Source organism: Sylvia atricapilla, chromosome 6 (genome assembly GCF_009819655.1).
Source record: "Sylvia atricapilla isolate bSylAtr1 chromosome 6, bSylAtr1.pri, whole genome shotgun sequence".
NCBI classification, from domain to species: Eukaryota; Metazoa; Chordata; class Aves; order Passeriformes; family Sylviidae; genus Sylvia; species Sylvia atricapilla.
In genome coordinates this window covers 8,214,914-8,357,148 of record NC_089145.1, presented here as the reverse complement: position 1 = coordinate 8,357,148, position 142,235 = coordinate 8,214,914, and the positions used below count along the sequence as shown (strand labels likewise).

Sequence of the window (142,235 nt, the reverse complement as noted above, 5' to 3'; positions counted from 1 at the left end):
AGGCAAGAATGAGAGATGGGAAAACCCTCTTGGCAAACTCCCAGGAAAAGTGATCTGTAGTTAGCGAAGGGGAATGTGTGTATGAAAGAAATAATATGATTTTTACAAAGCCTTGCTAGTTTCAGTCCACCACCGAGAGCGAGAGAACCCAGAAAATATAAAGTCTGAAAGAATTTAGCCCCTACTGGGAAATATTCCAAAACTTTTTTTCTTTAGGATAGATGTTCCTTTATTTGGTTAAGAAAGATACTTGCAGCACTGGTCTCCCACATGTCTGTTCACCTTCACAACTGTCCTCTTCCCTCCGTGCCTCTCAGAAAAAGTTGATAAGTCCATAAAAAGATAACCTTTTCCTGCCAAGTTCTTCCAAAGCTTTTCTGCATCATCAGGGGCTTCATAAAGACCAGCAGGAACCTTGCTGCTTAGTAAATATAATTAGTGTATTTACTCATTGTCCTTAACTGTTTTATCTTTGAAAGTGGCTGAAAGATGACTGTATAATTCACACTAAACTATTATGACAGCCATCTTTAAAAATTATGTTTCATTAGATGTTACTTAACCAGAATTAAGAAATTCACAGTCACACCTACCTCTCTCCAAAGGAAAACATAACTGAGATACAGTCTAGTCACTCTGGGCTAAGATGAACACACATCAGTTAAAGATTAGATTAATAAGCATTAATTAAACCATCAATCTGGCATTACATGGGGCTCTGTGGGCTATCCCAGCCCACCCTCCCTTCTTTGAGGTGTGGGACACACAAGTATAAAGGGAAATAGCATCATCTCTGGGTGCTGCACAGCCTCCCCTTCCCCTGAGACCAAGTTCCTAACCCTTTTTTTAACAGTGTGGCTGCTTGGTAATTTTTTTTGTTCAATCCTAGCCTGTCGTCCTCCACTGAAAGGAGAGGAAAAAGAATGGTCCTTACAAAAAACAATCCAGCCTTATTAACTGGCATAAAGTTGTGCCTGCTAACTCTGCTGTAGGATGTTGATCCCTCTGTGTGGCTGGTGATGTGCAGCACTCCTTTCCTGACATGTGCAAGCCTATCTATTCAAATTCTTGTAAATGGGTTCCTATCTACATACCCAGCACAATAAAAGCCCTTCTTGTGGTATTCAAACAACTTGTCTGATCCTTTCTGATGAACTGTGGATGTCTCTTCAAAGTTAACTGAATTTTTTCGTACAAGAGGGATGGCCTGGTTGTGGCCTGGCTCTCAGGAGACCATGCTGAGCTCCCTCCTCAATCATTTATTTTCTTGATGCCTTGGAGAATTGATCATGTATCAGTTTGTGATCTGTAGGGTGCAGGTAATAGGAGTTCCTTCACTTATGGAGGTTATGAGGATGAAACCCTCATATGAGGCTGAAACCTTGATGTTCTGCTGCATCATGTGAAAGGCCACTATGGGTATTTTCCTGCTCTTGGTTTGAAGTTGCTCATCACACTCATCTCTGGTGAGAATCAGTATTTAAGTACAAATGGGTTTTTTTCCTCTTCCTTCATTAAAGCTGTTTGGTTTATATCAACATGGAAAGCCATTAGGGTGGTTCTTTGAAAGGAATTTTGCTTTAGAGAGTGAGGAAAAGAAAACAGATCTAAGGAAAGGAAGCTGAATTCTTTACGTGGGAGCATGTAATTTTCCTGGGGCCTGGAATAGCTGGATTTTCTTACCACATGTGCAGGAAATAGCCCTTCCTACCCAATCCTGGGTGTATCAGATAATACCCTTAGCATATAAAGGAACTATTCTAGTGTGAGACACCTTCTAAACAACATTTCTGTTCAAGTTTCCAAGCACATTAACAGATTTATACAGGTCTATTGAGGCGGAGTTCCAAACACTTTGATTCATTAGGAAAAAGCAGACAGAAGTACCTGTGAAGCATACACTGCTAATTTTCCAGCCTTTTTCCCACGGGAGGCTCCGAGTCCATTTGTTAGGGAAGTTTGGGGATGGGTCCTTCATCATCCTGCCTTCCTCCTGAGAGCAGTTTCTCACACACTCGGTGCTGCTGCTGCAGAAACAGGAGCGGGTTCCTGTTCCAAGTGCAAGCCCTCCCAGCTGCCAGGGTTTGCATTTGCCCTGTGTTGCCCCTGTCCTTTGAGAGCTCTGGCAAACCATCCCTCAGCATACCTGGTCAGTGACACAACCACAGGCTGACAGAATTTGTCCTTCTTCCCTCCGTGCAAATATTCTTGTTTGGTTTTTGGGCACGTGTAGGGGTGGTTTTAGTTTTGCACGTGTATTTTCTGTGTTTTTTTAATAAACAGGAGTTAGAGCTTGTTTGATGCATGTTACCTACACAAATCTAGGAAACTTCACTCTTTGGGTCACATGTCTTTGCAGGCTAAATATCCCTGAGGCTGAAAAGGATTTTACTGCTGTGAAATTTCTAATAATATATCAAGTATGGGCACAGAATGATCTCTTGCTCTTGTGTCATTTAACATAAATTGATTCATTTCCTAAGACACTTTGCTAAATGCAATTTCATAGAGGGACAGACCAGCTAGCCAGCACCAGCCTCTTAAAAAAGTTCAGCTCATGAATCAAAAAAATTCCTTCTTTGAAGGCAGAAGAAATTAATCAGAATCTCTAGGATAACTTCAATTTTAGTAAGGCATGAAATTATGGTCCTGTAACAGAGTCACATCTCAGTGTCATTTTGCTTCGTTAAGGATAATGGCAGCTCTGGTGATGCTATAATTACAAATCCTGGAAACATTTTCTGAGTTCTGAAAAGCAACAGTCACAACCTTAAGAAGTTTTAAACCCTTCATGGGACACGTATCATCTTGTAAGGTGTATTTGAATTTTGAGATTTGACAGATAATCAAATAAGGTGGACATTATGAAGGGCGGAATAAACCATTATTACAAAGAGCTGCATCTTTTTCTTTCCTTCTTGTAGCCAGTCTTTTAGTCAGCTGTTAAAAGGTTTAGTCTTTCATAAGGATATGTTTTTATTATTGCCAGGATTACCTCTAAAAGCCTTCATTTTATCAATGTTAAGTCATCAGAGTTTATTCCACAGATCTTTAATATTTTCATTCTTGACGCTTGGGTTTGTGTGCTCAAAAGAATTAGAAGAGAAGCTTTTGATTCTGCTTTGATTTGCAGAAGTCAGTACTCTGAGAAATACATCACAGATATCAAAGCCATGGAGCTGCTTCTGTTGAAATAAATGTCAACATCTCACTGACTTCAGAGAGAAAAGGATCAAGTAATTAAGTGTTGTTCTGCACGGATTCCAATAGGCTTTGGATCAGGCCTCCTTTCCCCAGCCAGTGCTTGCAGCGTTGCTGCTTTGGATTGTGCTGACAAACGACTCTCTGTAAAACTAACCCACCGAGCTCAGCAAAGCTGATAAGATTTCCTTCCTGCACTGCTGTGCTAACACCTTCCCTGAAAATGTGCTCTGGCCATACTTGATTTCAGATTAAGGCTTTGCAGAGAAAAATGAAACTTCAATGTGATAAAGTGATAAAGGAATTTAAGTTCATGTAGACTCTTCCGAGCCAAGTGATTCCAGGCTGTGTGCAGCTGGGAAATAGATTCTGCTTTGCTGGGGTGCTAAAACATCTGCTTGAGCCAGTAACTGCCAGCTGCTTGAGGGATTGTCACATTGCAAAACAGGCAGAGAGGATTGTGATTGTATCAGGAGAAAAACACAGTGCTCTGTGAGAGACATGTTGGGGAAATTTTGTGAGAAAAGAAAAAAAGCCAAAAAACCACACGCATAAACAATGGAAACAACTCACACACCTGCATGGAAACCGTTCCTAGAATGTGACTGTCAGTGAGTAAGGGGAACATTCTGTAAACACATTCTTAATACAAATTAACTTTTCTGTATGTGTTGTCAGCAAGAACCTAGATTATTTCTTGTCTGTGGGAAACCTTCTGTCAGAGACAAAGATCACTTTCCACATGCTTTGATCTTAGCATATTAAATCTTAGCAGAGACTTTATTTAATTAAATGTTATTTACGTTTTGAGAGTGTTCCTGAACAAAGACTTCCCTGAGTGTCATTAATGGAAGAATGACAGAGGGTTTGAACCAGAGAGGACCGTCACGACAAATCTAAATGCAGAGATATTTTAGGGAAATCGCTGCTTCTCAGACAGCTGAACACTCAAACATGCCTGCCTAACTCAAGGGTGAAACCACAGCACTTCTCAGTGCCATCCTTCAGGTCTCAGAGATCCTTCATTTTTGAGTTTACCACTTGGAGTTGGTCTGTGCTGCTGAAGTTGTTTCTGTAATTGCAGTGACTCCACACACAGAGCGAAGCCGTGTTAGGAGGTCAGTGCTGCATCTCAGGGAAGGAGGTTCTTTCTTTGGCAATGTCAGAGCTCATTTGGGGAGATTCTGGTGACTGATCAATTACTGTGCTGCATGACACTGTGTTAGAGGAGAGGTAACCTCATTTCTCATGCTCAGCCAGGAAGGAATGGCCAGGAAGAAGATTTGGTCTTTTGTTAAAATTGTCTAACACAAATGTTTCTCACTTGCTCTATGGAGATAATAGAAAACAACCAGCAACTGCTGGGCATGAGTTTTGTCTGTTATACATTATTGTCTGTCTTGACAGCATTAAATTAATAATTTATATGTATCCAAACCCCCTTTGTTTAAAAAATAAGGTTGCTAAGAAACAAGAGTTATGCACGTTTAATGCCATTTATGGTCAGAGGATCCTGTCAATAGGAGGGGAATAACCAAGGACCTATAGGTTCCACGTAAGTTTTGTTCATTATCGTTGAACATACTTCAACAAGAAGTGTTGATAATGATAAAAATTTCATTTACCTATGGGTTTGTATTTCTGTATGGTTCAAATATGTTACAAATAATTGTATGTGTAAACTTTGTTCAAAACTGATCAGTTGTCATGGTCCAGCAGTTAATTTGGTATCCCCAGTGAAGTGTGCATATTGATATTTTTCACTACTATTCTTATCGTTAAGAAAGTAAATCCATCCAGCCTCCTACATTTCACTGGAGTCAATGCTATGCTTATTTAAACCAGTAACCAGCTTTTCTTCTGAACTTGCTCTAATGCCAAAAAAAAAGATAAAAAAAAGAAGGGAAAAAATGAAAAAAAGAAAAAACAACAAATGGCAATGCAACTGCTAAACCCGAAGATATTCCTGGTACTGCCAGGCTGCCCACACTACAGACACAGAAACGACTTTTCCCCAAACCTGGTGTTACAAATTTGAGAGCTATGACTCTCTAATTACTACCTTAAACTTAGGAAAATTGTCCTCAAAAGATTGCACTTCTTGCTGGGTAAAAATACATCCGTGTTCTCAACCTGCTGCTCAGGAATATGCTCTTCAAAGTTTAATTGCTTTTTAACTACTCACTGCAACTCTGGGCTTTTTTTTTTTTCTTTTTTAATTTTGTATCCAGCTACAGCAGCTCTGAAGATTTCTCCTTTTATCTGATCGCAGAGGAAAAAAAAGAAAAAAAAAAAAGGAAAAAAAAAAGCAGCTTATTCCTGCTTCCACCCTTTCATCCCTGGCTTCTTAAATGGGGCCTAAAGCCATTTACCTGTTTAACCTTGTGGGATAATTAAGTCGTTCGAGCTTAGTCAACTTCAGTTTTCCCAGCTGGCCCCCTGCCAGCATTGTCAGTTTTCCATAAACCTTTGGGGAAGGTTTACATAACATCGCTGCTCCCAGGGAGGCTCGGTGCTGCCCTGGTGATGTGCACACACACGGGCGGTGCTGCATCCAGAGGGGCTCAGGAGGGTACAGTCCTCTTCAGTGCTGCTGAGAGAGGGAAAGCCTGTGCCACTGAGCCACAGCCCACCTGGGACAACCCAACCAGGGTTTAGCAAGCGTTTGAGACCGCATGGGGAATAAGGGCATGGTCATTGTCCTCCCTGCTGGGCATTTTCGTGTTCGGACTCAGATGTTTATTAATTGTTATCTATGTTACAGTCTCACAAGTTGTGAGTTCTAGCAAAGTGAAAAGTGACTCTGTCTCTATCTCTTTACAAGGCCTTTTGAGAACAAACTGTCCAATTATGAAATGACACCTAAATTATTTTTACTTTTAACCCCATAACCAGCCTCCCGTGGCCCACAATGGGGACTTTTCTATCCAATTACAAAACACCACCCAGACCCACGGAGAAGAAGGTGAAAAAGAATAACCAGCCTACACACTAAAACCTCCATCTTGCTTTATATATATATATATATATATTATAGCCTAAAACCTTCAACTCTAGGTTTTCCACCCTGTGATATCACACACTTCTATTCAAACTACACACCCATAATCCCAGTGCTGTCATTCAATCTTTTAGAAGTATTTTCCAAGACCTCAGGTGAAATGCAGTGTTTTCTTGGGGGTCAGTGCCTGTCAGCACAGAAAGTCTAAAATTCTCAGTACTCAGGGTTTCAACATCTCCTCCTCTTGTTTGAACCAAGAAGACTGCTTTGACAGCTTTATCAAACCTCTGTTGGAGACACTGAGGTAGACAAGGCACAAATACTGTGATAACTGTGATGACAATCAGCACTTACAATGCTTATTTTTACAAGTCCCTTCCCTGGCTGTCCTCAGCGCACACAATCTCACCGGATCATGGCACCAGCAATATTGTTCCTGACAACCCGCAAAATATTTTTATGAACTTCAGCGTTTAGTGTTTAAACATGTCATGTTAGCAACTTCAAACAAACAGGCAGGCATAGCTTGCAGGGAGACCTTTTCAGACTTGCACCATCTGCCAGTGGCTTTCCTGTGTCAGTGCCAACATAAAAAAAAAAAAAAAAAAAAAAAGGTCCTATGCATCTTAAATTTGTCAGCAGGGCAGATGACATCCCCTCCTGCTCCTCGACACCCCGAGTTTGGAAATAACAGCTCTGAGCTAGTGAAGGAAGAGCCGGAACACTGAGCAAAAGCACCTCGGAGTGCCTGGAATGGCAGCAGCAGCACTCGGGGAGAGAACAAAGCCTGGGCACAAGTGCGTTTCCTCGGCAGCTGAAGTGAAGGCTGACAACGCCACATTCCCAGGGGGAATCCTGCTCAGCAGAAACTTGGCCCAGCAGCTCCCTGCAGGATTGTTCCGCGCTGCTCACTGCGCCGGCGTTTCTTTCTGCTCTTCCTCTGGCAGTATTTGCAATTCACACGTGGGGTGGACCTGTGAAACTCAGCGCTGCTCCAAACCCTTCTCCTGCCCTTCAGCCTTCCTGATTTGCAAGCGCTTCTTTCTGCATGAGAAGTGCTCCTTTTAGCTCCCTCTGTTGCATCCTTGCGATTCCTTAATGAGCAGCAATTATGCTGTTCTTTCAAGATATGCATCTGCCATCACCCATTCACCAGCACACTGATTAGCAATGTATGAGATAAAGACTAAAAGGCATTTTCAGAATTTAAAAAAAAAAAAAAAAAAAAAAAAAAAAAGCCAGTTTGAAATATCTCCACGGGATTCAAATGTTCTATTTACTTCCTTGTGATCAAGAGATCGCTGGCCTTTTACTTTCACTCACAGAGACAAATATTTGTTATGAGATGGTAAACAAAACTTCAGTTGTACATGGATAATTCATATTGAACTTCAATACAATATGAATACTATCCAAGACTCCTTCAGAGAGTGGCTTATTGTGAAACTTCACAGATGAAACTTCCTTATTAAAAAAAAAAAATAAATTCTGCATTTCGAGCAGGGTCCCATTTTAATGAATCGAGTTAAAAAGTTGGTTCCCTTCATTCCACTTCTTATCTTGTCATTTACTCCAGGCAGTGACAGAGCAGGACATTTTCCCTACTGCACAGTGTTAGGATTTTTAGCAAGCATGCACATTTCGCCGGGTGCTCAGGGAGAGAAAGTTTATATTTTTGTATTTTTTATTTCACAACATAGCCAGGCTTTGGAAACATGCCAGGTCTTGCCTTCTGTTTTGCTTAAAACATTAGTCTACAAAGCACCAATAAGCATCCTAAACTAAACTAATGTCTGCATGTCATTATTTGTAAATGTGTAGGTGTTTGCCTGGAGGCAGAAGAGCCCATGATACTGCTACCATTGCCTGTTATTTCTTTGTAGCCTTTTCTGGTTTAGAGCTTCTGCAGGTTTTTTTTGTTTGGTTTTGGTTTTTTTTTGTGTGTGTGTGTGTGTTTTGGTTTTTTTTCTTTTTTCTAAATTTTCATTTTTCCTGCCCCTGATACTTCGTGTAGCTCCACTTTTACCCTAACAGCTCTGGTCAAGGGGGGTCAGCTGAGAACAAGGGCTTGGAGCATCTCCCAGGGCCTGGCTGGGCTCTATTACCAGCACTTCTGAGCACAAATATGCAAAGTTTAATGAAGTCAGTGGAAAGACTCCTACTGGCTTTGGGTTAGCCTCAGATCCAGCTGTAAATTATGGGAGTTTCATTTTATTTCCATTACTTGTCCACGATATTTCTTTTTCCCTGTGTTAACAACATAGCTCCTTTTTTAAACAATGACAGAACTGCTCTTTCCAGTCAAGTGATCCATTTGTCAGTAAATTCCCCTGCAGTATGACCAGAGAGGCACCCTAGGATTGCTGCTAGATGGAAAAGGGTGAAAAGAGCCCCTTTCTGGGTTCGTGGGCAGTCACTGGCTTCAGGGGAATCAGCCAGTATCCTATTATTCCCTGTATTCATCATCCTGAAATGGGGGGATAGTTGTTATCCTACCTTTCCAGAAGAACCAAATGAAGGTAAATCACAGCTCCGGGAAATTATAGGAAAACTGGTCTCTTCTGACTCCCTAGTTGGCCAATGACAGAAGTTATATCAACACAGGAATTCCCAGCTCGTGTCCCATTTCTGCTCTCTCTGTTCATGTGACATTTCCAGACTGTCACAGAAGAAAGCCTGTAGGAAGTGCACAGGAAATCAGGATTTTGTCAGTTTAACAAGTCTAAAGAAGTATGTGTTCTTGGAATCAAAAGCCCAGGCTCTGAAAACAAAAGGACATCTATCAAGGCAGTTTATTTTGAAGTTATACAGTATTTACTCTCCGTACACCTTCATCTGAAGAAAATAAAGATGTAAAGTAATAGTGTTAAGTAATTACAGGGAAATAAATTTTTTTAAAAAGGAAAATGTTCTTTAAAAATGCTGGTGGTGTACAGCAGACAAGGTCTGTGCAGTCATGTATCAACAGACTCTGCTCCCTGAGTAACAATTTTCCCTCAGAACATGTTCTATTTATAACCCCCCTAAGCCTTTTGCAGTATGTTTCCTGTTCAGACAGCAGAAAATGACTCAGCCCATCAGTCGAGTCACTTCCCAAACATGGGATTCAAAACTAGGGAGAAAATCAGGAGCATGCTCAAAACTTGACTGATGAGTCAAAATCCTGTTTAAACTGATTTTTTAAATTTTTTTTTTCTCTTAAGGTATATGTTAGAAATTGTTCATCTTGTCATTGGGAGCACTTAGGTATTTGTTCCCTGAGAATGATAATATTTTGTTCATTCACTCGCTGCGAAATGCTTTCTATCTCCATAATTACTCTACCAGAATATTATATTTCAAAAGCAATAGCCAAAAATTGTAACATGGACAAGTCTCCTGCTGCTCCTCTTTGGTCTGGGGTGGGCATTATTATGAAGAAGTACTTGATACTTTTAGCTTGCAGAAGAAATTATCTTGGTATTACAGACGACTGGCTAAAATTGTAATTTTCAGCTTATTTACTCACCTATTGCTAGTTTTTCAGCTCTAGAACATGAGAGGTGCTAAATTTTCTCTGCACAAAAATGTATGCTATTTAAATAATCATCCATTAATCTCCTCCAGCACATTTATCTGAAAAAAAAAATGGAGCTGGAACTGGAATACAGAGCAGCAGCATTCTCAATTCTCCTTTCAAGAGCAGAAGCATTATCAAAAACTAAGGATGGAGTTCCATCCTAAAACAAGAACTGATGCAAAACTGCAGTCTGCATGATTCATCGTGGCTACAACCACAGAAACTCTCCCTCAGTCCACAGCTGAGAAAGAGAAGTGTTTCCTTTTGTCCAGATGTAAAAGCACTGTATTTGTGGCATTTCAGCCTTTAGCTTAAAAAAGAGCCTCACCTCTTGTCCAAATCCGTTTGCAATAAGAATCCCCAGAGTACTCTTGACCCTTTGGAACCTGAATAGCGTCTTAGAGTTAATGAGAAAAATACCTGGAAATAGGTGGAAAAATACCTTCATTTGATATCTACTTCTATTTATTTTGCTTTTTTACAGATACACTAAGCAGCCTTTCCATGATCACAGCGTCTTTTTCTCAAGCAGATCCTTAAAACGGGTCGGAAAAGTGGCAGAGGAACACGGAAAATATCTCCAAACGAGAGAGGGCTTTTGCAATCAAACCTTTTCCCCATGAACTCAGCTCCATCCGTGTTGAGACTCCTCACTGGCCATTTTTGGGCATATGCCTGGCACGGCAGTGGATGCCCCCGTCCTGCACCGCCCCGAGCCCGTGCCAGAAGCGGTCGGAAAAATCAGGATGCGGTGTCGCCTGGCTGACAGTGTCACCGTGATAAACGGCCGAGGGCACATTCCAGCGCTATCACTGCTGCTCTTTCATCTGCAGGAGCTGCTCTCAGTGCCACGGCCAGCCCCAAAGCTGGGCTCCAGAGCAGATGGAAAGCATGCAGGGATAACTACCATAGAAACATCGGGGGGAAATCAAAATACCGGCATGTTTTCAGCTGCAAGCGCAGTTTCTGGTGTGATAACACCTGTCTCTGCTCCGAGCTTTGTCCCAGCCTTTCTACAACCCTGCGGGCTCACTGGGGGTTCGGTGTGGAAAACTGAGAGGTGTGAGCAGTGTCTTGCTCTTACAGGAGCTCTGTGTATCTCAGTGTCTTCAGAATGCTGAGGTTTCTCCCATCTCTTCTTGGCGTTTCAGCTTCCTTCAGTTTTCTGCCTCAGATACCCAGTGATGTTATTATGGTAATAATCAAACTGCTCATTAACTCTCGACATGCTTTGCTAAGTCTTTTAACCAGAAAAATTATGTTTCTTAGATAGGAGATACCCACCTTCCCTCTTTTTTTCCGAGCCAAAGTTCTTCAGCTGGTCCTGTATGGGACAAGGTGACCTTGGACTTCTGAAAAATAACATTTTTATAGCTTGACATTATGCACATATTTACTGGGAGTGGACAGAGAGATGGGTCTGCAATGTCATCACAAGTTTTGCAGCTGACCCAGGGCAAGCACATGTGACCCTCCCCCTATAGCTGCAAGAAGTTTTGATTTAAAATTTTGGTTTAAAATAGACTTGGAAAACTGCCTAAGTCCGAATGCCAGTGCTGCATTCTGCGGCAGAGAGGAAAGAGGCAAAGAAGAAGGAAAGAGAGAAAGAGGGAAAGAAGGAAAAAATCGGATTAAAACAAAACTCCCCAAGTAAACATAGGTGAAGTAATTAAAGAGAGACCTTGGAAAACTCCATTTCCTCTAAAGTTCTTAGGAAATAAGGATTTGGAAATACAAGCAAGTCAGCCAAAGTATAGCTAAACAGTTCAACAGTGTACCTTTTATTTAACAAAAAGTCATTATATACAACTGCATTTTTGTAGATTAGATGGAGCAAAATAAGTTGTGTGCAGAACAAAAAGTAACACTGGCATCCAGTGTTACTTTCCAAGGCCCCTGTTTCTCTTGTGTTCTTAAAAAGTCCTTCACTCTCTTGAGCAGGGTAAGTTGTCTAGTTTCTCCTTTGCCCTTTCCCCATGCCCTGATACGCTGAGTTTGGATGTGGATGCAAAGAACAAACCTGCTTGAGTTCAGCTTGCTCACATCCCCTCCACAGGCAGTTCCATGCACCTTTCCTGGGAGATCACAGAAGCAAACCTCATTAGGACAAGGCAAATCAGGATACACAACAAACTGCTGGTGGTGTAAATATTTCCTGTCAGACAGAACAATTAAGCCCCTCCCCAAGGAGCAATGTATCAGCTGGCCTCTGGTTAAGAAATGCTGAAGAAGCAAGATTCTGTCAATTAGGCCAGAAATAGTTCCAAAAGAAGCACACACACCACAGGGGAAGGGTTCTTTACTGAGGTAGTGACAAATCAGATTAAAGCTTCGTGCCTAATTTGCCCTGAAAGACCCTCACTGTCCCCAGAGGGAACTCTGAGCACGTTTCAAAAGTTCACCAGACTAATTAACACGTTTAAGATTAATTAACACCCATTCAACCTCATCCCACTTCCAGGGACTCCACTGCTGCAGGATCAGCTCTGTCTCTGGATGAGGAGAAAATCACTTATTTTCTTACAACAACTATGACCCTATTCTTCAGTGCTCTTGGGGAACTGGTCACATCTGACAAAAAGGTGGGGATGTAGCTAGGACAGGCTAAATTATTTCTGAGCTCAGTTGTGTCCTGTTGGCTGGGGGCTGCTGCTGCATCCCACAACGATGCAATTGCCATGCAAAGCAAATGGATCATCTTAAGTCATGTTCTTTACTGAAACTGGGCACTAAACCACTCAAAATATTGAATTGTTTTAAAACAATTCACTGCTTTAGCAGTCCTGATAAAGTTCTGTGTGAATTGCTCTACGTGTGTGTGAAATAGCAAATAGCAGGGATGGAGCCATGTCTTCTGCCAGTACAATGCAGGTTGAATATACCCCTGATAGCAGAGATTAGTGATAATCAGAAGGAAAATAGGACTCAGAGGAAGATACATGCATAAATGAATATCTGAGGAACTTTATCTTAATTTAATTTGATTTCCTATCTAACACCAGCCGTTAATTTTTAACTATGTACTTTCTGTATATAGCATCATAGTACTCCTTTTAGAAGTATTTTAGCCTTAATTAAAAAGCCTAAAATAGTAAAGAAGCCTCTGAATACCAGAGAAAATTGTGCCAAGGGCTAACTTGCCTCAGAATGAAAAAAAACCCCCTCCTGCTGCTGCAGGTTATTTGTAGCTTGAACATATCTAGTTTCTACTTCCAAATTTAGGCTGTTTCTTCTGCTTGATTATGGAGCTGACAGTCACCTTTCCTTTACTGGAATTTAACCAGGTATTTCACATTGCAGTTCTATCTCTCTCTCTCTCTCTCTTTTTTTTTTTTTTTTTTTAGCAGAACGTCCAATGTTCTTAGGACAATTTAATCATATATTCAAGCAACACGTGCGTTTATAAGCCACACTTACAAACACAGGCTTCATGTCCATTGTCAAGCTCTATCACCCTTAATACTTTGTCAACTGATACTGTTTATATTGCCATCAATTATTTACTTTCCTTTTCAAAACTATCTCAAATTTTGTCTGATTTTGCCTCTGGCAGTCTTCAAGTAACTATTCTGAAGTTCCTGATCCATGCACTTTCCCAGTTTAAATACTGGTATATCATCTGTTTTTAGTCCATTTTATCCTACAGTTTGGTAAAAATGCCACTTGGTCAAAAAATTTTTTAACCATCCCAGCTATGTCTTTGAATTACTGGACTACAATCAAAGCTGAAAATATGTTTTTGTGTATGAAATGAATTACAGGAGGGACATATGTAATCACACAATGCAAAAGATCAATAAAAAATGTGATTTGAAAATTAAAAAATACTCTCAATTTCTGCTCTCATTGTGCTGACTGTGATAAAACAGCAATGTCTGAGCAGGAAGTCTGGCAGGGCTCACAGTAATCCAGCCTGAAGTAAATAAAGGTGTGGGCAAGTTTCAAAACATCTTGGGTGGTGACAGGGTCAAAGCCTAGGACTCTCCTGCAAGTGGTGAAAAGAAAATGGTGAAATGCTTGAAACACTGTTCTGCAATGGGAATATTAAAAAATAGCACAGCAGCCTGAGTCCAAAAGGGTACAGTAGCTGAACGTAATGCCATATAAAGAAAAAACATAAAATCAGTAAATTCAGTTATATTTAGAAGGCCTCAGTGCCGGATGGTTTTCTGGCAATGAATTGTTGCCAACCCTATTCCTTCTAAAGATAAACTATATCAAAGAGGCAGATTCTGGTCACCAGAAACAAACACAAGGGTGGTCAAGGCTTTGCAGAAGCTGATAGTGAAAGGCTGCTCTGGATCATACACAGTAGCTATGCAGGGATCAAAGCCTGATATTCTGGATTTCTGTGGCAGAGTTACATCCATCAGAAGAAATAATTTCATTCACAGAGTTGACACTCTTGGCTCTCACACAGTAAGTCCACATTTACACTGGCCCTAAGCCCATTCACCCTTGAACAAAACCGAGTATGACACCAATAATTAGGGCAAAATCAGCACACAGAACATGACAAATAATGTTTGACTTCGAAAAGTCGCAGCAGTATTTTATGTTTTATGAAGAATTTAAATCTTCCAGTAACTTGCAGTTAATATTCTGTTCTGAGTTAAGCTCTTTTCTTGTCTCATTGATAGATTTTGTTTGTATATTTTATAAAGAGTGATTGAGTGGATTAGGAGCCACTTGTTCTTCACATGGGAGAAGATTCTTCTGGTTCAGACTTATTCTTGTTCCAAACACTGCTGGACTGATATTCCCGAACTGGTAATGCATATTGAACAAAGCCCAGCTTGTGAGGAAAGCTGTTTGTGGAACAAGCAAAGAAGACAGCTGTGGTGACACACGTGACATGACAGAATCACGTCCCTGCACAGCAACAGAACTGTGTCAGCTGGAGAGCCTAAATTTAAACCCAGGAGCATCAGGTTTCAGATATGCACCAAAACCACCTACATGTCAATATTTATTTGGTCTTTTGGATCTGGAGATACATTTGAAAGGAAGAAAAATGCTGAAGGAGAGCAGATGTACTGAGTTTTAATCTCAGTTCCTGTCTGGGTAAACTTGGCTTCTCTTCTCATCTTTAACAGGATGTAAAAGTATTTAGAAATGATTCTTCACTGTGAGGAAGACTTTACTCATGTGATTAATGGGTTAAGAGGTAAAGATTAATGCTTGCAAAGTGCTTTGCAATCCAAGATGAAAGGTAAAGGTATTATGCAAGAATGATTATTTTACACCAGTTCATATCATTTGTTCCTGATGATGTAACATAATAAAGGAAGTATTCTTAAACTAGACACTGAGGTCTGGCAAAGGAACTTGGATTGTGGCTGCCACAAAGTTCTCATGACTGTAAGTTACACAGCTCCATCACAGACCCTGACCACAAGAGAGAAGTGATAAAAGGGTTTTTTCCCCTTGGTGCTCTTAGCAGAACTAATGTGTGTTTGTGATGGGTGTGAAAGTGCTTGGATACACATGCACACCACATAACACATCTTAATACGACTATCATCATATCAGACAAGACAACACCATTTCTGTAGGTCTGAAGTAAGTGGCAAATCACATTGTGAAAAAGAAATACCTTTTTTTTTCCTGTACATAAAGTCTTTAAACCTAGCATGTTGCTTTCCTTTTATGGGCCTCCAGCCTTTATGGTGAAACAGCAGATTTACAACACACAGGGGAGGGGGAAAAAAAAAAAAAAGACTCACCACAAGAAAAAGAGATTTGGTTTTTTTTTGCCTGGTCTTCAATCACTTGGTTCTTGGAGATTCAGAACATCCCTCTCCCACTGTAGGTCATTCTGTGTCTCCTGCCAGCAGGGAAAAGAAAAAAGCCAAATCTCTACCTGTGTCATTTCCCCAGTTGTGCTTGCCACACCTGTGAAACAAAGCGGGGTTTCTCCTGACACAGGGACAGCAGGGAGGTGAAGTGACAGGACACAGGTGGCCAGAGGTGGTGCCCTCCTGTCACTGCAGCAGGTGAGCCACTTGTGTCACACAGGCACTGGCAAAGCCCTGACACTGCTCCCAGGCCTCATACACTGCACAGGGAAATCCATCTCTCTGTGTGCAGCCACACAGAGGAAATATTTACACTGCTGAGCATTTGGATTATGAAAGCATAAGCAAAGGGAAGGCTACTGAAGCCTCTGTAACCCATCAGAGGGGTGCCAGCCCCAGCAGGGTGAGCTGCTCCATGAAACATGCCCTGGATGTGTCAGACCCTGGACTGTGCTCTTAGGCAAACCAGACTTTCAGTAAGCACTGGCAGCATCCTAATCCCCTTAGTATGGCTCTGGTACACTGATCACCAAAATCTAGGGCAGGCCACTGAAGTAGCTGGATCAGGCTCTAATACTCCTTTAGATCGTAATCCTGCAAAGGTTTAACATTTGCAAATAACTTTGTCATGTGAGTGGTCAAATGGGATGTTGGAGGACCTGGGTCAGAACGGGAATATTCAACAAACTCTAACTTTGGTTATATCTATGAAGGATACAAGGGGAGCAAGGAAGAAGTCAGGGTGGCTGCTGAGAGAACCTGACTCTTAGAAATATGCAGCATTTCAGGACTTAGATATCAGCTTAAACTCACCCACAACTGTTCACTCCTATCAGCCTCAAAGGATTTTCATCAGCATGCAAAGTCAAGTAAATCTGCAAAAGATAGGGACTGGGCTACAGCAGCCTTTCTTCTGACACAAATATTCTGCACTCTGCACTGACTCAATGCCTACTTCAGTGTTTGACCTCTTTTGTTTCTAAGCTTCCTTTTTTTTTTTTTTTTTTTTAACTCTAGTCCTCCAAACTGGACACCTCAGCATGCAAATGTTGTGATGCTTTCACCTATAACAACCATCAAGATAATACCAGAAATAGGAGAGCTGAAAGAGAGAAGCTGCTCTTTAATTTAAAAGCTGAGCAATGAGTGCTTGCAGCCCTCAGCTGAGCCAGGCTACCCTGCCCTTGCCACCTGAAAAATTCTGCCCTCTTACCTTCTGTGTAAAGCACTGGAAGTTTAATTTAAGGGGAAATAGTTGCATTTCTTGAACAAGTTTTGTGTGGTTATGTGGGGAGTGGGAGGGAGAGGAAACTGAGCAGAAAAAGGTGCCCAAACAAAATGTATTCTAAAAAATTTGGCAGATTATAGATGTGTCAGGTGAGAAGCATTTTATTTTTTTGGTCACTGCTAGGTTTGATGTTGGATAATTAAGAAGGTTATCTAATTTTCCATGAGTGTTTCTGCCTGGGGATCTGCTACAGCCCTGCTGTGTTTAGGCTGATGTTTGTCATTAAAAAGCCTCTGCCCTGTTGCATGCACATCTTCTCTCACAGGGAGAATAAACACTCACAGAAAAATTTAAAATATTTCAGAAATAAAGGAGAAAGGAAACAACTTGGACCTGGAATGTGGTCTATTCAATTTATGCATGAGGGTTGAATGCCAGTCATTACAAATATTTTTTTTTTTTTTTTTTTTTTTTTACTTTTTCACTGTAATAAAACCGAGACCAGGAAAAAACCCAACAGCAAGTAATGCTTGTTTTGTAAATCAGTATGCAATTAGGATTCAGATATTAGAGGAAGGAAAACTGGGCAAGACCAGAATATGAATGGTAAGTTCATAAGTTCCTGCCTGTCTGAAAACTATGTGCAATTGTTCAAACACTGAACAACGCAGTTTAAAGGACCAGGCTTTAAGATGCAATTAAGAATCTGATTAGGTGTAATTAATAATTCTGAACTTTGTTCAGAATCTGCCCTTTATTTATAAAATCGATGCATCTATTTTATAAATCACAAGTCAAACCTACTTGCCCTGGCAAGAGGGAAACATTCAGTGCGGATGTTTCTTTAGAAGTCATCACTTCCTGTTGTCCTTAGCTCATTTCCAATCCTTGCCTAATGAGTCAACTCTTTTCTTACAGGCTGCAGAGATACAGGGCTGGTAAAACTGAGCTGATGAAATGAAAACTGTTTGACAACAACACGTCCCTGCTCCCACAGCAGATCCACAGCTAAATGTGTTGTCTGTGCTTGCTTGTGCATTGATTTCTGTCCTGGTGAACAAATATATTAAAAGTTTCAACTCTAACCTCTTGGAAAGCTGCACAAGTCAGAAATACAAGAGCAGTGGCTAAAAGCAAAAATGTCACAATATAATAAAAGAACTGACCTTGCTAAATTACATTGTTAGAGTCCATCAAGATCCCATATGTACTTAATTCCTTACAGACTGAGTGTCCATAGTAATACATTCCCAGTGTGCCAAAAAAGCTTCTAAAATTTTAGAGAAATGAAAAAAATCAAGGCACTAATCGAAGTATCTTTCTATACTTTCTGTCTGAAAGGAAAGAGATGTTACCATTATTTACTGCACAGGATTCTGTGTTAATTAAATTAGAAGTGAAAACCTGAGTGCAAATATATTTGTTTAAAATAAAGGTGACAGGGTGTAAAAATAGGTTGCTGTTTTCAAGCCACACAACAACTTGGAAAAAAAAAATAAAAATGCTCATCCAAGCAAAACACTGAATGTTGAGGGTTTTTTTGCACTTCTATATCTAATTTTAAAAAATCATTCTCAAAAAGCTATACAGACCCTATTTTTTCTAATCATTCTTTAAAATACAGTGTTCATGGTAGGTGTCTCCCAGTAATTAAAGGCCACACTCATTAAGTAGCTCTGATATTCCTGGTTTAGAAAAAGCTCATAAGCAGGAGGTCATCTGACCAGCCCATAAATACATTTAATTTTTATAGTAATTGGCTAAATTATTTGTCACATTTCTAGATATGTTGAAAACCACCATGTGCCTAAGACAGCACAGTCAGTCAGTATGTCTAAACAGTCATTAAATTCCTAATCCAAAATGTTCCTGTCATCCTGTCTTTTTGCTTGCCTGCTGACAAACAACAAGCAACTGTGCATGAAATATCATTGATCCCAAGCATTTTATAATCATGGCCCTAGTCTGAAGCTTTCTCACCATAAATATGCCTGTAATTTGCTTTTCACATAAAACTGAGCAGGTTATTAAGTGCTTTTTAGCAACCACAACAACTTAATAGGTAAGGTATTTTCGTATTTATTTGAAGGTAGAAAATCTAGAAGCTGGAGCTCAACAAAAAAATCCCACCAAAAATCATGACACTCCCATAATATTGTGAAAATCCACCTATGAGACATATGGAAAAATTAACTGATACAAGGGGTTTCAAAAACTCCTTATTTAGTTTCCTCCTGGTGTGGCAAATAGACCTATCCAACCATTTTAGCAGGCATGATAAAAGGCTCTTTTATCAAAAGGAATTAAGGCAAGGCAGGCAGGCTAAAACACAGAGTCCTGAGACATCAAAAGGAAAAAAGGAAACTATTTGCTAGCCTGCAGGAAAAGGAAAACCTCGTTTAACTAAACACCCGGGAGAAAAGGCAGCGCCATACGGAGCTTGAGAAGTTCCATCCGTGGCCCAATTTATCCTCTTGATTCCATTAAATGGTGCCTGAGTGGACATGCCCATGAGGCCAGGCATATTTCCTCCTTGCTGCATCCCAGGCTGCTGCTGAAAGACACATTTAAGGCTCTGTGGAGAGAAGAACAAGTGATTCTGTGGGGATTTAAATGATCTCCCCTGTTGGAACCCTGGGCACTGAGAATTTCAGACTTTCTGTGCTGACAGGCACTGACCCCCAAGAAAACACTGCATTTCACCTGAGGCCATGGAGAAGGCTTCCAAAATTGAATGACAGCACTGGGATTATGGATGTGTAGTGTGAATAGAAGTGTGTGATATCACAGGGTGGAAAATTTAGAGTTTAAGGTTTTAGAACACAGTAATAGACATATGAGGCAAGATGGAGATTTTAGGGCACCTTCTTCTTCATGGATCGGGGTGGTATTTTGTAATTGGATAGAAAAGTCCCCATTGCAGGCCATGGGTGGTTGGTTATGGGGTTAAAAGTAAAAATAATTTAGGTGTCATTTCATAATTGGATAATTTATCCTTAAAAGACCTTGTAGAGATAGAGCAAGGGCCATTTTTCACTTTGTTAGCTAGAAGTCACAGCTTGTGAGACTGTAACATAGATAACAATTAATAAATATCTGAATCTGAACACAAAAATATGTCCCTCGAGCATTTAATCCCAGCTGTAACAGAAAGAAAGTAAAAACCCAACAAAACGTTTCCTATTCTTGTGTATGTGAGAGCCAGCAGTATTTGTCCTCTCTTTCCCCCTTGCTGCATCACAGGCCACTGCTGTAAGACACATTCAAGGCTCTGTGAAGAGAACAAGTGATTCTGTGGGGATTTAAATGACCTCCCCAATTCCCTGAAAAGCGACTGTGAAGGTGAGCTGTGTTCATCCAGCTGCATCCTCACATGTTCACCACAGCTGGATTTCACAAGAGCCACTGGGGCAGAGTGCAGCCACTGGCTTTCAAAACACTTGCAGAACGTTTGGGCTGAATTCTTTGAGGAGGATTTAATTTTCTTAATGAGTCTGAGTGAAATCATCAGCTTTCAGAGTGGCACGGGGAATACTTTGGGAGATTTTGTGAGGGATGCTTCAACATCACAAACACAGCACAGCACAGCGGCACACTTGCTGGACATGTGATCTCAGAACAGAGCGAGCTGTTCTTCTCATATCTCTACTGCACACACTGTGTTTTTGTAAAATACTGAGCAAACCAATCAAATGGATTGATTTTACTGCACAGGAAATTAAGAAACTATGCACAAATATTTTCTTTACAAGATAATTGGTGCTGCTTTTCATGTTGTGATTTTACCATAAACACCCACACTAAAGTGTCTTCATCCCCGGAATCAAGTAAGCAAAGTGGAAAAGTGGGAATCTCATGCCTTGGAGCCAGGTCCTTCTCAGTGTTTCCCCAGCATATACATTTTCTTGCTCTGTTTCAGCGGCCAAAGACGTGGAAACTGCTCTCTGGAAAACGCAGTGCCTGCATGAGCACGGGTGCAGCAGTTCTGGGGTCCAGGGGAAGGCAGCGTGGCTGGGCTGTGTCACTCCTTGCCTGAGTCACCCTTCTGACCCTTCCCCTGCCCTGGCTGGTCACACACTCTGCCGCCTGCTTTGCCTTTGTCAGCAGAAGGCGCCTTGTGCAAGCAGCAGGCTGCTGCAATCTCTCAGCTGGGAGCAGGAGGCCCCTGGGAGCAGTGGCACCCCGCAGAACAGGGCAAAAGACACTCCCTGAAATACCTGCCGGTGCGACCTGCTGTAAAAACCAGCCCTCCTGGGGTTGGTTCCTCATTGCCTCCTGCCTGGCAGCAAAGAACAGGACCCTTTCAAATCAGCGCTGACTCAGGTGGCAGGGAGGCACAGGAAAGGTGGCACTTGAGGCTAGCCCTCCCTTCCCCCTGCTCTAACCCTCATAATCAAATATCAAAAAGAATGAAAACAAACCGTGGCTGCGGCCAATGGTGCATTACATTTTCTGTTCTCACCAGCACATTTTATAGGTCACTGTTTGGCCAATGAAACATAACACTCTGTTCCTTTTAAAGCCCTCCCCTTTTTTAAATTTGAAAACAGGTATCTTCTTCCAAGCTAAATACTTTTAACTACTGAACTTCACAGAAAAAGAAGGTCACAAGCTGACTCATCAGCAGGCTGGACTTGTAAAGAGCCTGGACAGGACACCAGGACACGTAGGTTATAAATGCCAGGTACAGAGATACCACCCAGGGAAACAGGTGTATGTGCTCATAAGCTTTCCTGTGATTTATGAAGTAATAAACATGTTATGCCAGGCCAAAATGTCCTGGGCCTGAGCTTCCACTGCTTACGATCATGCAGATGTATACACATCTACAGCCCATGCACAGAGTGAGCTTTCAAATAAATCAGAGCAGAAGGGGTCATCTCCCTTGGTGTGAGGCATAAACACACAACAGTTGACTTTTAGAAGCTGACCTGCTAAGTTCACTGCGAGTGAGAGGGACAGTTGTTAAAAAGAGTCTAAGCCTTTATCCAAACAGTTTGTAGTCCAAGCATTCTAAGTGCAGAAGAAATGTCCTTCGCAGTTACTATTTGGCACCACCAGCTGGATGCTCTAAGGAACTAAAATAAGAGTTTGGTTTTTTGTTTTTGGGTTTGTTTTTTTTCCTGCTTAAAACTGGAAATACCAGCAGTGTGATCCTGTGGTTTATAGTTCTGTGCTTTATTTTGCCTTGCTGGTAATGTATAAATGCCTGGTCCTTTCTGCACAAGAGGGGGACCTTGCAAGAAACAGAGGAAAAGATTCTGTTCAGACCCTGCATGAAACAGAAGAAAACTGTTAGAAATAAATGTACCAGCTCACAGGATTTTTTACAAAGGCCAAATATGTACTTCATTACTGTTACAAGTACTTGGCACATTTCATTTCTTCGGTGTAATACACAAGGTGGGCAAAGTAGGAGCAAAACACATCCAATTTCTTTGTGTAACAGGATGTACCAGAGGTGTGTGAGCTGAGGGATGCAAGGGATGCACAGCCTCCAGAGAAGAGCAGTATGAACACATCAGTTGCCCAGCAGTGTTCTGCTGCCCTTATCCCTCTGCCAGGGGTGATGAGTGCCATGGAAGGAAATAAGAGTGACCTCCTGCAGGTTCAGAACAGATGTGGTGATGGCAGGAGACTGCAGCTCTACTCCCAGTGTTGTAGGCAAAACTCCTGCACATAAGGATCTGTTTTGTCTGGAACTGGGTCCTCCTCTCTGCCTAAAAGGTGAAGTGGTTCTGCTGCAAGCACAGCAAGAGAGGGGAGAGCAACTGCATGAGACACCAAGTTTTATGTCCAGGGAACACGAAGCCACCATCCCTCCTCCCAGTGGCTTTTGGTGTGAACCGAAAGTGTCCAGAAGGATTTCCCCTCCTGGGACTGAGCTGCAATGCGTGGCAGCCACACAACACACAGCACAGCCCTGAGGAAGCGGGTCAAGTGGCACAGTGACAAGGGCTGGGGATGGAAAAGGATTAGAGAGGCTGAGTCAGTCATCATGAGCAATGATTAACTTCGGGGTTCTCTGCTTTTGGCATTCAGATCATGTAGAATGGTGGGATTAGTGCAGTGCCAGGCAGCCAGCCTCGTGCCTGGGCCCTTCCCTTCACAGCAGGCACTGAGGAGGAGACAGATCCAGCCAGCAGAGGAAAAGGGGAAAGCTGAAAGTGCACAAAAGGTATTCACAATAACTTCTGCCTCACTGCAAACACCGCTGCAGCTGTAAACAAATAAACTCTAAAATTTGGCACAAGAAGGACCCAGGACTGGAATGGCAGGAATGCTGCAGATCAAGATTAATGTGCACTGGCAGAGCCACCCAGAGAAATGTGCATGGCACAGGTCCCCATGGTGCCTGCCTGGAGCTAGGGACAGCAATCCCCTGCTTTCACAGCCTTCAAACCTGCAGTTCAGAACAACACCCCGGGGATTGGAAACTGTTCTGGGGGGGATTTTGCTGAAAAGGGAAAACATGAATACATGGGACAAGCCAGCTGAGTAAGAAAGCAATATGTATTCATAAACGCGTGTGTAGGGGAAGGATCTTACCTTCTGAGGAATATAGGTGTGTATAAAACTAGGCATGCTCTGTGTGTTGATAGCAGGATAAGCATTAAAGGATGTGACAAGAGAGAGAAGGAGTTTTTACAATTCCAGCCACCTGAGGTGCTGCATGGTTCATTCCAGGAAACCTTCTCAGGTTCTGTCTGGAGTGTGCTGCTGGATTTATGACAGAAATTCCTAGCCTGGATGGGATGATGGAGGACCTGAAGCCTTGCTGACAAATACCAGCAATAGGCACCTGATTGGTTAGATGCCATTATTCAACCACCCTTAAATAGCTATTACACCATTGCAGCCACTAATCCTTTCTGAGAAAGACAAGTAAGAAAGCATTAATTGGGTGACTATGGCATGAGGCCTGAACTTTCTTTGGGACTGGAGGTACTGCAGTTTTTGCCATGCTCTATTCCCTCCTGAAATATTCCTCACTAAGCCCTAACTCTATTAATGTCAAAACTCCTAATTTTAGTGGGTCTAGGAAAAATCCTTTTTTTTTCTCCTCATCAGCTAAGAACAACTCCCTTAAAAAATAGGGAGAGAGAGTAGATACAGGCTTTTGTAGGCATGTTTCACATTAGGATAATACAGCATTTTCATATTTTCATATTAATTTGTCTTGAAGACAGTAACAAGTAAGTACAAACATACCAGCCCTCAAACCCTAATAAACTCCTTCTTCTGCAAAATAAATTCTGAGAAAAAAACACTAATTGTGGGGAGGGTATGTCAAGCCTGAAAAATTTTCAGTGCTTTTCATTTCTTTTAAAACTGATTCAGAAAGTCTCTGGACAAACCCATCAGAGATATGTTTGTGGGTTTTAGGGATAATGGAGTCTGCAGTGAAAAAAGCAGAGCAGTCAGCAATGGAAAGTCCATATTAACTATCGTACATTGTTTTGGAATCCCCATGTAAAACTGGAAATAATTTTACAGACAGTAGGAGGTTCCTAATTTCGTTTCCCTTGCGGAAAATAATAGATGTGCAACTGCTGTTGGAGCAGTGTCCCGGTGTGTCCTCAGCGCAGAGACACCCACTAGATGGGGATATTTCCAAAGGACACTCCGGTGTGCTGTGCCTGCACCAACGCCATCTCGTTCCCCTTCCAGATTCTCCACTTTTGGGCAGGATCTGCGTTAATTTTTTATAAATATTGATTCAGGGCAGTAACAGGCAGTTTGGGGCAGGCTTTCTGTTTAAAGAGCAGACAATCCAAATAGCTTTTTGCTACATGAGACCAGATGAGCATGTGCCTGTGCACACACGCACACTTGCAGAGGTGGATGTATTCAAGAGCCTAAATGGGGTGAAAATCCCACTGCTCCTTAGTTGGAGTAAGTTCTACACCCTTTGAAAGTTAGACAACTCAGACATGCAAGACTTTGGGCGCAGAGTAGTTTTTCAATGGCCTTCCCGTTTTTGTTAAAACAAGATTTAAACTCAGTTATGCATCTCAGAAGTATTTGCAGAATACTTCTAAAAGGCTTGCTTGAAAATCAGAAACTTTCATTTTGTGTGTGTGTAAAATCCTTTTCTGCAGCCCCATATTTGCCAGTCTGTAAGAGTCTGGTCTCTGTGTAATGGGAACAAGGCCTATATGGGTAGTCACTTATTCTAATAATAAGAAACTACAAGAATGTTGACTTTTATGAGGTCCTTTTCTCTTTACAGGTGCTAGCACCAGAACATGGAAATATGCCTTATTTTTACCCTATGTTGCACAGATTTGACGCTCGGCTAGAGCAGCTCACTTTTGTTTGCAAGACTCATAGAACCATTTAGGCTGGAAAAGACCTCTAAGATCATCCATTTGTTCACCCAGCACTGGCCAATCTCACTAAACCACGTCTCAAAGTGCCACACCTTCACATCCTCTAAATCACTTCAGGGATGGTGGTTCCACCATTTCCCTGGGCAGCCTGACCACCCTTTCAGTGAAGAATTCTTTCCTGATATCCCATCTAAACATCCCCTGAGGCAGCTTCAGGCCATTTCCTCTCCCCCATCACTCCTTGCCTGGAGAAGAGGCTGATCCCCGCCTGGCTACAGCCTCCTTTCAGGCACTTCTAGAGTCTCCCCTCAGCCCCTTCTTCTCCAGGCTGAACACACAGAGTCATGATTTTAAAATATTTCTGTCTTCTTGGACCAGTATTTCATCTGTGCTCTCTCTATCTCTGTGTTCCTAATGTGTCATACCCAAAATAACTGAAGAATGAATGGTTTGGTACTTCTGGAGATCACTTACAATTAAAATGGTCTTCCTTTCTTTCTGTGAGCCTCAGGGAAGCCAGGTCACTCATGAGCTCCACAGGTCCTGCATGAACTTCACACACTACACAGCACAAAACATGTTCCAGAGACCTAGGGAGTCATCACAAATACCACTGAGCTGAATCACTGCAGAAATGTTCTCTTTGTTAACTGTTTATTCCCTAAATGTTATCTTTGGTAACTATTTACTTTTCTTCCACACCTACAAACCGGATAAGGGCACAGGAACCCACACCTCACTATCAAAGTGGACACACTGCCTTTTTTTTTTTTTTTTTTGGTCTCACCTCTTTTCCATCACACTGATAACTGTGGATTTTTGCCAGCTGCAAGTAGTTCTTGGCAGGCATTTGAGAATAACTCAGCTGGTGACTGGGAAAAGCATGTAGGGATGATCCATCAGAACAAATTAACTGCTTGGTCTCTGCTGTGTTTCTGTGACACAACTAGCTTTTCTCTTAGTATCAGCTGCAATTCGGATTCTCTGAAGTGCTTTCTTTTGTCTCCCTCTTAATTCGTTTATTCAGAAGTATTTCAAATGGCAAATTGGAGGCATGCTTTAAGATAGAGCATGTATAAAAACTCCCCAGCTACAGCCCCATCTCCTTGCTTGTACACAGCATGAGTAAGAAAACTGACAATGTAGCCACAGCCTGCAGTTTTTCTGAAATAAGCCATCAGTCAGTAAACTCTGCAAGTTTAATTCTGGACAACTTTCCAGCAGCAGTGATATAACCCAGTGGAACTGTCGGAAATCACCAAGACAAGCTAAAAAAAATTTCACTTATAAACCAAGGTGCTCTCTGTAACATCACATTTTCAGAGAAGCATTTGCCTGGTCTCTTTTTGTTTTTATCAGCAAATTGTTACTTCTTCAAACTGTAACATCCCATTGATTTAAAACAGCAAGTGCTGTAGGGAGCATCTTATTTCTCAGTTTGACCATCCACCACTGGAAGAAAAGAATCAAAAGCTCTGTTTTAAAGGCTTTTCTTGACACTTACATGTTCTTCAAAAAAGTAAAAGAAAAAAAAAAGGCAACAAACCAAAGCAGCCTAAATTAAGTTAATGCATGTGCAATGCCGTGGTCACTTCTCTAATATGTAGAATGAAAGAGTCCCAGAGACCAAAACACCACAGGTTGAAGCCTTCTGTGAAGAAGGCAGAGAGCATGAGGTACAAACTACAAAAGAGAGCATCATAGTCACAGTCCAGCAGCTGTTTCCAAAGGGAAAGAAGCTCAGCACAGGAGGAGAGGCAGGATGGCAGCACCAGAGACACAGCTCAGCAGCCTTTGCATTAAGACAGGGATGAGTCTGTGACAGTGCAGACACCCCCCAGGACACACTCAGGCAGCAGGGAGCTCAGCTCTGCAGTCAGCAGAGCTTACAGAGCCCCCCAGATTAAAAACCACTTTTGTTTTCCAGCCTCACGGAGCAGAGAAGAGAATGTTGCAGCAGCACTGTTGCAGCAGCCTTCTTATTAGAGGGTAAAAATGAGGCACAGACTTCTTGTTAAACACAGCATGAAAAGGGCCCTGGTTTGTTCCTCTTTACAGCTCAGCCATCTTGACTCCAGCCATTCCCTGACTTTGGCTGCAGCAAGTTCCTGCTGGAGGTTTCCCTTGCAGCCTCTGACTGCAGGCTTTTACCTGGCTAGAGTGTGACTGCAGCCCCACACTGACCTCACAGCAGGGATTCTCTCTTCTTCGTAAGTCTCTTCTTCATGCTCCTCAAAGTTCCTCCTCCATGAGGCTCCTCCCCTTTTCAGCTAAACCCCTCTTCTATCTCACTCATCTTTATTGGCTGTGGCTATTACTCATCAGGGGCAAGGCTTTATTAGTTAATTAACACAGCTGTTACTTACCAGGGCTGAGGCCACCTGTATTCCTTTCTCCTACACTCCACAGCAGCTGAGAACCAGCCCGAAGCAGCTCGTGAATTATAGAGAAGAGTAAAGGCAGTAATTTATAATGAGTCATTTTAAACACTGGCATGTACAAAAAAAAAACCTACTCACTAGAAAATGCTTTTGTTACAGCTTTGTTTTGTTCCACACTCTAAGTATGACCTTCTCTTATCTTTTTTATGGAAATGCTACCAGTATCATGGTTTGTGTTGTTCAACAGCAAATCTCATTCTCACAGCTCCTTATCACACAAGCACATCTTTATCCTTCCACATCATTCCCACCATGGCAGAGAAGGAAACAGTTTTAATCAAACTCCTCAGAGCCTACAGCTGTTTTGAATGTCATTTAAAAGCCATTCTCACCAGCTGAATAGCTGTACAGATACCAGTGATTTCAGACCCAGCAGACACAGTTCTGGCCAGGCTTAGGCCCAGCAATGAGCTTGGTGTGTGGCATAGATCAGCCTTCAGGTTAACCCTCTCATCCTCATTTCAGTTATCCCAGAAGAAGCCAGAGGGAGGCTGTGGCTGAAATGGGAAAAAAAAATCAGAATTGATTCAATATTACAGTGCTGCAAAAGTAGATAACTTAGGGTGAAACCCGTTTTCTTCCGTGGCTGACCCAGTGCAAGCAGCAAATACATACAAATCCACCCACTTCTTTGAATCATGCTGGAAAGAAGCATATGTATCTTAAATAACCATAGGAAAATGTGTCCTTTAAATAGCACATTATTCTGCTACTTAAACCTTGAGATAGATGGCTTATTAAGCTGTATTTGCCCCAAATGATGGCAATATTGTAGCCTTCTGGGAAATGAGACACAACTGTGTCTGTCCTTTGCTATGTCTGTCCCACATTATAGCAGGATCAGAAGCTGGGCTTTGCTCTCGCAGGAGCTGGCAGGTGACTGATGGTGAAAGTGTTTGTCTGACTGGAGGCTTGGGAGCAGTCACTCAGAGATGTAAGCAAGGCTGCAGCCCTGTGAAATGGAGAAGCTGAGGTACTGAAGGTTTTATTCCAGCTCAGTGACAGTGCCATGACCCCAGTCAGCTCCTGGCCACAGGGCTGCCTGCCCGAGGCTGTGCCAGCCTAGGAAAAATATGAGGACTCACCTCACAAATCATGAGCCTTGAAATATGGAAGGGTGTAAAAGTCAAAGATTCCTTGCATGCCCAGAGCACTTTTTGTTCTGATAAGGAGAAAACAGAAACTTCTGGCTGCAGCATTTGCTTTATTACTCATTTATTTCTGTGGCAAGATGTGTTTTCATGGCACAGATGCTACAGAATTGTCAGGTGATATAGCCCAGCTTAAAGATTACCAAAACCCAAACCTCTTTTTATTTTCTTCCCAGATTTTGTTCCAGAGAAAGGTGATAGAAAAAAAAAGAAGTTTAACACCAAATTGAATTAAGTTTCTACAATGTTCTGCCCTTATCATTACTTCACTACAGGAATTGTTTCCTGCCACCACCACCTTAGAGGTCAGTCAGCTCTTAGGGCTCTGTGGTGCTGTCAGCCCCCTTTGCTGCTGCCAAACTCCTTGTTGGCTCAGGACAGGCTCTGCACAGTCAATATTCCATGGTGCAACTGGAGGGGCAACTAAAACCTGAAGTATCCATTGCAGCAAGCACAAAGCCTTGTGGTGGATGCACAGGTCTCACACAGGTGTAGGGAACTCTTCCAGCAGCACAAGAAGCTGATACGCTCCACAAAGGGCAAGGGCACAACCTGTAACCTGCTGATGTCCAGAAGCCCCAGAAAGATGCTCAAAGATGCTGAAATAAAAAACAGGCTCTTGGAAGACTCACACACCTCCAAAGGCCAGGGAAGTCACATTCAAAATAGGGAAAGGAGGCTTTTTAGGTGAAAAGAATGTGCTTTGTGTCAGTGGCTCAGAAAAGGACTCAGTCACCCTGGGCAAGACCTCAGTGCCATGAGTCCTTCCTTGCACTGTCCCTGGGTATTTGTCTCACACCTGCTCTGCACCCCTGATCTCATCTCCAGAAAGTTGCTGTGACTGATTTTGCTGCAGGTGACAACCGTGTTGATTCATTGGTTCATTTTGAAGTATGACTGTGTTTAATCAGTCACTGATTGCCTGGCTGTGTCACACACATCATGTTCCCTCAGTTTCCCCAGATTCTCTCTCTTTTGCAAAAAATGATTATTTCTTTTCCTCCTATATTCATTTTGGGCAAATCCTGGGTGTTTCTTCTCCTCTTGAATAAGCCCATAATAAAGTGGCCATTGTTAATGCTTTCGAGACATTCTTGATGAATTTTCTTCTCTGCTTAATTGCCTTCTCTCCACAACGTGTACTTTTCCTCCCAGCTATTATTCCCTGCAGCTAATGAACATTCTACTTTTCACCAGGCATTGTGATTCTATTGCTTTTTCTCTGTTCAAGGCTTAGTCACATCATCAGCCTTTCTTCTTTGCTTTCCAACAGCGTGTTCCTAACGACAAAGCTGGTGCCACATGCAAACTCCTTCCAACCACCCTTCCTCTCCCTGCGTTTGCACAAGTGTGACATCAGCACCAGGAATACATCTCCAGGGCTTGCAGCTCCCTGGGCAGCCCTGTCTCTGTGGCTGTGTGGCAGCCTGTGATGCTCCTCAGCTGTTGCCGTGCAGCCACACACGTTCCCATCGCGTTGATGGCAAATCCCTCCTGCCTCCGTGTCGCTGCTCCTTCCAGCTGCAGAGCTGCACCATCTGCTGCTGCTCAACCCTCTCCCCTTAGGGCTTATTTGCAGTCTCTGATGATCATTTCTAACAGTGTTTTAGGGTGGATGACAGCCTCCATGTTCCAGGAGGTTTGGCCAGATTGCTTTCGTGCTATCGCTTGTTTATTTTCACAGTTCTCGCATCAATTCTTGTTGCCATTGCTACCCACGTGCCACTCCTCTAGGACATTTTATCCAGCACATCTTATCTCTCCTTTGTGCCATTTGTGAAGTCAGTGTCACATAGGTTTTGTTTTGCACGGGGTTGGCAGCCCCTGTTCCTTTACTGTGACCACAGAAATTCACTTCACAGTTTGATGTGAAGCACTTTGCCCCAATTGCATCCAACGTTTCAAAATAATTTGTTTTAATTTTCATGGTTTGGTCCTTGCCTCTGCCCCAGATCCTTTCTGATTCTTAAACCCAGGATTCAGGCCTACATCAAAAGTAGAATTCTCCCTTGTACTAAACAACACTGAAGCATTTGATTTTTTAAAAAAATCAGGATGTTTATGAAAACCTTTCCCTGTAGAACACTGAGTCTCAATTCTGTTATTTTACTAGATTTATGGGGGGGTTTTATACAAACAATAAAATTTCATGTCAAAAACGACAAAGGACACCACAGTCCATTACTTTCAATTTTTAAAAAAATTCTGAATTTAAAAGAAAACTTCTTAAAAATGTTTTTTTGTGCAAAATAAACTTGTGTTAAAGTTAAAGAAGAATTATAGTTCCAACAGCTTACTGATAGTGTGAACTTACAGAGGGATGTGCTTCAGGGATTTTTTTTTTTTTTTTTTTTTTTTTTTTTTTTTTTTGCAGATGGTATTCCATATGGTTTATGAACTTTGCCCTCCATATTTCAATAGGAACTTATGTAAGCATCTTGCCAGGAAAATACTGGGGAAAAAAAAAAAAAAAGCTGGAAAAAGGCAGCCCAGTATACAGTGAAGTGCTAAAGTAAAAAAACACACTAATGAAAAAAAATGGATTGTATAATGTTTCACAAACTCAAGAAAGTCGAGATGGAGGAGGCACCTAGATTTCCTTAATGAAATGCTTTTCTTTGTTCTGAACCATTCAGTGGCTTTTCCTTGTGTACTTTGACAAAGACCTTAACTTTGTGCAAGTTAAATATCAGTGTGGCAGTGACTTTGTACTGGCTCTTGCAGCTCTGGAGATACACAGTCAGCTGAGAGCACTGGCAGGTCCTGCCTTGAGCAAAGGGATTAGAGCATCTTTGATTTATGGATTTTAAAAGTCAGATCTTTCCAAATGAAGGATCCGTGTGTTTTTGTAGCCTCAGGGAAGCAGCCAGCTGTGAATAGCTAACCTTTATTGTGGGATTTCTGTTCTCTTTCATGTAAGACACAAACTTATTCACCATAACAACCACTAAAAACTGTGTGGCACGAAACAGTAAAAATAAAATAAAAGGCAGCAATACCCATCCTTGAAGGGATACTAAATCAAGCCGGCTTCAATTCCATAATGGAAAGATGTACAAAATACCATAATTCAGAATGGCAGGCAATTCTAAACTGGAAATGTTGGAGCTGTTCCTCTTCTGTGGGTATAGATAATGGCAAATCTGCTAAAATCTGGAAAAGTACAATGCCTAATTTTGGCTTAGATTCTGTTCTGACATTTGTGAAATTGTCAATGTGATGTAAGGTACACAGAGGTGAAATAGGTTAAAAAACATTTAAAATAGCAATTGGGAAATCAGAGATATGAATGACTTTTTCAGGAGGTTTTATAATTTTGTTTGCGTTTTTCTTTATTTTGAAATGACAGTAATATTAAACTAAGTTTTGACTATGTAATAAACAAGAAAATTTGAATAATAGCACTCTCAGTGTATTAATTAGAAAGATCTAATTTTTTTTAGGTCTTAACTTACATTTTTGATTATCTAATAAATAATTTTGTATTCCTCCAAACTTCATAAATGTTTATGGTATTGCTAAGCATCAGGAGGTACAGCTTCTGTATTTCACTCCCAGTTTTCTTAACCACAAAGTCTTAAAAGCATGAAATACTACCCCAGTCCTCACCAGGGTGTTTGTAGCTGTGGATTGTCAGTTGACACCTTTCCCCTTCTCCAGAAAAAACGTGTGCACACTTGTGTAAAAAGAATTAACGTTTTCATCCATCAGACACTCCTGTACTTCCTGGGAAGCTGGAAAAAATGGCATGCAGGAGTTTTAAAGTGTAAACTGGTTGCATAAAATCACGAAAACATTGGCAAGGGAAAGGATCATTTAAAAACTTTGACAACACTTAACCTAACACTGTCAAACCCACCCCTGAATCACATCCCTAAGTGCCACATCTAAATGCACATGGACCACATATTGGAGAAGCAAAAAGACTCCCATCCATTGCCACGGGCTTATGTGTTACAAGTAAAAATAAATAAACACTTTCTTATGACTTTCAGAGCCTTATTGCCACACAGTGTTATTTTTAAATGGAGGCAAAGTCTTGGAGAGGCATTTCAAGTGTCTAGGACAGGTACTAGAGTACACCTGTGTAATTGATTTGTGACAGCAGAAGAGGGTCCTGCCCAGGATGTGCAGTCTGTGTAAGACAGAGCAAATCCAGCATTCTTTGTTTCTGAGGGCTGGAGAGCAGATCCAGGTTAGAGGTTTCACGTGGTGTCTCGTTGTCACAGCTCTGATAAGGTCAGGTGGGTGACTCACTGCTCCATCTGCTCTGGTCGTAAGGAATTGACACACTACAAGGCACACTGAGGAAAATGTGCTGGGGATTAGTTAGGTCTTCATCAGTTTAAACCTGGAGCACCTTAAAAAGAAAATACAGTCTACAAAGCAATAAAAATGAGGTCAAAGTATGTTCATGTTTCGGATGTATGGCTGCTACCTTACTAAATAATGAGCCATTAAAAGTGAACAGTATTTGTGTTTGCATCGTTCTGTTTTTCCTGACTAAAGTACAGCTGCCACATGAGGGCTGTGTTTGAGGAAACTCTCAAAGACATACTCTGTGCTGGTAGGTCAGTGTTCAATGACTCACTGACATATAATAATTTAAGTACTAGAAAATTTTACAATGATCTTGTAACTTCAAGTTCTTGTCCCAACATTTACAAGCTTCCATACTGCAAAATCTCATGTGAGTGGAAAAACATTCTTACAACATATTGCTGTTCTTTTTTTCTGCAGCTGACCAACTGATTGGTTGCCCACAGTACGGTTGTTAGAAAGGGAAGAGAACTATTAATTAAATTGGTAAGTGGACATGGTAAAAACATCAAAAAACCCCAGATGTTTGAAACTTGGAAAGCAGAAAACAATATACTGTGTCTAAATGAATAAACAATGTGTGGGAAAAAAAATAAATCAAAGATGTACGACTGTCTGCCCTGCTGCTTTCAGGAGCGTGGTCTTTTGTCTCCAGGCTCATCCAAGCAGAAGGTGATTTCTATTCTCCAGAATCACTGATTCAGATGATGCCTTTGACAAGAGTGCATTCCCCGTGACAGGGGGCTGGTTTCACCTCAAATCCACCTCCAGGGGCTTGTATTGACACTGATCTAAGTCATACAAATTCCTTTTATGTCATTGCTCTGAAATGTGCTTTTTCTAACTTTATGTGTCTATATTCCAAGATTATTCTGGCTCATTATGTTCTTTCTAAATCAATTAATTAAGGCCTAGAATAAATTATACTTTGGCAAAAGGATCATATGTGGTTTTTGTGTGATGTATGTATTTTGTGCAATACATGAGATGCTTTTTAGCTGTGGTATTTTACCTCAGAGAAATTCAGCTCTCTGGGCTGCACCTTACCTATAAAAAATTGTTATGGTCTAAAACATATTCTCTGTCACCCTTTACCTATCATCATTTTGGACAAGACTTTGCTCCAGTCCAACATAAGAACCTAGTATTCACTGTTTACTTTTATATAGAAGCATTATCTTAGATAGACATGACTTTTTTCCCACTGTAAAAAAAACCAGTAGAGAGAGCCTGATTACAAGGATTCCTTTATATTATATACAGATGAGTTTGGTGGGGTTTTTTTTCACTGAAGATGTTGTCTCTGTTACTTTAATCACACAAGATAAAAAGAGTAGGACAAACGACCAGAAGAGATGATCAATCCTACAAGCTCCTTCTGATCCTCAGTTATCCTGTTAAGAGTGCAAGCTCCTCTGGAACTTATGGGAATTTGGTTTGAGGCTCAAATTCACAATGAACTATCTAGCTTCTAGTTCATTTCCTTGGAGTCTGATGACCTTTGGGAGTTTGGGCAAGGTTTTTTGGTTTGTTGGGTTTTTTTAATGTCCTCATTGTACCTGATGCAACATTCAGCTGCTGCTCAAAGCTGAGTTAAAATTCTAGACGTCACCTAAGTGTCACCTGTGCATTGTCAATATCATTAAGGTGATTTGTGCAGTGGATGAACTGGAAATCTGACCACAAAGGCAGAGGTGGAAAAGAGGAATATCTTGTCTAAATATTTCTCTGCCAATATAGTCTCATAGGCCATGCCTCCTGCAATGTGATGGAACGCAGTTGAACCCTTAATTGATTCCTGATAACTGCTAACATTATTTATTCCTTACATTGTGTAGTCCAAGAGGTTTACATCTAAAAAAAAAAAAAAAAAAGTCAAATTATTGTACCAATAAGCTGAGATTCCTGGTGTGTCGATAACAAAACCTTCTGTGGCACTGAACAAAGCATGGTGTGTGGCAGCTGGGAGACTGTGGGAAGGGTTTTCCTGTGGGGACACAGGGACATCCCCAGCTCTGCTGCACTTCTGCCTGAAGCTGCCTCAGCCTGCCAGGAGCACTGTGTCTATACTGCTGATTACTGTAATAATGCACTTGCAGGAAATTTTCAGGATTTAAATAGTTCATCCACCATTGCCTCTCACCCAGGCTCCAAAATAGAATGAGACTTACAGGACAGTTCTCTCCTGGCACAGCAGTGTTGTCCTGGAGCTCTGAGCTGACTGCAGCAAAAAATATCCGTGAAACTCTGTGGAAGTTGGGGAAGACACACGCAGATAAAATGATGACGTTGCCTGAATATTTTTTAGAAAAAACAAAATTGAAGGGAGTCAGTCAGAGCGGGGTGCTGGCCAGCCAGATGCAGGTCACCCCTCTGAGCATCTTTGAGGGGTGCTCAGATGCTCAAAAGCTGGAGAGCAAGGCGCACGATGGAGATGCCACGCAGCTCCCTCCTCCCACCAAACCTGTCCAGAGCACGGGGATCACGAAGGCGCGGGGTGGGAACGGGAAAGGAGCGGGGCGGGAAGGCGCCGCCGCCCTCCCTCAGCATCCTCCCCGGCGGCGGGGCGGGGGCTGCGGCTCCTCCCGCTCCGCCCGCCGGCGCCCAGCGCGGAGCCACGGCGGCGAGGAGGCTCGGCGGGGACAGCGGGGACCTCGGGGACAGCGGGGACAGCGGGGACAGCGGGGACAGGCGGCGGGATGCGGCGCTGGGCGCTGCTGGGCGCGCTGCTGGCCGCGCTGTGCGCTCCGCTGTGTGCGCGGCGGAGGACGGCCAGCCTGGGCGAGATGCTGCGGGAGGTGGAGGCGCTGATGGAGGACACGCAGCACAAGCTGCGCAACGCCGTGCAGGAGGTGAGGGGAGGCCTTTCTCCTCCTGTATCCATCCCCCCGGCCCCGCTCTCATCCCCCCGAGGAGCCGAGCGCCGAGCCCCCGGCGCGGAGCCCGCCCGCCCTCAGGGCTGGCCCCGGGAGCATCCCGGGCCGGGCACAGCGGCGGGCCGGACCGAGCCCACAGCGAGGAGAGGGCCCGTGCACAGCGGCGGGAGGACGGGAGGGACGGGTTACCGGCTTGTCTTCGTGCGGCAGCAGCGAAAAGCGCCGGGGTGTCCCACAGCAGGATTCGGGGCGTCCCACAGCAGGGTTCGGGGTGTCCCACAGCAGGATTCGGGGTGTCCCACACGAGGATTCGGAGTGTCCCACAGCAGGATTCGGGGTGTCCCACAGCAGGATTCGGGGTGTCCCACACCAGGATTCGGGATGTCCCACAGCAGGATTCGGGGTGTCCCACACCAGGATTCGGGATGTCCCACAGCAGGATTTGGGGTGTCCCACAGCAGGATTCGGGGTGTCCCAGACCAGGATTCGGGGTGTCCCACACCAGGATTCGGGGTGTCCCACAGCAGGATTCGGGGCATCCCAGACCAGGATTCGGGGCGTCCCACACCAGGATTCGGGGTGTCCCACACCAGGATTCGGGGTGTCCCACACGAGGATTCGAGGTGTCCCACAGCAGGATTCGGGGTGTCCCACACCAGGATTCGGGGTGTCCCACAGCAGGATTCGGGGTGTCCCACACCAGGATTCGGGGTGTCCCACACGAGGATTCGAGGTGTCCCACAGCAGGATTCGGGGTGTCCCACAGCAGGATTCGGGGCTGCAAGGCTCCTGAAAATGCCGGGAGAAGCCGCTCGCTTGGGATGTAATTGAGTGTCTTGGTCTCAAGTTGGTGGCTCAGGATCGCAGGAGCTGAGAGCAGCCCCAAAGCTGATGTCTCATATGGCTGTCAAAACACCTTGTCTCTGCACTCCCCTCTCTTGTGTGCTTTATATTTCCCTTCCTGTTAAAAAACCTTCCTTTCAAGTTCTCTTTTCCTCTCATTCGAAAGTACTTAGTCTACAAAAACCTTTGGCTGACAACCTGCTGGAGAAACAGACATTTATGTGTAATTAGTTAATTTCTGAACTTTTGCTGTCGTCTGGACAGCTGCTGAAATCTACCTCTGTTATCCACTTCACTGAGGCTGCAAACACACTGAGACAAACCATTCTTTACAATGCTGCCAAGAGGCTGAAGGATGTAATCAGGATTCCTGCCTGTTTTACCCTAAAGTCAGTTCTGGATTGAGGAATGGTCTGTGTGCAGCACAAAGTATGAATTACTTGAGCAGAGTCTTAGGAGGCAAATGGTTTGTGCTTAGAAAGCTTTGCAGCTGTTATTTAAAATAAACAGACACACAAAAAGGGAGGATTTGTCTTGGGAAAGATCCTGTTGTTCATCCTGGTTGAACTTGTGGCCTCCTAGCTCTGTTACAGTGGTTGCAAATAAAAGGATTTCTTCTTGTGTGTTTATGAGATTCACACCCTTCTTCTTCCTACAAAGACAGTAGGAACTGAAATACAAGAATTAAATTCTGGATATCTGCACGCTCATCCTATAGGGCTGCCTGTGTCGACTTTAAGAGGCTTTTGTTTCTCTCTCTTGCCAGAATATTTTCTCTTCTTTGTCAGAATGGAAAGCCTGCCTCAAGTTTTCAGGGCTTTTCTGTGAAGAGCAGAAAGCTGGGCTCTCGACTGACACCAGCCTGTGCAGACACCAAATTGCCCGCACGCTTTTTTCCCTCACAGGGTCTGGCTTTGGCTTCCCCAGCCCAGAGCTCAAGGGTTTAGCTCAGCCCTGTTTTTCTGGCCCATGAAAAGAGCTGGAGCAGGCAGTGTCTGTCCCTGGGGCCTGCACAAGAAGCATAGCTTGGTCTCTTTTATGACATTTTTGCTAATTTTCATTTGTTTGTTTTTTTTTTTTTTTTTTAATTTGGCAGATGGAAGCTGAAGAGGAAGGGGCAAAAAAGCTGTCAGAAGTCAACTTTGAAGACTTGCCTCCCAACTACCATAATGAGTCCAACACTGAAACCAGAGTGGGAAACAAAACTGTTCAGACTCATCAAGAAATTGATAAGGTATCAGAAAGCTTGTAAATGGTGAGCTCTCCACCCTTACACACCTTTTCTTCAAAAATGCCCCCCAGTTTTACGTGTTTATTCACAAAAAAATTTGTAAAATTTCCTGATAGCAATTACTTTTGGGGGTTGCCTGTGTCCTCTGTGCTTGACTAGTCACGGTGTTAAGGACACCTGCCATGAAAGGTTAGTGTGAAATAACAATTTATTTTGAAAAAAGGGCCTGCTAAAAACAGGACACAGCTACAGCTATTAGATGGGGAATGAAAACCCAGCCATCTCCTTGCTCAGTTGGCTTCTTTACAGAGTCATTTTAAATAGACAAGGAGTTGGGTCTGTCATCTACTTTCCCCCTCAGATTAGGGTTTATTAAGAATGACAGCAAAATGGGAAAAAAAAAGAGGGGGTGGGAGTGGGTTAATTATTGCAGAATGTAGGACTGAAGGTAAGAAAGGGCTACTAAAAACTATAGTTTGATGTTTGGTTCTTTTCCTGTATCAGGTTACAGATAACAAAACTGGATCAACAGTTTTTTCTGAGACAGTTATTACATCCGTAAGAGATGGAGAGAACAAAAGGAATCATGTAAGTGAGCACATTTCTTCCCTTTTGAAAATCAAACAAATACTTTGGGTTCCTTGTTCAGAAGGTTGTGACAGAGTTCACCTAACAAAATGTTGCGATGTTTTGAAACACACAAAACCATTGAGGTAAGCATCAAAAATGTTTGTGTTTTTTAAATAGTTTGACTTAGGAATATTATGACTTGGAAGCAGTTTCAGCGCTTGTGGTTAATTTATGTTTGAATATTCAATTTGTTTGTCAAATGTAAATATTAAATACCAAAGATGTTGCACAGCCCTTTCCAGTGAGTGTGGATAAATCCTTAGTATAACAGTGACCTTGTCTTCCATAGAAAAAAAAAATTACTTTATAGATTTTAACAGCTGAAAATAACCCGAAATCATTTATTTATGAGGAATCTTTGGAACAACATATGGCTCTGTTTGCTTTTCAGCCTAACACAGTGATGGACAACTGGTTATGAAATGTCACTTCGAGGAAAAGGGAGAGAGATGGGACAATAATTTCCCCTCCCCTCAAAATATGGTTATTTAAGGACTCTCAAAGGAGTTTAAAATATCAAAAATATTCTTTACCCGAGTCTTGCAAGCAGAGCTACATTTGCTAAACATCAGTAGTCACACGAGAAATTCAGCACATACCACTACTTTAAAAACTGGGTTTTCTTTGGTTCTAGTCTTACCAAAGTGGATTCTTTTCCATGCTCTCACTAGGACTGGGCTTGCCAGGTTTCCTCTGATAGCTGGCTTCATCTGACTAATAGTTTGTGGTATGATTTACTTCAACATGCCCTGGCTTTTTTTAGAATAGCTTACCTCCAGCTCTTTCACAGAAGCAGCTCTGTAACTATTTTATAAATACAATTATGGAAATTATTTTATAAATATAATTATGGAAAAATTATGTCAGTAGTTCCAATTTTTAATGGACCCAGAACCCGGAATTAGTGCCTCTTTTCTAAGTTTTCCCTCTTGCAGCTCATGTTTTTATACTGCTCTTTAAGTTTGGAAATGGCAAGTAGCAAAATATAGCACACACAAGCGACTTTACTTTTTTTTTTTCTTTTTTACTATTTGGCAAAGCTTGTAGCTTAACTGAAAACTAAAGGTATAAAATAAACTGTAACTATTCTAAACTGCAGCTGATTCTATACAAAGTGTTCACATCCTACACAGTGCTTTTTAATAATGAGATTATGTGTAATGAAGACAGTCCAAATGGGTTTTTTTCCAAGCAAACGTGATCATCATCCTTAAACCCAGTGTACAAAGGCAAACTTTATAACCTTCTTAGCAATGCAACACAGCACTTAGTGGTGTTTCATAATGTGTTTGGCTTGCCTGTGGTGTCTAATAACTCTTCACAGCTGTAAAAATTATTCCTAAATTAACTTTCTCCAGGGTTCATACAAAGTTCCTTATAAGCTTCATATATCAAGGTACAGCTGCATTTTCCATATGGGAAGTTTGCCTCACTGACCAAGCCAGTGCTGCATCCAGAACTCTCTCGCTGCTCCTGGTGCTCCAGCTGATGGATTTGAGGGCTGAATGGAGATTTTTTTTTTTTTGTCAGGTTTTGTGGTGGCAGCCTTCATGCAGCTCTGAAGCAAGAACAACCAGGGCTGGTCCCATCAGCTCCTTGTCCCTTAAACCCCACACCCATTGTTCACCAACACCCCCTGCAGCAGCTGCTGCTGCAACAGAGCTGCACTTGTCAGTGCTTATTTCCCCCTCACACTCATTCTGAGCTTTCAGCATGCCCATGGTACAAATGTGGGGTTTTATCTTCTTTTCCTGTCAGAGCCGGGATTAAATGTTCGAGAGATGGGTTTTCATGTTCAGACTCAGATGTTTGTTAATTCTCATCTATAGTGCAGTCTCACAAGTTGTGAGTCCTAGCCAACAAAGTGAAAAATGGCTCTGTCTCTAACACTTTCTGTGGCCTTTTAAGCACAAACTGCCCAATTAAGAAATGACACCTAAATTATTTTTACTTTTAACCCAATAACCAACCACCCCTGGCCCACAATGGGGACTTTTCTATCCAATTACAAAATACCACCCAGACCCATGAAGAAGAATGTGAAAAAGGACTGGCCTCTGACCTAAAACCTCCATCTTGCTTTCTATATATATTACTATATTCTAAACCCTTAAACTCTAAGTTTTCCATCCTGTGATATTACACACTTCTATTCACACTACACACCCATAATCCCAGTGCTGTCATTCAATTTTGGAAGTCTCCTCCACAGCCTCAGGTGAAATGCAGTGTTTTCTTGGGGGTCAGTGCCTGTCAGCACAGAAAGCCTGAAATTCTCAGTGCTCAGGGTTCCAACATACAAACACCTTATTTAGAGGTTGCCATCTTTAGAGGCAAAGGAAATTTAGAGGAAAAGCAGCCTACAGATGTACTTGGCCCTCGTTTAAGGAGAGCATGAAATTAATGTGACTGAGAGATGCCTAACAGGAGTACATCTGGGAAAACTTGCAAGCTTTAAATATCAAGGAGGAATATGAATCACTTTTGCTATTACAAGGGTGAAGAAATGTTGTGGGAGTAATGCAATTAAGAATTGGAAGATTTAGGTTACAGCAAGGAAAAAAGTGCGGCTGTGAAGTGGAAGAAGAAATTTGTCCAAATGAAAAGGCACTGTTGCTTAGATCTGCAAAGTTAAAATAAAAGTATTGGGAAATGTGTTGCAGGAAACTTCGCACTGGGCCCTTAGGTCATTTTTATGCACACAGATTTTCATACCTGAAGTTTTGTGTGACGCTGTGACGTGTCCCTGTCACTCTGCAGGCCACAGGCTTCACAGAACAGCTGTGGAAGAGTGATTCCACTGGTTTCATAGCCTCAGTTTATAGGCTTACCTTATAAAAGTTAAGGATTCCCACAGCTCCTGCACTTCAGGTGCAAATTTAAATGGTAAAAAGAAGAATTTTACTAGCACTTTCACAAACCACCTGCTCTGAAATTTAAACTCTGTGTAATTTATTACTGCAGTCATTTGTGATAACTGGAACCCCGCACCACCTCAGTTTTATTTTATTTATTTTCTGTGCTGAGATGTAAGCCTCTGAAATCACTGAAAGTTTTTCATGTGATGTTTTTGGGCTTTGAGAGATGATACAGGAGCCTCACAAGAAGGCAAAGATGTGTCTGCATTGCAGTAATAAATCCACTTCTTGGCTGGAATGAGAAATACAGCACTGAAGAAGTGGATTCATGGAAGACAGGTTGTGCCTGCATTTTAGATCACAGTGCTTGTCCTCCTGAGGCAGGTACCAGTACACACACAAATAGTGCACAGAAATAAACGTGTATGAGCATGTGCAGGTACATAAAATGCAGATATTATGGAAACACGAGGGAAAACCCTCCACACACAGACTTTTCCTTCCAGGCTAGTTTGTCCTGGCTCTGCATCCCAGCAGCATTCTCCTCAGACTGCTCTCTGTTACTGATGGTGATGCCTTGGGAAGGCTGACCTGGAACAGAGACTGGACAGAGCCAGAGAATAAAGTAGGGATTTATTGAAAGGCCTCCAGGATACACCTTGGGCAGGACAAGAGACTGACCAGGGCTACAGCCAAGGTGGACCCAAAATGGTCAGAAAATGGACAAATGGTCATGAGGTCTCACACGTTTATAAATTTTGGTCCATTTGCATATTGGGGTTTAACTGTCCAATTCCAGCTCCAGGCTGTGAGGTCCCATCCTTCTTGTTCCTCCCTCCAGCCCACCCTTGTTTGTGCTTCTGGGCCTGAAAGTTGTCCTTGGTCTCCAGCAGGGAAAGGATTTGTTTTGTCTCCCTGCTCTGTGAAGGGAGCTCAGCAGCACTGAATATGAGGCTCAGAACTGCACCCCTGGGCAGCAGAGAATGTGAAAAACATGAAAGCTAAAACTTAAGGCATCAATGGCTCCTGTGACAGTGCTTTTGTGGCTGTGGGTGTTTTGAATCCCCAGAAGGGGTGTGTTGGGCTCGTTGCCATTTCTGGCAATGCAGCCCAGTTCCTCAGAGGTGCTGCATTTCTGGGAGGCCCCGTGGACATTCCTGGACTCACATTCACTTTCTCAGATGTCACTGGGGGCTTGCAGTCACCCCTGGAGATGTCAGGCTTCAATCCAGCATTCTCGTGTCTTTATAGAGGCCAAATACAGGGAGAAGGGAGCTGAATGGGCATAAAATCTGTGGAAGGCTTGACATCCATTTGTTCCTGGATTTAAGGCTCAAATACTCTGTAATTTACTTCTCCAGGGAGCATTGGGTAGCTTGCAAATTAACAGAGTATTTACAGTTGCAAGTTCAAGCACAGAGCTCAGCAAAAATAACAGCATTTCTCATTATCCTGTGAAAATCAAAATCTTCTCTAGCTTGTCGACTAGACCTGTTTCAGTTGTGATACATTAGCCTAACCAAGGGAAAGCAAGGATGAAAAATAAAAGGAAGCAAAGTTGGTACTGTTAAGGTTTGCTACAAAAAGATTAATTTCATTTCTTATTTCCATTCAGAGCAGTATTTTACTCTTTCTTCTATTATAAGATATCTCTTCTAATTCAAAGCTAGTGTACCTGAGCTTCTTTTTCTTGTCTCTAGTCATATGAGAAATAATAAGAAAAGAACAATACCTCCTTTTAGCTAGGTTGTTTTTGTGGTGGTTTGTTGTTGTTTTTTTTTTTTTTCCCAAATTTTAATAGAAGTGTATCTGTTAGCTTCCAATTCTCATTTCTGAAACAGATTTTTAATGATGCTGGTGTCTAGGGAGGGTGAACCAGGGAACTGTAAGAACATAATGCATTTCTCATTTCACTTTGGCACTGTGGAGCAGGTTTTTTTCTTTTGCTTGCCCTGTTGAGGGCAGGGCTGTGCCTTCGCTCTGGTTACCCAGCACAGGTCAAAGTGTCTTTGTGGAGAGGAGAGCTGCCCTGTGTGGCTCTGTGCAGGGTGCCTGCTGCTCCTCCAGCAGGGAGGGAGTGCCTGTGTGCTGGGGACACACCTTGTGCAAACACAGCAGCTGCTCTCTGTGGGATTCCAGACACCAGGACATCCTTAGGAGGAGACCCTGGGATGCCCAGGCCTTCATTTCCATGTTGAAGGCTGCTGTTTGCAGCCCTGGGGCTCTGGCAGGGAGGTATCACTGTGAAACAGCCTTTACAAGCTGACCTGGGAGGTTCTGGTTTCTCTGTACAGATGTACAGACAGAACAGATGGATCCCTTTTATAACAGCCTCATTTCAATCTTTCCTCAGCCTTTCTCTTTACTCTAGCAGTAAAGTGCTAAAAAGAAAGAAAACAGTTCCATTTGCCCCTTCTCCAGAGAAAAACAGTGGTTTAAATGGTTAAGCTGCAGCTCTTCAAGCTCCCACTTCTCTGGTGGTATCCAGAACTGCCAAAGTAACCCCTTGGTTCGTGTTTGGGCACCATGTGTGATGGCACCAAACCTGTTCTCAGCCCCAGGCACTGGAGCTGCTCACTTTGAGGCTCAGAACTCCAGGGAGAGCAGCTCCTACCAGTGCTGTATAGGAAGGAGGCTTTGGAAACTGAGAAGAAGGAATCAGTGGAATGGAAATTGCAATTTTTCCATCAGCAGCACTGCAGGAGAGGAGTCAGTGGCAGAAATTTGAAAATGCAGGATCCTGGCGTTGACTTCTGCTGCCTTATGTCTCAGGGAGGACACTTGTTTTGGGCAGTCTTGTGCTTGGGTCCAATTCCTTTGTTGCTTTTTTCACAGAACTTTTATTTCCTCTCAACACTCAGCTGCCCTAAACTATTCACAGACACAGCCAGTGCATTCCTGGGTTGAAGTCTTGGTCTCTGTCCAGCCAAAAATCACGTAATATCTAAATCTGGTAGGTTTTGTATCTTTAATAATTTAATTGCCTGCTATTCTAGGTTTGCTAAGTTTTCTGTTAGCTGTCCAGTCTGTTCTGCTCCATTAATCACTGGACCAGTGCAGTTCTTCTCTGCACAACACCCACCCTTTAGGTAACCCTTGGTGGAGGAGCAGATGAGGCACATCGTGCTTGTTTTAGAGAGTCATGGTTCCTCAGACAGGCACGGTTAGACATCCATAACCAGTTCTTAATGTTTTACTGAGCCGCCCCCCCCTCCTTTTTTTTTTTTTATTTTGTTCATTTTTTAGTTTTGGTTTTGCAATGTAGAATATGAAGCTTTAGGGCAAGTGTGAATAGCTCATGGGGACAAGTAGCCTCTGTTTGTTGGAGTAGAAAATGATGTGGAGAAGGGTGCAAAGGGAAAGAGGCTTTAGCTAAAGATGAGAAGAATTGTTCAATTGGCATTCTGAGTTGCTTCTATTAATCTGGACTGTTTTCAGGCTGTGCATCTTGTTGTAGAGAGGGACTTAATCTTGTATGAAAGGTGTGATGGACTGTGTGCATGTCTCTGAGACTTCATAGATAACTCCATAAGCAGCAAATGCTCTTTAGTGATGCAAAAGCTATTAAGAGATTTAATTTAGGTCATGGATGACAGGACAGCCTTATTGTCAGTCACAGTGTATCTAAACCCAGTGGTTTTGACTGATGTTTGCTGGGCTACAGCCAAAAAAAATCTGAATGTTAGCCCCAGTGGATGGAAAGACCTGCCAGAAGGAGTTTGAAATACAAGTGTCAGGCCTGATCCTGTACAAAGGAACTTCTCTGAGGAGGAAGGTGGGAAATCCCTGAAATTACCTGCCACACTCCTCAGTGTGCACATCTTTCTTTGCTGAGCTGGTTTTCTCTCTGAGAAGGCCGTGTGCACACAGAGCAGCAGGAGGGGACAGCGTGCACAGACACCAGGTGCTGGTGTAACCCTGCAGGGCTGCAGTGGCCACACACTCAGCTGTCACCCTGAGCAGTGGGAGCAGCTGCTAGACCTGTTCAGGGGCAGGAGAAACAAGGTGCACTTTGCTGAGAGGTGAGGCAAGCCAGGCAGGTGTTGTGGCTGAAAACACAACTAGCCACGTCAGAGAACACAGATCAGTATCACTTCTTCTTTTCTCCTTTTTTTTTTTTTTTTTTTTTAATTTTTTTTTATTTCTCTTAAACGGTGGCTTAGATTTCCAGGCAAAAGTGTTACTCCTAATTAAAGTTATCAAATCCTGCTCTTGTTTGTGTCAGCGGGAGTATGAAGCAGTTCAGATAACTTTAGTAAATCTACTTGGTTAGTAATGAAAAAAAGGAGTGACTAGGATTCCTCTCATATTTCCTGTTAGTCTAGCTTAGTTTAAGTTGTTTTTTTCTTTTTCTGTTGAGTTAGAGAAACAAAACTATGTAGTACTAATAGATATTCCAAAGGTCTTCATTAGCAATTCTAGTCAATGCCTGTATTTTGAATTGTTAAGAAATTTGCCAGATCCTCGTGTGCTGTAATGTGGCATTTCTGTTCCAGCTAAACCCCAAAGGAAAAGAATATTTTTATCAAGTTGGCTGAAGAGCCACCTCACCGTTTTTATCTCGCTGGACTATTTCACTTTGAGTAGCTAAATGCTGAAGAGAGAAAGCTTTCCTTGTGACAAATTTCTCCTCACCAAAATGGAGCTATTGCTGTGATACAGTGACAGTGCCTAGAATTGGTTCAATGTTCTGGGCATTGATGCCTTGGAAAGGCTGACCTGGAACAGAGACTGGACAGAGATGAAAATAAAGTAGGGATTTATTAAAAGGCCCAAAATAGTCACAAAAGACCCAAAATAGTCACAAAATGGACAAATGGTCATGAGGTCTCACACTTTTATAAATTTTGGTCCATTTGCATATTGGGGTTTAATTGTCCAATTCCAGCTCCAGGTTGTGAGGTCCCATCCTTCTTGTTCCTCCCTCCAGCCCACCCTTGTTTGTGCTTTTGGGCCTGAAAGTTGTCCTTGGTCTCCAGCAGGAAAAGGATTTGTTTTGTCTCCCTGCTCTGTGAAGGGAGCTCACCAGCACTGAATATGAGGCTCAGAACTGCACCCCTGGGCAGCACAGAGTGTGAAAAACATGAAAGCCAAAACTTAAGGCATTAGCATGGTTAGTGAAAGCAGATTTGTAAACCAGAGAGTTCTCCTGAAGGGTACAAACTCTCTCTTCCAGCCAGTGCTTCCCCATTGTCCATGCACCACTTCTGAACCTCTCAGCATTCTTGTTGGTTGTGGGAATAAACCCCTGCCTTGCCTGAAGCTTCCCATGTGCAGGGAGGAATGGGGCTTCCTGCTTCTCCCTTGTTTGCACTCTGGTTGTCACAACCCGTGTGCCAACAAGCCGTGGGAAGGGAGCAGTGCAGGTCAGAGGAAGGAGGTTTGTCTTTTCCTTGGGTTTGGCTCAGTTTTCCCACTCAAAACACACTGAGTGTGAGGATCCAAGGCTGTGCAATTGTATTTTATAGATTATGCCCAAGTTGTAGTGGTATAAAAACAAATCACCAAGAATGATTTTACTTTCTGCCTCTCCTAGATCAACCTGTTTATCTCTAAGAGAAATGTTTTGGGGTTTTCTTATCTTCTCTTTAAGGGAACATCCATTCAGGAGAGCAAATCTTTTATGTGGGATGGTGGCAATTTCGTGATCTAGTGACATCTGTTAAGAGATCATAGTATGAATTTTCCTTATTGAAGGTTCATCAGCAGTGTTCCTTTCTTCCCCATGTGCAGCAAATTAATCATGAGAGGAAAAGCTTTAAGGCAAAGGAGATTTTTTTCCACTAGTTTTGATTACATGACTTAATTCATTGGCTCCAGCAGCTGTTTGTTTGAGGTTTTAGCTGAAACCATGTTATCTAATTAAGCAGCAAGCCTTAGCTGGAAGGGTAACAACAGTAGCTAAGGCTTTAGGAAATACAGGCTGCAGCACTGGATGTGTAGCAGGGATATTTTGTCTTTATATCTTTTATTTGCCTCTGTTATAATCTTGGAATGACTGAGACAGACACAGAGGATGCAGATATATGGGTTAAAGCTGGTTGCATCTGTGTTGTCATAGGTAAAGTGGCAGAATTTGGGAGGTTGGCCCAATAACACATCGTTCCATATATGATGAGCCTAAGTCTTATCTAACCTTTGCCTGTGCTTCAGGAGGGTTAGATTCCATAAAATCTGTAGAATATTACTGGTTTTATGCCAGTGAGTAGGAGGAGAGAGAAGGAAGGTGATCAGTGATTGCTCAACCTTCTGTGCATTTGTGCAGAGCCAGGAAGAGGTGTGAGATGCTACCAGTCCAGCTTCTGGTGGTTTGCACTATGATCAAGCTAAACCATGGAAATTGAAGGAAGGTGGTGAATTGAAGTTGTTTCTGTTTAGTTCTGTTTCATCAAAGGTTTGGCAAATGTAAGAAAGAAAGGAAAAAAATCTCTGTAGAATGATGGTTTGAAACACAATGCCTCGAGAAAGGCATTTCTGTGTCAGCTGAGTCAGTCTCAACTTTGTCCTTCCTCCCATGTGGTTCACAAGGAGCATTTTGGCTTCTTCTGTGGAGTGAGTGTCTGCCTGAGTCACTGACAGCACTGAGGGACGCCACACTGGGGACTGCATCAGCTGCCAGCTGGTGGTTCTTTGCCTCTGCAGCTTACACAGAGAGCTCTCCTCACCCATCCTACCTGTCCTGGTCCTCACCTTCCCAGCAAGCCCCCTTCTCCCTCCCAGGCAGTAATATATTGTAATACAGCGTGACTGGGCTAAAGGTGCACGGGGTGGGGTGGGAATTCTGGGTTTGTTTATTCATTATTCTGTCTGGAAATGACTCAGAGCCTGCTCGTGAATTTATATCACATGAGGAATCCCTCAAACCTCTTCCCTTAGAAAGTCCAGGGGGAGCAGCAGTATCTTAGGGCATGTAGAGAGTTTGACATCATGCTGTCAGGCAAAGGGGAATTTTAGTGGTTTTTTTTTCCTGGGTCCAAGATATCTTACAGCTGTCAGCAAGGGAAGGTTTTGGTCCCCTGGTAGGTGTTTATCTTGGACTTCATACATGGTGAAAATCTGCAATATATTCATAGTCTTACATCCCTTTTGGAAGGACAAAAAGAGTGTCCTGAAGACCCTTCTTCATTTCTTCCTCATTTGTGTTTGTTTAGGAAATGGGACCAATACTCGTGAATAGCCATCATCTCATGTTGTTGGTACCCTCTAGGCACATGATTTCAGATGGAAAATTAAATTAAGGGAAGAATAAAATAAAAAAGGCTCTTTAGTAATCCCAACAAATGCTCCAAAGAGGATGTCTTGACAAAGCTTCAAAAAGTCAAGACCTATGACCCAAATGCCTATTCCATCCTTAGGCAGACATGGATCTCATGTTCCCAAAATCCTCAAGTGCTGGGGATGATTTATTCCAATTCTGTTGCTGTAATTCAAACCCCTTCTTCTTCCATCTGCAGCTCATGGAAAACAAACTGTTCAATTTCTTCTATAGTGAAAGCAATCTTACACTGTCAGCTCTGCCATGGGCAAAATCCATTGCATGTGGATCCTTACCAATGTCCTTCTGTTCCAGTATTATTATCTTTGGCTGGCACCTTAAACTGAATTAATAAGTCTGTTGAAACCGTAGACTGCCAAAAAAAAGTATGTTGTATCAGAACAAAGCCCATAAAATCCAGAGCTTGAAATCAGTTCAGTGAGGGATGGGGCACAGGTCAACATCTTCCTCTCAGTGTGCTACTCTTAATTTAGTGATGAAAATTAGCCAGCAGCTATTAAGTGCAGAAGTCTTGTTTTCAAAGGCTTCTCTTTTCACCCAGCTGTTTCCCATCCTACTCTGCCTTGTTTTGCTTTTACGAATTTGCAGGACTGACATAGCTCAGTAGTGAATCACAGAAACTTTGTGGCTGCCCATGACAAGAGCAGCCTGCAATAAAACTCAGCTCCCGGGGAACATCAGGAACCTCAAAGCTGTGTCTCTGCGTGATCCTGCTGCTCACAAATCCTGGCATTTCAGAGCTTTGTGGCACAGCCCTGCAGTGGCTCCACAGCTGCTGCTGGAGCTCAGGACACTTGGAATAAACCCCAGGATCTCTCAGACCACAAGTGTTTGGACACATCTCCTGGTTGTCAGAGACCATCAACAGTCAGGTTGTTCTCCCATCAACAACCCAAAAGGTTGTTCTCCCATCAACAGATCCACAGGTAGATGCATTTCTCTGTTAAGACCATTAATTTCAAACCAATTAGGAAAATGTAGTATATAAACATGCATCAGTATTTTGACCTCATATATATGTGTGTGTGTATATATAGGCATAGGCACAGTCCTTTTCTCCTTTCCTACTTAGCTCATAGTTTCCAGACTAAGTTAATTACGTGTCAGATAGATAATACATGAGGGTTTTCTACTAAATTAGAGCAGTTCTTCTCATGTGCCCACTTTGACACTGTTGCAAAATAGATTGAAATGAGTACTTGGCACTGCGTTTCCTACCTGGGAGCATTTGCAGAAGTTGTAGTCCTGCCAGGATCAGGTTATTGTTACTGAGTAAAAAAAGGGTGAGGGAAGAAAATGAAGTGGCTGCTTCTTTAGAGTGACATAGAGATTATATTATTGCAAGGCATAGAGAGAGATTTTGACCAAGAGTGAAAAGAGCATGATCTGAGAGAGCACCTAGGCACTATTTTTTTTTTTCATTATTCTGAGGCATTTGCCAGGATTTTTTTTGTTTGTTTGTTTGTTTTGTTTCTTTGGGATTTTTTGGGTGTAGTTTCTTCTTTTATTGGAGTCTGTTCTTGAAGCCATGGATGATATGTTATTTATTTCCTCTTTTGACACTGAGCATTCACTGCACAAGGGTCTGATCAGTGACAGGATCACTGTTGGTGTGGTGGGAATGAGCAGGTGCTGTAGAAAGGGGTGCAGCTCTTACACTGGTGCTGAGCAGCTTATTGGGGGTCACAGCCTGCCTCAATAATTCCCTTTTTGGCAGCATGTTGAGGCTAACACAGCTGTGCTGCTTTGGGTACCTAAAGCCAAGCTCAGGTTCCTTCAGGCCACCTTCAGTTATGTCATGTAGACATAACTTCCCTCCATTTATATCGTGTCGTGTGGAGAACCAGAAGTGAAGTTTTTCCAAATAAAATGTTTCTGGGAAGCGGGGGAAAAGGAATCGGATGAGATTAGCTCCATGGAGAAGTTCAAGACAAAGCCGGGGGACTTGTGTTTTGTTGTTTATTAGTTTGGAGCTCAGCAGTCACATTCCTGTTGGACAACCACCCAAGGAGCTGGCTTTCCTCACAGCACTGGGATGTGACCCCCCAACACAGCTTGCAGCTCATGTCTGCTCTTTCTAGACATCTTTTTTCTTTTTTTTTAACAGAAGTTCCTAATTTTACAAGTGCTGTGTGCTTGGCAGGAGAGCAGTGAGAGGTTTGTGCTGCTGGAAAGTATTACAGAGGTTTTGAGGTATTTCAGGGCAAGTTAATTCATATCTCATTAAAGACAAATGCATTATGTGCCCTGTCTAGACAACTGAGAGATTAGGAACTGGAATGCTACTGCATTTCAAATTAAGGTAGTAGTTTCCACAAAACAATATTCCATTCTGTGTAATTCTGACTTTTTTTTTTTTTAAATACATGTAGGATATAAGACAGGTTTTATATTTCTTTTTTTTTTTTCCTTACCACTCAGCAGTTTTTGCCATCTGCTGCAGAAATGGAGAGCAGCCCTGCGTGAAACAACTTGCAGAAACTGAAACAAAACCTAGAAGGGGATTTAACTCTTAGAGGGACTCACTGCTATGGGATGCCAGTTCCAGTGTGAGCGTGGCACTGCAGCCATGGCTGGAAGTGGTATTGTCCCAGGGGTGCAGCTCTGTCCCTCTTTGGGAAGGGTCTGTAGCTGTGGTTTAGGGAGGTTGATGCTGAGTTTTGCCTGAGTTACAGGTTTTTGAAAAGGGAGTTGCTTCATATGAGGAGTTTTTAATAAACATGTAAAGGGGCTTTAGTTCAGAGAAGCTTTTGGAGCACAGTTGTACCGAAATACAGTGAGAGGTTCTTCCATGCATTTCCAAGGTTATCACTAAAACTCATTTGCTACTTGTCACACCAAAAACAGCTTTAGTGGCTTTGTTTCCCGTGTTTCTACTAGCAGAACTTCCTCACCTCTCCAAAATCACTGATTTTTGCCTCTCTATTTCATGGCTTGGGAAGCTGAAATGCACAGAGGGTTAGGAACGAACGCTTTGGAAGGGCTGTTTTGGCTTTCCAGCTGTGCAGGACACAATCCTGCCTCTCCCTTCAGCTCCTTCAGAAGTTTGTGGGCACAAACTTTACCTGGATCACAATAAGCCAGCAAACTGGGCCATGCAGATTACACATGGAAGAGGGAAGGGGTTCTCCTGCTTGAATCTCACTGTTCTCATGCCAGAGAACCACAGAAAAGTTGTATATTAAGTCGTGGCAGTGCCTTCCTCTGCTTTCTTGGGTTCTAAACTAAAGAGTAAAGATCTCAGGAGACAAAGTCCCACTCAAGACAGTCCCTGAGAAATACTGTCTGAAGATAGGAGTAGTGAAGAGAAAGATTTGTTTCAAGTTGTCTTTGAAGAACTTTCTGAGAATATGGAGGCAGGGTGAGTGTGAGTGGGGAGAGGGAATGGATAAATCAAATGCCAGTTGTGAATTTAAAATCAACAAGTCCATTTTGAAGCTTAGACATCATCACAAAATGTTTCAGTCTCCAATTAGGGTTTTAATTAAGGCTTAAAGGGGAAAAGATCAGAGCAAAATGAGTTATTTCAGGGCATACTGTATCACCAGCAAAACAGACTAGTAAAAGTGAGGTACAGAAACACTATATGTGTTATAAATACATATTAAATTATTAGCTTTTCACAGATATTAAGATGAGTACTATATGTGTGATGTTAGGATAACTTTGCTGTATGAGTATAATTTTTTATTTCTGCCATTAACAAAACTTAGAAATAATAGCTAATTCTAAGTTAAATAGAAATAATAGAATAATAGTTAATTCCTAAGTTAATGATAGTTAATTTCTAAGTTAAAACTTAGAAATAATAGAAATAGAAATAAATAGCTGATATACAGTTATGCTTATAACTGAACTATGTGCTTAGTTGAGATAACATCAGGTGAACATACAATGACATGTTAACTATCAGCACCTGCTCTGTGTAAAAAGTGCAGACCAAAGTCCAAACTGGAGGTAATAATAAAGGAGGACCAAAACCACAACCAAGAAACATGCATGCTCTAAAAAGGCAGACCCAAGGGAGAGAGCCATGCAAAATAGTCCCTGGAATATGTAAAATAGTTTGTAAAAAAATATGAATACACATAATAGCCTGTGAATATGCAACCGGCTGATATAATGAGAGAAGCAATTAAGGAGTATCTCTGAAGATGATCAAGATGATCAACCAACCAATCAAGCATCCAACCATTTAACCCTTTGCTTGAGCTCTGTCTCCTATTGCCTTTTTATTAAATCTTTTACACTTTACCAGAAAAGTAAAGCTCCTTTTTCGCAGTGGGGCGGGTGCACTGCAGCAGGGTGGGATTCAGCAGCCAGCACAGGCTGCAGAGCTGCCTGCAGCACCTGCCAGGCCCAGAGCATGCTGTGGGCTGCAGGCTGGCACCTCACACTGAAAGGAAACTCTTCTCCTTTGTGCCTTTGCACGTGTGTGCTAAGGCCTGAGGGGGAGTGCTGGTGTCAGAGCCTGTCCCAGCAGCTGTGACCTGCACAGTCCTGCCCCAGCTGTTCCAGTGTCTGGGAGCTGCCACGTCCAGCTGTCACCTGAACATCACCCACTGGTTTATTTGCAAATAAAATGGACACTGACCATTCTTTGGGGAAGCAATAATCTTTGACATAATCTACCAGAGACAAGAAACCTGAAGTTTCTTTCAGCAGCAGTTGTTTCAGCAGACTTAGGAACCTTTTCAGTGATTTTCAATTTTTTGTTGGGTGGGTTTTTGCAGGGATTTTTTTCCCCCCCTGTTGTTTTTGGAACAGATCCTAATGCCCAAATAGCTTCCAGGAGCTGCAGGAAATCCGCTGCAGAGCACAATATTATAATAAGAGTCCACAGGATGCTGAGGGTGTCCTTGCAGTACCTGGCATGGGATTCTCCATCGTGGCCTCTGCTGCTGATGGGTCCCAGGACACCCATTAATAAACAGGCAGTGCTGCTTTCACTCTGTGCTACTCTTTAGCACTCCCTAACAGCCTGTTCCTTTGCCTCAGCATTAACTGGTGTAACATCAAAATGGATTTCAGAGAGGTGTACATCATTATCAGTGTGGCGAATTCTGTGAGTTACCCGCTCAACTTGTGTGCTCTGCTGCACATCAGAAGCCAGCACTCCCTCTCCTCAGTTTCCCCAGTTGCTCCTGCAACGACAAAATACTCTGAGAAATAATTTAGTGTGCACAGTTCCAGGGAAAAAATGGATTGTTCAGAGTCTGTTGCAGCTGATGAAGGCGTTCAGATTTGCTCCTTGTCCAGCAACTGTTCTATCTAAAGGTAGCTGAATTAGAAAAGATCTGATTAAATAAGAAAAAATTATTATTATTATTATATTAATAGTAATTATAATAATAGTATAATAATGTAATAATATTATAATATATTATATATTATATAATGATAATATAATAATACAATAGTATAATAATAATATAATAATAATAGTAATAATATTCGGCTACACATCTGCCTGCAAGCTCTTCTGAGTTCTGCATTAACTGTGGGTATCTGGGTGAAGTGAATTGGTGTGGAGTGTTGCACACAATTTCACAGAGCATATAGGAAACGAAACCTGCGCCGTGCCAGGAAAGAAAACCACAAAGGGATTTTTTTTCTCCCTGACTGGAAATCCTCATAAAACTGAATGTCTGAACTGGTAGGACACAATTGAGTAAGAGGAAAAAGTTTTTTGGTGTGGGACTCATTAATTCAGGAGAAAGCAGCAACTGGAGAACTGCAGCTTGGGTGTTAGGTGGTTTTAGAGCTAGAGACAGAGTTATTCCATGAGCTTAAAAACAGTCATGGGAAGATTTCTCCTTTGTGGAGAAGGACATTTGGAAAACCTGACTACAGCAAGACCTGGCTGTTTGCCTGAAAGGGGTTGGAACAGGAATGAAACAGTGTGGTCTGTTCTGGTATGGTTTATACAGGGGATTCATAAAAGCAGCTGACAAAGCTACAAACAAAGTTGGCCCAGAAGAGCATGAGCTGCTGAAGAGAGGTGGCTGGAGCCACAAAACCTCCAACATACTGCATAACAACATTTGGATAATTGGATTTTGATCCGTCTGATTATGTAGCAACAGAAAAAAAAATCAAAAGAAAAAAAAAAGAAAAATAGAAGCAGAACACACGGAGTACTGGGATAATGAAGCTGAAAAACATTGTGAAAATTTATAGCAGCCTAGGCCTGGTGATACTAATTCCTTCAAACAGCTAAAATACTTCTTCTGAATTATAAACACATAACCTGAATGTCGAGTTGTGGGCATGAAAAGAGTCAGGCCCCAGCCTGTGCTTAGCTTCTGTTCTGTGTTTGTGTTCTGGGCAATCAAAGTGCTTGGAAACATCCCGGGTGGCCAGGATGGGTCCCTCAAACACGGCAGATTCCTGCAGAGCAGCCTTGCCTCACACGGGGCAAGAACCACTCCCCGAAAGGCTGAATCTGGACAGGATTTGAAGAAAATGTGAAGCTCAGTAGGAACTTTGAATAGAGGTTGCACAGATGATGTGCTCCAGCAAGTGAGATTAGTGTCTGCCAAAGAGCAGTCAAGTGCTTACTTCAGAGAATTCAGGGACCTTTGTGTAATCCCTTTCCCTTTCCCTTCCTTCCCTTTTCCCTTTCCCCTGACAATGGTACAAATCAGTGCTGGAGTGACTCAGAACAGTGCTATGATTTACTCTTCTGTTGACTACATTGTTTCCAGCCTGGAGGAGAAAAAAAAAACATAAATGACATTTTAGAGAAGAGGGCTAATCACACAATTTTTGAGAGGTAACCATTAGATGGGACAACACCCCCTCCCTGTGAACCAGCCATGAGGTGCATCACTCTCAGTGTTCTCCTCAGGAAGTGGAGACACTCAGCAGTTTGAGGCCAGGGGATTTTAGATGGGCCAGGGAGAGGGCACTGCTCTGCTACAGAACTGTGGTTCTACAAAGAACCCCAGCAAACTTTTGCTCTTGGCTCCCAAATAAGAAATATACTCAATGAAGAGCTTCTGGTGTTTCAAGGAGAGGCAGGAATTTTGGCAAATGACCCTTGTATCCTTCCCTCCAGGAGTGTATCATTGACGAAGACTGTGAAGCAGGGAAATATTGCCAGTTCTCCACCTTGGAATACAAATGCCAGCTCTGCAAGCCCCAGCACACGGTAAGTCCTGACTGGGATGGGATTTCATGCGATCTTTAGAAACTCAGCAATGTCAGAATTGACAGAAGAGAAGCTGCAAAGCTTTCTGCATGGGGGTAAAAAGATTTTCATGTTAACATAGAGTAATTAAAAACCAAGGTTGGGATGGCCCAGCACCTACCCCTCTCCACACCTTCTCTTCGCAGCTCTCAGCAGAACACTTGCAGGATAAAGAAAGTAAGAACAGGATCCTAGCTACTCTTGTGTTGTAAAGTGAGCTCAGGCTGAAGGAGATGGGGTCAATTCTCTGAATTAGAACCTCGATGGTTACAGAGCATTTTTCTCCTTAATTAGCAGCTCTTAGCAGTGCCAGTGTAGTCCTACTCCTTGCCCTGTGTTAAGCACTGCCTGTGGGATCCACTGGAAAAGAAATACAGATCTTGTGTGGCTGCCCAGACAGGGCTTTCCACAGGCAGGGAAAAGCTGCTGAAAGGCTGACCCGCCAGACTCTTTAGGATTATTAATCAAACTACCTCAAAAAGGAAACGAAGTGACACACATGGCTTTCATTAGGTTGATTTCTTAGGCGTGTGTAGTTGAAACACTGGGGCAATTGACATACAAAGCAACCTTCAGCTAGAGATTTGCATTTCTGATTTGAAAAGAGGTTTTTTTTCAGAGAGATTTTTTTCAAAGATTCTTGGTTACCAATGAGGTCTGGTTCTTATTACAACTAAAAAATGGATTTTAGTAAGACTTTTTGGGGGTTCTTTTTTTGCTTTGCTCTTTGAAAACAATTCTTCTGAACAAATTGTGAATTCCTGATCACATTTGACAATGGAAAAAAAAATCAGTAACATTCTCCATCGATGATGTTTCATTTATTAATTTTTGTTTCTCATGATTGCAGCAGAGAGGGCCCCAGGGAGAGCTTAGAGCAGCATTTCAGTACCTAAAGAAAGTGTCTTTAGTGCATAAAGTACCTAAAGGGGCTGCAAGAGAGCTGCAGAGGGTCATTTTGCAAGTGCGTGTAGTGACAGGATAATGGGGAATGGCTTTATATTGAAAGAGAGTGGGGTTAGATTAGATATTGGGGAGGAATTGTTCCCTGGGAGAGTGGGCAGGCAGTGTGCCCAGAGAAGCTGTGGCTGCCCCTGGATCCCTGGAAGTGTGCAAGGCAGGGTTGGATGGAGGGCTGCTACTCTGCTGTGGAGGTTCCTGTCTGGCAACAGTTCCACGTGTGCTTCAGTTGAGAACTCAGGCAGTTCTACATAAGCAGTGGGAGTATGATATATATTCAAAGTGCACGTTGCCTGCAGGCCCAGCTGTGGGTGTAGCTGTGTGTGCTGCAGTGCAGCTCCCTGACCAGCCTTTGCCCTTGGCAGCCCTGCTCTCGGGACGTGGAGTGCTGTGGGGAGCAGCTCTGCGTGTGGGGCCAGTGCAGGAGATCCACCTCCCGAGGGGAGAACGGCACCATCTGTGAGAACCAGCACGACTGCAGCCCTGGCACCTGCTGTGCCTTCCACAAAGGTACACGGGGCTCCACCTGTCCACTGCAGAGGGCAGGAGCCTTGGCATGGGGCTCTTCTTAGCCCAGGGGGGTGGGAACCCTGGTCACTGGGAATTTCAGCTTTCTGTGCTGACAGGCACCGACCCCCAAGAAAACACTGCATTTCACCTGAGGCCGTGGAGAAGGCTTCCAAAATTGAATGACAGCACTGGGATTGTGGGTGTGCAATTTGAATAGAAGTGTGCGATATCACAGGGTGGAAAACTTAGAGTTTAAGATTTTAGTGTATAGTAATGTATATGGGGCAATATGGAGGATTTGGGGCATTGGCTAGGTTCTTCTTCTTTCACCTTCTTCTTCATGGGTTTGGGCAGGTTCTTCTTTCACCTTCTTCTTCATGGGTTTGGGCAGGTTCTTCTTCTTTCACCTTCTTCTTCATGGGTTTGGGCAGGTTCTTCTTCTTTCACCACCTTCTTCATGGGTTTGGGCGGTGTATTGTAATTGGGGGAAAATATCCACATTGTGGGCCACAGGTGGTTGGTTATTGGGTTAAAAGTAAAAATAATTGAGGTGTCATCTCATAATTGGACAATTCGTGCTTAAAAGACCTTGGAAAGAGTCAGAGACAGAGCCATTTTGTTGCCTTGTCAGCTGGAACTCAGTTTGTGAGGCTGTACTACAGATAAGAATTAATAAACATCTGAGTTAGGACACGAAAACTTCGTCTCTTGAACATTTAATCCTGGCTCTGACAGAAGAAAAGAAGATAAAAACCCCACACAGGGGAAGTGGTTAAATCTTTGCAGAACCAGCAGGTTGCTCTTCCTCAGCCTGTGGAGTGCACTGGGTTAAAACTCCATTAGAAAACTTGGACAGAATTAGGAGTGAGGATCAGCCTGGTGGGCTGCACACTGGGGCAAGCAAAGCCTGTTCCACACTAGAGATGAGACCAGCAGCAGAAGCACAAATATGATCATTTCTAAAGGGGAGTCTTAGGCATTTAAGAACAGCTGAGTTCTATGTCAAGTTTACAGACAATAGAGCAAAAATTAGAGAATTAAAAATGTGCAGAAGAAATTAATGATCAGGCTGAAAGTGGCTTCTTTTTCCTCTCAGCAAGCAGCCCATCAGAACCAGACTGCAGACACATTTCACACTCCAGGTCTCACTGGAGTGAGCCTTCCAGGGCCTCACACCATGCCGTGGTGACCAGGCAGCCAAGAGGCACAGAGGAATGATGTCCCAGATTATGTTGTCAGTCCACATGGGAATGTGAAACTTGATTTACAGAAGGGAGCACAGAGGAGAAGGTCCCGGGCCTGAAATCAATCCTCAGTCCTGTCTGGTTGGGATCCAGTTTCTTCTACTGTTCTATGCCCACCAGTTCCTCACTGTATTTATCACAGTTCCCCTTATTTCAGTAGTGACAGGGCACAATTCCAGCCAGCTCCCAGGGCATTCCAGGAGAACAAAGGAGAAAGCTCCTGCACCATTTAAAAGTGAAAAGGATCTGCTCAGCTTCCCGGTGTTGTTGAGCATTACATAGTGGACCTTCAGTGCTAAGTAAGTTTGGTTAGGAAGGAACAAGATACATAGTTACAGGGAAAAAATTTATATCTCTCTATATAAAACAGTAGGTAAGAACATTGATGAATATCAATAGATACTCTTATTAGAACATAAAGTAGTGCTATTGGTTAATAGCAATGAATTGTTATTCTCTATGGCTGTCTGCTTTTGCAGGGCTTTAGGGTTTTGCCTAAAGGTTTTGCCTTTAGGGTTAGGCCTAACCTCAAGGCCTTTCTCCATCACCAGAGTATTGCAAATGGTTGTCCTAATAAAGATGTGTCTTTTTATATAAAATTGTAGTAGACTGTGGAGGATTTGCTGCTCAGTATATATAATGTTTTGAAATTGAGAACTGATAGGTCATGTACATTCAAGCACATGTGTCTGTGCAGACACACATAGATGTGGATTTTGACCAAATCTGGTTTAAAAACTTTGATTTGGGATTCTTCTCGTATTTTATCCTGCCATATGAGGTGACTGAAGACAAGAGGAGGAAGGGAGGTTCAATAGGAACATCTGGGAGAGCTGAATTCCAGACTGAGACTGGGAGTTACTGACGTGAGGAAACTCAAAGGACACAGCCTTCTTAAATAATTTCTTACACAGCTGAAATTCAGCCCTGTGTAGAAACGAGGGTGCCAAGCCCCAGATGCCATCAGACAGCTTTGCCCACAGCAGAATTGATAAAATGAATTAAATACCTGAGTTGTAGCTCTTGAAACCTCATTAGTTTCTGAACAATTGCTCTGTATTTGCAGCCTCTGCAGAGAAATAGGAAAAATAACAGAGTTTAAGATAAGAGAGGCATATCTCCATTCAGATTTTGAAGAACTAATGCTACTCATTGCCAAGGATTGCCTATGATGTTAGATTTCTTGGGGTTAGAGGAGTTTGAAATCTCCTAGGGATGGAATTGTTCTGTACTGCCTTGACAGCAGTCTTTGAGGCAGGCTGATCGTGCTCATTAAGGATGAACTTCAAATGTCTTACTCCCACCTAGTGGAAAAAACGTGGTTATGGCTCCCTATCACGTAAGGGGATGTAAAAACAGACCGAGCCTGAATTTTTATATCTTGCATGCAGAATTAAACACGGGCTCACCCCAGTTCAGCAGACAGCTAAGGGCTTCTCCTAAAAAACGCCTTTCCTCTGGCCTGCAGAGCTTCTGTTTCCTGTGTGCACACCCTTGCCTGAGGAAGGTGAGCCCTGCCATGATCCCTCCAACGCACTTCTGAACCTGATCACCTGGGACCTGGAGCCCGATGGAGCGCTGGAGCACTGCCCCTGTGCCAGCGGCTTGAGCTGCCAGCCTCAGAGGTGAGCACCCAAGCTGGGCAAACAGGCTGCTGCTATTGTTTGAGGGGTCTGTTTCTGTGGTAAATAGCTACAGAACTCGCAGGTTCTGCCTCCCCAGAAATAGGTTTTGACAGCTTTTCTCATCAGTAGCATTGAAACCTTCTGCTTCGTCCCACACAGGTGTGCCTGAGTCTGGCAGCACATCGATCCAGTGTGAGTTAAGTGTGTGAGTTAATGAGGCTGGTACTGCTTTTTAATCAGTCTGTGCTACCAGGTGCTGAAATGCATCATTCCAATGCCATTCTCTGCACACAGTCCCTGTCCACCAGCTTTCCATTGGGCTGGGCTTCCGTCAGGTTTTTGCTTGCTTTAGAATTTAAGATATGTTAAAGGAATTTTCATACAAACTCTTCACAGGTCATGCTTTTCATATTTCTTTAAAAGGAGTTATTTGCATCAGCAGCAGTATCACTGACAGAAAGTGAGATCATTCCAGTTTTGCTCAAAAAAATCTATGTTTTCTATGAAATAAATTCTCCAAGTTTGCTCTTACACTACCAGCATCATATTAACTTCCAGCAAGACATCATAGCTGGGATAGAGATGCAGATTAATATTTCTCTCTTCTGTGTCCAACTCCTTCTACATTTTTTCATGCTTGAAAAGGAATTGGATAACATTTTGCTTCATAAATGTCATCTAAGGAAGCAAGCAGAGCTGATCCCATCCTTTCAGCACCAAAATTTTTGTTAATGCACCGTTAACCTCAGGGGAGGTCTGTCAGCAAATGTCAGGTCTGTTCAGAACAACATTTCAGATGAGGATAGAGAAACACGGAAATTAATTAGGGTGTGAATGTAGCTGAACTGCCCAGAGTTTTCTATCTGAATTTGAAGATTCAAATAACGTTTTTTATTACCTGTTTTTTGGAGGGCCACTGCTCTCTTGTTTACCAGGATCAAACATTTCGTGCTGTTAGGACCTCTATATGTGGAAATCACATTTGTAACTCTCCAGCTGTCAAAGCTGTGAGAATCAGGTGCTTGTGAAGTTAGCTAGGGTAGACCCACTGTGCATTTAACATGTTTTCACGTGGGGAGGGAATGGAGAATTTAATAGACAGAAGAAAAACGCAAAAAGATGTACTGTATGACCAGATGTGCCTTTTCCCAACAGCCACAGCACTACATCTGTGTGTCAGCTGTCTGCCAATGAAACCCAGCACACTGAAAAAGAAGACCCCTTAATCATGGATGAGATGCCCTTTCTCAGCCTGATCCCCCAAGACCTCCTCTCTGATTATGAGGAAAGCAGTGTCATTCAAGAAGTGCGTAGAGAATTAGAAAGCCTAGAGGACCAAGCAGGTTTGAAGCCTGAGCCTGACTCAGCTCAGGAGCTGGTTTTGGGAGATGAAATCTAAAGCCCAAGCACTAGTTTAGTTAATTGTTTCTAGAATTTTTTGTTGTTTAGTGTCTTGCTTGTATGAACCCTGAACACACACTGCTGGATAGAAGTGCAATAAACAAGGTGTTCAAGAAGCATCCTTCTCTGTGCACCAAACCTGCATGTCCCAGCTACTGTGGAATTCTTTCAGTCCCTGGACCAAACCTTCTGCCAAATGGGAACCATAGGAGTGCTCTTCTGGATTTGTACTTTGCCCTTGTATGTTGGAAATAAAATTCTTAGTACTTGTACTCATTAAAAAATACACACAAGCATAAGTAGTGACCTTTGAGTACAGATGTTCAGAATTGGTTTATTTCTCTAGGGCAAGAACCATCTACTCTGACACTGTTGCAATCATAGATTTTAAGGAATTTTTAAATGATTTTAAACTTTTTTCTCCAGACTTGGTTTGTGCTTCTAATACGCTTATAGGCATGAATCTGTGCATGTTGCAAGACGTGATTATTTTTACCATCCTAAAAGGTCATTGATTTCGAGAGTCAATAGCAGGCTAAGAGTAAAATCTGACCCCCAAACTCCACAGCTCCCAGCTGCCTCACCAGTTTGCTGCCATGGCTCCTCCACGATTCATGGTTGTCTGGCCTGGAGATTTCACCATCTGTTGTTGCACGTGGTAAAACAAGATGTGAGGTTCCAGCCAAGTAACTTGTCATGGTGCTTCCTCCCAAATAATGCCTATTGCTCATGTCTAGTTTGGAATGGCAGAGCACCAGTAACACGAGCAGCTGTAAGACTGTGCTGCCAATCTGCACACCTTTCACCACTCCTGGTGTATGAAGGCTTTTCCATAAATTCCTTGGGTACCAGAATGAATAATTAATAGCCATTGTCATAAACAGGGAGGGTGTTCCATTGTAACTGTCTGAGTTTTGGCTTAAGGATTCTACAACCCATTCTCACACCAACACACACACACAGACACTGTCTCTCAGAGTTCACTGAATCTACCCTCCCTTTCTATCCCTAATAAAATTACTGTGCTTTAGAGACAGCCCCATCTATACAAGGAGAAGGAAGTAAGTGCCACTGCAATTTTCCTGCTTAAAAACATATCCATGAGAGAGGTAACTGAGAATACTGCCCTCTTAAAGACACCATTCTCCTTTCAAGTTTTTGTTGCTGCCATCCCCAGATTTAATCTCTACACTTTCGCATTTCCAACTGTCCAATTTTGAAGAAAATTCACGATATCCATTTGACAGGTATTTTTTTCTCTCTTCCAAAAACTCTAAGGATGCTTTAGGAATCTGTATCTATGGCAAATGGTAGTTTAATGGAGTACCCTACTAGGGGATGGTATTTCCCTCTCTGCTCCCTTTGCCTCCACTTCCAGCCTCACATATATTGGCCAGGAGGCAGCACAGTCAGAAGAGGAACAATGAGGGAATGCCTCTGTGCAATGCCTGCTTCTCAAGCTGCCAGATTCCTCAGCATTTTTAGGTTACTGTGGGCCAGCACGGAAAGAAGAACTGAAGGTTCTGTTACTGGACACCCCTTTCCTTCTGGAGTGGAATTTAGCTGCCAGTCATAGTTGGAACTTGGAGGTTTCACTGGTGAGAAATTCAGTTCTGGAAAAGGAAACTCACAATTGAAGAAAAATTTGGTGTGAATGTAAAGAGCAGCAGCAGCCAGGCAGGCTATAAACCAGCTCCTGTAACAAACACTCTGTACATGGAGGGGGTGTGCACATACACACAAACACACAGCCTTGCAATTCCAGCCTTGGGGAATTCTGTATTTCCATGAAACAATTCCATAATTTTTAAAATAAAAAAACACAGCATTTAATGATTAAAATAACACAACAGAATGAACAAATGTTTTATTGGCATGTTCATTGTTGTAAACAGCATCTGGCATGAAAAAGTTTACCAAAATCTTTTGATTGTTATAAATTAGGTGGTTTTTCCAAAAACTATGGAGAATTGTTCTCTATTGATCTTTATGGACCAAAGCAAAAAATTGCTGTTCCTAGGCTTTGCAATGAAATCATGTTGACTGCATCAGTCTTTGCACCACAGCCTGAACTACCAAGTTCGTACGTTGAGGTGTTAAGAGGTTGCCCCAATATTTGACTACATATAGCTATGGAATCAGCTCTGGGAAAAAGAAACTGACTTTCAGCAGGTGGAGAAGATGCAAACTTGTAATAGTCTTAAAAACAAAATGTACAAAAAGTAGCGGAACAGAATAAAAACTTCATTAACAAGGGGAAGTACAACCCTAAAGTACCCAGCATCGTCAAACATAAAATGAATACAAATTTAAATAGGCAACTATACTTCCAAATGTACACAATGAATGTTGATATGTGTAAAGAAATAGCATGGTAAATAGCTGAACTGCAGTTCTGGTAAATGAATAGGGCAGATTTTATTTACACATCGAACGCAATACACTAGAGCTGCTCATTGGTAACCTATTAAAAACCACTTTACCTTACAACAGCACTTCTGCAAACAAACAACGCCTGCCGGCAGCTTCCTGCAGACACCTCTCAGAGCCCCTGTTTTATGGAAGAAGATTCTAAAACCTGACACTTGCAGCACTCCCACGCCCGGCCCTTCCCCGCTGCTTTCCTAGAACCAATGTGTTAACATTTACTCCAGACTCTCTGATGAGGTAATGCGTGTATCAGTGAAACAAACAAGAGAAAAGGATTCTTTCATGGCCTTTGCACAGCTTTTATTATTAAGCTATGAGTATCCTGTTGGAGGCTAGTTTCACTAGCTACTATGTGCACACTGTCCTCAACAACTTCCACTCGTTTCCCTCCCCGCCCGCTTTTTGAGTTCTAATCTTTTATTTGCACATCCCTTTTAGCTTTACAGTACATTTGACTATAGTGCACAACATGATTCCAAGTCCCACAGTGCCCAGCGGGGCCCTGCCTGCGGCCGGCACGCCCGGCTCTGCTGGTGTCAGCGCTTTACACCTAATGAATGTCCTGCCGTAATGGCACTACACAGTAGTAGTGAACCTTTTGATTGGAAACAAAAAAAATTCCCCAGGGAAAATGCTATAGCAAGTATCAGTCTTGAGTCAAATCTTTATTTGGTGCTCCATCCAGATAAATTTTTAGTGCTTTTTCTTTGCGGGGAGAGTAGGTTACCCGGTGTCCGGTTTTCTGGAGTCTGCTGCTTTCTTTTTTCATCAGTTCATTTCTTTGCTCATCTGTTAATTCCATTAATTCTTCCGTTTTATCCCTAAAATGTAAACACATGTTCAAATTCAGATCAATACAGTAATTACAAGTACACTTCTGCTTTTTTTATTTCTTTCTTTGCTTGGAGCATCTTAGTAAAAACCACAACTAAACATAATGCTTCTCAGGGACTGCTTTATTCTGCAGGAAGAGGCAATGTGTCTAAACCTGCTTTTGCAGCAGAAACATTCAGTGTTCTGCCTGACTACGGACCGGGGCAAGGAACAAGCCCATACTCCTCCATCTCTCTTACTCCTGTTCTTTATAGACAACCACAGATCTGCTCTGCTTTTGGTCTCAGTGCCAACAGCTGGAAGCAGTGTGTAAGCCAGTCCTTACCAGACGTTCTCCCAAGTCTTTTTCATCAGGACCAGCACATTATTAACCAGCTGTTTTTCCCCAGCTCACATGCAATTATGCAAAATGCCACAGCAATGTGTCTGTTAGGTTGCCCCACACACCAAGTTCAGGAGAAATGACAATATTTCAAGTTCTCAATTCTCAACTCCTACCCCGGGCTACTGCCACCAGCTGATGAACATTTTTCACATTAACAGAGTTTTTAGCAGACCAGGCTTTTTAGAAAGAATCCATATTAATTTCTCAAAGGAATAAACTCAGACAATAAAATCCTTGCTCTCCAAAACCTACAGCAAGACTCTTACTAACTCCATGTGGGATATGGTTCTATTTTAAGAAACAGAATCCAGATACACACTCAAGCATAGCAACTAGCTTTAATTTCAGTGGTTTGGGAGGGAGGATTGAGTAAAAAGGTGCAGTGCTCATTTTCTTCAACTTAATATTGAGGCTTTTAGGAAGCTGAGGAGCACAAATATTCCAGTTGAATGTTTTAAACCTTTTCTTTAAGGTAACAAAGAACACTTTATTTTCCTGTCCATTACATCAGCCCAGAAATGCTAACCACAGCTTTTTTCCTGTGTGGTTTATTATGGTGTGGTTATTATTTCTGTGTGGTAATGAAATACATACCTATAAAATATTACTGCACCATCATCACAAATGTACAGGGGCCACACATTCAATGTAGATACTTTCGGATTCCAGTCCAAGTCTTGATGAATCTCCAGTATGGAAATGTCACATGGAAAGGTTCCTCTACCCTGAAAATAGCAATTACTTAGTGAATACAATAAAACTCATAATCACACATCTGTGCCATTAAAATACACAATTTCTTACTTACCTTTGCAAATTCGATGTTTTCTAAGGGTATTCCACTTATTTCACTTAGCTGTGAAGAGAAATGGTGGATTTAATACTACTCCAAAGCAACATCACACAGTCTATATGAAGTCAATAGTTGCCAAATCTAGAAGTTGAATTATCTGCAAGTCCTCCAGTGTACAAAATTACAGTGACAAGAACACATGCTTAACATTTCTGAAGTTACCAGTGTGTGTCACAAGTGACGCTTGCTGTGACAGCATTTCATCACACTTCTCTTAATACTGAAGGAAAGACAAAAAAGGTCATAGAAACAATTAATTAATAACATCCAAGTTCCAAGATACAAAGAGACCAAGTGCCTCATGTTAAACCCTGTGTGACATGGAAGGTGTTATCCAGGAACCTGGGAGGGGACACAGCTGGAAAATATGCATGACTAAGACCCACCTCCACACACTTGCACTTCCTACCACAACTTAAAAAACTAAAATTGCTCCCTGCACATCAATTCTTAAGGCAAGAAAACAAGGGCAGCCAACTCTTTCTTCAGACACAAGCAAGGAGGAATTGACTGCATGCAAGAAACCGTAGTCATAACTTCATTTCTTCCTGAGGAATGCAAGAAAGCAGCCCACAGCTTAACCTGTGTAAAACACAAACCCAGCCTGTGAACTTACACCCCTAATTTACCAATTCTCAGGGTCACTGACACCAGCATTCTTACTGGCCTCAACATCCAAGGTGGCCTCCTAACACCCGGGTGTTGGCATGTATAAACAAACGCTTCTCCAGGAGTGGACCCTGTGATACACTGGATTAAAAGAAGAGTCTCACAGGAGACACTCCTGAGGGATTTCTGCTGGGATGACACAGCTCTGTTTACCTGTTGCAGCATCCTGGCCTTAAGTAAAACCAAACCATACCTACAGCCATACTTCTTTCCAACCAAAGCATAGTTCAACCTACTGGATTCAGCAACACCACCCCTCAGCAACAGCTCTCAAATTCAAATATGAGGAGGCTGAAAGGTTTGGTATTTTGGAGTAACAAAACATTAGCTTGAAAAAAACACCAAGAGGCAATAACTCAGCTTTTCTTCCATGTGTGTTTTTTTGAGGATAAGGGACACAGGTAATATTGAGCTGCTTAAACTTCAAGATGTGAATTTTTCATTGCATGTATTCACCTGAATACTTTCAGGCCAGACCATCATGTGATACTAAGAAGTAAAGTTGATAAATCATGTGGTTTAGAAATGGGATGGGATATGTTATCAGTTCCTGGGGTGAAAAAAAAATCACCATGCAACAAGATTTTTGGAGTTATGACATCTTTGTGCTTTCCACCAGAGAACATCAATAAGGCTCTTAGTCATCACAAGAAAGTGCAACATGTTACACATTTTACCTTCTCTTTTAATTCTTCCACACTGCTGCTTTCTAGTACTACTTCCTGGAAAGAATCTAATTTCATCTCTGACGGCCTCCATCGTCTCGATAAAACAGCAAGTTGTGACATGGATTTCATCTTTTCTACTCCTAGCAAAAAAGGACATTTTTTTTGTATTAACATCACAAAATATCCTATTCTAAATTAGGGCTTGTCCATAACTTAAAGATACTCTAATATGGAAGACTGCCCTGGAGATACATGCACAAATTAAGTAACTGAGTGTGCTGCAAGCAGTTCACTTGTAAAAAAGGGGAAGGGGAAAGGACTATGATTTAGTTGAAGTATTCTGTTATCAGCTCCTTTAAAGGATTTTTGTATGGGCAGAATCTCCTTGAGGCCTATTTTTCTTACCCTTAAATTATGCTTTTGAATTCAGAATCAAGATTTTAAGTGTATATGCTTAAGGAATGCTTAAGAAATGGCATAATTTAAATGATACTCAAGCAGAATTTCAGAAACATTCTGCTCTCTAATACTTGATTCCAAAATTGTTTTGATGAACAAAAGTTTCTGTTCCAAATTCCTTCATGACAGAATTGTTTTTTCAATCCTGTCTGAAAACTACTAAATGACTGAACTGCTGTGCCGACTTAAAATTACACAAATGTACTATGTATCTGCATGCACATATTTCAGCTACCTAGTCATCACCAATACTAATTCAAAAATAAATTATTACCATCAAGTATTTCTAAGAAGACCTCCCAGTTGCTGGAAATATTGATATCTTCTTCATAGATATGATAATCCAGAAACACAGTGCCTGGATTCTTCCAGGTTTTCTTTCGTAGGCGAAACCTATAAATACATCACAAAAAACCCCAGTGAGCTTCTACCTGCTCATGAACACTTAGCACTGCCAGAGATCAAAGTGAGTATTTTCTGACAAAACTGAAATACTACAACTCATTGACTCAAGGTTTGGTGAAGTTTAACAGGAACAAGTTTAATGTTCTGAAACAGTCCTGACAGCCGGGTGTCAGTGCTGGCTTACTGCTGAATCATTCATAAACCCCAGGGAAACAAGTCTGTGTTCCACTTGTTCAGTGCAGGAAATACGTAGGGATGTAAAGGAAGAAAACCATTTCCTAATTAGAGATTACCCAATTATGGTAAAGGGCAGACAGCCCAGATCACTGCTGTACACACACACACCCCCCAGGATCCTGCACAAGCAGTTTGCTGCAGTGATCTATGCTGGGCTTGCATGTAGAGAGCAGGTGGCTTTTTTAAGAATTCATTTACCTAATGTTCCCCTTTCTGAAGGAAATCATCATTAGAGAGATCTAAAGCTGCAGACATGTTGCACAGAGGCAATTCCATGTAAATATTATCCCCTCCAGAATTCATTCTGCGTAAGATGAAAGCCAAGAACTGCTGAATTAGTGTTTGTACTCGCAAACTGATTCAAAGACCACAGCAATTTATTTCTGCTTCTTTCATTACTTTCTTTCTCCACAAGAGGAAAGAAATCCCCAAAGACCTTTTAAAATGGTATTTAATCAGGTTTACCTGTCAATTGTCAAGTCTAGGCCACATTGTTCTCGAAGCTGAGGAAGCAGCTCCTCTTTGGACTGTCGGACAGTCATTCCTTTAGCAAAAACTGCATCTAGAAGAAACTTGCATGGCTGTGAACATAAATAGAAAGAGACTAAAGACAGGATTCTTTTGAACACTAAACTACCCCTGTTTATGCTTTGTGACCAGTCCCATCCACCTGGCAAAAAGATCAGTAGAAGGTTTCTCATTAACAAGGCAGGCAGTGAATTCATTAAAATGGGGAGTTAACTAATTTGTGTAGCAGCAGCCCTTTGGCAGGGCACTCCAACCCTCTAACTGCCTGGGCAGAAATACTGCCAGTGCTGTGCCCCTAACTGCTACCATTACATTCACATTCCACACAATGGCAAAGAAACTTTCAAATTAAGTAAGACACATCATCATAAAAATGCCACTTTCTTGGCTTTCATGGATCAGACACAACTCCATGACTCCATGAAAGTTGCCTTTAAATTTATCTTATTCCCTGCTGTAGCAGTTCAGCTTAGTCTCTTATCCATTATTAATACATATTCTGCAGTTTTGTCCAAAAAATAAAATTAAAGTGCCTACAAAGTCAATTTCTAAAGACTGCAATGTATCCAGTCTACAGTCTGTATAACCACTTCTGTATCTTTCATATCCCAGAAGATGTAACCAGCTAATGAGCTGCTTTAGTGCAAGAGAGGCACTTTTGTTTCAGGCTTGCCGTATGCAGAGGGGACCATTAGTCAGATAACCCCCCTGACAAGCATTATCTGCAGCACATGAATGGGATGAATTAGATCAGTTCAGCATCACTGAAAACCACAGCCACGAGCAAACACAGTTTCTTCTTTGGAGAGAATGCGAGGTGACTGACATGCATTTAAGGGAAACAAACAATTCACTTGTCCTCAATTTATGCTACAGAAATAAAGACACCTGGGAGACAGTGTAAATCACATTCCAGTTGCAGACTTAGAACAGCAATCATCTCAAACTCCCTTTCTAAATCCAGGAAAACTTGCAGGGAAATGTGAAGAAAAGAAGGAGCTTCATTTTTTTCCAAGATTTCAAAGCAAAACCTTGGTCAAGGCACATTTTAATATTTTCATGAATCAGTACTGAAACATTCAATGCCTTACCTCAGGCTCATTTACCAAGAGTTGATAGACTTTAACTCTGTATTCACCCTTCTTAAGGGCTCTTCCAAGTCTAATAGTTATCTAGAATGCAAAAGGAAGAACTGGTATCAAACTCGGAATTGTATTTTGTAACATGCTACCAAGACCAAAATAATTATTTCACCTGTTGAAAATTAACTTTATCTATATTGTACCACTATACTTTCAATGATTCCAAATAACTTCCAAATAACCTTATTGTCATCAGAGAATGACGAAAGGGTCTCATTCAGCCGAACACTCTCAAACTCCTGATTGCTGGCATAGACTCTAAAGACTTTGAAGTGAGAAGATGGAACTCCAACAAAAGGTTCCAAGTGTTGCTTGAAGGCAGACAGTGTAATTCTTTTATCAACGTGAACCATCAGCCCTAAGCAAAAATAAAGATAAAAATGGTATGAAACACCTTGCTACCAAAAAAAAAAAAGAAGCACTCTCACATACAATTTCCATATATTCAGAGTTAGCACTTGCAGCAAAACAGTACTGACAAGCCTGAGTTATGGCTAATGGCTACATTTACATTTTATCTAATGACGTTACCATAACCTTTAAAACCTTTGCTGTATTTTAAGTGTTCATGGGCAGACATTTCTGGGGGACACAGCAGTCCCAAACTGCCCTGGTTTGCATTCAGTGATGTAGTACAGCAAAGTAGTACCTTGTCTGTTCAAAAAGAAAACAAACAGAATTCCATGGAGCAATAGCAGATAATGCTCCTACAGCTTTCCCTGCCTCAAGGGAGAGGGAAGTGCTTTGGTCCTGGGACTGGCCAGGCCCAGGCCACCCAACCCCTTCTACTTTCCTTCCTGGCTTTCAGCATTAAAAAGGTTAATTCCACATTCTGAAAGGCCACAGGGTAAATCACAAGACAAGCTCAAATCCTGAATATGGGACTTTTTCATGGAGTAATATTGTAATTAAGGAAAAACTGTAGTAACATGAAATTCTGCAAAGTAAAGGGAATAGTTTATCTTTGGAAATTGTGTTTGTTAATACATGTGATTTGTACTACACTACAAACGTTGTCGTGATTATACACTGTCATGACACTCCAGAACAAACTATTAAGAATACTGAAGTGAATAAATAAATAATACTAAAAAGAAATAAAAGCTTTCCCCTCACAGTAATAATTTAAGCAGTTGATTATTAACATCAAAATTACTGCAAACAAGCAATTCCTGAATCCAAGTAGACCTACCAAAACAAAACAAGGGAAAATGAAAGCAGTTCAGAATTAGCCCCAAAGAAAGACCATTCCAAGCTAAAGGAGTAATTTTATCAAAGCTTTAGTAGATTCAAATCAATTTTTCCATGAGAAATTCTTTTTTATCTATTAGTATTACAATCAGAGTTTCTGGACTGACATGAAAGCCTTTGCCTTTTAAAATATTTATCTTACATCCTGCTATTCTGTAATTATTATTTTGTAAGTTATAAAGCCCATGCAGGCACCAAGCTTTGTTGAAATTATTTAGTTTTATGACAACTATATACCACTTAGGCTCTTATACTGAACACTTTCATGTCAGCCATATGCCTCAATGTACCCACTGCATTTCAATCAGTGAATTAAACTGTAGATATTAAGTATATTTTAATTTTCCTTTCCTAGTCAAATGACTAGGACTTTTCAGGTTTGTTAGTCTAAATGGTAACAGAAACATGCTGTTTTAACCGCATTAAATAAGTGCATTCTGAAACAGGTGAATCAGCAGCAGCAGATGCAACTATCATCCTTTCACTGGAAGACAACTCAGCTTGTTCTCCAGGGAACACTATCAATACACGTAAGTAGATGTTCATTTTCTTAGAAACAAAAGAGCAAGACACTTTTCAAACATGTAATCACTTATTACAAGATCAAAATTAGGCTAGATTTTTGCTGAACACCACATCCTGTCTGCACTTCCATTAGCTTTGACATTATAATCAAGCTTTTCAATATTGCCATTAGACTTTTTTAACACGGCACATGAATTAAGTAGCACAACCCACAGAATTATTTTAAGGAGCTTAAAAAAGAATACATACATTTTTGCCCTTCTCCTGAACCCTCCTCTGCAGTGTAGGGTTCTGATTTAAAGTACATATACTGTGCTTCTCCTCTGCTCTTGCCACTTTCATCATATTCACTGTCTGTTCCGGAATCCTCCTCTGCTGTGTCCCAGGTTTCCTTCTTGCCCTGATTGGCTTTTGATCGCCTGCTACTGGTGATGCTGTGAGAATCCAGTCCATTAGCCAGGGGCAGGGGGGCATTGTCCACGTTGCACAAAGTGTCACTGCTGTGGCTGGAGCTGAGGATGTCACTGTCCACTGAACTCGTACTCCTGTCGTTATTGACATCCGAGTCCGACCGCTCCTCGGACTGCAGATTCTCTGGATCAGAAATCTGAATTTGGTTGTCAAGTTCTCTGTTTTCTGCTGATGCTGAAGAGTCAATTTCATTTAAAGGTGACTCAATGTTTTCAAAATCACTGGCTTCTGTGCTTTTGCTGCTGTCTCCATTATCTCCCTCCTGCTGCTGCTGTTGCTGCAGGGACAAGCTTTTAAGTTTTTCAGTGCTTTCTTCCAAAATTGCCTCTACAGATTTCATATTACCTACAGGTCCTTTTACTCTTTCACAAGGCTCCTCCAAGTTGCCTGCAGCCCCAGCAGACTTCTGATAAAGTGCCCGTCTGAGCTGGGATCCAGGAGCTTGCTCTGGCAATGAAACGTACAGTCTGATGGTGTTTGCGTGGCGATCCAAAAGCTTCCACAGCTGCGAGTCCGTGTACGTCACGTGGCGGTCCAAAGACTCTGAGCTCTCGATGAACACCTGGACACAAAACAAGTGCTGCATCACCTACTGTTATTTCAAATAAACGCAACAGCAAGCACAGGGCTGAGCACGGATTAGAAATAATGCCGTCAAGAAACATCGCCTTTCATCAAAATGTTAAAATATATGCTTAGAAAAAAGACAGGGTCTGCAGTATAATAATGATTTCCCTTTTCCTTGCTTTCCAGGTTAAGGCTGAAATGAAATGTAAGCAGACTGACCATCTGCAGTAAGCACATTCAGAAGTGGATTCATAAATCGCTCTGTGCACGCCCTTCACCTGTGCAAAGCACTGAGCCCCACCACTGCAGCAGACTGTGTCTTTATTTTCTAGTACAGTGTCATAAGGAAGTTTTAAATGCATAAATGTGCAAGCAGTAGTGCAAATTAAATGTCTTTCTTCCCTTTGTCAAAGGGCTCAGTGTTGTAGTCACACTGATTGTGAAAGGCCTCTAAGTAACTGAATAACAACTCAGGGCCATTGTTTTGTTCAGCTGTGAGCCATCAAAGGCTTCTTTAATCTTTCCTCATCAAGAAGATTTAACACTGAGCTTTAACTTCAGAGGCAGAGGATGTGCAAAATGTGCTAAAAGATGTGCTCTTTCTACTGTAGTAAAAAAGGGCAAAGTATGCATTTAAAACATTAAAGTTATTTGAGTACTAAGTCACTTTTTTCTGAATGTATTACACAATTATTATTGGAAATACTTATTAGAAGTCTTTTTCGAAAAAACAATGTAAATTTTCCAGGGGGAATCTTCATAGTGAAAGCTATTGAATTTAAAACAAAAACCCATCAAAAACTTCCTCTTAGTTTTGATATTTGTTTTTTAATAAGTTTAATATTGAGAGCAGGTGGTTTAGCAAACACATCCAGCAGGCTTCATAGCAATATATCAACCTTTGCTCCCTAAGAATGCTTGAATTGTAACCATTTATCATAAGGCTCTTAAGCTCAGCAATCTGAACCAGAGTAACAGCCAGATGTCTGACTCTCAATCCACTCTCTCCTATGTACACTCGGTTTTGTACATAGCCTAGAGTGTTCACCAGCACCACTGTGCTGGGCACAGAAACCCCACACACTGCAGAGCAAAATACGTGCCATTTATCCACTATCAATTCCATATGTACTTCATTGCCTTTTACAACACAACAGGTAAACACAAACAGAAGGAATGAAGAATTTAAAACACCACAGATGTACCTTGTTGCTTCTGAAGAAGCCTTCAGCTTTCAGTGTTTTGCTGGACACGTTCAGCAGACGCAGGTCGTTGTAGCACCGCTCCAACACCACCCGCATGGTTTCAGCAGGCAGGTGTGTGGCCTAAAGCAGGACATGGACAGGGGGGTAACATGTGCATCACACACACCTTAACACTGAAAGAAGTGCCTCATTTCTGCAATTATTCACAGGGAAAGGAGCAGGTTTATCTACCAACTTCCAAATTGCCAGAGAGAACATGGGGGGAACCACCCAAACCTGTTCAGTCCCAGTGCCTTTTCTCCACCCTTTAATATGCAGCGTCAGTTTTTCCAAAAAGTCAGATGCATAAAATGGCCTGGCTTTGCAGAGAACTGGAAAATCATTTATGACAATGGTCTTATCTTTAATGTATGAACCAACTGAAAATTAAAAATATTCTTGAACAACAGGTTTTGCACAGTGTTCACTTAATTATGAGTTATGAGACTGAACTCAAATCACCGGAACCATTTTTTGTAACAGATGTCATGAAGTTACACCAACCACTAAATTATTTTACACAGAAATGAGCAAATGCCATCTCCATCTTCCAATGCAGTGGAAGCAGTAATGTCCCTTGGTTTAAAACCATGTAAAAATCAATTTGCATCTTAATAACAAGCGGCTGCTGGGATGAAAAGGAGAAATTGTACAAAGAACGTGGACAGCTTTGGATGATAGGTTTCAAATACTAAAGCTGGGGGGGAAGTTACACTTTGGTTCAGTTGTATGGTAGCAGTTCACTAGTTCTGTCACCAGCTGGACTCTCAGTGAAGCTGCTAAAGATGCTAAATCTGGATGGCAACAAGAAGCAGCCTGCTGCTTTCTGCAGGAGTGAGCAGGTGGACAAACTTAACTGTGGAGTCTGACTGAACCCTGCTGGGCAGGACTCACAGCATGATCTGCAAAAGCTGCAGGCTCTCATTTTAGGCATGTAAATTATGACACATTTCACAGTCACAAGGAATGAAAACTTCTTTAACATAAGTCCTTAAGGACTGTAAATTACCTTTGAAATTAGCTGTTTAAACTCTGAGACTGTTTGATTCAAATAAGCTCGCACACTTATTGGAGGAGCAACAGATTCAGTCTTCAGGTCAACTACATGAACTTTCACCATAACCTCTGCAGGGAGGAGAAAAAAGAAAACAAAGTCACATATATACACAGAGAAAATTCAACAGGCAAAGAAAACACAGGTATGCTTGTCTGATGTAATAATTACAGGGCTGCATTAAATACAAACAGTAAGAACTTAAAAAGCAGTCCAATTTCAGAATCACATTTTCCAATCAAATTTAATGCCGAAGAAGAAAAAACCTTCCAGTTTGACAAATTTTAGTACACCTTAGACCTGCTTCAACTAAAAGCAAGTCAGCAGCACAGCACAGCACATTATGTAGTTCTGAATACTGACTGTAAAATTTAGGTTTTCTTCTTTCAATACCTCATACTGGGGCTGTTTCACAAGCTCTGTGCTTGCACCATCACACAATATAGACAAGAAGAAACTAAAAGCATATAGGTAATTACATGTCTTACCACCAGGCTTATAGCACTGGAAAATTTGGTCAGGCCTTCTTGTTTCCAGCAGTAAGTCAAACATGTAGGTTGACTTGACCCCTCCAAGTAACAAACCCATGGGGGTATCCTCTTCTCCTTCATACGAGCGCTCCAAGTAGTCATGGAACTCATCATATTTGACAAGGCGACAGCAGTCCAAGGGAACAGCCTCTTCTAATTCCATCAGCTGCAACATGCCCACACAGAACCCCCCAAACATTAGCAACAGCTTTGTTGTGAGCTTAGTTCTTAACTTGCAAGCTAGAGATACCTCACTGTATTGGATATCAGTAGATCCAGGAATCCCTTGAATTCACAACAGCTGATTCGGTTTTAGAAAACACATCACAGATATATTATGTACATGCAATATGTATATATGTTTCCAAATTCAAATAGGAGCTGGCATGAAAACACAGTAAAGAGGGAATTTTGAAAAGTATGTACAGAGGCACTTGAAGACAGATCCCAGAAGTATTTTCAAAGGAATACACTGCCTATCATTTATACCAGCTGGCATCTTAGAGGCCTGAGGGAGTCACATCCACTAATTACTCTTTGCATCTCAAGGAGATGTTAGCGCATCCCAAATCTGGAAGTGCCTTGCTGGTGCTCTCCCAGTCAGAACCAAAAGAGTACAAGTAGGTGAGCAAGAACTGATGTCTTCAGCTCCCACCTGTTTGTGGAAGGCAGAGATCAATAGATGCCTTGGTATTCACTCCTGTTACTGAATTAGCTACCCAGGAAGACTCTCAAGAACTCTGTTATTACATATCTAATACAAGGTTTTTACTGCAACACAAATAAAAGTGTTCAGAATTCTTTCAATATGCTGAGGTCATGGTGAGTCTAACAGCAGCTCTCACAGTCTGATTTTTAAAATAAGGGTATGCCAGATGATACTGCCTTTTACAAGGGCAGGCTGCATCACTCCAATCAACAATCAGCTGATGGCTACTGGCAGGAAACTTGGTCAATAATGGCAAACTAGAACACCTTTAAAAAAAACAGAACAAAAACCCCATTGTACAGGACTTCCTAAGAGCCAGCCCCCAAAACCAACCCCCAAAAAAACCCCACAGTGAAGCCCACTCAAATACTTCCTCACAGTATTATAAATCTAAAATCTGAAGACACACAGCAGAAAACACTACATCAAACAATTTAACTCTCCTGTTATGCACGGCATACCTTGTAAGCTATTTCCACAGCTTCCTTCAATGTTCTGTCCTTATGAACTTCCAATTTGTTCTCCATCATTATTTGCTTTGTAGGATGCATGCAGAATAACTTAATCTATAAAATACAAAAGGAAGAAAAATTATCATGGAGTCACTTCCAAACATCTTTCCATTTAAGTTGAAAACCCCATATTCAAGCAAGCTAATATGAAATACACCTTTAGCTCTGCTTCAGCTGTGGGATGGTTTCCTTTCAGCTGGTTACACAACTGCAGACAGAAAATGTCAAAGGCACACGAGGCATATGCGTGTATCTAAATCTTTCTCCCAGCTAGGATACCTCTTCTAGAACCAGAACATCTTGTAGCCACAGGCAGTGAGCAAATGCTCCAAAGCAAAATGCACGTATCAACAATGAATGTGAAATTCCTTTTTCACACAGAGAGTTACGTATTTTGAAATGGGAGAACTTCCTCATAAAACAATCATTTGATTCATAGACAGAGCAGCTGACTGTCATGCTTGTAAAGCACTGAGGTCCTATTTTGTTTATTACTATTGAATCTAGGGTTGAAAAAAATTCTGCTCTTTCTGCCAAGCAACTATTTAGAATTAGTTTAAAAAACACCATTGCATAAAGTCAAGGGTCACAATATGAAAAGATTTAACAGTACAAAACACAATGTGCAGCATTACACATTCTTTAGAAGTAATTTTGCTGAAAATAAGTCATGTCAGATTAACTAGGTTTGGTGTGGTTTTAATACCAATTCAAACCCACATGCAATACATGAATTCAACAAAAATGTCTGGTGAATACCTCTAACAGATGCCTGCACTATGTACAGGTTTCCAACAGGTGTGCAATTCTTTTAAAGTAATTCTTAGTGCAAACATTTAGCACAAAGGAGTCCTTGTATGGTAGTAAAAAACCACTGTTTACTGTAGAAACATTTCCCACTAGCAATGCATTGTTACTCAGTCCAGCAGAAAGTCTAACCTTGCACGTGTTGCGTTCAATTTCACGTTGCCTCTTTTCTTGTTCTTCTAATTCTCTCTCTTTCTGTACCAATTGTTTAATGTGCTCTGGATATTCGTGTGCCTCAAGAAACTCTGCCAGTAAAAACAAAGCAATAATTAAAAAAATACAGTTTTTCCACAGCAGGCAACCCTTTAGGCATTACAGGTATATTTGAGTTATCTTTCTTGCCTTTTCACCCCTTTTTTCCACACAAATTTCCCACTATACTGTGCCCTGTTCTCTTTTTCATTATTTAAATTAAACTGAAGTCAGCCTCTTGTTCCCATTACTTATGTTATCAGCAACAGAAGAAAGTGATAGTAGCAAAAGATTCCAGTACCAGTACGGAAATCTTTGTGTAGTAAAGAAATACACTAAAGCTGATGGCTGCACTTGATCCTGTTTTTACAATATATGCAAATACTCTTTTAGAAAGTGAATTAGTTGACAATAAAAGTCTCAAGATATCATCTATATTGTGATAAAATAAATATTGCACTTCATGCAGATTAGTGTAGGTTGGCATTGTTTCATAACAAGAAATAAAACCACAACATGCAACACTTAAGTTTAAAAAACCCCAACTTTTGCAAATACAGCTGTCTAACTTACTTGCATTTCTTGTTGGATCTTTCAGTCTGTATATCAGCATGTAAGCATTTGTGGAGCTGGGGGAAGAGAAGACACAACTGAATTTATCACTCAGCAGACAACACTGGCTTCAGAAGCTGCTCTGGTTTATCTTTCGGTAAGGAGCTATGTCATATCTAAACAATACACTAACCAAGAAAGATTTTCAAAAGTAAGTATCACATTATTTGAATGATCTGAGACAGCAGTCAGAGTAGTTCTTACAACTACATGAAGCATCTGCTATTAATATAAAGGTAACATCTTAGGAACACAGCACCCTGGCTGTTCATTTGATTACACTAAAACACTACCAGAAAGAAAAGTAACATTACAGTACTACTAACCTAGCAAAAGCACTGGAATAATAGCCTCTGCTTCCAGAAGATCCTCCATATGTTTTCTTAATATCTTCCTGAGTTATCTAACAGAAAATTAATGCAATGATTATTTGAGAAATGTGTACTAATCAAGATACATTTATTCTCACTAGGAAACAAGGCATTACACAACACACTTTATTAATAATTCCAGTTTTTAAAGTATTTTTGCTTATTTGCTAGCTTCTAAAAACATTTTCAAAGTGATTTCGTTCTCCATTTTCCAATGAATGCAAACATAATGTTTTTGCTTTTTAAAGTAGGAACTTCCCAGAGAAAAAGATACAGATTCCTGATTGCAACAGTACCTATGGATGATAGCTGGGACACCTCCATCCTCAACAGGTTTATTAGCACAGTCTGGGCTGTAACACATCTACAAACACTTCTCTAAGTAAGAAATGGTCTTCACATGTACCGAAGGCAAAATTCTAAATCCAGCCTGGTCTGTACATGAATAAAGGCTTCTCTAGGAACCATCCTACTATCACTGCCAAGGAGCAACACTCCTTTCCCACCACACAAAAATACATACATAAATAAATAAATAAGGAAACTCCAAACCCTTAGATATGAGTTAAGCTAATGAGTGAAACATATACATATGGCAGGACACAAGGATGAGAGGATGAAATCAAGGAAATACTTGAAATACATATAATGAAGCTTGTTTTATGGGCAGCTAAGTGGAAAAGCACAAAACAGAGACTTATTTGCCAATTTATGAGTAGAAAACGTAACTAAAACCACTATTTTTACCTTGCTAACATGTTGATCATTAAAGCTGTACCACTGATCATCACTAAAAGATTTTATGCAGGCATAATAATGGCCACCAGCAGCACTTCCAGAATGAACCATGACAGAAAAGAGCTCATAAAGTAAAGAACTCTGTGGAGAAAAGAAAAAGGTGTTATACGTACCCAGTGAAGAAAAGCTAAGCAAATATTCATCTTTAAAACAAGCACACAAATCCAGGTATGTAAATAGGTGGGTGCAAAGAGTGGATTTGTGTAACAGAAATTAATTAATGCACCAGGCTACAAACAAAACCAGAGCTCTGCTATGCAAAACTTTACACAGGAGTTTGTAGCTACAAAGCTGAGGTCTATTTGCTATCACCCTTCTGCACGCTTGTTGTCATACACCTTTTCATGGATAAATGGATGGAAATACAGGGCACTGCCTTCAGTGCTGCATATAAATTAAAAAATTAAACTGAACCATACTGACTCACGAGTGTCAAAAGGATATTTTTAGATTATGTAAAAGAAACACTGTATGTTCTCAGCATATCCCACATCCATTATTAAGATATCCAAACCCAAAATCCTGACTTGACAGCTTGCTTGATTGGAGAATAAGTAGTATGAAGTAACTGGCCAAAGCTACTGTCAATACTTGTGATGCCCCACTTGCATTACAGACACAGTAAAATATTCTGGTCTTGCTCCAGTCAAGTGACTGGAATTAATTTTCTCATCATGTCCAATTAAGACTGACAGTTTTCATAACATACACCAAAAAACCTTCTCAAATGGTTCAAGGTAAATAAAACCAAGGCCAGATGTGGAGATTAATATGCAAGTAAACCTTTGAAACTGTTACTTTACAAAAGCACCAGCTGAAGCCAAACAGCTTCCTAACAAGACTGAATGAAAGCTACTCATGGCCTAATTTCAGGTGAGTTCACTGAACAACAACATACGAAGTACACACTACTGTAGACATTACCATAGAGCTCCAGATTTTCGATGAAAACTCAGCCAAGTTTCTCAGTGATCTCTACAAACCTTGATGTCCCACAGTAGGATGGCTGCTATCCTGAACTGATTCGCTATTTAATTCCATTATATTAAGATGACTGAGAGAATATTTAACGTTTAGACCCTTGCTTCATCTATACCATCGATCAAAACTTCCCCATCTTCTCCTACTAATCTGCAAGATGCTTTTGCAACTAAATCTGGTAGGTCTTTGACAGCTGGCCACAAGTAAAAACACTGCTCACAAGGCAAAACAGGTCTTCAGTTTGAGGTTCTGCTGCCAAAACATGTTACTGGAAATTCTCAGTCTGACAAGCTGGAAGACCATTATTCTCAGGTGACCTCCAAACTGGTCAAATTCTTTCCTTTGTTGTAATGCCAATTTTTGGAAATATAAATAAACTCACACACTCCCAACCTCTCACCTCCAGTGTCAGAATTAATTATACTTTTATAATTTACAATTGTGGTGGGTTGACCCTGGCCAAGAACAAAGCATCCCTCCAGCCCTCAAGTGGGATGGTGAAGATCAGAGGAGCAAAAGTGACAATGACAGTTTGATAAATAAAGGAAACACACAAAAAAAATTAATAATGCAGTGATGCAAAGGCATAACTCAGCACCCCCTCTCAGCAGACCAATGCCCAGCCAGTCTCTGAGCAACAGCAACTTTGGAAAGTGTCCAGTTTTTCCTGCTGAGCATGATGTTGCACAGCAGGCAATCTGGCATGGAATATCCTGGTGGTGAATGAATCCAGGTCAGCCTTGCCAGCTGTGCCCCTCCTTCCAGCCTCCTGCCCACCCTTCTAACACCCCAGTGTTATCATACCTTTTCACTGCCAGCTTTAGAGATCCTCTCTGCTGCACTATTGCTTTCAAGGCAGATTCCTTCATCAACTCCATCATCATTAGAAAAATCATTGCTCATCTGATCACTGTGACAACTGCCTTCATTTTCAGCTCCACTATCAGTGCAACTCTCAGTCTGAGGAGACTTCTTAAAAATAAGACATACACACTAACATTATACAACATTAAAAGTTACATGGAACAAGAAATAACAGTGTCTGTGAAATGAAAAAATCCACTCTATGAAACAATTAAATTCCTCAAAAAACTCTCTAATTCAGCACCAAGAACTGACTTGTTTCTGTTGGTGTCTCCAGTCCACTTCTTCAGTATTCCTGGGCTCTGTGTGCAACTGGGGGTAATCAACAGCTTTCAGACTTGGCAAGGTTACATTTGGTACTAGTCTATTCCATGTACTAGCTATCCCAGTTCAGTACCTGGAAGTCCAATACCAAACAACAAATCTGTTGTACCATGGCCCTGTTAATCAGAACTGACTGAAAATATTTTCAATCACAAAGACTTTTTTTTGCCATTTCAATTACAGTAAGACTGATTTTAGTGTTCTGTTAGCTTAACAGTATGGTGTCACCAACATGGTGAATGCAGCTCACTCAGAATATCCATCTCTTACCTGATCCTCTTGCCTCTGGATAATTGTTTTGATTTGTGATAGTTATTAATTTTATCTGAGTTCTATTCTCCCAGATCAGTCTTCGTTGTCATTTCTGCCCCTTGCCCAGTGACACTTGGAGGGCTATCAAACTGTCTACATGGCATCCTTCCTAAGACAAGAGTTTGTAGAGAGCCAGAAAAGCCTCTCCATATGCACATCCAGGCAGTATTTCTCTTATACAAGTGCAAGCCAACAAATGTTTTCAGGAATGAAATTAGAGGAGTTGCTTTGGTCTTCAGTGCAAAACACACAATTAATACTTCTTGGTGAATGACACTGCACAACACGAATTTTGGACAAAACCCAGAAAGTAAAAAGCCAGAAGATGAATGGGAAAAAGAAAATTTAAAAATTTTATTTCTACAGTATACACTACATGGTGATTCAGAGGGAAGGAATTCATTACTAATGATTCCTGGACTAACTCCAGCATTCAGAGTTTTGAAACTTTACATCACCTCTTATGACCAACACGATTCAGACATAAGTTTCAGATAAATCTTCCATTCTGGAATTGCAGTATATAAGTAGAAGCTCTGAGACTCATGTCTTTAAATCTGTCGAGTGAAGATGTAAGAAATCTGCAACAGCTTCTTTATGGAAGTAGGAACCCCAACTACTGAGAACATGTTTTGTTTGCAATGTTAAAAAAATTCTAAATCCCTGTGGACAGATTTAAAATCTTCAAGTTATAGCACTAGCATGGCTAAAGAACATTTTATGTAGATGAATAATGTTGTTAAAATGGGTTTATAAGACTGGAATTTTGATTTTCTTAATGAGAAACGTGAAGGGATTTAAATGCTTTTCTCTGAAACCAAATACTTTACCTCATCTTCAACATCAATAAAGACACTCATGTCCAGCTCCTCTGGAAAAGTCATGCGATCATTGAGTTTAATTCTGTGCATTGTGGTGTAATCAAAGTCAAATCTCTTCAGCTGTAAAGTCAGCAGGTATGGAAAGTGCAAGAACCGCAGACCCTAAATGAAACAAGGACAAGATTATGCCCCTGTTATCAGGATTGGCATTTATTAAAAGTAATTTTTGCAAATAATTTGACCAGTCTTTACCTTCCTTGCATCACATTTCTTCTTACATCGCTCACAAAAGTACTGATTTGGGCCATCAAGGATCTCAGGCTGAATGAAAGCATGCAGCGCTTCTTCCTACGAATAAAAAACATTTTACCCAATTTTTAAAGAGTGTTTACCATGCAGGTATAAATTCACAATGAGATTACAAACACATACAAATACCTCATTTAAATCTACCAAAATTTGATTGACAAACTTTGGCACGGACACAATATTCAGGTAAACATGACCAGAAATCAACCTTTCTACCCAGCCCGAGGCAAACAGTAAAACCACAATGAACTGTTCAAATTTGATGAATCCCAATTGTCTTTGGTTTAATAGGTACATTTACTCCTGTTACCTTGCACATCACATTTAGTCATGTCTGTGGAGTCATCTGCTGTGAAAATGAGCGTATTTTTAAACCCTGCCTTGTCCTTGTTCTCACAGAAGTTTGAGATGGTTCTTCTGTGTTTCTAAAGGACTTTTTCCCAGGCAATTCAATCTAATATTTAGAGGGTGAAAGAGGAAGTGGCAGAAAAAAAATGCTACTCAGTTTCTGAAGGCTCTGCATGAAGATAGCTTTAGTCCTGTTCCACCCAGGGTCTTAGGAAACTACATTTGTAGATCCTATTTTTAAATGAAACCTGGGGAAAGGACAGAGGCAAGAGTATTTGAGTTTTGCTCCCAAAGGAGTGAGAATCAGATATGGCCATTTCTACAAAGACAGAAGTCGTTTCCTAGATAAAACTTACGAGGCAACTAAGCAATACCTGGAATTTTGTCTTCTGACAGCTGCCTAGTTTGGTGTAGTTCAAAAAAACCCAAAAGTTCTGTCATTACACCCAGGACTTCAATGATTTCTACTCTGCTCCTCACTACAGCAAACGATATTCAAAATACAACCAAACTGATCATTATTCCTCTCCCTAACCCAATCTGCAGCAGTGACACTGCACATGAAGGCGTAAATACTTGAGAACAAACCTGTTCAAACCGAATTCAGTAAGAATACTGAGACAGGTTCACCAAAGCATTTTACCCAGAGATTTTCAAAGTTAAAACCTATAACCCAGTCAGCTTGCAAGCCAGTAGGCTCTGGGTTTTTGAACTTAAGTGGAAGCCAGAAGTTCTCTGTTCACCCACAGAGGTCAAAACAAACACAACTTGCAACAATCAAGTTTTTAAAATCATCATCTGTTAATGAAGGGCTGTGGCTGTTCCCCTGAAGTCTGAGTAAGTAAGAAGGGGCTTAACTGGGCAAAATAAACTCAGCAGCCAACATGACTGGCAAAGAACTTAAGATTGCTATCTAATTAGTGTTGTTTGGCAAATCCCACTTTGTGAACAAATCAAGGATATGCCAAGTTCTCCACAACAGCCCCCAATTCTTCCCATCTCCTTTCTTTCCAAAAACAGAGGGAAGCAGCAAGAACAACAGAGCAATTATTTCACAAAAGCTCTGTTGCTGTTCTAGGAGAAAGGACTTTTTAAAAAGGACTCTATTACAGGTGACAACTATTCACAAACAAAAGACCTGCCAAACTCCACAGAACAACTGTACAGTGAAGGCAGCCATCTCAATTTCCCATTTTTTGAGCCAGCCAGAATGGCCCTTGAACAGTCCTGAAATCACAGCTCTTGGGCAGAGACTCTCCAGACATGTGAAAATCTTTAAGAGTCTGAACTGAACTGCTGTCTGTGTCTTTACTTCCTAAGTGCTACAGAGGCTGACTTGCTTCTTACTCCAGGACCACAGACAGCTAATGGTTAGTAGGATTATGTACTGAAATGTGAGGAAACTCTAAATTCTAAAATGTAAGAAAAAAGAACAAACAAGTTAGAACCTGCTTAAAAAGTAAAAGAAGAAATGCATTGCTGTATTTTGACTATTATTCAGAACTATTTCAGTGAAAGCAAAAAAGGTTAATGGCCAACACAGAAAACATGAATCAGAAAACATCACATAATGACATCATAATCACAGTGACAGAACTCTCTCTTGTGAGCCAAATGTCAGTTAAGGCAAGAAGAATGTATTTTAAGTGTAAGAAAAAAGTTACAGCTCATGTATCAGCACAAAGAAAAATGGGAATATATGAAGGATAGGACATAAATGATTGTGTAATGCTTATGTAGACTTATGTGATGTGCAATTTTACAAGGAAACACCCCAAAATTTTTTATGTAAGGCAAGAAGTGATGACGCTTTGCTCTGAGAAGGCAATGAAGCATTATTACATCACTCTTGAGGTTTCAGTGCTTGCCACACATAGTGAGCTGTGCTTTGAAAGGCCTGATTGAAGCTCCTGAGACCCCCATTTACAAGCCATGTATTTTTCAATCCTTGGATAATGACCATTGCTGTTCCCCTGGCTGACTCTTTTGCCTCCTACACAATCTTTACACTAAGGTTAGTTCTGCTGATGAGGAGGTTTCTTAACACAATTCCTATTCTAGTGCAGTTCACTGCTCTCTGCTCTGACAGTTTGCTCAGCAAAAGCAGGGACAAAGCAGAATCACAGCACACACTCCCTGCCCTGCAGCGCCACCAGAAGCCAGTGTTACCTCAGGAGGTACCTCCAAAGTGGCAGCTGTTACCTACCCCTGGAGTTACTGAGCATTTCCAAAATCCACTACACACACACTTCAAAATAAAGCATAAGTGATCAAGGGACATATTAGGCTATTAAAACTTCTTTCTAGTTCCATGAATCAAAAGAACAATACTGGCTGAAAGCAATTTCTGGAGGTTATCTGATCCTAATCCCTTACTCAAATCAGGTCCAACTTTAAGCATATTGCTCAGAGCCTTGTCCAGCCAAGTTCTCAGTGTATCCAGTTTTTAATATTCTGAGATTTCTATCACTTAGCACACTAAAATGCTGTAACAATTCAACCTAATTATTGTCTGGCTCAAGAGAGGCACTGCAGAGAACCCTCTCTCAATAAAAATGCATTATGATTTAGTCAATAGTTTGACAGGTGCCATACTGCAAACATTCGTAAATGTGTAAATTTGCATAACTTCTGAATAGGATCTTTATGAAAACTTTTACATCAAATGGCATTTAGGCAAAACTGCTCTCGGAAAAAGCTAGAAACTAACTGCTATCTCAGCTTTTCAGAGCTCATCAGTTTTCCTGTGTTCAAAGAGTATGTTCAGTGAGAAATACAAGATTTTGTTACTGATCTAGCTTTAAAAACAAAATGGAATTATCACATCATCCATATTCTGCCTTCAACAGTTTGGCAAGGACACCATAAAGTAAGTTCACATAAAGTTCAAATTAATTTCTGCCCTACGAAGAACTACTTGTATACATACCTACACTCTCAAAAGAAAAGCTATGGTACAAAAGACCTTGAAAACTAACAACACAACTGTAATTGCTACACCTCCAGAATACTTGGATCATTATTAGGGTTTTTTGTTAGAAATCAACTCTCACTGTATTCTAGTAACATAATTTCAGCATCACTGCTCTTTCCTAGCTGCATCTTCCTTTCTCTCCACTGTTCATGTTGCAAAATATGTTTTTTTACTGCAAAACATGTCAGCTTATGCCTAGTGCTGTTAAATTCAGGCATCTATACAAAGGACACTAGTACCTACAAAAATCAGAATGTGAACTGCTGCTCCTGTTTACCTCCCTGAAATAAGTCAAATGTTTTTATGCCTGGATTTCTACTGACCTCAAGAAAATCCTGATTCAGGGCACTTTTGATATCATACCCTTGAACAATGCAGATTACATAAATACGTGTTCAGAAACCATCTTGAGTTTCTGAACAAGTACTTATGTACTTATCAGTACACTGACAACATCTCAGTGCCCCAGAGCTGCCCTAGTGAGTTTGCAGCTATGCTACATGGAATTGGGGGATAGGGTGGGAAATCAGAAAACCTCCAAATGCAAACTTTAAGACAACATAGAAGCATTTCAGAATTAGTTCACAGCAGGAAATAAAGAAAGCATGACATTATCCTTCCCAGTTTTTCAATGTCCCCATGTACTCAGAATACATGTATCAATTAATGCAGCATTTCAAGTGTCTGCATGTCTTTGGTAGCACACAATGTCAAACAGTGGGATAATGCTCTTTAAATGGCATTTTACGTATTAACCTTACTGAAGGCCCATCCATCCATTCTCTCTTAGTCAAAAGTAATGGAAAATCACTTACCTCTAACTAGAGTTCTTTGAAGGTAGTATCCTCCTTAGATCCCCTATCTTGGGTTGTGTCGCCTGCTGCAAGTTCCCTCAGGAGCTGACTAGCAAGGTCTAAAAAGTTTTACAGTCCCTTCCATAAGCCCTATTAGCGCATGTGTGAAGTTTTTGATCTCTCAGACCCTTTTACCTACACCTACTAAATCACATCATCTATGGATCAATGGAGGATACTACCTTCAGAGAATTCCATTTAGAAACAGGCGATTTTTCCCTTCTCCAAAAGCAAGTATCCTCCATATCTCCCCACTGCTGAAGACTACAGAACTAAAAATTACATCTGCTATCAATCATACATATGCAGGGAGGAGAATCAACTGAATGTAATCAGAGTGGGAATTGAAAAAGTTCAAAAATTGAAGCATCAGTACAAATTGCAACCATGTAAGTTTGTGTAACAAAAATCTCAAAACTCTTTTCCTCAGTGTATTAAAACCCAGCTGACTGAAAGGAAAAATATCAAATACTATTAAAAGTAATCTGATATTTTAGTCCTTATTCATTCAAGTTTTCTGTTTTGACAAATAGACTTTTTTTTTTTTTAGTATTGCACTATAGACTTGTCCACTAATGGACAAAGTTTTCCATTTGAGACACACAAACAACGCATTGTTAAATGCAGAATTAAACTACATGAACTGAATAGTTTTCATTACTTTTAATAGATCATAAAAATTTAGTTATTGAATAAAAATTACAACAAATAAAATTTGGTTCAGGGAATACTGCTAGAAATTAAGGTTAAAAGGTGAAAAGGGAAGCCATCTGTATAAAATATCAATCTGTATTAAGACAGCTTCAATTAGCTGGATACTTTCAGAAAATTTTAATGCAATCTTAAAAAGAATTCAAAAGATGTTACTAACTTGAATCCTTTTTCCAAGATTAATGTGCCTCACCTTTTACTACTTCTCGAGATTGGTATTTAAAGTTTCAAAGTATGAAGTACTTTGAAGCTATACTGCAGTTTAAATTAATTCTAGTAATTCTTAACGGAATTACTGTTAAGAATTCTGGACTATTAGTGCTTTAAAAATATTGCCAGTACACTAAATAAAGAAGGAAAAATACTTAATATATTATAAACAAGCCAATTACACAAGTGTTTGTTTAAAATAATCTTCACTGAAAGACTTGTTTGATTTATTCTTATTCTTTCACACAACTCCATCCATAGCATACTGTGGAATTTCACAGTTTGTAATCTTTTTTTCTCAGGGGGTTGGAAAAACTCAAACAAAAGAACTTCCATGGATTTACTAAGCAATAATTATGCTCACCAGCATCAGTAAAGCTGGAGCAAAAGAGACCACGAACATTGATGTAAAACAGGATTTCTGAATTATCATCAAATTGCTTATTAAAAGATTATGGTATTTAAGAAGTGATCTTTAAAAAGCATAGCAACAACATGGCAATTAAAGTAAAAATTTTATGTCAATGCTCTGTTCTTTCACTAACATTTTCAATAATGCTATGAAAATTTAGCAGATGTGCCAATAAAAAGACCAACCCAAATAAAACTTTGTGATCTCATAAAAATCTCTCAAGCAAATGCTGAAGAAAATAATTGATTACTGCAGCCCTAAGGCAATAAAGTTGCATTTCCCCTCCCCTTATACATGCACCAGTAGGACTCATTGAAGGGCAAAAGAAAAAAAAAAACCAAAACAAAAAATAAACCAAAAAGCCAAAAAAAAAAAAAAAAAAAGAAAAAAAAGAAAAATCTTCTAGAACTTGCTAGCTGGTTCACTGCACAAAGACGAACACCCCAAGATGGAGTATCTAGGATGATACTTACCAGGGAACCAATTCTACCACTGGGGCATTATGTATTCTATGTGTGTATGGATGCACTATTAGGACCATAATAGTACACACCACGCTAGCAAACGCCTGGCTGGAGCCATAGGGCCGGATGACCAGAGGGATATCCAGGTACGTGTCGATTCTCCAGCCTTCATAGCCACACTCCAGGCACCTCACATAGTCCTTCAGTTTGCCTTGGTACAGTTGATTTATCAGATCAGCCTGAAATAAACAGATGCAGCAAAAGGGATTTTAAAAATAGGAAGTTTTGCAAGAAAACGCCTTTTTGTCAATTAAGTCTTAATTGCGTGGCTACACATTTAAAATACCATTAAAAATACTATTTAAAGTAACATTCCTCAGCAGGACATCCATCTCCAGATTTCTGATTTTCCCCTGCCCAAAACATGTACCAAACAAGCTTCTCAAATCACATTACATAAGCTTCAGGGTCCTTTACAGTCATGTCTTAAGTGACTATAAAAGCACCAAACTGAAGTTCTAAAACAAGCCTGATCTCACAAACACTGTTAACAGACTGACCCTGCAGTCTTTTCCTGTGACTCCAGAGAAAATCTAGCAGTTACCCCTATTTACCAAAACTGGCCTGCAAGAGGTGGCCATTTATCCAAATGTATCCTGTGCCATGAATATATTCCTAACTTTCTCCTGCATTAAGAAGGGAGAGCTTGAGCTTCAAGAGGCCACAAAAAAGCCTAATAAATACTGACAGCAAGGAAGTTATTGTGAGAGTTACACAATCACTTTCTGTGCTTCAAATAAAGACTGAGTATCCAGAGTGCAGAATATTCCACTTTTAAGTGGGAGAGGAAAACAGATGCAGCACACTCTTGAAAGTCACACAGCAGTAGCTTAACTGTTGCATCGAACAAGAAAACTACCACAGATTTTAATAGGCTGGTATTTAAAATTTAGCAAATGATTTTTACAATCAGTAGAAAGCCCAAGAGAGCCCCACAATACTACACCACTGAATGAAGACAGCTCTTCCAAGCTTACCTGCTCCGTTTGCTTCCATTTCTGCTCCAACGCATCAAACATGACTCTACAAAGCTCCTGCACATCATGCTGCTGCCACGCTGTTCAGAATTGAAACTAGTATTAGTTAAAACAGGAGATGTAACTAGTCCCCAAACTGACTGTGACCCGAGAATGCTTCTGAAAAAACTAATCATTAGTTCTTTACATTATTCACATTAATCACTACTAGGCCAGTGCTCAATTCCACAGGCAGCTGCCTCTCAATGTAATTCAGAAAAATAAGCAGCCAGCTTGCTCACAATGTTTATGCATAAACAGGAACTCTGTACACAGGCAAGACTGTGTGAAAAATACAGAACTGCTAATGTACACTGGTATAAAACAAACTGCTTCTGATTTCTCTCCCACTTCGTACTGATTCTCCAAAACCCAGCTTCCAATTCCTTATCATCATGTGATAATGGAAAAAGCAACAGGTTATGGAGCAAAAATACACCACACGAGTGTAAAAAAGACACACACAGTGCTTGACTTGAAGTAGACATTAATATGGGTAATTCCATAAAAGCAACATAGGCATTTGACATTTGTGATTCAAAACAGAATCACGTTTCCTATAAAGAATGACTTTCTTAGAAACAATTAGCACCTATAAAGACAGTTTAATTAGAAAAATTAAATGCTTTTTTCTGTAACTCACAGATGCCCTATCTTTAACAGACACACCCCACAACAAAATATCAATGCAGGCTATTTTGTTTCCATTGAAAAGTCCAGTCTAGTAATTACTCCTAATTATTAGGTATTTTCCCCCATGAAGAGCAGTTTAGCCCCTAGCAGGCAGCAGCTGAAGCAAACCACAGCAGTTTAACAGCTGTGCCTTACCTTCACTACTGTCCCATCCAAAACTCCGTGTAACATCTGTTGTTTCAATTGCCCTTTTTTTGCTGGTCTGCAGTAAAACAAACAGTCTTTGAAGCTGGTAGGGGATACTCCTCTCAGGATCCTCTTCAGATTCCTCAAATTCCCACCTATTTGCAATACAACATATTTGACAAATAAAACCACTTTGAAAACATTACTCAAAAAGGCATTAAATCAACATTTACTACATTTCAGGTCTGCCATGTCACAGGTTAACTGCAGCTCTGTTTCTTGGGAGAAGCCAAATGCAGCTGCTTTCCATTTCTGCAGTAAATGACAATGATACTCTTCAAATGTATAAACATAAAAACAAATGAAAATTTTGAAGCCATTCACTGGACAGACATGAACTGCACTTAGCATCAAATTTAACTTTAAGTTTGATATTTTCAAGATTCTTTAAAAAGCTCTTCCATGCCACAACCAGTAACTCATATTTTACTGAAAAGCTGAAGCTTTTGAGCAGATCTAACCTAGAAGTCTATCCAGCTTGACTTCCATTATGATTTCCAGTATCCAAACAAGGAAATTTTGACAGGTGAAATTCCAAAGGGTCTCCTACCAATATAAACCAGCACAAATTCAAGAAGTTTTTGATTCTATATACTCACTTATACAATGCATTTCTAAATTCAGGAGTCATGAAAAGTGTTTGCAGAAGGCTGTTCAAGTAGCAAGTCATTGCTTGATTTACCAGCCCCACATAACCTAAAAATATGAGAATAATGAGATGGAAATAATGCAAAAAAGATGGCAAATCACTTCAAGAGTTAAAACACTTGACAAGAAAACAATTCTGTGACAGTGTTTAAGAACTGCATTCGTCTGTTATTATTTATTGTTATTTACATTACAAATGGAGGGAATGTTGTAATTTCTGAAAACAATAGAGAATAGTAGTTTATATAACAAAAATAATTCTCCTGAATGACATGAAGCTGTTTTTTTTGGTCACAATAAAAAGTAATATTTAATGCTGAATACTACACCAATGGGGATGTAGGTAACTATATATTTTTTAATAGTAGACTTAAATATTTTACAGAATAAACTAGAATTTTCTAAGAAACAATTATGTATCAGCTTACTTATGGCTTGATGTCTGCTAAAAGTATCCCAGTAATAATTGTTAATATAATTTGTATCTGCATTGGTTTTATTATTGTTATCAAATCAGAAATTAAAAAAAAAATCTCAAGTACCGACACAACACTTCTATTCTAAACACTTCTCCCTTAAATAATGAATTAAAAAACCTAATTGAACTACTGAAACTCTGTCGTCATTTTTACTAGCTAAAAAGGAAATTATTTGCTTATACTAATCTAAGCTGTAATTTAAAGATTTTCTCCAAAATATGCAATATTGGAGCAACTGGTAAGCAAGAAGCATATACTGAAGCATAGTATAATGAAGAAATTAAAAATGCCTTTTTATAATCCAAAAATCATTGAAAAAAAATAATCTCAGTACCACACTAGCAATGAAAAGGCAGCTATTCCACACACAGGCATTTTCTGTGAAGAGACTGAGTCCGAACATTTGCACTTTATTTATTACTCTACACCATATAAATCATCTTTTCAGTTCTGTTAAATGAAAAAAAAAAGGGGAGAAAACTTTCTTATTTGTCAAATAAGGCCTTAAGCAGGTGGGGAATGGTGCAAGACGAGTGTCAGCTTTGTGGCTGCTCAGTCACTTTACTCTGAGGAGTTTCTCTCCTGGCAGCTGTGATCTGCTGTCTCCTCCTGCCCTACGGAGCAGCCTCCCTGAGCCCAGCACTCCCCTCCCCTGGGAGGCCCTGCTGGCTGGGGGATGCAGGAGCAGCCCCTCGGGGAATCCTCCTGGAGGCAGAGAGAGTGCAGCCCCTGGCAGGAATCCCCAGGCCAAGCAGAGATGTGGCAGGAGCCCCTCCAGAACAGGGTATTCAGTCCTCCTTCAGCTGGGAGTGAGCACAGCCCGAGCTGGGCATTCTGCTGATCCAACCCTGACGATGAACTAGGGACAAGCAGCACACAAACGCTGCAAAGGAGTGAGAGTCTGAACCACCTGTCCCAAGTAAGGAAGGGATGGAATACAGTTCTTCCATTTCTAAAGTGATGGGAGAATACCATAAAAACAAAAATAAACAAATGTAGCAGTGATGTGGGTAGTTTTAAAATAAATTGCAATTTATTTAAAAAAAATCCTGAGGTGTTGCTATTTGAAAATGTGCTACAATAATTACAGACTAGCATTGCATTTATAAGAGGGAACACAATACCTGTCTCTGATTTGCTCAGGACTGAAGAATAGGAATAGCTTTGACTGACATAGTCATTGGTACATCCAATGGAGCCTTCTCTTGGAAGAGGGCCTATAAATCTCTCTTGTGCACTGTCCTCTGTTGTACCTGACTCCTCCTGGGAACACAAACACACCCATCGTGTGCACAAGTTAGACAACACATTTTTACTGAAGTATCTATGACATTTACTTTTCTCTCATGGCTGAGAAGCCAATTTTGCTAGGCATGCCACACAATTTTTTCCGATTTTTGCAGATACACGGTGTAACTTTAGTTCTGCCCTACAAATTCTCAAGCCCTTGACACATTGTTTTTAGCACTGGCAGAAGGTCCTTTGGAACACTGCACAACCAAATACAGTATTATAACACACACAACAAGCAAGTTGGCAATTTAGCATCTCCTGTGCCTCAAGTTATCTGCACAGAGTAAGATTTTTTTCCAGACATATAAATTTCACGCTATTACTCATTCAGAACCATTCTTAAATTCTGATCTTGAACACAGACATTTATATGTGAGGGCTTTTTCCCTTTGTTAGGTAATTAAACCCCACGACAAAGGCAAAGTAAGCCAGCATTAGACTGATACAAGAGCTAAGTAATAAATCTTAATCTATCACTAATCTATCCAATCCTTGATTTGAATACACTGCAGCTGTATCATGTATTTGAGAAACAGAAAATTTCAAAATATTTGAATATTTGTTATGGCAAACAGTGGCTTCTAGCAACACTGCCAACTCTTCATATACATATGTGTGTGTATATATATATATATATATATGTATGTATGTATGTATGTGTTTATTTATTTTTCCATAAAGGTAAATAAATGTGGAAGCAGCTGACTGCTGTCAATCCAGGGCTGTCATTTCTGAGAATTCCACCAGAAAGGCCTAACATTGTTTTCAAACACTCAAAGGAAAGGGATTGGATATATGGTTAAATATGTACTGTTCCAACTTATCTCTGAACATGTTGAAGATTAATTAGTTATATAACCTTAGAAAATTCCTTTCAGCAAACATCACATAAATATTCAAAGAGCATCAACAGAATGACAGCAAATCATTACTAGTGGAATTGGTCCCACTCAGGAGAAATGTGAATATAGATGTAAATATATATAGTCAAAATCTGTTGAGAAGGTTCCCAAAGAAGCTTAGGATGAAATACTCAGCCCAATTTTATTTCATGTTCTGATCTTACACATGCACTACAAAGAACACACACCTCTCCCCAGCACTGGCTTATGTAGCTGAGTGAAGATTTTACTCACCTGCATTACATGAGGCTGTTCACCATCCTTGTCTGTCAAATGAAGGAAGTTCTTCTTCCCTGGCTCAAAACCAGCATCAAGAATGGTTTTGTCACTGTTCTGATCTATTGGATTCTGCTAAAAAGGAGTAAAACAACAGGAAGAGCACTTTTTAGAAACAGATCTATATGCAATTAACAGATTCCATCCAAGTCCATTTCTTGATGTGGTCGCTGACACAGTAAGACCACATGAAAATAAATAACTACCCAGTAATCAAAACACACATCATCAGTACTGAAATAACTTGGGAACAGTTTAAGAAACATTTCAGTCTGATGCAGTTAGTTAATCTTAACAGTTGGTTCATCTATTCAGGAGGCAGACACTAGTCTGTAAGTTTCTTGTGAACATCACATTTTCCAGCGTCCTCTATAGAATGCAGACACTTTTTTTTCTTTAAAAGAAAAAAAAACTTACTTTCAGCAGGCATAAACATGACCTGAAATAAACTCATGTCCATTTCTTAATAAATCCTAGAAAGTTTTCTATGTGCATCTACAGAAATAATATTAACTAAAATCAACACTGATTTACAATAAAGCAATGGAGTGATATTAATAATTTTTTCAATACAACATATTAAAATGGGTCTAAGAAACATCAGGACTCACTACACAACATGCTGCTGCTGAGAAAAAAACCATTTCTCAAACAAGACCACAGGAAACGGAGACTATTTATCACGGGTATTATTATTAAACATACATACTGATAACAAAAACTAATATTGCATCTGAACGATCACATTCGTTTTTGTTTAATGATTAAACAGCTGTATCATTAGAGACTAAAATTCAGCCAAACCAACAGGGTGGCATCAGCCTGCTGTGGCGCACCCACCACAAGCTGTTACAGGGATGAAGTGAGCCCGTGCAGCCCAGCAGGAGGTTTGCAGGCAGAGCTGCCCTACCGTGTCAGTGACAGTGTCTCCATTGCCCCACAGCAGATCAAAGGAGCCATTGGCATAGCCCACTTTGGCAGCCACGTCTTCAAAGAGCCGCTTGAGCGGGGTGGAAGCCGGCAGGTTCAGGGTGACACGCTCGGTCACCGTCTTGGAGTTGGTGGTGTCCTGTATTATACACAGCACCCGGGGCTCCTCAGCAGCACATTCTGCCTGCAATGACAGCACACAACAGCTCAGGAACAAAAGTAGGAACGTCGAGGAGTTAAACTGAAAAATCAAAACAAGACTTCACCGAGAAAATGTAGTATACTTTTAAAACCTAAGGTTCCTAAAACTGGACTTCATTTTCCAAAGTAAGCATGGGAAAATAAGGAATCTTCCAGTTTTGGAAAATTTATAAAAACAAGCTCCATTTTTATAGAACAAGAAGGAATTTGTACGGCTGTGGGGACAGAAAAACCGCTCAAGTTCCACACAGAATTTCAGCCAGAAAGCAGATAGAAGACTGCTTCAAAATCTGGAACAGACTTCCAAGTCATCACTTCCAGCTCGTATTTTGCTTTGACAGGATCATAAATCCTGCTGAGGCAGAATATACCTTTTGTGACTTTCAGGAATGCAACCCAGAAAAACTGCAAGCTTCCAAGCAACCTTGGAAGCTGACCACTAAACAAAAAAATTCATAATCAAGCCACCAACTTCCTACTAATTCCACTGCCGTCTGAGTTGCAGGAAATATTCTTCCACCTGAACAAAGTAAGAAAATTAGCACTGACAAAAGGCTACTGGACAAAGCAAAGAGAATTTAAATGGAAACTTCAATGTATCTGAAATCAGAACAATAATGATTCTGAATAAAAGTGGCAATGGAATAATAATAAAAGTTTCTGGACTCAAGTAAGTCAAGAAAAATGGCATTTTTCCAATACAGAAAACTCAAGAAGTCAAAGATCTAAGCACAATCAATTAATTCTCTTAATAATCCAAAACTGTAGAATAAGAAGGAATAACTGCTATTTAAATACACATCTCATAGGAAAGGATCAGGTAAGTAAAAGGAATTAGTCCTTCAGGGACTCAGCCTTTCCAAGCTGTAACACACAGAAGCATTAGTAATGCATTGTCAGAGTGCCCAAATCTCAGTCCATGGCTAAAGGCCACAGCACCCAAAAACGCAAAAAACACATGCAGTGCTATCATGATTCTCAGTGGATAAGAACAAATGGCAATTGTGTTCATGCTCAAACTCTCAGCCACATCACAAGCAGCTTCTAGAGAAAACAGAATTACAAAGAAAATCTGAACACCTTCAGAATGCCCTGTATTTCTACACAACCAGCCCCACAACACAGATGAGCACCACCAAAAAGGTACAGCCCCTTTTGAGAGCTCTTACATCACCAAACCCTTGGAAAAGGAACACAGACATTCTAGCTGATGCTGCATGCCTTCATTACAGCGGATTGCAAGATCTGCTGGCAGTGTTCACACAAGGATAGAATAAAATGTTAGCTGACTGCAGCATCTATTCCTATCAGCATCACAAAAAAGTTGTTAAGAGGAAGGCAAATGAAATCACCCTCGACCCAATCTGTATGATGTTAGTTTGCTTTTGACTGGGAATTTTTTTAAGACTGGAATCCAATTTCTTTAGGTTTATCAAATGAAATATCCTGTGTGGAAGCCTTCATTAACTGCATGCTTAAATAGATTCAAAGCACCATTTACAGCTGTAACATTTCATACATTTCACCTTTACGGGAGAATTTTACATTTATGAACTAGTTTCCAAGAAGACACACAAAACTATTCCTGAAACATTAACCACACATTAAGAAGAAAACACAATTTGGAAGTCAAAGTAATTTTGATGTATTATATCTTCACTTTCATCTACAGCACTCACAGAGACAAACAGGGCTGTACCTAAATAGACTAAAATTAAATTACACCAGTGATTACTTCTCCTGGGCTCTTTCCTTAAAACTTCTCAGCACAGCATCTTTTTTTGTATTTATTTTTTTTCCTTTTTTTGCTGAAGAAGCAAGTTCTCTCTTTCACTGTGTGGTTAGGAAAGAGAAAGTAAAACTTCTTCAGTGGTCTTCCTTCTTGAGGGCTCTTTTTTTTTTTTTTTTTTTTTTTTTTTTTTTTTTTTTTTTTTTTTTTTTTTTTTTTTAATGAAGTTGAGCAGCATCTAAGACCAAACAAACTTTCAAGATCAACCTATATTTATTTACATGCAGGTGCCTCAGCAATGGTAGGGACTTGCTCTGGGTGGGAACCACTCTCCTCCATAGAACACTGCAGGGAAGTTAAGAGGCATTTGCCACTATTCATACAGGTTCACCTTGGAAAACAGAAGTTAATTTCGATTTAATTATCCCCACGCTGATTTTGCATTGATGCTGTAACTTGATGGGCTACTATGTATGAGATCATGTCAGGAGCAGTTCTGGAGACTCAATTCCTTGTGCTACTGCCCTTACATAACCAACACTGACTCCCTTCCTCCCTGCAGGAGTTCCCTGGAAAGGCAACTCCTCCCACTCACCCTGCCACCCTCCATGGTGAAGCAGTTGTGCCTTGCCTTAGAGCTGCTACTGAAAATAATTAGGCCCACGGTATCTGAGGGATGGAAATAACATTATGGAACAAATGACAGACGATTACACAAGATTTGCTGGTTGGGCTGCTGGATGTTGCACGTCACACAAAGCCTCTCTCCCTTGCTCACGGATGGAAATCTGACAGACTGAACTGGTGTAACTCAGGGTCAGTATAGCAAAGGGTATTAAGCCGTCATTCATTCACACTGCCACCACTTCAAGTTGTTAGCGGTAAATAGACAAAGCAAAAGTAACCCCAGCCCAACTCTGCTCATGGAGAGCATTCACACACACCAGCTGAACTAGGAGACAGCAATGCAACACCTTGTCTGGGGCTACTTTACTACAGAAACAGTGTGAAAAGCAAGACTGGCCAGTGATGGATCCCTCAGCTATTCTGACAGGCTGTTACCAAACCTAGTCCACAACAGAAACACAGAAATTAATTTTAGCCATTACATAATGTGATATGAGTGTAAAACAATTCCTTTTTTTATACAGAGACAGAGAGAGCCAAAGCCACCAGTGTAAAAGCATACAAACACATACTCAGTTGGAAGCTACCATTAAGACTGAATTTAACATGTACATTATCATTCGATTCAAGAACATGCACAGAGTCAACAGCTCATGCTCGTGTTAAAATAAACAGAAGCTACAGCATCATGCTGCTATTATGTTTCTTCATTATCATTTTATACAGTTGATTTCATCTGTCTACCTGTGAAAATTTCTTCTTCATTTCAGCAAAGATACTCTGTCTGCAACTCCAAAACACATCCTATAGCACATGAAAACAAAATTAACAAGTCATAATAATCAAAAGTTGTAAACTGACTTTTATTTTATGTGAAGTCATTTGAATAGTATTAAAAAAATCATTACTGAGTTTGGAAACACCATTCACGGAATAACTCAAGAAGGAATAGCCTATTTTAATATTTAAGTTATCATAGGAGCAGTGATACAGACAATGTCAGTTAAGTTGTAATACACAGACTACATTTCCTAAAGTAAGAAGTGAATGGATAAGAAAACATAAATAACAATTCAAGATATAAATTCATACTAACACTTTCCTTGATTATAACATGCCACAGACATAAGTAAATATTTTACCTCAAATGGTTCAAGGGTAGGATTAGCATACAACCCTGTAATTCAGTTTACTATTGTATTTATAATTCATGAAGCTGTCCAGTTTCACACGAAACTGGTTCTTTTACACCTGAATTATTTCCTGTAGGGAAGTTTCATTAATATGAGCCCATTTTAAAGTATGCAGCTGAAGGTGGACTTTATTCCTACTACCCTTAAAGAAAGTCCACCTTGGTATCTCTGATGCATCATCAAAAATTCAACCACAAACATTAACTGCACAAAACTGTTTCCTGACTAAACATCAAATTTACCAGTTTCTGAATCTCAAGCGGTGCACTTCATATTTTTCCAGAAAGGAAAAACAGGAAGTGAAAATGAAGATGCTCATAATGTCACTGCTCTTCTCCAAATTCCTTCAACTGTGCCCTCAGTAAAGATTATTAAAACAAAAACCACTGACACGATCTTTACTGACATGCCCTATTTGTCCCACCAAATGACCTACAAAAATAGCCCAAATTAGACTACTGCATTTAATTTCTCAAGGCAAGATTTTTTTTTATTTCATGTACCAAGAACTGAAGATCCAGTTCTGAAGTTTTAATATGACAAGACTGTGTCTAGCAGTTTCCTTTACACACCAGTCTGTAATTTCAGATTTGAGCAATTTCAGATTTTAATCACACAACTTAAATGTTTTGCTGCTTTTACCTGCTCTTAATTGACATTCATGCACATTTTGTTAAAATGACCCAAAGGTTAATGGAGTCCCAGACCCACAAATCTGAAACTGCTGATTTGTAATATTATCACTGCTATCAAATACATTGCCCTGTGTCAAAGACTTAATTAAGACTTCCAATTTTCCTCCTAATCAGAGACTCTGAAGAACCCCGACTTTAGCCTCTCCAGAGACAGGCAAACCAAGTCTGGTACACACAGGGGCATGTGTAATTTTGTAGAGTGCTATTTGACTTGGTGCACACAGTGCGGAGTGGAAGGGGAGAACAGGTTCCAGGTATCACCTGCACAGAACTATCTACATACAGGTTGCTTCTTTTATAAAAATATTCCTGTGCTGGCTTCTCAGCTCCTGTTTTTTCAGTTAAAGTCTGCTGGAATATTTTCAAGTACTATTTCACGAAACAAATTCCATGTAACAGATCAAGCAATTCAGATTTACCAATTATACTGTTTATATGATGTTCCGAAATTTTAGAAATAACTGAGAGCTTCTCTGACAGGACTAATCACAAGCCACAGAATCACAAAACTATTTAGGAGGGAAAAGACTTCCAAGATCATTGAATCCAACCTTTAGTGACCATTACCATGTCAACTAGACCATGGCATCAAGTGCCACATCCAGTTGTTTTGTGAACAGCTCTAGGGATAGGGATTCCATCACCTCCCCGGGCAGCCCCTTCCAATGCTTAACAATTCTTTCTGCAAAGAAATTCCTCCTGATGTCCAACCTGAACCTGCCCTGATGCAGCCTGAGGCCGTGTCCTCTCATCCTGTCACTGTTCCCTGTGAGAAGAGGCTGATCCCCACCTGGCTCCCCCCTCCTGTCAGGCAGTTCTGGACAGTGATGAGGTCTGCCCTGAGCCTCCTTTTCTCCAGGCTGAACACCCCCAGCTCCCTCAGCCACCCCTCAAAGGACTCTCCAGACCCTCCCAGCTCCGTTTCCCTTCTCTGGACTCGCTCCAGCCCCTCCATGTCCCTCCTGAACTGGGACCCAGAACTGGACACAGCACTCGAGGCGTGGCCCCAGCAGTGCCCAGGGCAGGGGGACAGTCCCTGCCCTGCTCCTGCTGCCCACACTCTGCTGATACAGGCCAGGGTGTCACTGCCCCCCTGGGCACACCCTGGCTCATGTTCAGCAGCTCTCAACCAGCACCCCCAGGTCCTTTTCCACTGGGCTCCATTCCAGCCACTCTCCCCACAGCCTGTAGCAAAGCACGGGGTTGTTGTGACCCGAGTGCAGGACACAGCATCTGGCCTTGTTGAAATCACAAGGATGTGTCCATCTCTCAAATGCAGCATTCTCCACTTTTCAACTAAAGCATTTACTCAAACACTGCAAACAAACTTTATAATAACCATAGTGCAACTCTACATTTTACAAAAGAGCTCCTCTCAGCACGGAAACGTATTTAAGGTACAATCAAGAGACCAAAGGTCTTCTATAAAGTTGCTTAGTTTTACCCTGATAAAAGTTACTCTGGCATGCACCAAGCCAGTTATGAATTACACCTCATAAAATCAATAGGCATGTTAACTATACAGTTCAAGGCTTTCAAATTAAAATGCACACTATTCACAGGCAAGTGCAGAAACACCTTACTGCCTTTTCCTCAGAAGAAATAAGAGTAACTACTCAGGTAGCAAGCACATCTATCCCAGGGGTTGGGAGAAGTCCTCAAAGCTCCATGCTGCTACTTTGCCAAGGTGTGCACCAGTGGCTTAGGAAAACAAACTGCAGACACTCAACTGCATAAGCACCTAAAAGGCAAATGCATAATGCTAATTAAGGCTACAAGTCACAAAATTGTCTTACAATTATTTTAGCACAGAAGTCTTCTCAGGCTAATGTTTTGGTCCTCAGATATTTGAAACTGTAATTTCAGCTGTTAACTGTAATTTAAAAAAAATATTGAAACACTGACATTTCATCCCAAGTCCCTCCATCCTGCTGAGGGTGGGAATCTCGTGGGGTGGAGAGCACCCTTAGCAAGTCTGCTGGTGACAATAAACTGTGCAGTACTGCCAACAGGTTGGACAGAGGAGACACCACCCTGAGGGACACTGACAGCTTGAGAGGTGGGGCTGTGTGACCCTAAGGAAGTTCAACAAAGCAAAGTGCAAGGTCCTATACCTGAGCTGAGACGATGCCAAACACACCCACAGGTTGTGCAGGGAAGTGACTGAGAGCAGCCCTGAGGAGAACGACTTGGAGGTGATGGCTGATGAAAAACTTACCATGAGCCAGCAGTGTGAGCTGGCAGCCCAGAAAGCCAAATGTATCCTGGGCTGCATCAAATGGAGCGTGACTAGCAGGTCAGGGGAGGGGATTCTGCTCCTCCACTCTGCCCTCGTGAGCTCCCACCCCAAGTGCAGGGTACACTTCTGCTGCCCAAGCATAAGGAGGACATGGAAGTGTTGGAGCAAGTCCAGAGCAGAGACATGAAGTTGCTAAGGGGACTGGGCACCTCCCCTACAGAGACAGGCTGACAGAGCTGGGGCAGCTCAGCCTGGAGAAGAGAAAGTTGCTCAGAGACCTCACAGCAGCAGTACCTGAAGGGCCTACAAGGCAGCCGGAGAGCATCAGGGACTGTAGAGGCAATACAAGGAGTAACGAGCTCACACTGAAAGGGGAAATTTAAACTAGATACATGGAAGAAATTCTTTACATGAGGGTGGCAAGGCAGTGGCACCAGGGAAGTTGTGGAATATCCCATCCCTGCAAGTGCTCCCAGCCAGGCTGGATGGGGCTCTGAGTGATCAGGTCTACTGGATGGTGTCCCAGCCCATGGCAGGGGGGTGGAAATAGATGATATTAAATGTCCCTTCCAACCCAAACCATTCTATGGCCCTTTACATTGTTCCATTTCTAGAAAGGTGATGATGATAAACCTGCATGTAGAAGATTTCTGACTGTCAGATCAGACTCACAAAAGACTCTTTACAATACAAACATGCAACCAACACACATGTCTGACCTAGGTGGACATTCTAGAGGGCCATGCTACACAAGAATTTACACCCCCTACACCTTTCTAAAAAACATTTCATCTTTCTTCATTGAAAGATCTCCATCTGCAAGTAGCAGAGCATAAAGCATGTTGTTGCACTGAAGCAATTCAAGCTGTATTTCTGTATATACAAAGGCAGCATTGTTATTAGTGCCATCTGCAAGACAGACATTTGCTTTGACCATATAGGTTCTGTATTTGTTGAAAATAAAGGAACAATAAAAATAAAGTGTTACTAGATCTGTCACAACAATATTCAAATGTAGAACTGCAGTGGTTTTAACACTGTATTTAGATGTGGCTTGATATTTTTCAGCCTTGAATGACTAAGTTAATTAAAATTCTATAGCAGCATGCCACTATTTTAATTCCTGCTTCATTTTTACAAAATTATTTTCAGAGATTGAAAGCAAAACCTAAAGCTAAGGTCAAACTTCATACAGATTCTCCTCAGTATTTCCAAATTCCAGGTCAAGAGTTGAACCAACAGACGTGTGAAGTTTTACTGCCAAGTAAAGTTAATGGCCTGTTGAGACTTAAAAAGAACACCACTAGAGAAGATTCTACATGTCCACACCCTGCAAATAATTCTCACAAATCACTGTAGTACAGAGGAGAGACAAAGAGATCAGTAGCAAGCAGCAGACATCAAGCTTATATTCACAGAATTACCTGGGTGATTAAGCCTAAGACAGCAATTCTCAAACCTAATGTACGTTCAATAACTTCAGACTCCCATGTGAAGTGCACACAAGTGACTAGTGCCTGTCACGTCACTGCTGGGCAAACTCTGGGGTGCACATTCCAGGTCTGTGCCAGTGACTGGCTGCACGTTTCTAGCAATTACAAGGATAAGGGAAATCTGGGAGCTTCAATGACACATGAGTAGTCTGCATCTGTACCTTTTATTTCTGAAGTAGAAGCATGCAGTTGAAACAAGCTTCTGTTCAGTTGAACCATCGTTAGTGGCTGAACGTTTCCCCCTCTCTCAGCAATGACAAACTACTACCAAATCAGCTACCAACCATAAATAAGGAATTTTTTCACCTATTTCAAGAAGTCCAATCTATTAAATGCCACGCTGGATACCTGCTGATAGCACTGCTTTCTGCAGAGAATTCAAAGACCAGAGATCTTTCCAATAGACAGCAAATAAGGGGAGAAGAGTCAGGGAGCACTGGGGCACCATTTCCCCTCCTTCTACCCCGTGCTTTTGCGCCATGGACTCCAGAGAGGCCATACAACCCATGACCGACCCCCTTTTATCCCCAGCAGTGCTCCGTGTTTTTTTCCATGCCCAAGGAAGTTCTTTTCAGAGGCAAATTTCCCTGCTACAGCACAGTGAGTAGGGCCCCTGCCCTGGGAGCTGAACGCAGGGTGATAAAGGTCCTCACAATGAGGGAAGTATTGAGCAGGTGGTCTCAGAGTCACATCTGGCTTTAGTTTAGAGGAAAGAAGCACCTTCTTTTTGAAATACAGGTTACTAAACTAACCTTTTCAGAGCACTGAGATGTTACTCAACACAGGTGCTTTGCTGCAGCCCAGTCTGAGTTAATGAGAGAAGAGTGCACTTAGAATCCCATTACAAATGCCTGAACAGAACACTTACAAAGACGTATTTTATAGCACACTTGTGGCAAACTGAATACACTTTTTAAAACATAGATCCCAGGAGGTCTTAAGCAGAGTGATTTTGAGCTGTTAACTTGATATATCTTGTGTTGGAACACTTCCTGAACCAAAGGAAAAAAAAAAACAACCAACCAGCCAAAAACCCACAAAAAAACTTTAGGCACAACAATTCAATTTTCAATCTGACTGACTTTAAAAGTATCAGGTTTTTGAGTACTTCAATAACATCTTTTATCCCCATCTTTGAATCCTTCATTGTACCTGGAGAGACTTCAAACTAAACAACAATGTTTTGAAGCTAGTGAAACTAAACAGAGGTCTTCTGTCCCTTTACAAGCAATGAAAAAAAATTGCTCCACAACCAGCCTAAAATACCACCAAAATTCAATAATATATATCCTGACTGACCATTTCCCTAATTACTGAATATTTGTCCGCTCCCTGGTTTGTTGGGGGGTTTTCAGGGGAGTTAACAGTACCAGCAGAGGAGCAGTAGCAGTATTTTTAATGCATGAATTATATGCAGTACTGCTTACATCACTAAATATCAATGCCACCTGGACATAACTGCAACTTTCTGTGGTATCCAAAGAGAATGAAATGAGACTCTCCATCCTCAGGTAGGGTATGAGTCTGTAAATGGCAGTGCTGCTCACAGGACGAGTAACTCCTTTTCTTGGGAAAGGCCTAGAAGAGCAAAAAGCATCACTGCCACGGCAATGCACTGGCCCCATCTGTCTGCCACACTCGCTGTGTTTGCAGCAGCTCTGGGAACTGCTGCAGCGCCCAGAGGGGACACGGGCCACACTGACACCCACGGCCCAGAGCCCAGAGGGGACACGGGCCACACTGACACCCACAGCCCAGAGCCCAGAGGGGACACGGGCCACACTGACACCCACGGCCCTGCCCAGAGCCCAGAGGGGACACGGGCCACACTGACACCCACGGCCCAGAGCCCAGAGGGGACACGGGCCACACTGACACCCACAGCCCAGAGCCCAGAGGGGACACGGGCCACACTGACACCCACGGCCCTGCCCAGAGCCCAGAGGGGACACGGGCCACACTGACACCCACAGCCCAGAGCCCAGAGGGGACACGGGGCACACTGACACCCACGGCCCTGCCCAGAGGGGACACGGGGCACACTGACACCCACGGCCCTGCCCAGAGCCCAGAGGGGACACGGGCCACACTGACACCCACAGCCCTGCCCAGAGCCCAGAGGGGACACGGGCCACACTGACACCCACGGCCCTGCCCAGAGGGGACACGGGCCACACTGACACCCACGGCCCTGCCCAGAGCCCAGAGGGGACACGGGCCACACTGACACCCACGGCCCAGAGCCCAGAGCCCAGAGGGGACACGGGCCACACTGACACCCACGGCCCTGCCCAGAGCCCAGAGGGGACACGGGCCACACTGACACCCACGGCCCTGCCCAGAGCCCAGAGGGGACACGGGCCACACTGACACCCACGGCCCAGAGCCCAGAGGGGACACGGGCCACACTGACACCCACGGCCCTGCCCAGAGCCCAGAGGGGACACGGGCCACACTGACACCCACGGCCCTGCCCAGAGCCCAGAGGGGACACGGGCCACACTGACACCCACGGCCCTGCCCAGAGCCCAGAGGGGACACGGGCCACACTGACACCCACAGCCCTGCCCAGAGGGGACACGGGCCACACTGACACCCACAGCCCAGAGCCCAGAGGGGACACGGGGCACACTGACACCCACAGCCCAGAGCCCAGAGGGGACACGGGCCACACTGACACCCACAGCCCAGAGCCCAGAGGGGACACGGGCCACACTGACACCCACAGCCCTGCCCAGAGGGGACACGGGCCACACTGACACCCACGGCCCAGAGCCCAGAGCCCAGAGCCCAGAGGGGACACGGGCCACACTGACACCCACAGCCCAGAGCCCAGAGGGGACACGGGCCACACTGACACCCACGGCCCTGCCCAGAGCCCAGAGGGGACACGGGCCACACTGACACCCACAGCCCTGCCCAGAGGGGACACGGGCCACACTGACACCCACGGCCGAGGGCCCAGAGGGGACACGGGCTACACTGACACCCACAGCCCTGCCCAGAGGGGACACGGGCCACACTGACACCCACGGCCCTGCCCAGAGCCCAGAGGGGACACGGGCCACACTGACACCCACGGACCTGCCCAGAGCCCAGAGGCGACACGGGCCACACTGACACCCATGGCCCAGAGCCCAGAGGGGACACGGGCCACACTGACACCCACAGCCCAGAGCCCAGAGGGGACACGGGCCACACTGACACCCACAGCCCAGAGCCCAGAGGGGACACGGGCCACACTGACACCCACAGCCCTGCCCAGAGGGGACACGGGCCACACTGACACCCACGGACCTGCCCAGAGCCCAGAGGGGACACGGGCCACACTGACACCCACGGCCCTGCCCAGAGCCCAGAGGGGACACGGGCCACACTGACACCCACGGCCCTGCCCAGAGCCCAGAGGGGACACGGGCCACACTGACACCCACGGCCCAGAGCCCAGAGGGGACACGGGCCACACTGACACCCACAGCCCTGCCCAGAGGGGACACGGGCGACACTGACACCCACGGCCCTGCCCAGAGCCCAGAGGGGACACGGGCCACACTGACACCCACGGCCCTGCCCAGAGCCCAGAGGGGACACGGGCCACACTGACACCCACGGCCCAGAGCCCAGAGCCCAGAGGGGACACGGGCCACACTGACACCCACGGCCCTGCCCAGAGGGGACACGGGCCACACTGACACCCACGGCCCTGCCCAGAGGGGACACGGGCCACACTGACACCCACGGCCCTGCCCAGAGCCCAGAGGGGACACGGGCCACACTGACACCCACGGCCCTGCCCAGAGGGGACACGGGCCACACTGACACCCACGGCCCTGCCCAGAGGGGACACGGGCCACACTGACACCCACGGCCCTGCCCAGAGCCCAGAGGGGACACGGGCCACACTGACACCCACAGCCCAGAGCCCAGAGGGGACACGGGCCACACTGACACCCACAGCCCTGCCCAGAGGGGACACGGGGCACACTGACACCCACAGCCCAGAGCCCAGAGGGGACATGGGCCACACTGACACCCACAGCCCAGAGCCCAGAGGGGACACGGGCCACACTGACACCCACGGCCCAGAGCCCAGAGCCCAGAGGGGACACAGGCCACACTGACACCCACGGCCCAGAGCCCAGAGGGGACATGGGCCACACTGACACCCACGGCCCTGCCCAGAGCCCAGAGGGGACATGGGCCACACTGACACCCACAGCCCAGAGCCCAGAGGGGACACGGGGCATACTGACACCCAGAGCCCAGAGCCCAGAGGGGACACGGGCCACACTGACACCCACGGCCCTGCCCAGAGCCCAGAGGGGACACGGGCCACACTGACACTCATGCCAAGTGAACCCTACAATGCTCTCCTATCGGGGATGATCCAATTTAGGGAGGAGGTACAAAATCATCTCTGTAGCAGAGCCTCTGCAATCTTTTTCCCTTTGGAAAATTGGATGTATGTTTTACTCTCTTCTCTGCATTGCATAGATTACTATTGTTTTCAAAGGCACTTTCTCAGAAATGCTTCCTTAGTCAACAAAATTTTAGTTAAAAAGTGCCCCCTCACTGAACCAGCTGCATGCCAGCTGTCAACTGTCACTCCTGGAAAATGCACAGGGACAAATTATTTTTATTTTACATACACACTTCAAAGTCTACTACTTCCAACTTTCCAAACATGTCCAAAAATAACCGTATGCCTCAGAAATAAAGAGTGTGTTATGAGGCTAGTGTTTCCCTTTGAGAGTTTGTTCCTACTGCTGTGTATTACCCGGTCATTAGTAAAAACAGTAACAAAAGAATAGGAATGACAAAAAAAGTTGGGATGGGGCCAGAAATAAGTACAAGCCTAGAGGTTGTTCCAAAGACTACAGAAAAACATATAGTGTGAGGGGACACATGTCTGGGGAGGGCAGAACTAGAGACCAAAACATCCACTTTTCAGCTTTACAGAAGGTCTTTTTCATATTTTAGAAGACTTAAAATATGTCTTTACTAAGGACATCCTGAAGAACCAGTCTTCTTACACTTATCTCCTTATGGCCTTTTAAATACGGTACATTAAGGTGATTCAAGATTCATTACTTTCCCTAAAAAAAGTCAAACAAACAGCTGTCAATAACAAAAGAGTGCAAGTATTTCCTGCTCATGCCTCCAGATCACACAAGAACTAACCAAGTTTCCTTCACCGGTAACAAAGAAAAGTTTAAGTATCTATAGTTGTCTCTTAACCACTGGACATTGTATTTCACTCTTATTCTTAAATGTTTTAACTTCAGCTGATCCTATTTCCTTTCCTACTCTGACCCAAAGCTCTTGAACTTGCAAAGGGTTTTGTAACCACACTAAAATAATCATGAGAATTAAATGTCAATGAAATTCTCTACATTCATAAACTATCTGCCAGACTCCCTACATTGATTACAGTATAACCTTTAGATTCACATCTCATCGTTATACAGCTTTCTTTGCTTGTAACTTTTCTCTACCTTCCTAATCAGCGTGCTCTTTGGTTTTCCTTAACAAAAAAACCCAAATCATAAAAGCTAAAAAAGGGGATATGAGAACACCACAAGCCACTTACTATACTTTTATATATTAGTCAATACTTGCAACATTTGTCTCCTGTGGAGAGCCACAGAAGTAGTGGATGGATTTGCCCTTCATTTCTTCAAGTATGAATTTTATGGAAACATTTTCCTTTGCTGCTCCTATTCTGAAGAACTTTCTGCTGGATTGAATTACAAATACAACATTAGCATAAAAACAAATTAAGAGTCTGAGCAAAACCAGTACTCAGAAGGGTTTTCTCTTCATGGACAATTTTAAAATGAAGGTTTACTTCCCTACAAAATCACCGACAGACACGTATGCCAAAAAATTAAAAATCCTGTACACTTCAGACATTAAAATGTGACTACAGGAATAGTTTCTAGTTCTTTAACAACTCTCTAACTTTAAGCTGTGCAGCTACTGCTGGGGAAGGAAAAAGAGAAGCTGAACAGCGAGGTGTGTTAGCAGGGATTCTTTGTGCAGCCCTCTGGGAATTCTGCACAGAACGAAGGGTCCAGCTCAGAATGGAAACACCTGGACACAAACTCTGCGTGCTGCCACTGCCATGAAGGGCTCCAGGGAGAACACAGAACTCTGGAGTAATGTCCCCACAGAAGAGCAGGGACGACAATGTGTATGGAGAAGGGACCTAGACAATTTTTCCATATATAAACTGATGAAAACATTTTATTTACAACAAACAGGCACTATGGAAGAGTTTTTGTACCTGCTACTTTTTTCTTTACCTTCACTGTTCCTGATTTCAGCCCAATACCTACACAAATCAGTGAGCATGGCTTCCTTCCACTCCTTTAGCTCCGGTAGTACGCTGCCAAACTTGTTCAGAAAATGCTATTTACGTGTTCAGATAGTATTTACTGGGTAAACTTTCACACTATATCAACTATATTTCTCATGAAGCTCCAAACCCAGAGCTTTCACCAACCCTCAGGAATTCAGGCACACCTTCTCATGTTACTGAGGCAGCTTTTGTCACATGTGCTCATTGAGAAGCTACACCTGAACGGCAGCACGATAACCAGCTCTAAGCTATTCACAGAAATGCCAGTCTAAAAATAATCTGTTGCCATTTTTCAGAAGCACCTAAAGCATCCTTGTGATCACAATCTCAACAATTATACTGAATCAAGTGATCTGTACCAATTTCACCCCTTAGTATTTTTAGAACATGCACAACATCCTTTTTAGAAATTATTTCATCTGCCAATGCTGTGCAAGAGCATTTGCCCAGTGCAAGCTGACTACATGCCAAGCATTGCAAAAGCCAAAGAAAATAAAAAACCTGGCATTTCAGAGGGCCTGAAACTGTGGTCAAGTTCATTGTTGTTTTATCAGAACTCCACAAAATAATTCTGCGACTTACTGGTATTCACAATTATCAGTTCTTTAGTACCTAGCGGCATTGTTTTGAGAATATTTCATTCAAGACAAGAAAAATACCAAAATGCTAAATGGCAGCTCACCCAAAGGTACACCACACTACATTTCAAAGGGCAAAGTGTAAAATAGCAGCTTCAAATGTTCACAAAGGAATTAAAAACTTTTTAAAACTGAAAAAAATCCCTTAATATGTACATGTAACTCAATCACTCTATTTTCTACAGACATAACTTTAATCTTTACTTTCTTTCATAAAACCCAACATATTTTCAAATACTACAGAAAGAGTGAAGCTGTGACTGGATATACAAACATCTGTACATAATATAGTGTATTACAGTACAAATTGTAATGTACTGGGGGGAAGGTTTAAAATAAAACTCTGCCCCACTCCCATTTAATTCTGACAAGACAAAAACATGTAATTCAAAGGCAGTACAAATTCAAGCTACTGGTTTATTTCAGTAAATAACCACAGTTTTAATGTTATATTAATATCAATACATTCTATCATAAGAGGCAGCATAATAATAACTTTCATCAGTATGTCTATGTTTGTACAACTAACATTTTAAAACTATGATGCAAGGGTGCACTGATTACATTCAAAGGTTTTAAAAAGAACAGAAAACAGCATTTGGGGACTTTATTTCATAATGGCACTGGAAAAAAAATGGAAACTTTTTTGTTGCATACAAATAGTCTGAGCTCAAAACAGAGCAGACTGTAACACTGACAAATCTCTGAAGTATTCTCTGTTTAGGAAAAAGTTCATTACTAGTCTGAGAAAAAGTGTGTAGCTGCACCAAAAAAAATAAATTAAGGTTTATACTTTTACTATTGATGCTTTTGATTCTGAAATTTTAATCATCAGTGACGCAAAAACCAGTAGAGAACACAGTATTTATTGTCTGCGGCGATGTTCAGAATGTATCACTGCAGAGAAAAAAAACAAACAAACAAACAAAAAAGAAGTATTTATTTGTCAGAATATTCTCCTGAGTAGAAGCTTCCGCCAGCAGCATTTACAGTCTGAGGCTCCAGTACCAAGTGCTGCCCATCAGGCAGCTGGCACCTCTTAGGCAAAAACATTTCATCAGATGATCTGGAGGTGCTGATACTTCATTTACTGATCAGCTTTCTCTTCTGCAGATTAAATACCCAGATGACAGCAAGGGAGAGTACATGGTAACTGGGAAGCCCAATGGCTGGAAAAAAAGCAGGGAAAACTCTTGAATTCTACTCCTAAGCTTTATTCACCAAACTCAATAACAGCATGAGCATCATTCATAAAGTGTTTCTTTGCAAGGAACAAATGATTTGGTGGAATTCCATGGGGATTTTCCGTTTGTTTTTTGGAAATTTGATTTCCAAAACACCTTCGCTGTCAACGAATTAGTCAGCTTCTCTAGTTGTCACAACCATACCTTTATGTTTCTAATGGAGCACACCAGAAGGAGAGCAGGAAAAACTGATAAATTATGCAAGCTGTAACCACTTGTAGAATCTTTTAATACATGGGAATGAAAAAACAAGGATGTCATCAGCATTGAAAAGAACAGCATCCCTTTGCTTAAGAGAATTGCAAAATATCTTAATCAGATTCCTGCTCTTCTAATGAGGAAGTCAGAATGATACCCATCAAGAGACACACTTGATTTGTTCAGTGCAGCAGATTAAAATGGATTCATTAGTGCAGGGATGAAAAGACTCACATCAGTGAGATGAGAGACAACTCACACCACCTTGCTCCATTTAATGGTAGCAAGTATATATTTATATTTATTCTGACAGGTGTATTTTGGATAGTTCATGCTGGAACATGTTGAAAAAGCATCTGCACAGCATTTATTTAATCAGTAGCACAAACACTACAAAAACCTCATAGCAGAACACACTCCTCATATTCTGACCAATACTCAGTAAGTTCTCGTACACCTTGATTTTCAAGGTAAGTCTTTGCAAAGTTCACTTATATTACCAGTAAACACACACAGGCATGGTTCTCACTAACTGTGTTGATAAGAATATTTTACTATTTTTTATTTGAGGCAGATTTTCCCAAAAGAAGTTTCAAGTCAACTTTTCAATGTAAGAAACATTGAAAACTATAGAAATGTTTTCCCTTCTGATAGCATCATTTTCTTTTTATTTTCATAATTATCTTACTCATGCTGTTTACCCTCTCTTCCAGGGTTACTGGGGGAAAATCCACATCTATTAATGCAGCAACTTTTATAGCATATGCTCAAATTTTGCTACCAGGGTGCAGCAGTGAACTGTATTTTACTCACTGCCTGCTGTTCATTGGATATAAAAGAAAAAGCATTTGAATATTTTCATCTTTTAGATGAAGAGAGCAAAGCAATTGAGGATTGGAGGGAAAAAGGACCAGTTTGAACTCCAGATCCAGTGAACAGGGATTCTCACTGCCCCCACCATAAGGAATTACTGGTCACACCATTACAGGAACAGCTGGGAAAGCATTAGGCAGCAGTGGGGATGTAAGAATGAACTTACTGCATAGCCCAGGCAAAAACCTCTATGCAAAAAGAAATCCCAACATTGGTTTATTAGAAACTGCTTTAACACATCTCTTCCAAAGGAAAAATAACTTTGTCCCAAAGTTATGAGCAAGAGAAAATAACGAGGCCCTGATTACCTGGACTTCAGTGATGCAGCTGAAGCTAAGCAATGTCCAAAAGAAAACATTTCATAAGAGACTAATAAAAGATAATTGAAGTGCAGTGGTGAAACTTTGTATCCACTCTGTATCCATGAAAACATGGTATTACTCCTTACAAAAGGTAATGAAAAAAATCTAAGCAATTTTACTTTGCAAACAGCAATCTGAGCTCCTGTTAACATATACAAAAATGTGGATACAAACACAAACTGCAGACTCATAATCACCTTAATACCCATCCTTCCACTCCACCACACACAGGCTGGTAGTGTTAGAGACACCTCCTACCACTTATCTACCAAGGCATCACGTAACTTGTAGACAAGAACCAAAATCCTTTTCCCATCCACTCCTTTGGATGATTAGTCATTCCCTAAACCAGCCTAAAGCAAACATCATTACATTTCTTCTTGCTCTTTCACACTGGACTGCCAAGGAAAATCTGGTTGTGTGCTCATCTTCAGCAGACGCTGGTTCAGAGCGCAGCTGAAATCTCTGAAGCAGCACCAGACAGCGAGCTGTACAAATGATACCACCCAGCCCACTGGGAAGGCACAAAACCATGAGCTGGGATCCTTTATCCATCCCTGAAGGGTACAGCTGAAACTCCAAACGAGCTGCTTTGCCTCCAACTGCTCTTAGGGGTGTAACAGGAATATTTAGGAGCAGGCTGTTGAGAACTCAGAGACTTGGAGAATTCTGTTTACCCATAACTCAGTGTTCTCTGCAATGGGACTATTAATGAATCTCACAAGGATTTAATGGGAATGCTGCAGTGTAACATTCATTAAAACTCCATATCACAAAAAAAATTTAGTATATACTGAAAAACACCAGAAAAGTTGAAGACAAACTTCTATTACAACATATATATAGATCTAACCAGATGGGCTTAACAAAAATAGTTCATCTATTTTCTTTCTCAATTTGATTTCATTAGTATTCTGTCTAATTTAATTTACCTTAAAAACACATAGACACAATAAAGAACTTGAAAAACTTGCTGAGAATAAGCAACTCCCACTAGCATTATCAATGTACAAAGTCTATAGATTTCACAGTTTGTTTAAGATACCTCTATCTATAATCACATGTATTCATCTTCCTTTCCCTGTAATTCCCCCTCACACAGATAAAAGTGCATTCAAAAGCCTCGTCCAATGAGTCAGTTAAAAATACACATCTGAATCATAAGTATATTCTGAATACAACTCTAAAGCCAAGGGGGATACTATTAATACATATAACTAAAGACACAGCCTTGGCTAGCTGCTTTTATTAATACCTCGTCTATTCCACTTAACTACAGCTACTGCCACAATGTTTCTCCTGCCAGTATCCCTTAGCTGGATGCTTCTTTGGTTTTGAAACGAAATCTTTAAGTATATCAGTTACTCTAGCTTCTGTCTCTGGTTTTATATTTTTGAGGATTTTTGTTAAAAGCTAGTATTTAAGCATATTAGCTACTACTCCCCATCTCTTTTTTAAAGTTTCTGGAGATTTCACTTTCCTGTAAAAAGACAAAACGTAGTCTTTTAAACCTTAGTATTTTAAGAATGGAAACGAGGTGAAGTTACTTTTTTCCTTCATATATCCTGCGTCTACAAGCACAATTGCCTGCACAAAAAACTGTTTCTAATATTCAGTGCTGTTATTTGCTTCCCAGATCTACTCGGGAATACCATGTAAGGATCAACACCTCATTTTGCAAAGCTCCACAAAAACGAAGCCCTTGCCTGGCAAAGCTTCCTGTAAGAACACATGACAGAACAGGTAAACGTAACAAACACCGACATTTGACGAAAAACAGCGAGAAGGGTTTGAGTAATTTATCAGAACTGCAAAAACGTCAGAAAAGTTGGCAAAATGCGTAAGTGTACCTGCTCAGGAAACAAAGTTTCTGCTGACACTACTCTACCAGTAGTTGTTTCCAAACATTCCATGCCATCGCTGGAACTCCTTCCCCTGCACGGTATCGCTCCAACTTGACACGTGTCATTCGCCTATCGCTGCAGGACAGAGGCTTCGCCTTCCTCTTTCACTCGGGCTCTTATCTCTAGCCTATGGCAAACAACAAGCCTTTCCCCTTCTTCCTACAGCAGCGGAGAGACGAGGGGTCCAGAAGAAAGGAAACAAGCCGCTGCTCAACCCGTTCCCTCCGGCGGGCACCACCGCCCGTTCTGCGGCGCTCCGGGAGGCGCGGAGCCGCCCGGCTCCCTGCTCTGCCCCTCGGCCGAGACACGGCTGGCCGCGGGCCCGGCTCCCTGCTCTGCCCCTCGGCCGAGACACGGCTGGCCGCGGGGCCGGCTCCCTGCTCTGCCCCTCGGCCGAGACACGGCTGGCCGCGGGGCCGGCTCCCTGCTCTGCCCCTCGGCCGAGACACGGCTGGCCGCGGGGCCGGCTCCCTGCTCTGCCCCTCGGCCGAGACACGGCTGGCCGCGGGCCCGGCTCCCTGCTCTGCCCCTCGGCCGCAGCCCCGCAGGCCGGCGGGAGCGGCCGCGCCGCCTCCAGCCCGTGACACGGCCCGGCCCCGCGCAGGCCGGGCAGCCGCATGCCGCGGCACGGACAGGTGCAAGCCTCGGGCCGGCCGGGCCCTGCGCAGCGCGGGCTCAGCCCCGGCCTCCTCCTCCTCCTCCCCTGGCCGGCCCCTTGAGCCGCGCACCACCATCAGCCCCGGCCCCGCACAAAGACAGGCCCGCGCCCGCCGGGCGGCGCAGGGAGGGAGCGCAGCGCAGCCAGGCCGGGCCGGGCCTCCTCCACTCCGTCCTCGGCCGGGGTCGGCGCCCCGGGCCTGCCGCCCGCCGCAGCGGCCTCCGCCTCCCAACTCACCTCTTTGGGGACGAGCTGGTTCTCCTCGCTGGGCACCATGGCCGGTGGCGCGGCGCGGAGCCCGCAGCAGGCTGAACCGAGCGCCGTCGTCAGCAGCAGCGGGAGGCGGGGGGACGCCCGCGGCTCATCCTCCCCCTTCTTCTTCTTCTTCTTCTTCTCCTCCTCCTCCTTCTCCTCCTCCTCCTCTTCTTCTTCTTCTTCCTCCTCTTCCTCTTCCTCCTCTTCCACCTCCTCCGCTCCCGCGGGCAGCGCCGCGGCTCCGCCCCGCCGCCAATCCATGGGAAAATGGCCGCCGGCGCGGTTCTCGCGAGAGCCGCCCCACCCCGGGCCGCCCGCCTCCCGCCGCGCTCATGGCGCTGGGCCCGGCCGCCTCACGGCCCGGGGCCGCCGCCTGCCCCGGCCCAGCCGTGCGGTGCTCACCGAGCACTGGGGCCGTGTGGGAGCTGCAGCGCGAACCTCCGCACGGGCTGTCCATGGCGGCCGCTCCCCCGCCCCGCTATCCCGCCCTGGGGAACGGCGTGCGGCGCCCGGGCCTGCGGGGGAGCAGGGAGTCAATAAATGGAACGGGCACCGTCTGCGGACGTGTGCAGGGAAAGACTGGACGTGCCGCGGCGATGTTCGGTCATGGGGCGGACTGGATGATCTCAGAGGTGTTTTCTAGGCTAACAGAGTCCGTGTAAATGCGGCAGCATTCAGGAGGCGAGCGGGGCGGGAGCGCGGCCGGGCCGCTGCCGTGGGTGCGCTGGGAGCGGGGCTCACAGCGCCAGGCCCCGCCACACGGCTGCGGCCCCGAGCCCTTCCCGAGCCCCGGGCTGCACGGACCGGCAGGCTGCTCCGTGCCATTAAATCGCTGCTGTACAGCCTTGGTGCCAGGCTGGAGCGGACAGCCTGGTCCCGCTGCCCTGTGAGCCCTCTCTGTGCCCAGAAGGTGTTCCTTCAAGTCGTGCTCACCGCCCTTCAGTTCACTGTGGGCTTACAGTGTGCGCTGTAAACTCCAGCTTCATAGCTCCTTTTCGAACGGAGTGCAGGGCTGTTTCTGTGGCGTTGAATTTGTATCCATAACAAGCTGAACTGTGTCTGAAATATACTGTATTTGCGCCACCTGAAACACACTAAAAGCTGAATCAGTGGAATTACTAAAATGCACACTAAAGGAAAAGTATTTGATGTCTACCTCACTGCAAAATAGTTTGCAAGTGAAAAGCATTCTGCTTGGCTAATGAACGATGCTATAAGGTAGCTGTACATTTCTGAACAACTGTTTTTCTTACTATTTTAGTGTCCTCTTGTGGAAAAATGCAGTACTGAGGATAGGTTTTGCTTTTGTATCCATGAAGTTTTGGGGTAATTTTTGAAACCCATTGTACCAGAGGCTACTGAAGATTTGGTAAAATTGAATGGTCTCATCTCCCTTTTCTTGTTCAAAGTATGTAACTTCTCAGGTTCTTCTCTGCTTTTGCAGAGATAAGTGGCAGCTTTTGGAATCAGGATATGTTATTGGTGTTTCTATTAGTACAATATATTAATACTTTTTTAAAAAGGCTTCAAAATGGGCATTTCTGTAAAAAACATTGGTGGTTTTATTTCCATCTTTCAAGTATGCTGTTCAAATGCTATGTTCTTAGCTTTGTTGTGGTTTGTTTTGGTTTTTGGTTAGCTTTTTTTTTTCTCTTCTTTAATTTTTGCTCCTTGAATTAAGCACAGAAATCCTCTCACTGAAGAACTTAAAGCAGTTTTTAAGTATATGTCTAACCTGTTTTGCATTATATAACTTAATGGGTTCAGGTTATTTATCTCGTAAAGGTCAGAGGGTTCTTTGGCACAAGAGCTCTTGCCCCATGGGCTTCAAATAAGTTGCACCTGAAAGCCCCTCATCTTAGATCTTTGAGCTCTAATATGATAAAATCAAGTACTGAGACAAGAACCCGCAAGTCCCTTGCTGTTATTGCTACTTTATATTAAGCACGGGGTTTTGTAGAGCTACCCCTTTACAACAAGAAGAAAAATATCTAAAGCAATGGGGGTTTTAATAGGAAAGGCGATATAAAATTAACTAACTCATGTCTTTTTGAAAAGAGGTGTTTTATTGATCAGCTGTGTTGTGCATTTAAAGGTTTGGGATTTAGGTGAGTTGGTTTTTGTTTGGTTGGGTTTTTTTTTTATTTCTTTTTGGAGGAGGACTTTGTAAGCATCTAGGTGTGAGAAAAGCTTTAACTGGAGAAGAAGTGAAAAATTATGCCCACATCTGTAGATACTTGAAGGAGCACAGCTGCCTGGTGATCTCCAGTTGTCCAGTGGTGTCCAAAGATCCACGAGATTAGTGAGGGACTTGAGTTGAGGAGCCAGAACAGAGCCAAGCTTCCAGGACGAGGGATCCAAGCAGGGTTTTGTGTGAATGACTGGTTTGCTGTAACTTCCCACTCCCCCTGCTCCCCCACAGCACCTCTCAGACATAGAGGATTCTTCCTCTGGCTTGTAAGGAATCCAGAATTCAGGGACAAGAAGCTTTCAGAGATGTTACTTTGGGAAGTTCTTTTAAATAAGTCTCTAAAATGTTATGTCCCTACAGGTAATATTTTGCTTTTTTCCTTGTGCATAACAAGGGAAAAAGCTACAGAACTCAATGATTTTATTTGAAATATATTGTTCTGTTAGAATAAAGAGGTAGCTACCACAAATGTGTGCCTACTAGATAAGAATCAGGAGTTTGTTTTTTAAAGAAATACTTTGTTACATCCTCCTGCCAACCTTTAAAACTGTGCAAACATCCAGTGTAGCATGTGTGCATAAAACAACTTTAATGGAGTAATAATCTCTAGTTAATAATTAAATCTCCAGGAGCTTTTGTGATTTGTGGATGCTACAGTATTTAATCTCTTTATTTGAGACTTCTTAAAGAGGAATAATCAGAATTTGAGTTTCATGAAGGGAATCCTGGTCTTACATAGAGTCTGATTTAATATAGCACAGGTTTAACTTGTTATTAGTGTGAAGGAGAAGAACAGTTGATGCTGGATTTGCAGGTACATGTAAGTTTGTGGGGCTGTTGATTGTCAGACGTGCTCAGAGGTGCATTAATGAGAGTCACAAGTGCTGCAGTGTGTCAGTTTTCAGTCAGTACAGGGCTTGTCACTCTAATGTATGCACTGGATTAATGGAAATAGAGTTATGCACTGTCAGTGTGCTAAAGTAAACAGCAAACTTCTATTTTAAAGGATGCTGAACTTGTAAATTAGTCTGTAGGAACAGGATACCTCTTTAAAGATTGTGCTCTAATCATTCCTCTTCCTCTGTGAGGAGTCTCTGAATCTTGCCCCAAGATTTGACAAATAATTAATCAAGTTCTGAAAAATGTTCTAAGAATGAAATAGAATGCTGCCATCTAACTCTTTCATATGTGCAGTTAGAGGCTGTAAACTGATGTCTTTCCCAAAGAAATGTTACCCTGTTTGAAATGGAAAGCCGATGGAAAGAGGATTGTGTAGATTAATGCCATGGATTTGGGATGTCTTCTCTGAAACCCTGGTTTTGATTTTTTTGAATAGGCTGTTGGTGGGAGATCCATGTCCTGTGTCAGAGGCAGAGCCAACATTGCAGTGCTTGTTTTTTTCTGTATTGTTCCATTAAAAACACCCAACCAAACAAAACCACGCACAAAAAACCCAACCAACCAAAACCAACAAAAACCTCCCACCAACCAACCAAGAAAACCCAAAAAATCCCCAAACCCTCAAAAAACCCTAAACCTGAAGTTTGCAGTCCTTGGCAAAGTTGCTTTGCTGACAAATTACCAAACTGTCCCAGGCATTGTGTGTTTGCCAGCAGTGGCAACGGAGCCAGTGCTGATGCAGTGCTCATCTGCACTGTCAGCACTCTCAGAAAACACAGCTCAAGGCCTCTTCCCTTTTCAATCTTTGGCAATTGCACATCTACTGATAGAACAGGAGGTGTGTGAAAGTTCAGGATATCACAGTCCAGCAGGTCATTGCACTGCTGGTTACTTCGCTGTTTGAGCCTCAAGTAACTTTTCCCCAGTTGCACAGCAAATTTTGGAGTATTTCTCTGAAAATCTGCTTGCATCATCCAGTCCTTTCAATAAGGAAAGTTAATTAAAAAAAAAAAATAAATCAGTAAATTCAGCCCTTATATGGATGGAGGGGAGAACTAAGGGGAAGAACAAATAGAATTGGTAGAAGTAAAAACCCGAAAATGATAGAATTCTGCATCTTTAAATGCCCTTTTTACTAGATAATAATCTCTTTGATCTTAGCTCCTTAAGTATGAAACAGAAAACAGATCAATAAAAGGCTAAAGAGCAAATTGAGTCTTTGAAAAAAGAGCACTGATTTTTCTTAATTCTTCTGTATCTGTTAAGAGGCTTTTACATTTTAGTGTTTTAGACTGTTTCTTCAATGTGTTAAGCACTGGAATCAAGATTAAAAAAAATTAAAATTGTTTTGTATGACGTGTATTTTAAGACTCCCATATAGACCTTTCATGTCTGAAGCTGTCTATTTTGAAGCAGAATTTTAGAAAGTAAAGAATTAATTTCAAAGAGTTGAGAATGGTGTGGAAAAATAAAACATTAAATGGGAGATATACTATGGAAAAAGTAGTATTTTGCTTTAGAGGGACCAGTGTTGCAGGTCTTGTGGTTGTAATAAATAGATAAGCAACTCTCTGAAGTTAAACTTCGTGAGATTAAGGAAAAAAATGTTTATGTTCAGTGCTAAACATTGTGTTCTGCAGTTCTTGAGCAGTGTTTCCTGCCATAATCTTTATGAACAGACAAGTGCTTTTCTCTCCTCTGACATGGCATTTCATGCCAAGATCTTTTTGATCAAAACCAGTAGGGGATTATTTTAATTAATTATAAATCAGCAGCCAAGTTTCATTAACATTTTTGTTAAAGATTATCTTATTACTCTAGTTTCGAGATAGCACGTGTTCAGATACCAGCTTAGGAAATTAGTTTTCTTTTCCATGATAGCATTAATCATATGTATGAAATTCCCAAAAGAGTTTGGAGCTCGAATTACGGTTGTAAAAAGAAGTAGAAATACTGCAGAAAGTTTTGCAGGACCGTGTATTCCTTTGTTAACACTGAATTCTTTTACCAGCTTGGCTTAAAATTTTCCATATTGTGCGCTTGTGACTACAGAGCAGTTTCTGGCATTAGTAGCCAAAATAAAACACAGTTCCAGGGTGTTTGACCTCTCGATGCACTTGTCAAAACCTTTCTGGTGTCACTTGGAGTAAAATGTGTGTGATAGCAGGCCAAGTTACACTTTGTGTGGTGAGAGTTTGGAAAGAGATGTGGGCTGGTATCAGGCAGAGTTTGTGAGTTCCAAGTGGATCTCACATGGAGTTTGCTGGCTTGGTCACGGGGCCAGGCTGGCGCTGCTGGATCTAAAACATGTGCAGCAGCTTGGAAATCTGCTGTCTTTTAAAATGTGCAGCCTGGTGGAGTGCATGCAGCCCCTCTGGAATGTGGGCTCCCATGTTACCCAGCCCTCCAAGGCTGGGAGGTGGCAGGGGGGTGAGCAATCTGTGCACAGCAGCACAGGAAAGGCTTGCCTGTGGGAAAGCAAGAAGGAAGGAGACTTGCCTTGAATTCCTACCATGACAGAAATTAAATCACCATCATGGTTCAGTTACTTTAGAGGTTCAAAAAGAGCTCGCTGTGACATAGCCAGTATTTTTAAAAACACCGAATTGCCACTTCCTGCACGTGAGGAATTGCTGTCGCAATCAGGCAAGTCAACCTGGGGGCACAAAGGCAGCAGTAAACAAGAGGCTGTCGTGCAAAAGTAACAGAGCAGCCTGGATTCAGCATGCCCTCAGTACTCTGGAGCTCTGAGTATGGGCAGCCAAGGTATTTATAGCTGCCCTTGGCTCCTGGGGAATTTAATAGCTCAGGTTTGCACTAGGGGTTCCCAGTGGCCCTTCAGATTACGTCTGGTGACGTTTAATATTCCGAGGGAGTGCTCATTATGCTGCTTGCAGCTCTTTGGGTGAGCAGGAAGTGGTTTGCCATCCTCAGCATGCCCATGCACATAGAGAACATTCCATCCTCCCAGATTTAGGTTCCTAGAGGGCCTTCCCCTGGATGAAATATGTTTTCTTCACCTTTTCTTTGTAAGGCGTCATGATAATCCGTGGAAAGAGGTAGTCGCAGCTGCCTGGGCTCCATGCCATCCCTTCACTGAGAGGAGGGAAGAAAAGGCAGTTTTCAGATGTCTCGGGTCATGTGGCATGGAGTACCAGGGCAGGAGCTGCAGCAGGATCTTGATGTGGTTTTCTGTAGCCTGGGCAGTGCCCAGCACAGCAGACCTGCCAGCTCTTCACTGGGCAGGGCTGGAAAGCCGAGGGGACCGTCACCATCTCCCCATTTCTACTGGATTTGTGTTACTCTCAGTGCTCGACACTGCTCTCTGCTTCGCTCTGTGCTCTCGGATAATCTTCCTCCACTGGTGATGGGAGGAACTTGGTATTTTGAGGAGTCCTGGGCTGGACATGGTTTTTTTATAGCTGGTTTTGGACTGCTGAGGGGAGGGGAGATGCTCTTCATCTGCTGTCATTCCTCACGCCAGGGCCTGGAGCAGGCTGTGCTGAGACCCTTCTAAAGCAGCGTTTAGGCAATCTGTGCAGAGCTGGTGGAAGGCTTGGTCTAAAAGCAGCTGCTGGCTCCATGGTTCTCCAAGCTCAACCTTGTCCTTGTTTTGCAATGTGCTGTGCCCTGAACATCTGCAGCCTTCTGGGGCTTTAAGGGCCACTCTGCTGTGGGGGTTGCTGGGCTCTTTCTTGTATTAATTAATGTAGCTTTACCTTTGGCAGCAGCAAAGGAGGCTGCCAGAGGTCTTACATAGCATTTAAAATGTCAGCTGCCAGTTCAGAGCAGCTGCCAGCACTGGAGCTCTGGCAGGGGGAATGTTGTCACAGGACAAATGCAGGGAATGTCAGTGTGGACACAGCGTGAGTCAGTCAGGGCAGGGTCTTGTGTACAGAGTATCCTGACGCTGGTGAAATGCCCTTTGAGACCTGCCAGCAAGTTTGGCACCTGTGTTGCTTGGGTCATATATAAGGAAATGCTGGTGGCTCCTGGCTGTTGTGGTTTGTATTCAGCCCTGACTGTAAGTAGTTGTCTGAGTGTGGGGTGTACACTTTGTACAAAAGTGTAATCCTTTACTTTTTACTTACTTTTACAATTTTACAATTACTTGCTTTACAATAAAGTAATCCTGTGGTGCTGGGGAGTCTCTTCTGGGTGAAAGAGTAGGGCAAAGCATGGGTGGTAAGAGTGTTGAGAGAATGTAGTTTCTAAAAGCAATAATTTTGGTCACGTATATCTCAGTTTGAATTCTTTTTAATGGACTTTTTCTTTCAAATGTTTGTAATTTATCTGTTGGTTGAACTGATTAACATGGGATAAATAATAAAAAAGTTGTAATGACTGTCCTTGCTTGTTGTCATTGCCTTTGTGAATAGATGTGCCTGGAGAGGAGTTGTTTCTTCAACATTTGGATTAGAAGGCTTGGCTGCAGAATTTGAATTTATAACAGTAATTTAAACAATAATTTGAATAATTTAAAACTGTAATTAATAACAGTGTTTGCTGTTAGTGTGGGAAGCAGATTTCTTTCAATATTGTTACTTCTTTACAATGAATTATGCCTGCCATTTTAAGTTAGATGCATACCCATTTACCTCTCACCTGTGAGTTAAACCAGGCTTCTTAATGGGGTCTGTTGGATATAAGCACATCTTCCAGAGGTGTCCACATAGATAGGGACAAGTTCCAGATCACCTGGACTGAATCCAGATCCTTTCCTGGCACTTCAGTCTTCAGCAGAGCGTTCTTTTGTCCGCAGTTGTTGAAGGAAGAGGGCTCCATGGGGTTCTGGGGTTGGCTGGTTACTAATGTGGTGTGCATCCATGGAATGCAGGGGTGCATGAATCAGCAGGGGCTCAATGCCAGGCTCAGGGATATAATCACAGGCTGGCTACTGTAGTATTTACCACAGTGCTTTACACCTGGAATAAATCTGTGCCCTTCCTTGTGCTGGAAATGTGTGCCTTCGCATAGATGCTGGCTTTGTGTTCCTTATGGGAACAAAAGATTTATGTTAAGCAGCCCAGACCAATTTTAAATTCTTACAGGCACTTAGAGCTGTGCTTTTGATACCACCAGCAAGGCAAATACTTACAGGAAACCAAATCCCAGACTAGCAGATGGGAATGCTCTTCACTAGGATAAGAGTCATCCGTAAACTTTTTGATGTTCTAGGTTTGTTTCTACCGTCAAGAAAACTTGCATACACAATAAAGCTCCTGTCCTGCTCAGCATCCCAGATCTGGGCTGTATGGCAGATTTCTCTTTTTTAAGTTTAGGAGGGTTTCTCAAATGGGGAAAATGCAAGCTTCAGACTGTCAGAGGCTTATTGTCCCTACTGCCTAAGAAGTTATAAACAAAGATAATCAAAGCAATTGTGTTTGTGTTTTTATCTCTTCTGACCTCTGAATTCTAAGAAAAAAAGAAAGCATCATGATAACATATTATTCTAACTGCAGATTTTCTGCTAATACCCTGACCGTTCTTTAGTCTTTCTTTATTTTATGTCTACTCCCTCAGCCTCTTCCTTCAGAGACAGGCTGAAACTGCAGTTTGCCTTTTGTTAATCTGCTTTTTTATCCCCATGCTATTTATTTTCATGTGTTTGAATTGACCCAGGTTGGCACTAATGTAGTACACGTTTCAGGCACGAAGAGGTTAATGAAGCTTGAACTGACTGCCTCATGGTAACATCCCTGTTCTTGGCAGCCTCGGGATCATGGTTCTTGCCTGCAGCGACATACAGGGACCTTTATCCTCTTCGACTTCCACATTTCTACACAGCCAAAGTAGATTTAACAGGATCTTTAGGGGAGTCCTTTTGTACATTCCTTGGTTATAACAGCACTTCTGTAGAGCCTCTTGAAAAACTGAAAGGGCAGCTTCTCGTGAACAGGTAATGAAACCAAGAATTCCTATGTTGAAATGAATAATGTTCATGCAAAGGTGTTTTGAAGATGCCTTTGTGTTTTAAGTTTTGGAAATAAATTTGTGGTGTAAGAAATGATTCTCCAAGCCTCACTGCTAGTCTGATTCTGGCCCTCTGGCTGCTTAAACCATGGCACTACCTCAGGATGAAGTATTTAGCTGGGTTTTTTTCTTTTTAATTGAGGAAGGGGGAAAACTGAAAGCACTAAGAATTAAACTGGACGTGCAATTTTTTAAAATCCCCAAAGTGATTATTTATGAAGATTTCTGAGTGTTTACTAGTGCTGCACTGGCTACTTAAAATCCATCATATGACTGAGAATGGTGCCTCTCAGTGCACTTGGATTGCTTAATACCTTTTTTCTGGGCGCTGTTGTGTTGTAAAACAGTAGTTAGGTAAGATGTTGTTTCAGCCAGAGTTAGTTTGGTACTGATATGCAATGTGAAGAAATCTGGTTAAAACTGTAATACCTGTGGGACATTCACTGGCAGAACTAAAGAGACAGATATGAAATACAAACCCAAGGCACATTCTTCTGCAGTACTCACCTCATCTATCTAAAGCCTTGATGTGTCAGAAGTTTGATTTTGAATACATGGTTATGTTTGGTCCTGTTGTTCCCTTGACTATTTGCTTCAATACATTGCAGCAGTCTGTAATTTATTGTTTAGGTACATGTTCAGTGTGTCTGAGTATTGCTGCAGCTTTGGATCGTGGAAATAGCTGTGGATTATGATTTGGAGCTATCCGCTTACATTTCATTAGCAATTTTGCATTTTCTTACATTTCTTAAAGGGAAGTGCCTTTACTTATTTGCATTATTTATTTCTACTTAGCAAACATCTAAGTCCACACTGTCACAGGTGAAATAGTTGAGCTTAGAATTTTGTATCAAGCATACAAATCCTGAGATAATAGAGTAGTGGTGAGTGCTGCTATTTTGAACCCAGAGAAGGAAATTTCTGGTTTTCAAAACTGAGAATAATCCACAGTCTCTTCTGCTGTAAACTGGATGTATCTGTACATTAGAAGAAGTTAGATACTAGAATCCATTTGTGAAATGTTAACTGCAGCTTGATGTTCTTCCTTCTTTGAATTTATAACATGCCTTAATTTCATTTAAAAAACCAGCGACCTAAAGTTTTCTTGCGAGCACAATTAGACTTTCCTTTATCACTGTGCTGAGGGTTGATGTGAACAGATTCACATCTCTGCAGGGAGACCATTTTTCTTTTAATAGTATGCTCTAACAGCATATTAGTTAAATTTCCTTGTGCGCAGTGATCATACAGTCAGAAAACACGTGAAAAGAATATGGAAATTTCAAGTGTGGGAAGAGTGGGAACAGCATGACATAGATGCATGTGAACATTAGTCTTTACCATGCATGATGCAATTTGTGACACTTCAAATTTTGCAAATTACTCTATACACTGGATTTTTTTTCACAATAATTTCAAGATTTTTTTCTCTTTTCCTGAGGTGTCCCAGTTAAACCCGGATGAAGGAACTAAACTTGCTTAAGTTATGTAAATTTGAAGGTTAGTGTGATGATAAAGAACTTCCCAGAAAAGGACACGGCAAGGTGAAAGGCAAATCCAAAAGATTTGGATGATAATGGGAGACAAAGTGAGAAAAAGAAAATGAAATGTGATTCTCTACAAATAAAATTTGTGTGACTGGGAAAATACATGGATAGCCATGATGCTGATCATGGAAGGAATAGGCATCTTCAAAAGAACAAGCAGGACACTGTCCAGCTGCTTCTTTTGTTTTGTTTTTGTACCCAAAGACATGCTGGGAAGAGCGAAAACATTACTCCAAGGTGCTTTTGTAGGGACAGAAGGAAAAAACAATAAAGCTATTTCCTGCTACTGCAAGTGATAATTGAGAAAGCTTGATTTAAAAAAAAAAAAAATTATAAAAACACTTAAACATTAATATCAAGTGGAAAAAAAATAAAATCAGTCTCCGTGTCCTTTATCCCACAATAGTCTTGCTGAGCAAGCTGAGTTTAATGTCTGGGATGTGAGAGGCAGCTCTAGGTGTGAGAATGCATGGATAGCCATGATGCTGATCATGGAAAGAATAAGCATCTTCAAAAGAACAAGCAGGACACTGTCCAGCCGGTTTTTTGCTTTGTTTTTGTGCCCAAAGACATGCTGGGAAGAAAAAAAAAAAAAAAAATCCATGTCCTTTCTGTCCCACAATAGTCTTGTTGCTGAGCGAGCTGAGCCTAATGTCTGGGACCTGGGATCTGTAGGTGTGAGACACCTTGCAGCCAGGAGCTGTTTTGGGGGTGGAATCAGAGCGAGGTGCGGGGAGCAGAGGAAATTGCATGAGGCCGGTTCTGTGGGTTGTTTATGGGCGCCAGGGGCCCTGGAATAAACAGCTGTGCGGCAGCACAGTGTCCCTTTTGTCACCCAGCCTGCCGGGACTGGCAGTGGAGACGCGCAGCTCAGGCGCTGCATTCAGCGGGGGAAGGCCCTGGGATAAGGGAGCTTGTCACAGCCCCTTGGAAACCGGGTAATGTGTGCTGGTTTTGATCCGAGACCAGAGCTTGGGAAACCCAGAAGCTGTTTTGGCCAGCACTGCTCAGGAAAGCAAACCTTTACAGACACGCAGAGAAGCTGAAAGCCTCGCCCGCTGCCCTTACCTCTCCCTTCCCCTGTGATGTAGAGGAATTTTACAGTTCCCTTAAGGTTCTTTGAACAGAGGAAGGCGTGGTGAAGAGTGTCAGGTTTCCCCCTGCAGCCTGACAGTGAGATGGGGAAGAGAAATTCCTCAGCAGGAGAGTAAGCAATGCAAACAGAGACCATTCACAGCTCTTCAGCCTCAGCCACCTCCTCGTCAAGTGGGGAAATACCTGGAGACTGACTCAGTGAGCAGACCTCAGTTTGCCTTGCAGAATTAGAAGTGATGATAATGAGCGCTTTCCTCACTAGAAGCTACTGTGGTGACATTTTCACGTATTTTTCTAAGCATACGTAAATATCTGTATAGCAGCTAAACATCTTCCTGCAGGTGCAGTATTTTCACAGGAAAGGGAAAATTGTGATTTCACCAAGTAATAGATATGTAATATTGTGATGAGATACTGCCACATTAATCTTGTTTCTTTACAGTCAAAGGTGATTCAGATGCTGAGTTTTCCAGAACACCGGACATGAATCCAGTGCCAGAAAACAGGGTGAAAAGAAACCAAACCCACCAGGAATTTAATAAGACCAAAACATCTTTGTGTTCTACTGCTGAGCAAATTACAAGGAACGTATTTACGTGGATTCACAGGCAGTTGTTCAGGCTGATTTATTTCAGTATAGTAGAATGCAGAGAGTGGATTGTAAAGAAGTGTGCCCTTATGTTGAAATTATTACCCCTCTAGCAGAGATAAAGAATTCTTGATTTATCTTACTGAGGTCTGTGTTCTCCCCAAGCCTTCTGCACAATAACATCCAGGGACCTCTGTGCTCCATTTTACAGCATCAGCCAGGTAGGATGTCTTATAAGAATATACCTTTTCCTAATTTCTGAGCTGGAAATAGTTTAATTAGGTTCCAGCCGAATAACTCAAGCCCAACAGCCACGTTCCAATGTTAATGTTAGGTTCTCTAATTGGAAAGAAAGGTCAGCTAAACAGGGAAGGATTTTGTCAGCGTTACAGAAAAACCTTCATGCTGTTATTTTCTGATACTGGAGGAATTGTCCTTGGTACCATGACATGTCCATCCTGAGCAGCTGTGAAGTCCTACAATAACTTACTGTACGTTACATTTAGACTGTTTTGAAAATTCATTTATTTTCAAGGAACACCTAGCAAATCTCTGTTGGGAAAGGAGAAAAAAAGAGGCAGAAGGTTGAACTGAATGTTGGATTTATGTCTATCAAATTGAAAGGAGTTCAGAGTATGTCAAAGAAATGCTGTGTGTTCTGGCTTATAAAAAAATAACATGAATCCAAAAATAACGTAAGTATTATGAAAATATTTTACTTGTCTTCTTAATCTTTTTATGGCAAATTAGTTTCATTTTCATCAAAAGAATTCCTTCTCAGTTTTGATTTACATAATGTAGTTATTTAAATAAAGTTCTTTAGTGCTGCTTTTATATTTTCTAGAAAGCTGTACATTAATTTAAAATTCAGTATTGCATTTGTATGCAGGGAACATGATCCTTCTCCTTCATCTAGCAATCTGCACCACCCATATATTCTTTTTTAAACCTTCAGATGTAACCTTAAATATTTAAGGCATAGCTCCAACAGAGCAGTGGAGGGCTGTTCTTCTCTAAACTTTCCCCTCTCTTTTCTAGGTCTGAGTGAAATACTCAAAGTGCTTTACTTTTCACTGAAGAAGTTGTTATTCAGATATTCTAGGAAACACAAGAAGCCCTCGGCAGCACTGCTTTGATCTCCAGACCTTCTGCTGGATGGCTTGCACTTTTTGAAGGTTTCCTGCTGTTATAGAGAATACATATTCCCCAAAATCCCCCAAATTTGAGATTTCTTTTCTCTTTATTTCTCTGGTGAAAGGTTTAGTTAATTTTTGCAGAATTTTAGTTAAGTTAATTTTTAGTTAATTACTTTTTTAGTTAATTTTTGCAGAATTATTTCTCCTCTGTGATTATTTCACCTTGTGTATTTGCTGTGTGTTTATTTGCTGTGCAGAAATAATTATTGAGGCCAGGAATGGTAACCAAAGAAGAAATTAATAAAGAGAAAGTAGTTTAATACCTAGCACAAGCTTAAGTATGATGAATAGTTCTGGTGAAGGTAATTTATTCTAGAAATTAATGGTTTTGAGCAGCCTAGTGGTTAAAAATAATTGTCTTTTTTTGGTAACTTTTTTTTTGTATTTTGTTTTCTGTACTGTCTGATGCTTTTCTTAAATCTCATTTTGGACAATAATGTTCTTTTAAGTAGTGATATTGGTTGTGTGTAGGATTGACAATTGTGGACATTATAAAGGAAAATATCTCTTTTAAAACCTCAGTGTAGGTAAGTAGTCATTCTTTCATTGATGTTTGCAATACATTAGGCTATACCTGCAAGGTGAAGCACTTACTATTTTGGTTTATTTTTTTGAGGGAGGGCCAAGTGTACCCTGAATAGGTCCAAATCCTTAGTTGTTGATTCAGGAAATAATCTTTTTTCCAGATACTGTCCTGGAAATTCTTAGAATTCTGCACCTCTTATCATACTCGTATAAACAGCTAAAAACAGTTTCATCGTGTATAATACATCAGATAATAAATGCACAGAAAGTTTTTTTACCACAGTATTCTCAAGATGTACTCTGTGAATCAGATGGAACAAGATGTCTCCTATTTAGTCATGGTTTGGCTGAGCAGGGAGCTATATCTTAAATGGATATTTTAAGTTGCTGAATTGCATTACTGAGAATTGCTTAGACATATTCTCATTCTAAACTTTTTTTTTTTTTTTTTTTAAGAACTCTTTCAGTTTGAGGTGGTGTTCTTTCATTTTGCTGACAGAACTTTTGCATAAAGAAGTCCAGTTAGAATAAGTCCCAGGCAGATAAAATCTGTATATTCATGATGGTTGCAGATACTGATGATGATCATCTCCCTGCAGGTATGTTGGATACTTGGCTCAGCTCAGGTGGAGATACTTTTGTAGATCTTCCCCATGAACATGTAGCCATCCATGGTTGACACTCCTTCAAAAGAAGAAAGCAAAAAAAGGCTTTGAAGAAAAAGAAAAAAAAAATGGAAGTAGAATTTTGTAACTCTGGAAGTAGCTTAGTCTTTTCAGCCCCTTTGCACTTCAAATAGAGTTGTGAATGTTCACTGCTTGCCAATAAAAGGTTTTTCTGACCTGAGAATTCTTTAGGGAAGCTCAAATCGGCTAAGGGGAGCTCAGGGATTCAGACCTCTTAGTTCTTGTTCTGGTGCCCAAACTTCTGGAATCGTTTGGAGCAGAATTTGGGTTGTCCAGGTTGTCAGAGCTGTCCCTGGCCCTTGTAGGGGGCTGCTGGGTGTGGCTGCCTGGGTACCCAGAGCTGCAGAGGGGCTGTGGGGACATAGTGACCCCCAGACTCTGTCACTGAGTCCCCACAGGGCATTTGCTGACTTGGGAGATGTCCTTGTTGGTCAGATGGGTGGGTTCTGTGGCTTTTCATGTTTTGGAGGAAGAAGTGTGTACACACCATCCTTGCAGACATGTCCTCTGTATTCCTCAGTGCTAATGTGTCTCTTTGGGTTTTTTTAATAGGTTCAAGACAGCCAAGTAAGTTCAGGTGTGTAGGAGAGGCAAAATACCTGAGGCAGCAGACTAACATTCTGAGGTGAGATACAGAGATAAATCACATTAAAAACAGAGCCCCTTGGCTCTGAAGGGACACTTGAATGCTGGCAGTGTAAGGTTGCTTTCCAAGTGAAATAGGTGCATCTCCTGAGTCCATTTTTGAAGAGTTCTTAGGCTCCAAATTAAAAAAGTCGATTTGTCAGCTGGGTAACCAGTGCCAGGAAATACAACGAGCAGGTTTTGCCTGTAAATGGGGATCACATCATCCTTTCCTCCTCCCTGCTCTTCTCTCAGGCCAGAAACACTCATATTTGCAGGAATTAACATGGGCATGTGGAGCATCAAAGGATTCAGCAGAGGCTGTTGCCCACAAGTCCACAACAGCTTTGCAGATGGAGGAGAAGTACAACATATTCTAATCTCTGCTTAAACACAGTTTATTTTAGGCTGTGTCTTCAGATTAAATAACTGAATACAGAGTTTAGAGACTCCAGACTCTCTAAGTATATTGAATTAAAAATAAAATTCAGGGCTGTTGTTGTAGTGAATAGAAGGCAATGTGTTTGGCAGAGGAGGAGGTAGAATATATCTCTTGATTCAGTGCACTTCCAAGTGATTACAAAGAGCAGATCTTGCTGGTAATTCAAACAACGAAAACATTTTATAATTATATAGGGCCAGATTGTCTGGTTTACAGTTTCCCAGTGAAGAACTGTTCTTTGGAAAGCCTAGGGTAGAATTTCCCCTCTTCTGCCAGCCCTTCTGTAGGAGCAGGGTAGGAGAAAAAAGGTGTTCTTGGCTCACATGATACATGCAGGGTGCTGATGCAAGCTAATAAATACATTACACATAGTTTGCAACTGGTAAGTGCCAAAATGTCTGATAATTGAGGCTGTAGTCCTTTCTTTCTGAGATACCAAAACATTTTACTTTTGTGTGAATAGCTGTATTATTCAAAGACAGGGCACGATAGTGGTTTATACTCCTTTTCCAAAGGAATAAATGAAGAGCCAGAGCTGTAACAGACTGTGACAGAGCAGGAATAAAACCTAACAGCAGTGGTGGGCACTGTCTCCTCACCAGCTGCTCCAACTGCAAAGTAACAGATTCATTTCAGTGACACCTGTGAGGGATTATTAAAATAATTTCTTGTAACATAACAAATTTGCATATTGAGAGAGCAGAGAGGTTCACTGGTTACACCTACAACTCTAAACCCAAGCAGCAGGAAACTGTTTCTGATGTGAGGGGCTTGCAGGAAGACATGGATTTTGCAGCCAGGAAGAGCAGGTGATTTTTTTTTCCTAGCAACAGGAAACCTTTAAGTGTGCTAATAAAATTAATTTTAGGACATTTCCTAGTACCCTCATGTGAAAACTGAATGTGCATAGACTCTGTGGTGTGTGGTCTCTAGAATATCATACATTGGCCTGTTGCTTTCAAGAAACGAAACATTATAAAACTTGCATTTTCTGCATTACATATTATAGACATGGAAATAGAAGATTTAAATACTCCGTTCACAAATAAGAAGTCAGAATATTTTGATCATATTAAAGCTACTTTATTTCTTTTTCAAAATAGATTCATGCTGAGTGCATGCAACTCTTGAAATGGCATTTTCAGCTGTGAAAGCACTGCTGGAAAATTTCACTCTGGATTTAATAGCAGTCAGTGTTTCATTAGCCCATGCTATTAAATTCAATCCAACTGTAGGTGGTCCTAGTTCTTGTCTTGAAATTTGGTGTGTGTGCATTAGGATGAGAGTATGGAGAATTAGAATATAGAGATTTAGGAAAATGTAAGGTACTATATTAGAATTAGAGTAACAATGGTCTGGTGAAAAAGTCAAGAAATTACTTTAAATTACTTTGTTCCCTGTAGCTGTTCTCTGTCCCTTGATCCCTAATGTCAAGGACTGATGGATGGACATAATATCTGGCCATGCAAAATGTTTTTTGGGTGTTTTTTTGTTTTGTTTTGTTTTGGGTTTTTTTTAACTGTTTGGGTTTTCCAATCTAGCAGCACAAGTTACCAGCTCCATAGTGGAATTTAGAGGAAAGGAAGTGGACCTCACCAACTTTTAGCATGAACTGCCTGTGGTTCTTTTGCTTTCATTTCCACCTTGTCCTAGGGTGCCTAGGACACCTATGTGTTCAAAGCCACAAAAGTAAGCAATACTGATGGTAAGTTCATGTTTGGGAGGCTGTACTGTGAATTGCTGAAGATGAGGAGAACTGCACCAATAAAAATCCCTAGGTACACTAAAGAACAAATTAAATACTCAGTTTGGTAAAGTTTAAACACAAACACCTGACAGACTAAGAGACCTGGACCCTATTTTCTCCCAAATTTGCCCTAAACCAGGACACACTTGAAATGCAAATTCCCTTAGTTTTAAATGTCTGAGTGCAATGTGAATGTTCTGCTACACCGAGGGTGAGCTTGCTTTGAAGAACTCTTAATTCCTGGGTTGTGTTGCTTGTCCTCTCCACTCTGTGTCCAAAGAGCTGGATTTGGGGAGGGAGAGCAAATGTCCCGCTCTCATCCCTGGCCACTCCTGACCTGTGTGTCCCAGATCTTCAGTCACTGTGGATACATCTTGGGAGTGGAAATAAAAATGGATTTAAGCCTTTCCCTCACAAGATGGCAGCATCACTTCAGGGAATAACATCACCTGCGCCAGTCAGGAGGCCCTGGACGTTTGAATAGTTCCATTTTATCCAGTATGTGAAGGAAACTCTGATGGCTGTCCTCATTTGTTTTAGCTGAACTTGGAGGTCAGCATCAGGCACGGGGCTGGGTGGGTTTCATTCAGTGTTGCTGCTGTGTTGATGATGAAAATTATGAATTGTGTTGAAACTATGTCATTATTATTGTGATTCTAATTAACACTGTATTTGAATTCCTGAGATTTCAGCAGCAACATCTGATTGTTTCAAATGCACTAAGCAGAAGTATCTTACCGAAATTTAGCTTCAGATTCACATGTATTTCCCTCTATGTCCACAGAGTGTTTTTATTCATTCAAGGCTTGATCCTGCTCTCCATGAGGTCAACACCTGAGTCAGAATTTTTGGGTAAGGATATAGAAGCAGCAGAAAAGAAAGTTCATTAAAGTGGGGGGGTTTAATGGTGTTTTTAATATTTTTCCCTCTCCTTATAAATATGCAGGAATGATGAAAGAGCTGCTGTTTGAACCATTAGAAGTGTTGACCTTCAGTAAACTCTGGGCAACACCTTCATTTTATTTCAGGGCAGCACTGATCAACTTCTAAAGGAACTAGGTCAAGTTTTTTCTGATTCTAAAAACAGATCTACCAATTTGGCCTTACCCATTAGGAATAAGAAACTTGGAAATACAGGAATCCACACTGTGTTTTTTGATGAAGTTGAGCTTCCCAATAATATAGATGCTTTTTTGGTTTTTTTTATTACCATTTTGACTTTGATTTTACAGCAGAAGTTATGAGCTGAATAATAATACTTTCTAATTCATATGGTTGTTTTATAACTTTCTTCATATATTCTACCAACACAATCATTTTCATTTTTCAGTCAGAAAAGCATTTTTTTATGAGTGCCTGGAGAAATGCCTTTTTTATACTTATAGTAATGAAGATGTACTTTGCTATCCTGGGGAGCAACTGTTATTATTTAAAGGAAATATTGGCTGGTGGGCAATAATACTTTAACAAGAAAATATTTAAAGTCCTGTATTTTCATTTTCTTGCAAGTTTTTATGCTGAGCACACAAAAGAATTTCTTCCCTTTTATTTCAATTTCTCAAAATCCACCATGCTTAAGATAATGGTTTTACTGACAGGTGGTCACTTTGTTTGCACTTCTAGGATTAAGGCAGGTTTAGTCTGCAAGTAAAACTTTCCAACAGCTCAAGGTGTTGGACTTGATGTTCAGAGATATCAAAATTCATATGTTTAAACTCTACCAAACTGGAACGCATGACCTGAGTATTTATTTTGTTCTTTAGTGTACCTAGGGATTTTATTGGTGCAGTTCTCCTCATTTTCAGCAGTTCACAGTACAGCCTCCCAAACATGAACTTGCCATAAGCATTGTTTACTTTTGTGGCTTTGAACACATTTTCTAAAATTGCTGAAGGAAGGAAGCCATGGATATAAATGATATTGGGAGAATGAAGTCAGGTCCTCAGGTGATAATGACTGCTGATTTCTGCTCTCTCCTCCCTGCCCAGGACAGATTGTAAGGAAACAAAAGAAATGCACATGATACTTTCATTTGTAGAGCCCTGGTGTCTCCACTCTAGCATACATCATTCTGAGATGCTGTGAGGAGTGAACTGCAGCACAGGGACAGCAGTGTGGGAGAGCTTCAGAAAGGCAGCTTCAAACACTGGGAGTTGTTTGGGCTGCTGCAGGTCAGCACACCTCCATCATTCCCCTTCTCTATGGTTAGAAAAAAGAGAGAGAGCAGGGATCTATCCTCCTGGTCACACAAAGCCTGTGATGTTCTCCAGGAGCCTCCTCCCTCACTCATCCTGGCAGCAGGACAAGTCTGGCTTTCAAAGAAAATTGAAAGGCATCCTACTTTAAAGAGGAAGATAATTCAAGGGCTGGCCTGTAGCAGAAAATTGAGAGATTGCTTAAGGGAATGAAATAGTTGAGGTTATTGGTGATGAAATGTGCTATTGATCACAATCAAATCCCACCCACACTGTTAAAAGTCAGAAGCTATTTTTTTACTAGGCTGTATGAAATTAATTTCGCCTCTTCCTAGTGGATGAGAATTCTGGCTCTAAGTGTGTCTCACAGGTTTAATCAGCAGTGATCCTATTTGTGGGTCACTATCACTTACTCTAGAAGTGTTAACACTCGTGTTTAAGTCAATTTATTTTTCCAGAAAGCATTTAAAAAGGGTTTGGCTTTTACTGTTTTTTTCAGGGCTATCTGGAAGCACACTTGAAAGACACAGGGGAAGGAGGTGCGTCTAACCTTTACAGTGTCTTACAGTGTAAGACAATTGCAAAACTTCCACGATGCAGCTTTTATCATGTGTTTATTCCAAAAGCATTTGTGTCTACCTGACCCACAAACAAATAGATTTCATTTTAAAGGACTTGAAAGTCAGTACTTTTCACACATGCTAAATACAAAGAGCTAAAAGAGAGAAGGGGGTAACATTATTCCCTCTGGTTGTTCAGAGGATCCAGAGGATCAGGTAACAAGGACAATACAGGTCTCAGATGGTTTAAGGAAATGCTGAATTTTTATACTTTATACTTAGCTTTAGTATGGTGTATTTATTTTCATTGCTAGAATAATACTAATGTAAGTTTATATTATGATCCATGTGTGCAATTTTCATAGAATATCTTGGTAGTTGCTTGACTCTTGAAAGCCATGTTGATTGACTAGGAATTTTCAGAAGAAATATAGAAATAATTAGGAGCATTTCCTTTTTCAATTACTTCTCTTCAGTCATGAGAGAATTTGCAATGACACTGTTGACTATGACTAGATTACAAAATTTACTTCTCCCTCAAAAACAATGAAATGTTCTGTTTCAAATTCCCGTTCCATTTTACTTCTCCATGCTCTAAGGATTTATCTCGAAATTACAAGGATAGACAGAGGTGAACATTTAAATTTCCATTCATTCATATCCTGACAAAGAAAAATGGGTTCTTCACAGGCATACATAATAATGTTGGAAAATCATAACAATGATTTTGAGTAGCTGACTACTGCTCAGAATCGTAAGGTGGGTCTGCATTTGGCTTCTCTTTTACTGCAAATAAGAGATATTGAAATCACAAACGTCAAATTAAAGTTTCTGACCATTATATAATGTAAATGTGTCAAAAATCCCCAAACTTACTCTGAGAAGGATAACTAGACATATGGCAAAAATGCCATTAATACTTCTGCTCAAAAACCTAATTAGAGGAACATATGGTGTATGGTGAATTACATTGTTTCTATTAATAAAGGAAAGGATTTATTAAAAGTAGTCCTTGGGCCAGATTCCACTTTCTCTTTCTGCTATAACAGATGTGGAATAAACTTAAAGCTGAAAAATACCAGAAAAACACAAGCTATTGTTTGCAAAGATTTTCTATTGGCATGTTTGAGATTAGTGTCTGTTCTGTTTGCTGTACATGAATTTTTAAGTGGTAGTTCGTGTGGTAACTACAATAGATATTACTTAGTCCCAAGCATTGTCTAGTATATTGACTTGCCTGGAAAGTAACACAATAAATGAATAAATTAATAAATGTTATACTTTTCGCAGTATTGCTAAGAAGAAATTTGGTAATATTCTGACATTTGTAGATGAGGGAGAGTTAAAGAAGGCCCCAAAGCAGTGGTATTAGGGGGAAATGCTCAGCTGTTAAGGTAGAAGAATATGTAAGTTAATTATCTTTCTAAGTCCTCAGATCTTTGGGATGCTTATTCAGGAATAATTTGTAACAAATTAAGCAAAACAGAGGTTTGTGGGCTATGGGAGAGCTTTTCAGGAAATGTGAGCTATTACTTGATAGAGCAGCTCCAAACCTTGCTAACAGACCAACTTCTTTATGGCACATGCCTTGCTATATCAGAGCTGTAAAAACAGACATAATTTAGGTTAAAAATGATATATTTTATATAAAATTATATGTTAGATATTTATTTAGAGTTCCTCACACCTGATAGGTGGAAGATTGTAGGTGTATACATTCCACTGCACAGCTGGGGAAGATGCAAGAAAGCGAAAATGAAAAACAGATTATGAACTATAGTAAGTTTGGAGAAAAAGCTGAAAGGCCTTAGAATAAAAAGGAAGGGAAATGAAAACTATTAAAGGAGTTTGCAGAAAAAAATGAAGCCAGGATAAAGGCTGAGTGAAGACAGGAGCGTCTGTAGGAATCCCAAGTAATGGAAAGAGTGGACAGAATATGTGGGAATATGGGACTGGAAATTTAGGAGGCTTTCAGTCTTTAAAATGTAACTGGGAGAAGTGTTACCATCCCCTAAGCCATACAGGTTGTTTAGGATTCCATACAGCCCTGGGGAAGAGCAGATTCTTTTGTTCCATTTGCATTTGTGCAGGCCTCTGTGGAAGCCCTGCAGTGAGGAGCTGCAGGAGGGTTCCCAGCAGGCTTGGAGCAGGAACAGGAGCTGCACATTTGGATGCAGTGGCTGGGCTATCGAAATATCTGGGTTACAGAAATGCAGGGTTATAAAGATACATGTCAGGGAAAGACACTTGCAATGAATTTTCTCACAGGTAACAAAATGGAGATGAAACACCCGACAGATCCTAACACTTCATATAAGTAGGCTGAAAAAAGAAAGGTGCACTTCAGTGCTCTGGGGGCAGTTGTTTCTTCATTTCTTTGTGAAGGCCCTGTGCAAGAGTAAAAGCTGAAAAGCAGAACTGGCTCAGAGTGTTTGCAGCAGAAGGAGCAGCCAGAAGATGAAAGGGTGTTTGTGTCCTGCCCTGACTGTGGAAGGCTGTGCTATTTCCACCATTATCAACAGCAAGCTTTTGTGGTCAGATGCTATTGAAAGTTATTGAAACCAAACTGAGGTGTGGGCTCTGAAAATTTCTCTGCAAGACACAGAGCTGTGGTACACATGCAGGAAGAGTTTTTGTAATTCCAGTCTCAGAGGGGAAGAAAGAGAGACCTGAAGAAGGGATGTGTATTGATGGCACTGCCAGCAGCAAAAGTTAGCAGGCAGCAGGTTTTGTGGAGAATATTTGAGGTAAGATTGGGAGAACAATCAACTGAGAAACGGAAACCTTGACTGTGTTTTAAAAACAAGCACTAATAGCTACTGCGAGCCTAAAGCCTTTAACTGTGTATTTGTGAAAGCCTAAAGAACTCCCCAAACCATCCAGTATCTGAAATAACTTCCAATGTAACTGCCCAGGGGTGAGCAGAAGCCTCACTTCCAAATTGCCCTCTCAGTTTTGAGAGATGTTGCTGCAGAGTTTTAGATGCATGGCACAATGTAGGCTTGTAACAACCTTTGTGACATGCTGATCCCTTGCTAAAAAATGGATGGGTGTAAGAAGACTGCAGCATGTTTATGATTTCTCATGACTGAGTAATGCGCAGGGGTGAAAGGTGTGGATGGCATTAGCTCAGGGATTGCTCGTGGGAATCCCCAATACCTTCTGTAATAGAATAACCTGGAATTCTGCCTTAATGCTGACGTACTGAGTTAAGATATACTAGCAGGGTCCTGACAAAAGGCACCTGATATTTATATGGAATACAAAGGAGTGGTTTTTAACCATTCAGTGCTTCTGAAGATAGTTTCCATGTGTTTTCTGTGTTAGTCCAGTTCTGAAATGTGCTGCTCAGTGGCATTGAATGATGTTCTGATTTGTTCCTCTGCCAGTGAAATACACCTTCAAACTAACCAGAAATGCTGTGGCGGAACCAAAAGCTCAACTTAGCTCTTTTAAATTTGTTTCAAATACTTTGTAGACTGTATTCTGCCTTCATAGCAAATCTTGCCTTTTGCAAATCTTGTCTAACTTTAGCTGAGCGAGACAGGATGAGTTAAGCATTTGAAATGAGCAAGGAAGGGGCTTTGAAGGAAATGCCACGTGTATTCCAGAGTTTATGTTTCTAACTGTGGAGACAGTAGCTTAACAAAGACTGTGTGAATATTTCTGGTTTGGTTCAGACCAGCTGCTGATGGGACACCATCAAATACATTGTTTAAACGGGCTATAAAAACAGCCGTGCTAAATCCGAGCAGTTTGATGATTCCAGCGAGCTCGCTGAAATGAGTTATTTTTGGCAGGAAAGAAAGAAGATAGGACTTGGGATGTGCACTGAGAACCTAATTTTCTCTTTATTTAGGGAACAGGAAATGAGAAGCAACACTACAGATGAGGGTAAAGCTAGCATAAAACAATGGGGATGAAAAACTAAGATAAAACTGAGCTCTTCAGGGGAAGAAGTCAGGCTGATTTCTGTGACTGGCTGGCCTGCTAGGGAAGAAATGATGGGAAAATTTGGGGTTATTTGGGTTGGACTGATATCTGAAAAAGGCAACCAGTGAGATTCTTGAGGAGGAAGGGAAGAGTTTTGTTTCACTCTTCCATATATTTCGTAAATTATATTCTGTGCTTTCTAGGTGCCTTTTTGAGTATTTTTCCAGATGACATTTTTAGTCCTGTCACCTTGTGTTTGGAAGCCATGTGTGAAATCCTGATCGTAATGAAATGCCTCTTGTTAATTTGAAAAACAGTGATAATAAAGTTTATAGATTTCCACTATTCTCTGCTATTGAATGTCCTTAAACGAAGCCATTAGTAAGCACGGCAGAGCTGGGATCCTGTGCTCTGTCCAGTGTTTTCATGGCTACTTCACCACTGCAACTGAATTTCTAAACAGCAAAACTGAAGTTAGGAGATCAACTTTGAAGCAGAGCAAATGGCTAAAAGGGCACAGGATTTGAAAACAGATCTCGAAATATTCAAAGAAGGAGTTACGTAATTCCCTAGGAGGTTCTTGAATATTTAAATGGATTAGGAAGAGTTGCTAGACTTTTTGTTTTAAGCAATTATCTTAGTTGAGGATTGTCACTAATTACCTGAAGGATTGAATGATAATTTTTTTCCTATCTTTCCATTAGGCTTTTTTTTTTTTTTTTTAATATCATTAGATTTGTTGGTTTTGTTTGTTTGTTTCTTTGTAGGAACTAAAGATGAGAGTCTGAACATGCCGTACTGTTATTCCTGTGAGAAATCTTAATGATCCTATTTATGTTTTCCAGCCATGCTTGGCAATGCCATCTGGTGTGCAGTTGCCAGATTTAAGGGGAGTAAGGAATTCTCTCCCACCCTCTCAGCCTTGTTTACACTGGCAGAAGCTGTTGGGATCTTTATTTTCCTGTGCTCTTCTGTTTTATGGAGTAAAGTTCACTTCCTGGGCTTAGTTCAACTGCTTCACTGTTGCTCCCTGGCAGTGTGAGACCTATAGTGCTGCTAAATGTATTTTTTCTTTATTTCTGTGGGCTGTCTGAAGGGGTTTTTATCTCTTATACTAAAGATGTACATTACAGGCAATAAGTGTATTTCAGCTGTGGTGTGTGTATACTATTTTAATTTAACAAATACTACATAGTTTAGGACTCTAGGGTGACCAAGGCAGTCCCCTCCCATCATTTACACCCCTGTTCTTCTAGGAACTGTCTCTGCTACAATCACAGAAGCAGAAAATCAATATGGTTCTTCAACCCTGAATGCATTTCAAATCTTGCTTTGAAAACTCGATCATTTTAGACTATTTCTTT

The 142,235-nt window shown here is 41.7% G+C and overlaps 2 protein-coding genes and 1 long non-coding RNA gene across 5 annotated transcripts; 1 reads left to right on the top strand and 2 right to left on the bottom strand.

Annotated features, from left to right (window-relative positions):
- Nucleotides 1–35,674: 35,674 nt before the first annotated feature.
- Nucleotides 35,675–61,984, top strand: DKK3 (dickkopf WNT signaling pathway inhibitor 3). Its single transcript, XM_066320562.1, has 7 exons — nucleotides 35,675–35,884; nucleotides 37,848–37,985; nucleotides 38,487–38,570; nucleotides 55,807–55,899; nucleotides 57,264–57,408; nucleotides 60,121–60,277; nucleotides 61,433–61,984. Exons 1-7 carry the CDS (start codon nucleotides 35,732–35,734, stop codon nucleotides 61,674–61,676), a joined length of 1,014 nt encoding a protein of 337 aa, XP_066176659.1. The 5' UTR covers nucleotides 35,675–35,731; the 3' UTR covers nucleotides 61,677–61,984.
- Nucleotides 58,915–61,199, bottom strand: LOC136362219 (uncharacterized). Its single transcript, XR_010743754.1, has 3 exons — nucleotides 61,176–61,199; nucleotides 59,662–59,721; nucleotides 58,915–58,947 (listed from the first exon to the last, which is right to left on the bottom strand). It is a non-coding gene; the product is annotated as an uncharacterized lncRNA (long non-coding RNA).
- Nucleotides 61,985–63,506: 1,522 nt separating the features above from the next.
- USP47 (ubiquitin specific peptidase 47) lies at nucleotides 63,507–116,954 on the bottom strand. Of its 3 annotated transcripts, none has more exons than XM_066320561.1 (29): nucleotides 116,651–116,954; nucleotides 99,300–99,359; nucleotides 95,979–96,182; nucleotides 95,027–95,143; nucleotides 93,722–93,860; nucleotides 92,070–92,166; nucleotides 91,420–91,565; nucleotides 90,553–90,632; nucleotides 89,605–89,754; nucleotides 83,486–83,581; nucleotides 83,243–83,395; nucleotides 81,717–81,881; nucleotides 79,881–80,012; nucleotides 79,089–79,165; nucleotides 78,724–78,779; nucleotides 78,091–78,203; nucleotides 77,101–77,205; nucleotides 75,889–76,096; nucleotides 75,356–75,471; nucleotides 74,308–74,427; nucleotides 72,314–73,097; nucleotides 70,471–70,646; nucleotides 70,238–70,318; nucleotides 69,084–69,199; nucleotides 68,251–68,369; nucleotides 67,527–67,657; nucleotides 66,136–66,183; nucleotides 65,922–66,052; nucleotides 63,507–64,929 (listed from the first exon to the last, which is right to left on the bottom strand). In XM_066320561.1, the coding sequence occupies exons 1-29, from the start codon at nucleotides 116,927–116,929 to the stop codon at nucleotides 64,755–64,757; spliced, it is 4,374 nt and encodes a 1,457-aa protein (XP_066176658.1). In that variant the 5' UTR covers nucleotides 116,930–116,954; the 3' UTR covers nucleotides 63,507–64,754. The 3 variants fall into 3 exon arrangements, with proteins under 3 accessions (XP_066176658.1, XP_066176656.1, XP_066176657.1); XM_066320559.1 differs by having other exon boundaries at nucleotides 81,717–81,884; nucleotides 116,651–116,953; XM_066320560.1 differs by having other exon boundaries at nucleotides 81,717–81,884; nucleotides 95,027–95,140; nucleotides 116,651–116,953.
- Between the last annotated feature and the right edge of the window lie 25,281 nt (nucleotides 116,955–142,235).

Bases quoted from the DNA above. Each gene is read 5' to 3' on its own strand.
- DKK3 (XM_066320562.1), top strand. From the start codon at position 35,732: ATGCGGCGCTGGGCGCTGCTGGGCGCGCTGCTGGCCGCGCTGTGCGCT. The intron at 37,986-38,486 runs GTATCAGAAAGC...TTCCTGTATCAG, and splicing joins CTCATCAAGAAATTGATAAG to GTTACAGATAACAAAACTGG. The intron at 57,409-60,120 runs GTACACGGGGCT...TCTGGCCTGCAG, and splicing joins CTGCTGTGCCTTCCACAAAG to AGCTTCTGTTTCCTGTGTGC.
- USP47 (XM_066320559.1), bottom strand. From the start codon at position 116,929: ATGGATTGGCGGCGGGGCGGAGCCGCGGCGCTGCCCGCGGGAGCGGAG. The intron at 93,861-95,026 runs GTGAGTAAAATC...TTGTGTTCCCAG, and splicing joins AACAGCCTCATGTAATGCAG to GAGGAGTCAGGTACAACAGA. The intron at 89,755-90,552 runs GTAAGCTTGGAA...TGTTTATTTCAG, and splicing joins AATGGAAGCAAACGGAGCAG to GCTGATCTGATAAATCAACT.